This window comes from Schistocerca cancellata, chromosome 6 (assembly GCF_023864275.1).
Source record: "Schistocerca cancellata isolate TAMUIC-IGC-003103 chromosome 6, iqSchCanc2.1, whole genome shotgun sequence".
NCBI classification, from domain to species: domain Eukaryota; kingdom Metazoa; phylum Arthropoda; class Insecta; order Orthoptera; family Acrididae; genus Schistocerca; species Schistocerca cancellata.
This window is the reverse complement of record NC_064631.1, coordinates 285,010,152-285,138,665: the sequence shown is the minus strand read 5'-3', so window position 1 is coordinate 285,138,665 and position 128,514 is coordinate 285,010,152. Positions and strand designations below refer to the sequence as shown.

At 38.7% G+C, this 128,514-nt stretch overlaps 1 protein-coding gene across 1 annotated transcript; it reads left to right on the top strand.

Moving 5' to 3' along the window:
• Positions 1-20,667: 20,667 nt before the first annotated feature.
• LOC126088292 (armadillo repeat-containing protein gudu-like) lies at positions 20,668-127,340 on the top strand. Its single transcript, XM_049906421.1, has 10 exons — positions 20,668-20,780; positions 32,421-32,595; positions 38,592-38,738; positions 55,767-55,976; positions 69,223-69,471; positions 71,210-71,320; positions 71,423-71,719; positions 72,128-72,424; positions 126,048-126,239; positions 127,206-127,340. Exons 1-10 carry the CDS (start codon positions 20,668-20,670, stop codon positions 127,338-127,340), a joined length of 1,926 nt encoding a protein of 641 aa, XP_049762378.1.
• The last annotated feature ends 1,174 nt before the right edge of the window (positions 127,341-128,514 follow it).

Here is a 128,514-nt window from a genome sequence, read left to right as displayed (position 1 = left end):
ATATTTCAATTTTTCCTCAACTCATTAATTAAGTTTTCGTTAATTACCCTGAATACTTTCAAGAAGTTAGATATTTTCCTGCAAAACTAGACCTGACCCTTGCCATTTTGATACCCTGTTTATTGTTTCTCTCCCTTTGTTTGGCTATGAAAATTCGGACAAAACCCTACGGTGTAATTTATAGGGAATCTTGTTTGCGCTCTGCTCGTGCGTTTATAAAAACGTATCGAGTGCTAATCATACGATAACATAGTCCTTTCTATGTGCTGTCATTTCCAAAAATTGTCCTTTCGATATCTTGAACCGTTTATGAGATACGACGATTTTTAAAACCACTTGATTCCTGAAGCGCTGGAAAGAATGAAGGGAGATATCATTCCAGTCTCAACTTTAAATACAATGTAGATATATTGATTACATTTCATACGCAATAATGTATGGCCTTAAATGAATTATACGGAAGTCTACCCAATGTGATTTTACCACTACAAATTCTTAAAAATTTCGTGCAGCCATATACTCAATTTCATGCAGCACAGTAACTATGACGAATAATGAAAATAAATTCAGACCTGTATTGTTTAAAGATATCAAGCTATAATATGTGAAAGAACCTAATTTTTTCACCAAATAGTTTTCTTAAAATCGGATGATAAGTATTTCATAACTGCCATCGCGTCTGCTCCACTGCTTTACCGAGAAGACACCTCTCTGTCGCGCGTGCTGCAGTGACAAGCGTCGTCAGTTGCAGTGGGAGACAGGCGGCGATACAGATGTCGCTCACATTGGACACTTCCGTAACAATACCTGCGGTTGTGTTTTGTCGCATGAAGCTGTTGCACGGTGTCGGTCGCGTCTGTCACTGACGTAAGATGCGGCCTTTACCCCTTCACTGCCCATCACCCGCCACAGACTTGCATGCTTAGAGTCATTGGGCAGAACTCGCTTCCTTTGCTCCGCCCCTCCCCTTCCCCCACCCCCTCGAAAAAATCTTAGAATTCATTCTTATTCTTGCACTACCCTCTGGCCCATCCCACAACCTCTCCCCGGAGCCCACCGCTCTCCCCACCCCTACCATTCCCTGCACTCCAACCATCTACATGCTTCCTGAAGTCCATAAACCGAACCACCAGGACGACGCATTGTGGCCGTTACTGAGAGAATCTCTGCTCTTGTAGGCCAACACCTACAGCCTATTACCCTCGATCTACCCTCCTATACAAAAGATACCATCCATTTCCTCCACGAACTGTCCAAAGTTAGTGTACCTTTACAGGGTGTATATGACCCGGGAGACCTGGGAAAACCCTGGGAATTTTTTCATCTGGGAGAAAAGTGGGAAAAACCTGGGAATTTTTTAGAATTCTGGGAATTTTTCATTGTTTTAGTTTTGAGTTAAACTTTTGAAACTTTAACTGGTAAGAACCAATACTCTAACAAAGAATAGTACCATATCTTGCTACTGCGGAATAATACTGCAGCAATAAAAAACGAACAAGAGGGAAAAAAAACGAAAATAAAATTTAAGTTGCAAAGGAAATACATCATATACAACAACAAAACACAGTGTTCATACAAGCATCTGCCAACAGCAAAATGTGTCAAAGGCTTTAGGAAGACTGTGATGTATCTTAAAGTGTAGCATGCGCAAAATAGATCGACATTATATGTGAAAGCTTAGCTTCTCTTGGAGCTTATTAATCTTAGAGACCAATATTATACATAAAAGATTTTCTTTTCTTGTAGCAGCACTATGTATATTAATTTAAACCATTATGGTACCTTTTCCAGTCGGCCATGGTGGCTGAGCGGTTCTAGGTGCTTCAGTCTGGCACCGCGACCGCTACAGTTGTAGGTTCAAATCCTGCCTCGGGCATGGATGTGTGTGATGTCCTTAGGTTAGTTAGGTTTAAGTAGTTCTAAGTTCTAGGGGACTGATGACCTCAAGATGTTACATCCCATAATACTCAGAGCCATTTGAAACATTACCTTTTCCTATTTGTGTGTTCGCACTACTTAACAGTGATGTTGCTATCGACTGACTACATCACGTGTCCTATGCACTGAATATCCGCTGTCATCGGCTGGCGAGATTGCGTGACATGAGCTATGACTGGCTTACAAAAACACATCATAGCCCCGATTTCAATTCTTCGGAAAGTAACATGCGGTGTTTGGTATAATTCGAATTTATACTTTCATAATATGAAAATATGTAGCGTACATGTTGCTGCACATCAGACATCTTTCCAAAACGTGTTTTTTCCCCCTGAGTTTCGTTTTCTAATGTGCCGGGAAATTCTACGCCAGTGTATAAAACCACAACCATTGAAAGGACTGATAAGTTTTACAGTTCCGAGGAATATTATACTGTTACTTAACAATGAAAAAGTATATTTTCATCCGGGAGAAAGTATATTTTTAACCGGGAAAACTGGGAATTTTTTTTCCTCGTCCACGTATACATCCTCCTTTAGCACACAGTGCCCTGCTTGTCACTATTGATACCATCTCTCTTTACACTAACATCCGAAAAAGCCCATGGCCTTACCACTATTGAACACTACCCTTCCCAATACCTGACGGATTCCAAACCAACAACCTCGTTCCTAGTTGCCGTGACCGACTACATGCTGACGGACAATTACTCGTACTTCTCCTTTGACGGCATTACCTACAAACTAATCCAGCTACCACTATGAGACCTCGCATGGCACCGTCCCATGCCAACCTTTTTAATGCCCATTTAGAGGAATCCATCCAAAATCCGAAACCCTTCACCTGGTTCAGATTCATTGATGACATCTTTGTGCTCTGGATTGGGGGTGAGGACACCCTATCCACATTCCTCCAGAACCTCAACACCTTATCCCCCATTCGCTTTACCTGGTCCTTCTCGATCCAACAAACTACCTTCCTCGATGTTGACTTCCACCTCAAAGATGGCTACATCAGTACCTCAGTCCATATCAAACCTACCAGCCACCAGCAATACCTGCACTTTGGCAGCTGCCATTACACACCAAAAATTCCCTTCCATACAGCCTAATCACCCATGGCCATCTCATCTGCAGTAACAAGTGGTCCCTCTCGAAATATACTGAGTTTCTCACTGAGGCCTTTATAGACTGTAATTACCCACCCAATATTGTATCAAAACAGATCTCCCATGCCTTATCTTTCCAGTCACCCACCACCTTCCAAAGTCCCACAGTCCAGCCACAGAGGAGCATCCCCCTTGTCCTTGTGACTCAGTACCACACAGAGAATTACATTCTCTGCCAGGGTTCCAACTACCTCTCATCTTGCCCTGAAATGAGAAATGACTTATCCACTATCCTCCCCACCCCTCCTACAGTGGTATTCCACTGTCCAATGAACCTACACAATATCCTCGTCCATCCCTACACAACGCCTGCTCCCAACTCCTTGCCTCATGTCTCATATCCCTATAATAGACCTAGATGCAAGACCTGTCCCATATATCCTCCCACCACCACCTACTCCAGTCCGGTCACAAACATCACCTATCCCATGCAGTGTTACATGGCTTTATGCTTGATTACAGACTTACTATTTTATCAGTTGATTTGTTTTCACCACATAACGCCCGCTGTTTACGTCCTTCTTTGTTGCTGAGCGATGTATCACTTTTCGTTCTGACGCCGCAACTGTTCCTTTCCTATATCTTTACTACTTTTTATCTATATAAATGATGAACTATTGGTTTTGCCATTTCACAACTTTTTAATAACTGTAGAAGTATTACAAGCATCGGGTCCGACCTAATGTGTCACCCGCCTATACGTTTTACATGAACCTTTCAAGACTCGATCGATTGGTTTACAAAGAGAAAGCAGAATATACACTCCTGGAAATTGAAATAAGAACACCGTGAATTCATTGTCCCAGGAAGGGGAAACTTTATTGACACATTCCTGGGGTCAGATACATCACATGATCACACTGACAGAACCACAGGCACATAGACACAGGCAACAGAGCATGCACAATGTCGGCACTAGTACAGTGTATATCCACCTTTCGCAGCAATGCAGGCTGCTATTCTCCCATGGAGACGATCGTAGAGATGCTGGATGTAGTCCTGTGGAATGGCTTGCCATGCCATTTCCACCTGGCGCCTCAGTTGGACCAGCGTTCGTGCTGGACGTGCAGACCACGTGAGACGGCGCTTCATCCAGTCCCAAACATCTCAATGGGGGACAGATCCGGAGATCTTGCTGGCCAGGGTAGTTGACTTACACCTTCTAGAGCACGTTGGGTGGCACGGGATACATGCGGACGTGCATTGTCCTGTTGGAACAGCAAGCTCCCTTGCCGGTCTAGGAATGGTAGAACGATGGGTTCGATGACGGTTTGGATGTACCGTGCACTATTCAGTGTCCCCTCGACGATCACCAGTGGTGTACGGCCAGTGTAGGAGATCACTCCCCACACCATGATGCCGGGTGTTGGCCCTGTGTGCCTCGGTCGTATGCAGTCCTGATTGTGGCGCTCACCTGCACGGCGCCAAACACGCATACGACCATCATTGGCACCAAGGCAGAAGCGACTCTCATCGCTGAAGACGACACGTCTCCATTCGTCCCTCCATTCACGCCTGTTGCGACACCACTGGAGGCGGGCTGCACGATGTTGGGGTGTGAGCGGAAGACGGCCTAACGGTGTGCGGGAGCGTAGCCCAGCTTCATGGAGACGGTTGCGAATGGTCCTCGCCGATACCCCAGGAGCAACAGTGTCCCTAATTTGCTGGGAAGTGGCGGTGCGGACCCCTACGGCACTGCGTAGGATCCTACGGTCTTGGCGTGCATCCGTGCATCGCTGCGGTCCGGTCCCAGGTCGACGGGCACGTGCACCTTCCGCCGACCACTGGCGACAACATCGATGTACTGTGGAGACCTCACACCGCACGTGTTGAGCAATTCGGCGGTACGTCCACCCGGCCTCCCACATGCCCACTATACGCCCTCGCTCAAAGTCCGTCAACTGCACATACGGTTCACGTCCACGCTGTCGCGGCATGCTACCAGTGTTAAAGACTGCGATGGAGCTCCGTATGCCACGGCAAACTGGCTGACACTGACGGCGGCGGTGCACACATGCTGTGCAGCTGGCGCCATTCGACGGCCAACACCGCGGTTCCTGGTGTGTCCGCTGTGCCGTGCGTGTGATCATTGCTTGTACAGCCCTCTCGCAGTGTCTTGCGGTAGTTTGCAGCATTCGTTTTATTCCTTGCCCACTTGTCGCTACATCAAACTTTCATGGTGATCGTTGGGCAACGTCCTCCACGTTATCTGCAACATAAATAAACTTTCTTCCCACAGTATTTCTGAAAACCCAAAAACAAACTTAAAGAATATAATAATAATAACTGTTCTTACAATTATTTGTAAAGTCTTGGTCGATTTAATGAGGGGTGGGACAGGCCTAAGCCTTGTGACACCACACCCATCAAATGCAAGGCTACCTGTGAAACCAGTCAGGTGATCTACAAGCTAAGCTGCAGCCACTGAGCTGCGTTCTACGTGGGCATGCAACCAAAAAGCTGTCTGTCCGCATGAATGGCCACTGACAAAGTGTGTCCAAGAAACAAGTGGGCCACCCTGTTGCTGAGCGCGCTGCCAAACATGACATCCTTCATTTCAATCACTGCTTCACAGCTTGTGCCATTCAGATCCTTCCCACCAGCACTAGCTTATCTGATAGCATGGGTGGGAGCCCTCCCTGCAATATTTCCTGCATTATTGCAACCCTCCTGGCTTCAACCTTTGTTAGACATTGTACTTACCCATCTAGTCCCTTCCCTGTTCCCATTCCAGCACTCCACAGCCATCTGTCTCACCAATGCATCTGCACTCAGTTTTTTTACTTCTTTTCCACGACCCCCCCCCCCCCCCTCTTCCCCCTCCTCTATGTCTAATGACTGCACCTAGCTGCCCTACCCTCTCTCCATCTCGTTCTTGCACTCTCTCACTAACAGTACTTTACCATTCCCCACCTCTGCTCTGCCCCGGCCTTCTCCTCGGCCAGTTGTCTTTCCCATCATGCACAGCTGCTAACAGCCTGACTTCAGCTGCCAGAGACTGTGTTCATGTGTATGTTAGTTGAGTTTACATGTGTGTGTGTGTGTGTGTCTAAGTCTACAAATGCTATAAATGTATGTTTGGCTTTTCTTAACCTATCATATAAGATAAGTCTTAGGGTCAGTATTGCCTCGTGTGTTCCTATGTTTAACCTGATTCCAAATTGATCTTCCCTGAGGCCTGCTTCTACCAATTTTTCCACTCTTCTGTAAAGAATTCATGTTATTATGTTGCAACCATGACTTATTAAACTGACAGTTTGGTAATTTTCACGCCTGTCAGCAACTTTCTTTGGGATTGGAATTATTACATTCTTCTTATAGTCTGAGGTTTATTTTGCCTATCTTATATGTCTTGCGCATCAGATGGAAGAGCTTTCTCATGGTCGGCTAACCCAATGCTGTCAGTAGTTCAGACGGAATATCGTCTATTCCTGGGCCCTTGTTTTGACTTAATCTTACAGAACTCTGTAAAATTGTTCTCATTGTATCATATCTCCCATCTCATCTTCATCTGTGTCCACCTCCCCTTCTATAATCTTGCCTTCTAGTTTATCTCCCTTGTATAGTCCCTCTAAATATGCCTTCCACCTGTCAGCTTTCCCTTGTTTGTTAGTACTGGTTTCCCATCTGAGCTCTTAATATTCATACAGCTGCTTCTGTTTCCCCCAAAGGCCTCTTTAATTTTCCTGTGGGTGGTAGCTACCTTTCCCCTGGTGAAATATGCTTCTAAATCCTTACATTTGTCCTCTAGCCATTCCTGCTTAGCCATTTTGCACTTCCTGTCAATCTCATTTTTTAAACATTTATATTCCCTTTCGCTTCTTCATCTGGTGCATTTTTATATTTTCTCCTTTCTTCAGTTAAATTCAGTATCTCTTGTATTATCCAAGGATTTGATCCTCTGCTGCTGGGAAAACTAAAAAGAGAAATACTGAAACAATTTAACTGGTTCAGCTGGCAATCAGAATTCCCAAATTCACAAAGAACTTGAACTTTCCTGGGCCTTGAATCTTTTAACCATATCTATATTGAACAATCCCGTATTTATTCCTGAGTCAGGGTCTACCAGGTATATTACTTTTGGATGTCGTACGTCTTGCACTTCAAATGATCCCCTGTAACAAGGGAAAAATTAATTTTTCTCCTTCTTTAAGTCTGAGATATGATGAAAATCATGCTCTAACGCCATATCATCTATTTGAAAGATAGGTGCAATAGCTTTATCATTGAAGATCTTGAGTCTGTTCTGTGCCTGTGGTCGGCCGCGGTGGCTCCGCGGATTTAGGCGTTCCAGTCCGGAACCACACTGCTGCTGCGTCGCAGGTTCGAATCCTGCCTCGGGCATGGATGTGGGTGATGTTCTTAGGTTTAAGTAGTTCTAAGTCTAGGGGACTGATGACCTCCGATGTTGAGTCCCATAGTGCTCAGAGCCATTTGAACCATTTTTGAATTTTCTGTGCCTGTGTATGCAAATTCTCATGCACCATCTCATGCAATTTTTCTAATTCAGTCTCTGGCGATAATGGCTAGATAAAAATCTTCAACAAATGTTTTACTCATAATCTCCACCAGAACTAATCCCATTGAGATATTCAGTAGTTCATTTAGGATCACCAAAAATTCTGGAACTAGTTTTGCCCATGTAGAACAGTAAACCCTATACGCAGTCATTCCAATTCATTCCTAAAGTGTTCTCACAGATGAGTTTGTGATTATATTTGGATATGGTTACATGTCATATCCTTTCCCATCCCAAGAAGTCTTTAAAATTATGCTTAATAATAAAGAAAAATTTTGCATAAGTATAGCATAAAACTTAATGATATGTATTGTGAGAGATATTTTTCCTTGAAATTCCACCATGTCTACGGACTGCATTATAGTATATGGGAATGGGATCGGTAATTGAGGGCCATTATCCATCAATAGGCATTGTGGTTGTACCACATCTTGAAAGTAGTCTTGTAAACAATGTATTACTGTATTGGTATTCACTTGTTTAATGGGCTAAAGCTTATCATAGTTTCACCCTAACATTAATATGTAACTAACTCTTCCCATACATGTGGGTAACTGGCAAAAAAATCCGCAGCAGTTGTCGGATATAGTTTTTAGTGCATATGTCTGTTATCCTCTTTGTTGAGTTAACATGTTGTACATGACCTCAACAAAGCAACTGTTTTCTGACTCACATTTTTAAAGTAGTAGGATTTACAGGTATGTTTAATGCATTGTCTAATTCCAAAGTGACAATATTCTTTGTGTGTAAAGCATATCAGATCAGTTTCTACACTGTGTTGAATACATAGTATCCATCTCATCTGATCCGACTGTGCACTCCAAAATATTATATCTTGTATTATCATCCACTGAGACTGCTCTGTCTGAGGCAGAGGCAGTTCTTTAAATCTGTTATACTTATTACTAAAATAATGATCTACTTGTATCTTCACATCATGTTTCATTGTAAAGCTAAATTCATTACATCATTGTTAGTGTAGCTTAAACCCAAAAATTTATTGCAAAAATCGCTCCCGGTTCTTCAGTTCATTTTACTTTACTCATACCTAGAGGTAATTGTGATAACACATTGGGCACTACATTCTGTGATCCTTTTATGTAATTAATTTCTATATGTTATTCCTGTAAGAGTAGAACCCAACCCAATTTATTGGTGCAACAACCGGCTTTCCATCAAACATGACAGTGCTTAATGGTCTCTATAGATAATAGTCTGTGAACTCCATATCCATGTTTAAAATTTTTGGATACTCCACACAGTCTCTAACAGTTCTTTCTCTGTGCCCATTTAATTCATTTTGTGCTTCATTAAGCTTCTACTAGTAAAAGTTATTGTCCCATGTTTGCCCAGTTTGGGATTTCATTCCCCTTGGAACATTTCTCTAGGAATTCTGTTTTCTGATGCATCTGTTGCCAACTTAAATGTCTCATTCATTACAGAATGCTTTAAAATGAGTACATCTACTTGTGCCTGTTTAATATTTGAAAATGCTTCAGCTGTGCCTTCATCCCATGACCACGCAGACCATTTATTTAAAAGATTTAGTACTTTGGATTGTTTAAAGATTGGCCTTGAACATACTGATTATAGAATCTCACTAATCCTAAAAATGACTGCAACTGTTTTACATTCCGAAGTTCTGGACAGTCCTTGATAGCTCTTATCCTCTCTGGGTCTGGTTTTATACCATTCATCTCAACAAAATACCTAAGAAATTTTAATGCCTCCCTCACAGACTGTGATTTCGACAGCTTGATTGTTATCCCCTTTTTATAAAATATTTTTAAAATTTTTGTTAGTAAATGACAATGTTCTTCCCAAGTTTTTGATACTACAAGTATGTCATTTACATAGATAATCAGTTCTTGTAACAGTTCATCGAGCACTCATATAAAAACTGGCACAGAAATGTTTAACACAAAAAAGCAACACTCAAAATTGGTAAGATTTCTCATCAGATAGAAATGCAGTATATCTTTTGGAGTCTTTGTATAACTTGACTTGCCTGTAATAATTTGTCAGATGCACTGAGCTGAAGTATTTGGCCCGCTCAAATCTGGCTAATAAGTCTCCAATACAAATGAGTTTGTCCCTTTCTGTTTCAATATGTTTAGTTAATGTACAAGCATCCAACACCAAGCATACCCCTCCTGTAGCTTTTTTCACAACAAGTAATAGATTATTATATACACTCAGGTTTTGCTCAATACCTTGAATTTCTACCATTTTTAAAAAACAATTTTCTGGACTGCTGTGCTTAAGCTTATAGGCACTAGGTATGTTTTACAAAAGAAAGGGTTTGGATCCTTTATACTAAATTTACATATATAATTTCCAATGATTCCTGGGTTGTCAGAGATTGTTGTTGTGGTCTTCAGTACTGAGACTGGTTTGATGCAGCTCTCCATGCTACTCTATCCTGTGCAAGCTTCATCATCTTCCAGTACCTACTGCAACCTACACCCTTCTGAATCTGCTTGGTGTATTCATCTCTCGGTATCCCTCTACGATTTTTACCCTCCACGCTGCCCTCCAATACTAAATTGGTGATCCCTTGATGCCACAGAACATGTCCTACCAACCGATCCCTTCTTCTAGTCAAGTTGTGCCACAAACTTCTCTTCTCCCCAATTGTATTCAACACCTCCTCATTAGTTATGTGATCTACCCATCTAATCTTCAGCATTCTTCTGTAGCACCACATTTCGAAAGCTTCTATTCTCTTCTTGTCCAAACTATTTATCGTCCATGTTTCACTTCCATACATGGCTACACTCCATACAAATACTTTCAGAAACAACTTCCTAACACTTAAATCAATACTCGATGTTAACAAATTTCTCTTCTTCAGAAACGCTTTCCTTTCCATTGCCAGTCTACATTTTATATCCTCTCTACTTCGACCATCATCAGTTATTTTGCTCCCGAAATAGCAAAACTCCTTTACTACTTTAAGTGTCTCATTTCCTAATCTAATACCCTCAACATCACCTGACTTAATTCGACTACATTCCATTATCCTCGTTTTGCTTTTGTTGATGTTCATCTTATATCCTCCAAGACACCATCCATTCCGTTCATCTGCTCTTCCAAGTCCTTTGCTGTCTCTGACAGAATTACAATGTCATCGGCGAACCTCAAAGTTTTTATTTCTTCTCCTTGGATTTTAATACCTACTCCGAATTTTTCTTTTGTTTCCTTCACTGCTTGCTCAATATACATATTGAATAACATCGGGGAGAGGCTACAACCCCGTCTCACTCCCTTCCCAACCACTGCTTCCCTTTCATGCCCCTCAACTCTTCTAACTGCCATTTGGTTTCTATACAAATTGTAAATAGCCTGTCGCTCCCTATATTTCACCCCTGCCACCTTCAGAATTTGAAAGAGAGTATTCCAGTCAATATTGTCAAAAGCTTTCTCTAAGTCTACAAATGCTAGAAACGTATGTTTGCCTTTCCTTAATCTAGCTTCTAAGATAAGCCGTAGGGTCAGTATTGCCTCACGTGTTCCAATATTTCTACAGAATCCAAACTGATCTTCCCCAAGGTTGGCTTCTACTAGATTTTCCATTCGTCTGTAAAGAATTCGCGTTAGTATTTTGCAACCGTGAACTACACTCCTGGAAATGGAAAAAAGAACACATTGACACCGGTGTGTCAGACCCACCATACTTGCTCCGGACACTGCGAGAGGGCTGTACAAGCAATGATCACACGCACGGCCCAGCGGACGCACCAGGAACCGCGGTGTTGGCCGTCGAATGGCGCTAGCTGCGCAGCATTTGTGCACCGCCGCCGTCAGTGTCAGCCAGTTTGCCGTGGCATACGGAGCTCCATCGCAGTCTTTAACACTGGTAGCATGCCGCGACAGCGTGGACGTGAACCGTATGTGCAGTTGACGGACTTTGAGCGAGGGCGTATAGTGGGCATGCGGGAGGCCGGGTGGACGTACCGCCGAATTGCTCAACACGTGGGGCGTGAGGTCTCCACAGTACATCGATGTTGTCGCCAGTGGTCGGCGGAAGGTGCACGTGCCCGTCGACCTGGGACCGGACCGCAGCGACGTACGGATGCACGCCAAGACCGTAGAATCCTACGCAGTGCCGTAGGGGACCGCACCGCCACTTCCCAGCAAATTAGGGACACTGTTGCTCCGGGGTTATCGGCGAGGACCATTCGCAACCGTCTCCATGAAGCTGGGCTACGGTCCCGCACACCGTTAGGCCGTCTTCCGCTCACGCCCCAACATCGTGCAGCCCGCCTCCAGTGGTGTCGCGACAGGCGTGAATGGAGGGACGAATGGAGACGTGTCGTCTTCAGCGATGAGAGTCGCTTCTGCCTTGGTGCCAATGATAGTCGTATGCGTGTTTGGCGCCGTGCAGGTGAGCGCCACAATCAGGACTGCATACGACCGAGGCACACAGGGCCAACACCCGGCATCATGGTGTGGGGAGCGATCTCCTACACTGGCCGTACACCACTGGTGATCGTTGAGGGGACACTGAATAGTGCACGGTACATCCAAACCGTCATCGAACCCATCGTTCTACCATTCCTAGACCGGCAAGGGAACTTGCTGTTCCAACAGGACAATTCACGTCCGCATGTATCCCGTGCCACCCAACGTGCTCTAGAAGGTGTAAGTCAACTACCCTGGCCAGCAAGATCTCCGGATCTGTCCCCCATTGAGCATGTTTGGGACTGGATGAAGCGTCGTCTCACGCGGTCTGCACGTCCAGCACGAACGCTGGTCCAACTGAGGCGCCAGGTGGAAATGGCATGGCAAGCCGTTCCACAGGACTACATCCAGCATCTCTACGATCGTCTCCATGGGAGAATAGCAGCCTGCATTGCTGCGAAAGGTGGATATACACTGTACTAGTGCCGACATTGTGCATGCTCTGTTGCCTGTGTCTATGTGCCTGTGGTTCTGTCAGTGTGATCATGTGATGTATCTGACCCCAGGAATGTGTCAATAAAGTTTCCCCTTCCTGGGACAATGAATTCACGGTGTTCTTATTTCAATTTCCAGGAGTGTATTAAACTGATAGTTCGGTAATTTTCATATCTGTCAACACCTGCTTTCTTTGGGATTGGGATTATTATATTCTTCTTGAAGTCTGAGGGTATTTCGCCTGTCTCATACATCTTGCTCACCAGATGGTAGAGTTTTGTCAGGACTGGCTCTCCCAAGGCCGTCAGTAGTTCTAATGGAATGTTGTCGACTCCTGGGGCCTTGTTTCGACTCAGGTCTTTCAGTGCTCTGTCGAACTCTTCACTCAGTATCATATCTCCCATTTCAACTTCATCTACATCCTCTTCCATTTCCATAATATTGTCCTCAAGTACATCGCCCTTGTATAGACCCTCTATATACTCCTTCCACCTTTCTGCTTTCCCTTCTTTGCTTAGAACTGGGTTTCTATTTGAGCTCTTGATATTCATACAAGTGGTTCTCTTTTCTCCAAAGGTCTCTTTAATTTTCCTGTAGGCAGTATCTATCTTACCCCTAGTGAGATAAGCCTCTACATCCTTATATTTTTCCTCTAGCCATCCCTGCTTAGCCATTTTGCACTTCCTGTCAATCTCATTTTTGAGACATTTGTATTCCTTTTTGCCTGCTTCATTTACTGCATTTTTATATTTTCTCCTTTCAACAATTAAATTCAATATTTCTGCTGTTACCCAAGGATTTCTACTAGCCCTCGTCTTTTTACTTACATTATCCTCTGCTGCCTTCACTACTTCATCCCTCAAAGCTACCCATTCTTCTTCTACTGTATTTCTCTCCCCCATTCCTGCCATTTGTTCCCTTATGCTCTCCCTGAAACTCTGTACAACCTCTGGTTCTTTCAGTTTATCCAGGTCCCATCTCCTTAAATTCCCACCTTTTTGCAGTTTCTTCAGTTTTAATCTACAGTTCATAACCAATAGATTATGGTCAGAATCCACATCTGCCCCTGGAAATGTCTTACAATTTAAAACCTGGATCCTAAATCTCTGTCTTACCATTATATAATCTATCTGAAACCTTTTAGTATCTCCAGGGTTCCTCCATGTATACAACCTTCTTTCATGTTTCTTGAACCAAGTGTTAGCTGTGATTAAGTTATGCTCTGCACAAAATTCTACCAGACGGCTTCCTCTTTCATTTCTTACCCCCAATCCATATTCACCTACTACGTTTCCTTCTCTCCCTTTTCCCTACTACCGAATTCCAGTCACCCATGACTATTAAATTTTCATCTCCCTTCACTATCTGAATAATTTCTTTTATTTCATCATACATTTCTTCAATTTCTTCGTCATCTGCAGAGCTAGTTGGCATATAAACTTGTACTACTGTAGTAGGCATGGGCTTCGTATCTATCTTGGCCACAATAATGCGTTCACTATGCTGTTTGTAGTAGCTTACCCGCATAGCTATTTTTTTATTCATTATTAAACCTACTCCTGCATTACCCCTATTTGACTTTGTATTTACAACCCTGTATTCGCTGGACCAAACGTCTTGTTCCTCCTGCCACCAAACTTCACTAATTCCCACTATATCTAACTTTAACCTATCCATTTCCCTTTTTAAATTTTCTAACCTACCTGCCCGATTAAGGGATCTGACATTCCATGCTCCGATCCGTAGAATGCCAGTTTTCTTTCTCCTGATAACAATGTCCTCTTGAGTAGTCCCTGCCCGGAGATCCGAATGGGGGACTATTTTACCTCCGGAATATTTTACCCAAGAGGACGCCATCATCTTTAACCGTACAGTAAAGCTGCATGCCCTTGGGAAAAATTACGGCTGTAGTTTCCCCTTGCTTTCAACCATTCGCAGTACCAGCTCAGCAAGGCCATTTTGGTTAGTGTTACAAGGCCAGATCAGTCAATCATCCAGACTGTTTCCCCTGCAACTACTGAAAAGGCTGCTGCCCCTCTTCAGGAACAACGCGTTTGTCTGGCCTCTCAACAGATACCCTTCTGTTGTGGTTGCACCTACGGTACGGTTATCTGTATCATTGAGGCACGCAAGCCTCCCCACCAACGGCAAGGTCCATGGTTCATGGAGGGTGTCAGAGATTGTTTCTTTATATTTAGACAGAATATTATATCTCTTGTTGTTGATCTGCAGTTAATAATGGTGATTCACATATCTTATCATACAAGGTGTCCCGTTTATTTTGACTGCCCTAAATAACTATTTGTCCAGATGCAAATTACAAAATGTTTCAAGAAAATGTTCTTTAGCCATCAGGAGGAAATCAATCAGCATGATTGCCGTCATTGTAGCTTTGTTTTTTACAGAGATATGAACGGCAGTATGACTTTTTTAAATGGCACCCTGTATTTCTTATTCAGTAATTCATTTCCTCTTCTAAAGACCTATACAAAAATGCATCACAGTGTACCATTCACTGGAACACAACGTTATTAATTACATGACGCAACATTGACTTTGAGCCTGGGATCAAAAACTCATCCACTTCCTGGGTTTTCGGAAAACAAATGAAAACCAAGTAAAAACATAACACAAAATTTGTCTTCAACTCCCTGTACCATTGCCCAAGAGTAGAACATGCAAAGATGTTCAAAGTGGTGACCCTGGACACCGATACACTGGTGCACTCATTGAATGAAAGAATTATTTACTGCTTCCAGTGTTGCCTGCTGAAGAGAATTATAAGCAAGCACGATACGTTCCTGCATGTTCTCTACAGTTGTTGGAATATCACAATAGACAACATCTTTAATGCATCCCCAAAGAAAAAATTCCAGAGGATTTAAATCAGGAGACCTAGCAGGCCAAGTAACTAACTCCTCGACCAATCCATCTGGCAGGATACCTTCAGTTCAGAACACGACATGCACGCAAGGCATTATGTGCTTGGACATCCATCATGTTGATACCATAGAAGCATTCTGGTTCTTAGTGGCACTTCATCCAGAAGAGGAGGAAGAATTCATCTGAGGAAGTTGGCATACGCTGTGCCGTTTAGACTATTATTGGTTAACTAAGTAGTACCAAGCATTCCACACCATATGTTAACTCTTCATTGACACTGATGTTCCACATGTCTAAGCCATCATGGGTTCCTGCTGGACCAATAATGCATGTTCCTTGTATTTACCCATTCTTTGTTTGAGAAGGAACATTCATCGGTATATAGAACTTTGGAGGAGAAGTTCGGGTTGGCAAGGATTTGCTGCTGTGCCCACGGACAGAACTGTACCCGATTCTGAAAACCATTCCCATGCAATTCTTGATGTAGGTGTACATGGTAAGGATGGAACTGGCAAGGTGTAAGAATACAATGTACACTGATTTTGGGAATGCCAATCTTGTGTTCAAGCTGTCATGTGCTCACATGTGGATTCGTAGCAGCATAAGTTCGGCAGCTTCGACTGTGCGAGTGCTACGACAATTGCATTGTCCTAGCTTGAAACTTCCTGTTTCTTGAAGTGTCACAACAAGATGAGAAAACATCCATCAGGAAATGGGTTCTTGTCAGGATATTGCTCTATGTACAGTTCTGGTGCCTGTGTAGCATTTTGCCTACCTTCAACAACAACAACAACAACAACAATAAAAGAATAGTTATGTTGATGCAGTTTGTAGGAAGGACAGCCTTTACTGTATGCCTACTCTAGACAACAGTATTTAAAAGGACTAAACTACTGTACTAAATGTACCCGTACATAAGAAAGCAGTATTGCAATTACTGTTCTGCTAACTTACATTCCCCATAGATGAGTAGCATTTCTACCTTCTCTTCGTTGGTGTACATTCTACTCACACAACTCTTCAACTGATGATGGGTGATGGAATAACGCATGTGCATTCTACTTATGTTTACATTTGTCCTCTGTCAACATCAGCACATGGATGTGTTCCATTATCCCGAGTACCTGCACTAAGCACTGGGAGCGTCAATGTCAGTGTTGTGTTATGTAATTAATAACAGTGTGTTTCAGTGAATGGTACACTGTAATACATTTTTTGAATATGTCTTTAGGAGAGGAAATGAATTACCGAATTAAAAATACAGGGTGCCATTTAAAAAAGTCATACCGCTGTTCATATCTTTGTAAAGAACAAAGCTACAAAGGCGGCAATCATGCTGATTGATTTCCTCCTGATGGCTAAAGAACATTTTCTTGAAACATTTTGTAATTTGCATCTGGACAAACAGTTATTTAGGGCAGTCAAGATAAATGGGACACTCTGTATATTATACTTTCACTAGTTAACATCTTATTTGAAGTTAATTCCTCAAACACTAACTGAGCATTTGCAACTAAACTATTTACTACTTAAAACAAGTGTGGGATTTACCTCTGCATCTGGCTTAAATCGTATTTTGCAACTAATTCCATAAATTACAAAACAGTTATTTGGTATCAAAATTTATACCTACTTTATACTTTGGCAGTCAATCCATTCCAACAAACACTGGTAAATTTATATTTGATGCTATTAACAGAACTTTCATAAATTCTTGTTCTCGTATGGTTATAGGTATTCTTGTTTCATGCTTAACAGTTTTACCTTTGATTCCTGTAATATCTACTATATATACTCTTGTAACAGATGCATAAATTTATTTTTTGTAGTATACTAATTCTTGTGAAATTACTGAAACTTCACTACCAGAATTAATATAAATATCTACTGGATTTCTATAAATGTTTCCTGTTACTACAGATGTTGGTTGAATATCCTCTCGATCTCCTTCTTCCTCTTCTAGTAATCATTAAAATGTGGGTATTTTATGGGTAAGAGAAACTACCTTTTCTATGTATGAACCTAATATCTCGTCCTGGATCTTGGCCCCCTGTTCCAGAATGCTGCCTGTTTTCTCTAACTATTATTGGGTAGTTAGTTGTAATTACTGTGTTCTCTGTTACTGTTCAATTTATCTGGTGCTATGTTGTCTTTCCTATTAGCTACCATCTTAGGCATGAGTAGTTGTGAAAGAATGTTGCTATGTTGTAAACTCTCAGATGCACTTCTAGTTTCATTTTGTGTACATATTCGGCAAAGATTTGTATTTTGTTATCCAAGAAATTTGTTTTGTAATCATCCATTGCATGTGTTATTATTTACTCCTTTATCATCTTGCTGATGATCATTTATTTCTTTGTTCAAAGTATCTAATCTCTCAACATAGGTTAATAAATCACTAATATAGGTCTATCCTGTGTACCAAATCTCCTTTTGTACATAATATTGTAATGTTTTTACCAATATTTTGACTAAGTGTGATTCTTCTGTTGGATTATCTAAATACTTAGAATGGGTCATGTGCCATTCTATGCACTTCTTATAACTTCCCCAAGAGCTATTAAAATATTTTGGATCTGATAGCTCTACTGTCAATATTTCCCGTGTGCTAGCAGACCCGTACTTTCTCTTAAATTTTTCATTTTAGTTCTCCCAAGATGTAAACTCTTCAGAAAGAGTAGTTCCCCATTCTGCTGCACCTCCCACTAAGTAACTAAAGGCAAAATTGATCTTTTTACCATCTTACCAGTTTTATGGCAAATCTAGAAAAAATACTCTCAAAAAATACATCAGGTGAACTTCTCCATCTGGTTTGAATTTTGGGAATTGTTTCGATAAGTTCATGTATTTCTTAGTAGTAACTCCTCTAGTACATTACCTGATAACCTCCTACTATTTACAGCTGTCTTCCTCATAATTTCCTGCTTAGTACACTCTAAAGCCTCCTGTGTTTCTGTAATCCTTCCATTGTTCTGCAAAGTCTTCCTTAGAATGACTGCTAAGTTAGTTAATTCTACTTTCTGTTGTACTGTATGATTTACAAATTCTTGTAACCATTCTTCCAGATTAGATAAAGCCTCAGTTGTTCTGATTATACCTCTGAATTCTTTGCATTTTTCCAGTGCCATAATACATTAATTTGTATCTGAGTTTTGATCCTTAACCTGCTTGAATTCTTTAACAGAAACTGACCTACAATGTTAACCTTGCCATCTAATTCTTGAAACTGCTCTTTGACTTCATTTTTAACCAAATCACATTGGTTATCAGTTTCATCCTTCAACTCCTTAGGTAACTTGTCAAAGTGTTTTTTAAATTCGTTAACTTAGTTTGTACTGTATCAGTTAATTCTCTCTGTCTTAGTGCTTCATGCTTAATTTTCTGCATCAAGGATTATAGCCTGTTGGGAGGAATATAACAGCTCACCATTTCTGTTGAACTACACCTTGCTGGGATATATAGCCAATGCAATGGTGTGTATGATGTGATGTACCACTTTATGTTGTGGAACACAGATAATGTCTCAGGAGAAATGATCTGAAGATTGCAATGTGGCATATTGTGACATGCACACAGTGTTGCTCAGCTACTACTGCGCAACCACCATTGGCAGGATTTGAAATCTTCTTCTCTGAACCCACCAAAAAATCTTCTTCTCCGAACCAATCGAAAATTGTTTACATTGTAGGGGGCGGGGGGGGGGGGGGGGGGGGATGCTTGTATATGCGTGTTTGGTCCACAACTGTAGAACTGTGGATTGTTTTCAAATTTCATTACTTGTCCTGAATATATCAGTTCACTTTCTTCATAGTATTTTGTTAATAGCTTTTTGGCATTATGACTGTATAGGTCCACTTATAGGTCCACTTATATGTTCTTCTGTTTATTTTCTGTAGCTTATGGCAACACTGTAGTCTATTGTTTACTAATCTTGAAAAACTTAAAATTTTATGCTTCACACCTTTTTTATCTTCTTCCTCCTCACCAATGCTCCATATCCTGTCACAGTCGCCAAAATGAAGTGTTTTTGACTCTCTTCTTGTGTGTTTGAAGCTGAGTAAACATCCTCACATTTGATTCACCACCCATTGAATCGTGTGTTAATTTACTTCAATGTAACTTGGTCACTGTTAATTATCTTATTTATAAGGAGGCCTTGTAAAGCAGCATCTCTGTAAAATCATGTGTAATCCTGGACGGACTTCAACTCTTCTCCTTTGCAGCTGTTGTTGGTGGAAGGAGAAACAATATCTATTCTAATTATGAAATGACGTCAACATTTGATCACCGACTGTCTTTTATTTGTTTCAGTGGGTATACAGATCGTTATTACTTCATAACTTGGTGCAGATACAATATAAATACAGCACCCACCTTGAAGGCTTGACAAGAAGTAAGTGACATTTCATTTTTAGAGCTTCCTTTGTTCATTACTGTTTTCATTCTTGGAGAGGGTGTCTGCTCCCTGACAGTCAAGACACTGCCAAGCTGCCACATCAAAACATGTAAGGCCCCTCTCACAGCAGGTGAAAATGTTTACTCGCTGTTGCGTCTTGTCAATCACTTGAACTGCACACCTCACCATTCAACTCGGCACATGTGTGAAACAAAATGACCACACACAGTGTATGTTTCGCGACTTGTTCCATAGCTAATACTACTTTACTATTTTGTCACAATCATCTTTCCTGCTCACAAACAGGGGTGGGCAGTGTCATTTGCCTAAACCACATGTAACACTACAATTGGAATGATTGTATCAGTATTTATACAGATGGGACCAAGGCAGTGACTGGTAAAACAGTAGGAGTGGTCTCATAAAAAGTAAGCACCAAATTGTAGTTCCAGCCATTGTATCCCACATAGACAAGCACTTGTGATAAAGAAATGTCACCAAATATAAGACTGATTTTTAATGAACCAGTAAAAATAATCAATTACATTAAATCACACTCTCTTCATTGCTGGTTGTGAAGATTGTGGCAGCAAACACAAAACACTACTGCTCCACACTGAGGTTAGAAAGTGAGATCTTAACAAAATTATTCAAACTAAGAGCTGAATTATAAGCTTTTATGACCGACATTTCTTTTAAATTAAAAGAAGTTTTGAGTGATGTGATTTAGTTGTTTAGACAAGATTTTTTGGTTGATGTATTTGGAAAGATTAAGGAATTAAATCTTAAAAGATTAGATATTTGGAGTGTTTGTGGTAGCAAGAGAGAACTGAAAGCTTTTTAAACACTGATGTGTTTGTTGGCATGACAGCTGAATTTCCAAATGAAATATTTGAAGAATTGGTCCACTGTCTGCGTGATATGCATGTATCATTTGAGACATATTTTCCTGAAGTGCAGAAAACTGACATTAAAAGGTTGGTCAAAAATAAAAGTTCATGGATTCAGAATCCTTTTGAACCAAAATTATAGGATCCAGAAAATATGACAAATAAAAACTGTGAATCCTTTTTAGAAATGTCATCAGATTCAAGCATGGAGTCATTGTTCGAAAAAATGTCCCTTGATGATATTTGGTGCAAGGTTCATGATGAATGTCCACAACTTGACAGCTGCAATGACACAGTACACCAGTAGACTGGATGCTGAACCTGACATGCATCATCAGCTCTCTTTTATCGACCCTGACATTAAATGGTTGGTCAAAAATAAAAAGAAAACTTCATACTTCCCATAAAACAGAAAAAATTTATCAATTTTTCAGTGGAATCAATACAGTGTTATATTGCATATTGCATTATTGTGTGTTGTTTTGTATGTTGTGGAAGTCAGTAGTGTATAATGTACGTATTGTTTCATGATTTTCATTAAGTATTTCTAATTTAAGAATTAACGTAAACCCTGCTTTGCTTATTTTAGGGCTCCATGAAAAATTTAGTATTTCAAAAGGGCTCCAGCACCAAAATATTTGAGAACCACAGGTCTAGACAGATGTAAACTTACAGATCGTAGCTGCAATTTTTGATGAGGTTAATAATTACTGGAGTAGTACTACTCAGACCAGCTTGCTTCACACTTTATCTCACCTGTTACATTACCATGTTTGTACATGTAATGATTCTTTAGGTACACAATTTCATTTATAATCTTTTTACATATTATATGACACATTGCACATTAACATTGCAGTTAAATGATGCACCACTGTTTGTAAATGCACCTTAAGATTAATGTGAAAATGACAACTCTTGTACTTGACATGAATTTGAATAAGATGTTGTAATAAAAACATAATTCAGTTCATGCTCTGCTGATGATACAAAAATCACAACGAAGTTCAATGTTGTAATGACATTAATTCTGCAGGTCACTGCATGCCAAATATTACTGTGTGCTATTCAATTTCAATAATAGTCAGTATATAGATTCTATATGTTACAGTTAGTTAAATAATCAGCTTGCTGCATTCCTGCTTCCACTGTTAGGAAATATGCTGACCGTTAATGATTTGAATAAAAAGGTGTTACACACTGATTCACATGTATTTGACACAGATTGTCACCATCACACAATGAGGACTAAGGAAAGGATGCCATTAAAGTCCTGTTACACAAATAACAAGACATTTTTCGGATTACTTGTACTGCTCAAAATGAAATACATATGTAAAGCACCATCTGGAAAATGACTGGCAACCTGATAGTCTCAGGACTTCCAGGACTGGAGCTAAATTATCCTACTAAGTTCAGTAGATATCTCTTGTAATTTTGATGAAATATTCTGAACAATTCCTGCATAATAAGTGGTGGTGGGTTAGAAAATTTAATGTTTTGACTACAAGAAAGCTATTTTACAAGTAAATTGCAATTCTTGTTTATCTTTTACTTTAAGAGAAGTCTACCTCTTTTCACCTTCTCCACTACTATAGCAATGCGATAATGCTCATGTTATCAAAACCTCACTAATTGTAACTGTAGCCATAGATTAAAGTCTTGATGGAAAGGTATATTTAAAGTCAAATGTTTTTTCTCCTCTTCAACTTTAATAGAAAATAAAGATTTCAAAATTAAGTAAAGGAACCATAGAAACTTTTCATAGTTGTCATATGACTAGGATTTGCCATACTTCTCTAATTATTACTGTATTGTTACTTATTAGTTCAATATGGTTGTTTGTCATTTATATTTACTATTTTTAAATGATGGAGCTGGAAGAATGCAAACATCAGATGTCAGCACACAGAATATTTATATTTATGTTGAATATTATCTTTAGAGCAATAACAGAATACCCTGTAAGAATAACTGACAGCAAGAAATTGGTAAAGTAAGCATAAATTTGCATCCGGTCTCATAATTTGTGAGACATCCACAAAGAGTGTGGGTTGTGGGGAAAGGGAGTGGGCCTGAACGATGGAGTGATAACTTGTAACAATTGTTTATTGCCATCCGAATGAGGTGAAAGAAATTAAAGTGCCTTCAGAATACAAGCATAGGGCATTTTGTTGCAGTTAACTGACATGATAGGGCTGTGTTGTGTGTGGGCTGCAGGGCTGTCGATGCTGTTCCCACACTGCTTAACAATTCTTAGCATTCATAGCTTATGAAGTCTCTCTGTGGATGTGACTCTTCAAGCTTTCCCAGCAGATATTTTGTTTATAGTCTTCCCAGTTTTGCCGCTGGATCACATTGTGCAAATTACACAATATTTCCTTGGAGTAACTGTACGACATCTTCAGGTGGTTCAATTTTGCTAGTGGCTAGGTATGAATGACAGTATCTGCACGTCAATGCCCCGTTTCTAGAACTCACACGCAAAGAATGTGTAGCTGCAGAAATCACGCTTGTGCAATGTTTTGCAGGTAGATGGTGCCATACTTAAAGGACCTGTGCCGAAAATCGCAGAGCAGTTCTCCTGCACATGCGCTGTACGCTCTGTTTACTAACAGTGTGGCCAGACGTTACTCGCTAAAAAACCATTCTAGACCAATGTTATGTGGGTCTGTTATTGAAAAACCTTGACTTTTGCATCGTGATTTAATAGCAGCCAGTGCAGGGTTCCAGGCTATGCTTAGTTGAAATCCCACATCCCTGTTGGTGAGATTATCGGCTGTACGGATCTGCATTGCTTCCTTAATGATGCAGTGCCAGAAAGATGATGCCGGCGATAAAACTTCCGTAATCTCATAAATCATGTGATGTCCTGTATCCAGACAGTGTTCTGCAAATTGCTGACTTTTATGGTTGATGAAGGCATGTCTGACGCTGATGTTCATCACAGTGTTCTTGTACTGTGCGACATCTCTGGCCTATATGTGCTTCCCCACATTGACAAGGAATCTTGTACACACTGCATTTCCTCAGGGTAAGATCATCCTTAACCAAACCCAACAGGTTTCTCAGTTTTGCAGATGGTCAAAAAACACACATAATGCCATATCTTTCGAGGACTCTTCCGATTCTTGACGACATGGCACCAAAATATGGCAAAAAGGCCAAAGTGGTTGGTGTTTTCATATCTTCCTTCTTCTCCACAGATTGAACTCGCTTGGGCCTGAATGCATTACGTATCTGTCTCTCAGAATAACCATTTTGTTGGAACACTGTCTTCAGATGTTGTACTGCACTCAACAGGCTTTTAGGATCAGATACCACATGTGCTCTATGAACTAACATATGTAATGCACTACCACATTGTGCATGATGTTTACATTCTGCAATCAGTACTGTGCTCTTCTGTTTTGAAGATAGTAACAGTGACTGCTCTCCTAAGAAAAATATTTTCTAAATACATAATGGTGAAGACATGTTGCCTACTCCTATAATGTTTACATATAACCACCGAAGTGTTACAGATTCTTTATGATTTATTAAAAAATCTTTTATTGTAAGGTTACCATGGTAAGGTGTAATTAATATTAGTGCAGTGGATATTTTAATAGTAATTTTTAATCAGTTTATTGAACACAATCATAAAAAAAGAGATAAATCAGTCATTAACAATATATTCCATAACATTGACTAAAGCTGTCTGACAATGCCCAATATCTGTAGAAACTTACTTGTTCATGGTTAGAGATGTCATAAAGCCAGGTACAGAGCAGGCTTTGAGGGCATAAGGTCAGAAGTAAAGTGCCTGAGGGATGACTTCCCAAACAACCTTCTGGATAGATTTGCCTATTAAATTAGAAGAGTGTATTATCATGTAGCAGCAACAATTGATGCAGTTTCGTTGGTGATTTATCTTACATTGCATCCAAAAGGTGTCTCAGTTGTTGTCAACAAGTCCCAATTGTGATGGGCGCACCTCTGGGGACAGCACATAACACACTTTTGTGTCACTAGATGCTTCTGTTCACACTGCCCTTTTCTTGAGGCGATGTCTTGTTTGGGCTCAGCCAGTGATTTCTTCTTACGAAATTAATATAAAGGCATCATAACTCATCACCTGTAATAATATTGCACAGGAACACTCAATGTGTGAACTGATTGTGTTCAAACAAAAACGCAGTAATAGTCATCCCTATAATTTTTATTGCTTTTAATCAGAGTATGCGGTACTTGATTTGAGCAATAGCACCTGCCACACAGATGACGCAAATTTTCCAAGCAACATCCCTGCCGTCACCCCTCTATTAAACCCAAAGTGAATGAATGTTAGAGCTTTTTCCACTTATGAATCTATTTTATAATGCTAAAACAATGTTCTTAAGATTCAAGTATGCTATATCCAATTTGCAACAACAATATGTATGTATGCAAGACAAATATTTGAACTTCATTTAAGAAAATGACGTATGATAAATATACTAATAGTAAACAATGCATGATGTGTAACTGCACGGTGTTTACTTGATTTATCAAAGTTATTTTGCAAGGAAATTCAGCGTATGTCAAGAAACAAATTTATGCTTACCAATGAGAGAGCAGAAACGCATCCAAGGTCTGTAGGGTGAGAAAGCTCTTGAGTGTAAACTGTTTTGATCTTGAAGCTGATGTGACATCTTTCAGAGAACATTTTGCTGCTACTTGCAGGTTAGAAATTAGAGAAAATGATCTTGCAGGGTCCATCAAGCAGATCTATTTATCAGGGAGCCAAAATGCAGTTTAAAAATAAAAGGAATTAGTGGACTTGGACTTGTGACTCCACGTCTACATTGTGTGATGTTTGCCACTAGATCATGAGCAGGTGAAACATGGTAACAGCTCGAATGGAAGGCAACACTTCCTCCAGACACTCCCACATGTTGCAATGTTGCTAGATTGTGCAGATGGTGGCTGGGCTTAGAATTCAGATGGGGGTGGGGGGAAGATCAGTTTTATTGACCACCTATGTGAATGACTTAGATTTAGTCTTTTCGTCAGCTGGCCAGCAGCCAGGTTTTGTGTCAAAGAGGGTAACTTTTCTTTTTACCTACTCATTCACTCATCTTCCTCATATACAAAGCTTCTAATTACATTTCCAACATTGAATGTGAATTCATTTATCTGTACTCTTTGGAGACACATTTGTTCAAGTGACAGTTCTTGTTACTTTCTCAGCGTGTTTCATGCCAGTTGTGCATTAAAACATGCCTTTTTTATTAAAAAAAAGAAGAAGAAGATAATTGCCTAATCATTATATAAAACTAAAAGGAGAGCTTCAGTCTCAACTAACCTGGAAATTTTGGGAATACAGGGTGGCCATAAAGTCTCCATACATTTCTAAGAAATAATGGAAACATTTATATAATATGCATGTGTGTTTGTTTTAAATCTACATATACATTTTCAGCACACTGCAAAAAGGATTCCATTCTTATTGAAGCAAAGTTCCATTGTTAAAAAGCAGACCTGAATACAATCTGAAGCATATCTTGTGATACTGCCAGCACTGCATCCCAGATTTGAGTTCTTAGATCCTATAAATCTTTTACTTCCAGTTTGTACCCTCTGAACTTTATGTATTCCCAAGCGAAGAAATCCAAGGAGTCAGATCAGGTAAATACATTGAAAATAGTCTTGTCGTACATATCTGTCATTTGGCAGATCTTCAATTTAGTTACCATTACTCACTTCTACAGTAATAGAAAGAAGGAATGTTCTGTGTTGTTGGAACAAAACAATGTCAGCAAAGCCTTCTTGCTGAAATGTGGTTCTAGGCATTGCTCAAGCATAACAAGGCAAACACTTCCTGTAATTGCCTCTTCTGCAAAAATAGAAGGTCCATAAACTCTAGTCTTCCTGAATCCAAGGCACATATTAACTTTTCATGTGTCTCTGTGCCATTCAGTAGTAGCATAAAGTGCCCTGTTACTCCTGATATGGCAATTCCATTTATTAACTTTCCATAGGTGTGGAATGTGGCCTGATCAGTAAACTAAGTGCAATCAGTGAACTGTTCATTGTGTGTACCTTCTATAAAATCGCAAGACACTGCTTTACTACTATTATTATCATAGCCACGTTGTTCGTTTGTCAAGACTGGATAGACTGCATCAGTGTTACAAGTTTAAGATTACATAATCATCACATTAAAAAAACAAATTAGCCTAATTATGCTTAATAATAAAGAAAAATTTTGCATAAATATAGCATAACACTTAATGATATGTATTGTGAGAGATTTTTAACAAGTGCATGTTCACTTCATTTCATATGGCAGTGCATTGTTTAGGGAGCCCAATTTGCTGTTTTACTGACAAAGATCTTGTTTAAACTTTACAGTGGTTTTTCACATAGATTTTAGGATATCTTTCCTTGAAATTTCACCATGTCTAAGGACTGCATTTTAGTATATGGGAACAGGATTGGTAATTGAGATATAGGAAACTTAATTCCCATATATGTCGTAGCTCGTATATATTTACACTTGACACTGCATCTGTACGGAATGAAGTATAACAAAGAACTGACTAAAGTAAAGTTAAGATTGAGGCTCAACAAAGCACTTAGAGTTCAGAGGTACTAAGTTTCATGGTCAATACAAACTATCGACGCCACACAGCCGCCGCCCCTCCCCCCCTCGCAGTACGGAGTACTACTGATGTCCAAGGGTGACAGCGCTCGGGCATCGACGTCGGTGGAAATCGTACGTGTAGGCAGGCACACCACAGGTACTTCCATATGGAATGAGGTGGGTTGTGCAGGCTTAGCGGCAAGAGGCAGTTCCACTTTGAAGTCAGTCAGCCACCGTGGCCAGATGAGATGGCGGCCGGCTTGGGAGTAAATGGGCGGGGTGGCTGACAGCATTGTGGAGGCGTGTGTGGCCCTTAAGTGGATCATGCTGTCCGTAGATATGAAAGCACGTAGAGATGCTCGGTCACACTCGCGCGGGATTGTGAGGCTGTGTGCAATGTTGATGTGTAAGGGACCATCTGATGGTGGGACCCCGGTATCTGACAAAAGAATGAGCACTTGGTCATCGAACGTCACTATAGAAACGTAATTCACTCAGTGCAGCGGCATGCTGCAGGAGAAACTGATAGTAGGTGTGTGTGTCACTTTGGAGGTGAGAGCACGAAACCTGCACAGGGTGAAACAGGGAGCGAGGTTGGGAACCAGCGAATGGTGCCGAACAGTCTTTGGTGGAAGAGGTGTGCAGTGAGGTTGATGGGAGCATGTCTTCATTCTCGATCAAGGATGGACCATCTGCAGAGTCCGACTGCGGTGGTGTGAGACCATCAGGGTCAACGAAAGCCCATTTCAGGCGATGCAGAGAAACTGTGTGCAGTCTTTAATCATGATATCAAAAGTCTTGTCCCCCCACTGCAGGTCCTTGTAGGGGCCAAGATAAGGAGGTTGAAGAGGTTGCCTATCTGCATCATCACGCAGCATGATATGGGAGCATTCGGAGAGTATGGTGGGAACATAAGTCTCAGGTGGTGAGTGACTGATGGGCACAAACACGTTTGTTGAAAATGAGTGCGCATGGGCTAGTGAAATCTGGCGAGGGGGGAAGATCCTCGCTAACATGGAGAAGAATAAGTTCCCCCGGTAGGACCGGGTTCTCACCGAAAACAAATTTGGATATAGTCCCCTGTAGGTGAGGTTTATAGATCAAGCATAGACCAAGTAGCACCCATGGCAGAGCTTCCGACCAAGAGACAATCATGGCATCGAAGGGTCATCTTGAGGGTGCAGTGCCATCTCTCCACCAACCCATTGGTTTGTGGATGATAGGCAGTAGTATTTATTTTTTTTAATACCACAGATATTGCAGAGGATGGCGAAAAGGGAGGATTCGAAGTGTCAACCTTGATTGGTGGTGATAGTGGTTGGGCACCCGAAACGAGTGATCCACAAACCAATGAAAGCCTTGGCTACCATATGCCCTCAAAAGGAGGAAGAGGCCCGATTAGATCAAAATGTATGTGACGGAATTGTCCTGCGGGAATGTCGAACTTGCCCAGAGGCGGAGAGGTGTGGCAGCTGATCATGTTGCGCTGGCAAGTGACACAGCTGCATGCCCAGGTTTGACAATCCCATTTGCTATTCTTCCAAACAAAACGTTCTGACACGAGACGTGTGGTGGCTCGAATGCCCAGGTGGGCTAGGTTATGCAGGGCGTCGAAAACCTGTTGGCGCAGCCTGGGTGGGAGCAAAGGGCATAGGGTGCCAGTCGAAGAATCACACCACACCTCATCAGAAAAGCCAGGAAATTTAGCCTTTGTGAAAACAAGTGATGTTTGTGGGTCTCGTAGGAGAGCCTGATAATCTTCGTCAGAAGCTTGGAGGGAGGCCAGATCAGAAAGATCAATGATGGGGGAAACAGCACTGATCCACGAGAAGAAATCCTCAGTAACGTTATCTGCACCCTTGATGTAATGGACGTCCATTGTGAATTGAGAAACCTGGTCAAAGTGGCAGTAACATTGAGGGTGTGGGTCCTCAGGTGGGTTGCAGAATGCTTCTGCAGTGGTTTGTGATTGGTGAGGATGAAAAACGAATGTTCCTTGACGTCGGGGCAGAAATGTTTGATTGCCTCATAAACAGCAAGGAGCTCTCTATCGAATGTAGAATATTTTCTCTGAGCCGTAGATAGTTTCTTGGAAAAGAAATGAAGGGGAGCAACCGTGTCGCCCTTGCGTGGTTGCAACACTGCCCCCACTGCGATGTCGCTGGTGTCTGCAGTGATGAATAACTTGGCCAAGGGGGCAGGGTGGGCGAGTCTCACAGTGTGAGCTAAAGACGTCTTCAGAGCCTTGAAGGCCTCTAGTATCGGAGCAGTCCAAGAGAAGGGTTTGATACCGGAAGTTTATTTGCCTGATATCGCGTCCGTCAGGGGTGCCTGAACAGCGGCAGCAGAAGCAGATGGCGACGATAGTAATTGATGGTGCCGAGGAAGTATCATAGCTCTTTGTAAGTAGCCGGGGGCTTCAGAGACGTGACAGACTGCACACGAGATATGGGAGGCTGTATTCCATCGGCGGAAATGGTGTAACCTTTGAAGGAGACTGACGCCTGGCGCAGCTGAAACTTGTCTTTGTTGACCTTGTCACTGTTGGAGTTCAAGGTCTGGATGACCATAGACAAATGATTTTCATGTTCCTCGGCTGAGCTGCTGAAAACGAGAATGTCGTCCAGATAAGCAAAGTAAACTCGAACTGTCACAAGATAGAGTTAATGAAACATTGCCACGTTTGCGCCGCATTCCTTAGGCCGAATGGCGTGAAGTGGTATTGGAATAAACTGAATGGTGTGATAACAGCCATCTTAGGAATGTCTTCCGGCACCAAGGGAATCTGGTGGTAGGCGCGTATACAGTCAATAACACTGAAAATTGTGGCGCCTGATAACATATGAGTGAAGTCATTGATGTTCGGCACTGGGTGATTGTCCATGATGGTACGAGTGTTTAAGTGTCTGTAATCACTGCACATTTGAAAAGATCCGTTGTGTTTGGGGATGAGGTGGATTGGTGAAGACCAGTTTCTGTCTGAAGGTTGAAGAACACCTGCCGCCAAAAGTTCATTAATCTGGTACTGGGTCGTGCGCAACATGCTAGGCTTGAGGTGTCGGACCTTATGCCTAATAGGAGGGCCGGCAGTGGTAACTATCTTGTGTGTCATTCCATCAGTGATGGAAGAAACTGAGAACTGCACATAAGATTGGTTAACGTCCTGGCACCACGTCTTTGGACGAGTAGGGCACGACGAGGCGTAGCCGTCAGCGCGAGTGGAGAAAGGTAATATGAAAGTCACATGTCTCTTATGGGAGCGCAGCGTGCTCTTGTGTGGAGGGGTGGGTGCACGCGCAGTGCCAAGTGAAGGGGAACAGGTGGCCACTGCCCGCTGTTAACCTTGCACTGGACAACCGGCACGCAATGTCAGTCACATAGAGATGACCACCTGGCCAGGCATATGAGTGAATGGAATGCAATGTAAGAGGACACCTGTTAGGTTCCCCGCAGGACTCTTTTTTGGTGTCTCTTAGTTCCTGCGGTCGGCATTTGGGTGTTGACATGGCAACCTGCATCTCAAAAGAGGAAAGATTCAGTGTTGGCTTTCACTCAGCATTGATTGGAGGGATTTATGACAAAAAAGTGTTTCCCTTCTGGTGACTTGGAGGTGGAAAGTAAATTTTTAAAAAGTCCAGAATGACTGAATTTGGGTGTGAGGCTGAGGATGAGGCCTTTGGAAAGGACTGAAACTTATGTGGGCTTCAGATTTTTGACAGATAGTTTGACAACACTGTTCTGGTTTTTGTGGAATCTTGTTGGGGAGTTTAGGGGGTTGTGCCTTGGGGAAAATGTCATCTAGGCAGGGTCTGGATGCTATGAGGGTTTCACTCACTGGAAGAGAGGGGGGGGGGCACTGTGGGGAGAGGAGGGGGGTTCACTTCTTACAGGATGTGTATGGTTGGGAAGTGGCATTCCACGACAACAAAAGGGTAACAATAAGTTGGTTAATTTTGGCAAGTGGTATTAAAAGTGGTTTTACAGTTGTAGCAAAGCAGTTTTTACAATTTCAAACAATGGAAACTCCAGGTAGGAATATCTACAATAAAGGAAAAGTTAGATTACCACTTACCATAAAGAAGACATGATAAGTGGCAAGCAGAGACAATGAAAAGACACTTACACAAAGCTTTTGGCCACAGCCTTAATCAATAAAAGAGAAACACACAAGGAAGAACACCACTTGCACACATAACCACTAACTCCGGCAGCTCGGGCGAGAATGCGATTATCACATGGGATGGAAGCAGAAATCTGGAGCAGGTCGGGAGGGGGAAGGGATAGTGGTGATGGGTGGGAGGAGAGTGGGACATCATCTGGTGGAGTGTGCAGGGACCAGAATGCCAACAGACGCAGCGTCCGGAGGTTGCGGGGCAGGGAGGTGGGGAAACAAGAAGTGAAAAAGGAGAGCAGCAGGGATAGATGGGCGGGTGCATAGGGAGAGGGTGGCAAACAAAGAGGGTGGGAGACAAGAATGGGGAGGAGATGATACAACAGAGGGGATGGAAACTGTTCGGTGGAGGGTGTTGGAACATTATGTTACCATAGGCTGAGGCTGAGATAATTACGGGAGTGGAGAATGTGCTGTAATGATAACTCCCATCTGCACAGAAAAGTTGGTGGTGGAGGGTGAGATCCAGATGTTCACATTGTGAAGTAACCATTGAAATTGTTACAAGTAAGAAGATGATTTATAGGTGATTGGGATTCATAATAACATTATTTTGTAGAAGAGATCATATATGGTTCCAAATAAATCCAACTTGTACCAGTGTGAAATAAAATAATCCTTTTTAATCCTTTTTAAATAATATTGGCACAATGTTCACTGAGTTAGTTTACTGCTCATCATATTTGGTGTAAACTGAATAATTTTTAACAATGGCTCCTGGAGATCATGACTTTGCCCAATTGTTTAATTAGTGATTACTTCCTCCCATATTTTTGTGACAATAAAGATACAAGAAGTTCTTTAAGCTGAAGGTCACGTAACACAAATACCATCTTACATGATAACATTAACAACTCTCAGTATAGATTACTCTCCTTGCAGATATGTTGCAAAAACAACTTAATGAATTAGGTGAGCTTAGTAATTTCCATCCCTGTTCTCTGTGCAGGTCTGCAGGTGCAGACACAGAACCAGCAGTTCCAGAAGGGACAAAGCAGGGAAATGAAGAGGAAGCACGTGAAGCAAGTGATGTTTCCACAGTGGCAACATCCTCTGAAGAGGAGTATGAGCCGCCTCTCTTCCGAGCAGCCAGCGAGCATGAGCTTCCTCCAGAGTTCCGACTTGTACAGAAGCTTGTCAAGAATATGAAGGCCAGTGAAAGCCATCAAAGCTAAGATAACATTAGTTCCTAGTCTACTATGTCTTGTTAAGTTATAACTTTTCCTGATTTTTGTATTATTCATCATTTCCATCTACTGCTTATCTTCTTTCCAATTAGCAGTTCTCTGCTGATTCTACATCTACATCAGTATGTAGACTCTGCAAACTACTGTACAGTGTGTGGTGGAGGGTACGTGTAAAAGTCTTAGAGATTTCCTGTCTTGTTCCATTCACACATTGAGCGAGAGAAAAATGGTTGTCTATATGCCTCTGCCTCCAATTGTGCCCTGATCACTTTGATATTACTTTTATGATTCTCAAACAAGAACAATGATGCCAGCAGAACTGTCCAACAGTCTTCCTCAAATAATGATTCTCTAAGTTGACACTGCAGTGTTCCTAGATATCAACACTGTCTATCTTCACACTTGCATATGGACAAAGATAACAATCCACCAGATAACAGAGACATTGAATTGTCGAAGGGCACATAAACAAGACTGAAAACCATGCTAGCTTTCAGGTGCATTCTTTTTCAGTTTAGAGTGCATAAGAAAGTAAGAAAGGTGAGAAGGAAATACTTTTCGAGCACAAAGAAGAATTCTTCTAAACACTAGCAAAGTTTTCATTCTTGTTTATGAGATTTTTGATGACTTAGCATCTCAGGTTTTCAGTGAATTGTTAACTTTACTTCTAAATTATTAAAATTCTACCAGGATTGTTCACTGCCATATTTATATTTCCATGTGGCTCCCTTCCATGCTAAATGTTTCACTATCCATCCTTTGTTATTGTTTTGTATTTTAGTTCTCTTTTTGTCTTTTCCATATAGTGTGCCCATATATTTTCCTGTGATTTTCATCTCTCTTTTCTTAAACACTCTAGCTCGAAAAAAGATTAGTCCAAAATCGAGAAAAGTTTTCTGTCTTGTTTATGTGCCTTTCAACCTCTCAGCATAAGGTTCCCAGCTTCCACATTCCACATGATAATAAGCAGGGGACACATACGTGTTATGGTCCCAGTGTGACAAACAGTAATGTGATGTTAACTTGTGTCCATCTAGATGCATCTGTCCAGTTTTTGTGGCTTCTGGATAGTGTTTTGTTATGTGCAGCTTATCTTAGAAATACCTTTAATTTTTTCGGTTTCCTGTTGTGGCATGAGAATCTGATTTTTGTTTTGTTTAACAAGCTTCTTATGTTTTGATGGAAAAATCCAAGTTCGTTATGACTGCTACGTTTCCTGCACTGATAATTGCAGCTGTGTATATAGCTATTTAGCACCACTGTCTTTTGGAAACATTTACTGTTAAGAAGACCTAGCAAAATACTGGTAATGGCAGCTGTTGAACAGACTGTGTTGTGGTTACCTTGAACTTGTCTGGAAATTAGTCATATAAGTGACCTCATACTGGAAACATTCAGGAGTAGATCATACTGTGTGTAGTGAAATTATGTGAGAACGGTGCACTAGTCACTCGCACATGTGCTTACCACAGTCTGTTGAGCAACTCCTAATGCTCTGCATTTATGTGTTCAACTGAATGCTTCATCCAGGTCGTGTTGTGTTGCTTAAAGACTAACTCCATATTCACATTCATGTGAGCAGCATTGCGAGCGTTTTGCTTGATGTCATCTTCAAATGTGTAGCTGGAGATTATGGTCCAACTGATTTCCAAAACCCCCAATAATCACTACATAATCTTATTAATTGAGATCTTTCCCTAGAAAACTTCAATCATTGGTGACACAGCTGGTCTCTGCACTTGACCTAAAATACTAGTTACCTGATAAGCATTTCCCAGGGAACTCTGTAAAAGCTCAGACATTCTCTTCCCATAGCTACTCTACTAACAGAAGGACCTTTGATTAAACTTAACTTGTACTTTTTCCTGTCTTGTCAAAATGTTTCTAAACTCCTTCGGATGTCTGCACACTTTTGTCCACAGTCTGCAGAGCAGTGTACCTGTTGAAGATATCTAAACTAAAGCATCCCTTGAATCTCGTGACTTATCTAGCAGGTCTGACCACTGTCCTCTTACTAATCTTTCTGCTACCAGTTGCATCTCTCAACTGTTGACCATTTCTATATTACAAAAGTGCAAAATTAACAAACTCTAATGTAAAATATAATAACACAAGTGGCTATATTTACCCTCTAAATTGATAGAAAATTCATAATGTTTAAATAGTTCTTTATAAAATATTAATTATTGTTGACAACATTACTGTAGCGTTAAACTTTGTTGTCCTTGGAATGAATTGTATATTGAGTTTTATTTTGTAAACATATGCTGTTCAAGAGTTTTGTCTGAACTAACTTCTCTGTTTATTGTTTTTGAAATGTATCTAAGTCAAGAATTAACTCTGCAGTTGTATTTAATAATTATTATGAAACATAGTGCTCTTAATTAATTCAGTCCTACGTCTCTCCCACCACTTCACAACACAATGTATAGTGTGCAAGTTATCACAGGCAAAGCTTTTGAACAGCATAATGAATATATTAAATAAAATTTATTATATAATATGCCCTGCTGTAATCAGACACACACTGCCCTCTATATGTACCAGTGGGGTGCTGAACTCTATTGCCGGGAAGTCCAAATCCATGCTGGTGCCACTGGATCAGTGCTGTGTCTGTCAGAGTGAAGAATAGGTACTTCCCTGTCCTGTTTGTTCACCTGACTTTTTACCCATAAATCTTGTCTGAAATATGATGGTTGCTTGGTAGCTTGTTCATCACAATCTACAGCAACTATGTTAATGCTTTCTGGATGTGCAGAGAATTTGTATGGGGAGACATGACCATGAAACAAACACATCATGGTCTTCTTAGATACTATACCAAGGCGTTTAGAGGCTCTTGATTTCTAACACAAGGGAACTGCACCTCATCCCAAATTCTCACTCACAAGGAACCCCTTGAGTGCAAGGTCACAAAAGGCCAATGACGTTTACAGCATTTGACACCCCACGTATTGTCTATAATGCAACTACAGTATTGGCTGCTAGTGGCAACAGAGGGTGGGGGGGACTTCGGGTATCCAGTGGTGAGCACAACATGAGGCTATGGAGCATATTTGAACTGCTTAACCAAGAAGTAACTGACATCAGTGCTACAGTGACAGTGGTGTTGATGCAGAGCAGAGCAATGGTAATCATAAACAAAGGAAACATTGCATTATATGTACAACAACAGTTGCCAAAGTTGAAATTTCATAAGAAAGGAACCCAAGGAATCTTGCAGTGAGGAAGAAGTGGTAGATGAAATATTAGTGTTTCTACAAGATGAGTCAGTGAAATGTGTGGTGTCACTTGACTGTGAGGACAATGTATATGAGGAGTACAATGGCAAAGATATGTGCTTAACAAGTGACAGTGATACTGAAACAGATATCAAGACATATAGTTCATCATCCATGTCTTACATGGAGCCACAAATCCCGTCTCCAGTGAAATGTAGTAAAGAACAATTATTGTCCAATGTATGGGTACTAAACATAATTATGTACATGGAAGTTCATCTGCAGCATAGTAACAAAAATAAAATGAACAGATTTTTAATAAGTCTGCAGAAATATGACCATGTAGTACATAAGAAAAACTATGGATGCTAAAGGGAGGACAGGGCACACTTGTTACAAGGAGGCACAGCACAGTTTACAGGATGTGCATGATAGTGACCTACTATGTTATACACATCATGTGACATAGATTACAGTGATTTCAAGGAATGCAGTTGGTGACTGCATAACTTCAAACATTGCTACAGAATTGGAAGTTGCAAGATAATGAAATTTCAAACCAACTGTCAACTCGACAGTGCACAACAGACTGTGTAGATGAGATAAACAAACTTATCCCATTGATCAGTAAGGAATTTGTTTTCAACTCTGACTAGTTGGGATTTGAAGAGGAAACGTTTATGAAAGTAATGCTGGAAATTACAGGTTCCAAGAGAGTTGTATCGAGATCAACAAACATCAATGCCCTAACACATTCTGGGTGGTAAATTGGCTGAAAAGTTATTTATTATGCAGTCAGAAGTTGGTGGTGGTCTGCCCCCTATGATTCTTTCTCGTGTGCATGGTCTCGCAAGGGCAGTAGGAAATATTTATGTCATAGCAAGCAAGAGTGGGAAAATGGGTGAAAGAGAACTACAACTGTGGTATGAGCACTCGTTTTGGTGACTAGTTAGCCAAAATAAATTACTTTTGCTTGATTCCTTCTCTGTGTATAATACAGGGTGTATACAGCTGGGGACAACAGGGAAATCTAAGAAAAATGTGGGAGTTTTTTAACCTGGGAAACTTTAGGAAAAATTGTGATTTTTTTTAGAATTCTGGGAATTTTTCATTGTTTTAAATTTCAATTAATTTTTTTGTAATTTTGACTGGTAAGAACTGATATTGTAACAAAGAATTTTATGTTAGCCAACTACAGCAGAATAATATCACAGGAATGAAACACAAGTGAGAGAATAACACTAAAATAAAAATTTAGTTGCAAAGAAAATGGGCCATTTACAATAACTGAACACAGCGCACACACAAATGTCTGCCGACAGCAAAATGGGTCCAAGGCTTTAGGACGAAGACTAGGCAATACTTCTTAACAAGAAACTGCTTTCAATGAGAGTGACATCATTACTATTTACATTTCTGACAGGTTGTGGGAAAATATTACAAATGATGATTTACGAAGCGTTACTTTCAAAGTAAATTTCCTTTTATACAAGATGAATAATGTTACTCATGAGAATGTGCGATGAATTTCTTAAGTCATGGAGTATTTGATTCTCAATCAAAAGTTAATACTTTACTTTGAGGACCAGCCTCATAAAAAATTTTAGACCCAGCCATTTATGTGATTATTTGGAATTTCACTGGCACATTTGTGCTTGATATTCCTTAAAGGGTAGAACGTGCTAAAAAATACAAAGCTTCAAGGTTAGTTTTTCATATTTATTTTAGTACTTTCATAGATTACAAAATTATTCAGCAACAATGGAAAAAATATAATTATTGTCCAAAAAAAGGTATGAGGTGTGTTCTTCTGTAATTTTGCATGTAACTGGCTTTACTATGGAAAAGTTGAAGTGCTTGAGAGAACATATATTCAGCCAGGTAACCCATGAAATTTTCAGTGCACAGCAGTGATCTCTCTCTCTCTCTTAGAAATGAAGGTCAGAATATTAAACCTGCCAAACATAAGTAAATAAAGCATCCCAATTCACTTATCTGCAAACATTGATCCAAAAAAGTTTAATTTTTAAATAATATATAAAATTATTGATTTAAAGGTGTGTTAAGTGTCTTTACACTTGTTATTCATATTCATAGAATACTCCTTTATTCAGTGAATGATATGGATTGAGAACAGTAAGGTAAGGACCAAAATGCTTGTAATTGGGCTCACCCTGACAGCGATACAATATTTTCTTACAACAGTGTTGATGTTGCATGGAGCAATTCTGTGTGTGAGTGTGTGGGCATGTGTGTGTGTGTGTTTGTGTGTATGTGTGTGTACTAGAACCAGAAGAGGATCAAGACATAGTGCAGTTATCTGATTCTTATGTGATACTTACCAGTCAACAACACATAAGTGGTTAACTCATTTTCTAATGTTATTAGAATGTTTTGGTTTACCTACTTTATATTTGAGTAAACAATAGGAAAATGAGCTAGTAAAATTTTTGCACCGAGAACTGTCTTGAAATACTATTTATACTTATGTAAACTTAAGGAAAATACATTAAATATTTTTTTTCATAGAGAATTACCTTGAAACACTCCATTCTGAAATTTTTGTAGGGATTTATTACTGGTAAGCACTTAGTTTGTTGATAAGGAGCAGATTATTTAGTTTCTTCTTTCTACAATTTTTTTTGTAAGTGTGCAAATTATGCTTATTATACTTCTGTAGCTATGAAACTTACTGTATTTGTTTACTTTTAGTCATCAAATCACACAGCCACACTTCTAACTCTTCGCTGTCTTGCTGACCAAGATCTTAAGGACAAAATCATTCAGTCTGCTATACGAGAAGGGGAATGTCTGGAACTTCTCATTAACCTTATTGAAACAGACAATTTGAACTGCCAGGTAAATTTGTGTCAACTAATTTCACTCATTGTTAACTTTATCCTCTGTTAATATTTGGTAACTCAGTATCTTTTTTGTAAATGAAAAATACAAAATGTTTGCAGTCTAACCTGTAGTGTAGGTTTTTTTCAGATTCTCTCATTTGCAGCAGTATTTTGAATGAAAGAACTGAAACATTTTGAAGGTTTTACTTCTTACAGTTACGTGTAGATAGATTTCAACTCTGTGCAAAAGACCACCCAGGAGTCTTTTAAATTGGTGACTGAACAACAGTGATTTAGAGCTAATGCTGTAATGCCTGCTGTAATAATTGTCATATGCTTTATGTACCCTAAATGTAAAAATTCTGATTATTTAGTTATTGACAGCTGTTCTCCAATATCACACACTGTTTTGCCCTTTTGTTACATAGCTTTTCAGTCATGCTAACATTTATTGAATCTTTTACTTTTTTTCATTAGTCTTGTACCACTCCATACAATACACCGCAATCCAGGCATTGTAATCACAATATAAGGCATGTATACCAATTGCATGGTAATATTTTTGTGTTAAGAACATCGGTCACGAGAGTGACAAATATATGGAGTATATTTCAACATAAAAATTTCAATCCACCTGCCAAGACTTCTAACCAAAGAGATGATATGTATTAAATCTAGTGTGAAACAGCATCAGACAAGGCAGAAAAATATATTACATGTCTGACAATTGAAGGAAAAAATTCTACCTGCCGCATTTTTTAATGAATGCTTTATTTCATCAAAACTGGTGCCACAAGGATTTTTTTGGTCATCAGCATTACAGTATAGGAGTCTCTATCACTGATAAGGAGCATACTGAACATAAGTGTGACAAAAGACAAAATTATGAATAAAATATTTCATGTCTGTTTGAGATGAAAGAAAGCAGCCAGCTGATCTAAGCTTCACCTTCTAGTTAACTAGAACACGTAGGATCGCCCTTTGCAATAATCTGATTAAGTGCACTCGGTAAAAGTGACACAAAAGTACAGGGTTATTACAAATGATTGAAGCGATTTCGCAGCTCTACAATAACTTTATTATTTGACATATTTTCACAATGCTTTGCACACACATACAAAAACTCAAAAAGTTTTTTTAGGCATTCACAAATGTTTGATATCTGCCCCTTTAGTGATTCAGCAGACATCAAGCCGATAATCAAGTTCCTCCCACACTCAGCGCAGCATGTCCCCATCAATGAGTTCGAAAGCATCATTGATGCGAGCTTGCAGTTCTGGCAAGTTTCTTGGTAGAGGAGGTTTAAACACTGAATTTTTCACATAACCCCACAGAAAGAAATCGCATGGGGTTAAGTCGGGAGAACGTGGAGGCCATGACATGAATTGCTGATCATGATCTCCACCACGACCGATCCATCGCTTTTCCAATCTCCTGTTTAAGAAATGCCGAACATCATGATGGAAGTGCGGTGGAGCACCATCCTGTTGAAAGATGAAGTCGGCACTGTCGGTCTCCAGTTGTTGCATGTGACAATTTTCCAGCATGTCCAGATACACGTGTCCTGTAATGTTTTTTTCGCAGAAGAAAAAGGGGCCGTAAACTTTAAACCGTGAGATTGCACAAAACACGTTAACTTTTTGTGAATTGCGAATTTGCTGCACGAATGCGTGAGGATTCTCTACCGCCCAGATTCGCACATTGTGTCTGTTCACTTCACCATTAAGAAAAAATGTTGCTTCATCACTGAAAACAAGTTTCGCACTGAACGCATCCTCTTCCATGATCTGTTGCAACCGCGCCGAAAATTCAAAGCGTTTGACTTTGTCATCGGGTGTCAGGGCTTGTAGCAATTGTAAACGGTAAGGCTTCTGCTTTAGCCTTTTCCATAAGATTTTTCAAACCGTTGGCTGTGGTACGTTTAGCTCCCTGCTTGCTTTATTCGTCGACTTCCGCGGGCTACGCGTGAAACATGCCCGCACGCGTTCAACCGTTTCTTCACTCACTGCAGGCCGACCAATTGATTTCCCCTGACAGAGGCATCCAGAAGCCTTAAACTGCGCATACCATCGCCGAATGGAGTTAGCAGTTGGTGGATCTTTGTTGAACTTTGTCCTGAAGTGTCGTTGCACTGTTATGACTGACCGATGTGAGTGCATTTCAAGCACGACATATGCTTTCTCGGCTCCTGTCGCCATTTTGTCTCACTGCACTCTCGAGCGCTCTGGCGGTAGAAACCTGAAGTTCGGCTTCAGCCGAACAAAACTTTATGAGTTTTTCTACATATCTGTAGTGTGTTGTGACCATACGTCAATGAATGGAGCTACAGTGAATTTATGAAATCGCTTCAATCATTTGTAATAGCCCTGTATATATTACAAGGTGGTTTGCTGCAGCTGACTGCAAGGCAAAAACATAAACCACAAATTTTTATTTCCTCAACATTTATATTTGCTGAATGCTTCAAATATTGGAAAGTATTAAATATCCCTCAGAGAGCAAAATCTTGTATGTAGCATCCAAATGGTACACAATTAGACAATTCCTGAAGAAAAATAATAAAAAAAAAACATTTTTGCTTTGCTGATTTTACATTAGCAAAATAATTTGAAAATGCTGTCACTTGGAAGAAGGGAAATATAAATGGAGGAAACACAGTATGCCATTCAATCAACTTGATTCAAAACCAAATATGTAGGTTGGCTCAAAACTGTATTTGATTTTACCATAGTGCTGTTTGTATGACAGCATGAGATTAATACTAATGAAATGGAAATGCTTCCTGAGGAAAAATGTCATGCCATCTCTATTTTACAAATATTTACTTCATTTAAAACAAGAAGTGATAAACACATACAACTAATTGAAACAGTTGATGGTGGCAGTAGTACAAGCATCCTGTGGAAAATAACAATGCTTTTCATGTAGCATGAGTGGCAGTGGTGGCAGCTGAACAGTACTCCTGCAACTGGTTAGTGTTCATTAAGCTCCAACAGCTGGCCACCAGCAGTAAACTGATACCGAAAAGTGATGCAAAAATCTTTGAAAACTGGCACTTATGATACCTCAGTTGGTTTGATATTTTTGCATGAGACTGCAAGTACCAATTAGGGACCATAAGTGATGTGGTTGTTGAGTTCCAGAACTAGTTTCTGAAACCCACAGAACTCTACTGATGACTGCTTTCCTGAAGTTTCCTTCTCATTAAAATGTAAGTGGAGACTGCCTGTGTACATTACTAAATAGCTAAGTCTCAGTTGAGTCTAAACAACTGGGGCAACAAAAATTTGATTTTCAATATTTCATATAATTATTGACAGAATTTAAAAAAATTAAAATGCTCTCATAATCTATTCAGAGTTACAGTCTTACAGTAATAGTTTAAGACAATAAGACAAATGTCAAAGTTACAAACTTGGAAAACTATCCAGACTACACTTATCCAGTGTTTTGATAATGAGAACACATAAGGACTTTAAACATAATTTCAAACTTTCTCTACACTTTTTCTTGCATACAGCCCCACAGAATTATGAAAAGAAAACAATTTACCACTTCTAAGTGTTTGTTCATGGAAATTATGTATTGTAACATGTGAACTGCTGTATGATTCATTTTCAATTGTACGATTGGTTTTGGACAGAAACAGTTTTCCAGTACCTGTTGTACAACATTATGGATACAGGACACTTTTAACACAGAAAAAATATTTGCAGACTATTGTAAAATGAACACAATATTTACAAATTTTTGTTAATAGCGAGGGTGATATGTAAATAAATGTCAAAATATAACACACACACACACACACACGCACACGCAAAGGATGTTTGTTTTAACTGGACTGGAGACACTGAAATATATCGAAAACTATATATTGGATCACAAAAAGTTATAATTCCTATTTGTTTGTCTCGGAGGGGGACATACAACAATACTGCACTCAACCCGCCATCCCATCCTGTGCATGGGTGGTGGGGGGCAACATTGAAATCTTCAATGGGAAGCCCCATTTTTTATTGCAGATTATGACTATATGGCAAAATCTACATGCATTTTGTCTGAAACATTTTTTTTTTGTTTTTCCAGAAATGGCACTGTAATCAGAGAAATAGAAAAGGTACACAATATAATTTATAACATGCCTTAAAATACTATTGCATATGCATCCCCACCTCTGTGCTGTGAGGGTACGACAGACCAGTATTTCGTAACTGGTAATTGGAAACCCCATTCACAATGTTGTATTCCTGTGACACTTCCAACAGAGGACCACTCAATGCACCACAGTGACCATGGCTCAAGGAGAATGCTACTCTACTTTTCCAATTAGTGTAAGTGTTCAAACGTAGTACTGCCAACTTCAATACATTTAGCGATCCGCTTTCCAAATGACTGTACACAGACAGAATTGTATCTGTGGGAATGTCAGCACAGGTGAGCCATGGTGGATTCATTTAATCTTTTCTTCCTGAAATATTACTGTATCTCATTGCTACCTATCAGAACCCCTCGGAGAGCATTAAAGATAAACACCAGTCCTAATTGTCCAGTTGTAAAGTGACCTGTACGTACAAAAATAACCACTATTTCAGTTTACATATAATTCGAAAATGATGCTTTGGTGATTAACATTGTTCTTATGTGAGAAACACAATATAAATGTGAAATTAATACTGTAACTAATCGAAAGAAATGTAGCACATGGTCAGGATGTACCAGTAAACCTGTCATTATAAAATTACTACAGCAAATTAAATAGAACATATAAATAAAGCACGTTAATTGAATCTCCGATATATGTTAGCACTAAAATTCAGGCACTAGTTGATTTGTTATAAACAAATTTAGAAATGTAATTGTTACCTGTAACATAATTAGTCAGAAAATGTTATATTAACTCGTAACTAAGTTGAAAATAGGTTCACCTTGTTCAGCACTGAGATTGTAAATTTTTAGCAATGTGTAGTTCATATTCAGTTTAACTTTTAATTGTGACTTTACATAAAATTGTAATTTTCATTGTAAGTAATTGTTAACAAAAGTATAAATAGAGGTCACGCAGGTGCCTTGGGGCACTCGTTTTTTGGCTAGGGTTGCGAGCAAATGTATTGTAGGCTCACTCGTTTGTTGATTGTTGTGAAATCTGTGTCTCGTTTGATGTCAACTTTGGGTACATGTGATGTAACTGGAACAGTTTCACCAGTCTCAGACACCAGAGTCCTGGAAATATATTGGTATTAAAACTGCACTGTACTTTGGAATTTATTTGGAGGTCTTCCTCAATCCTTTTCATAGGCTGCACAGTGACGAGACATGAATCCAGGAATTTTACAAAACCCCGAGAACTAAACAACTCTCAATGTTGGTAGAATTGACGTGAAAACAACAGCGCATCGACCGGGCATTTCACTCAAAACATGCAACGCGGAGGTGGGAAAAATATAAACATCTCATTCCCCCTTCATTTACTGGGGCGCCCTAGGTGACATGAATTACCCTTAGCTTCCTGTGTATCATTGCTGGTCTTGAAAACATTCTTGAGCATGTGGAGTTGGAAGTTTGTGGGTTCATGGTGAAAGGGCAACACGGACAGTGGTTGGCCTGTTGGTTGGGTGGGCTGTCAGCTCTATTTGTGCAGAGATTGATTAGTTATGAGCATGCAATTACTGGCTGCATCAAAGTTTTTACTTGCCCTTCAGTATGTTTCAGCTGAATTTTCTTCCCTCACGTCCGTTCTGTGCGCTTTTGGATGCTGGTGTTTTGCATTGAGCTGAAATTATGGAATAACGACTTCTTGATGTAGCAGTGCTCTTAGTTTTATGAGTTGTAGGTCCATGATGTTTTCTGGAGTGTTTGTGGCTGCTTGACATTACCTCAGTGGAGCTGTTCGCGCTAGCAGCATATTTCTTAAGTTAACTTTGTTTATCCTACACTCTTATTTTCATGGTCTTACGTTAATATTTTCTGCCAAATATTTTGCATCTCTCCTGAAATGGGTACTATTATCTGGTTTATGATTAACCTTCAGATTATTTCAGCCTGTACTTATTGTGCTAATATTTGGAAACTTTGAGCTTACTTTTTCTAGTGGTCAATGTTTGAGATGTTTGTCTAATTATTTTGCCATCACTACTGTATTGTATTCATTCCATGTATGTAAAAGAAAATCTTGCTGCATCATAACCATTGGCACTTAACTTTCATGGCTGATCTGATCTGAAAATCGAATGTTTGGACTTGTGATTTTGTAATTGGTAATTGCAGCTGCGGATATTCCTTACAGAGGCTAGTCTGATTAATATTGAAATTAATTTAAATTTGTTTAAAACCTTTTTAAGAGCTGTAAGTTGCAGTTTGTTCTTAAAGTTTTGGTAGAGTATTTCTTTTAATTATTCCAAGGCTAAATTGCTTTAATTGAGAAATGTCTTACCTTATTATCTTGCAATGTTATATGTATTACTCTTATATATTGCTTGTGGGTGGGGACCATGGAACAGTGGCTTAAACCTATTTCTTGTAAAATAAATAAATAAGTAAATAAAAAGAAAAAAAAATCCTGTTTCTCATACTTTGGTATGGTCAACACTGTATTTGGTTTGTTAGTGTAATGTGCCCTGTAAATAAAAGTGAACTGTCGAAGGAAAAATGATGTGATTATCATGGGTCCACCTTCCATGTGTCCTTTTCCTTCCCCATCTTAATATGTAAGGGCGTTTCAACAGGTTTTTCTGATGAATTCGACCACAGCTTCACTTGCTAGTACACCTTATCTTTTAAATATCCACACAGAAAGAAATCTGGTGACCTAGTGAGCCAATTAATAGGGCTGCCTCTGCTGATCCACTAACTTGTGTAAATATGGTCTAATACTTCCTGTACTTCAATTCCATAATGCGGTGGGAAACCATCATGCTGAAACCACATACATGTCAACATCCAGGGCAACATCCTGCAGTAGTACTGGTAGCACCTACTCCAAAAACATGTGAAATTTGCATCCATTCAATGAGCCGTCAATAAAATAAGGATCAATGAGTTAGCTCACAATGATGCCACACAATATGTTAACCAACCAAGGACATTAATGCTCACCTTGCTGGAACCAGTGGGAATTGTCTGCACTCCAGTAATGCATGCAATACACATTAACACTACCATGGTTTGTGAATGTAGACTCATTGGAAAATAGCATCTTGGCAAAGAATGTGGGTCATTTGCCTTTGTTGATGTGCCCATTCACAAAACACTATCCAGTTGTGGAAACTGGCACCATGCATTGACATGTGGTATGGATAGTACTTATGAGAGTGTAGTATTGTCACAATACTATCTGCAGACTTACTGGAATTTTGGTGTAATTGCCAAGCCCTTACCAATGTCTTGTGGCACACTGCCACTAGTACAGCTTCTCCTGTAACACATTTGTTTCATTTTCTCTTGCCAGTCTGTACACTGCCATCATACATAAAGGCATTCACAACCTTGTAAAAGGATGAACAAGTGCAAGCTTTCTCTGAAAACGTTCTGCATATAAGGGAACAACAGCCTCAACATTTCTCCTACATTCACCATAAATCAGGGTGATTTCAGTTTTTTCTTTTGTGGCTGTGACATTCATCATCCACTTGAACGTTTGTTGTCCAGATGGTAGGTAAGTGTGCAGGCAGTAAACACTGTTCAAGTATTGTAATGTTTAGTGCCATTGTGTATTCTATGTCTGCACAGTATATGAGCTCCGATGACAGTGCAATTCCCTAAACTGCCACAGTGGTATCTTTCAGTTAACTGTACTCATATAAGTATTGTATATATCATGTGCACACAGAATTACTAAGTTCTTACTTATGTAGTATTTTAAGCATTCTCTCATTTACTGTACAGTTTACAGTCTGCTGATTATAATGGTATTTTTAGTTTTGCCTAAAAGCTCGTTGGTTACGAGAAATTAAGAACTGAAGTTGTTACAACAGTGTGTAATAGTAAATTTAATGTGAGCTAATCAGTAACTTTGAGGGGATTGACACAGCACTGGAAGATCCTTATTCCACTCCCTCAAGCAGTTAGTTAAATGTTTCCAATAACTCATTAACTCAAGAAGGAGCCCTTACACTTTTTTGATTCCAGGATTTGACATTATAGTTTTATTGCTCTCTTTTTCCTCAACCTGATTGTTCCTTTCGATTTCCAAATAATCCACTAATTAAGACATTGGATAGATTAGCAAAATCGTAAACTTGGAAATTTTATATGAAAGTAGGGAATCCACCATGTAGTTATACATCATATCATTCAAATAGTACATTGAACTCTAATGTTTTCCACATCATTTGTTATTCTGATAAACCAGATTATTGTTGGAATCACTAGATCTACTCTAACACTAAATCTGATGGTTAAGCATCATAACATCAGTGAAGAAACAATACCGAGTAAGTAACAAAATAAGAATTTTACACGAGAGACAAAGAACTGTCTAAAATACCTAATACATTTCACAGAGGTGCTAAATTTGAATCATAACATTACAAGGAAATATTGGATCAAATAAAAATGTGAAAAAAATACGCTTTAGAAAGCTTAATTAAGGCACATGCATGGAGTTGTCTCAGTATTTGTGTCTTATTTGTCAGTCTCCCGGCACAACTTGACACATTTACGTTGGTATTTGGTGCTGAGAAAGCTAGTAAGAACACGTTTTGGAGCATTAATCATTTTCTATTGAAACATTTCATAGAAACATTTTAAATAAATAATAAATCCTAAACGTCACTCAAAGCAGCAGCAGAGAATTACACTGCACTGATACTCATCACACAGTTACCTCCGTGATAATTTTCATTCATAAGGAATGTTGTCATAATAACTATGACAATCTTCAGGAAGAACAGATTTATGTTGTTGTAAATGATCCCATTTGGATTTCTTGATTTTCAGTCTTTCCTTGTATAGTTTCAGGAAGCAAACATCTCCAAGAATTTTCCTCGGGCACCTCAGAAATTCTTGCCACACCTCATTGAAAGAGCACTTGTAGTAAATAATACCATTTGGGCGGTACTGTAGCGCCCTCAGATCAGTAACTGTAGGCTCATTTTTTACAGCTCTTCCAAGACCAATTGAGTCGTACAGCCGCAAACTTTCCTCTGCATAGTTGATGAAAAAGGAATAATCTAGGTAATGGACTTCGTATGGCTGTAGCTTTTTTCCCGCTTCTTTAGATATCATAGTGTTTTGGCTAGGAAGTGTAACTTCACATCCTTTAAGCTTGCACTCAATGGAACTGTGAACTGAGTCACATTACATCTGAGTATGGCCTTTCTCAAAAAGCTTTTGTGTAATCAATACTCCAGTATCAATTGCTAATCTTAAAAGAGCATTTGATAATATCACAGTTCTGTTCTGATATGTCCAGCCATCAGAATACAGAATGACATGAACAGGATTTTCCTTAATCGTTCTGGATAGGGTGTCCATGATGCATGAGGCAAAGTATGATGCAACAAAATCACCTTGCATTTCATCGAACCAGTAACATACTGCATCATGACTTTCTAAATTATACATTGTAATGTTATGTAGAGCCAACTTTGTTTTATAATAAACTGCACTTGCACTTAAAAATGAAGCTACATTCACAGCCTGTAAGTCCATGGTGTACACTGAGCAGAGCTTCTGCTGGGCTTCTTTCTTGTCAGCATCTTTTTGCATCCGTGCCTGCTCTTTCCGTTCTGTGTGTTGCTTCCACACGTCTTCACTCAAGTTACCAAGCCTGTAACTACAACATAAGTCACACTGGTCTTTCTTGGGGACAAATAAGCTAATATTACCATCTTCTAAAATCAAGTTAAAGGAAGCCTGACTTAATGGTGAAACCTTCTCCACATGACATTTTTCCATATAGAGTCCTTACAGCTGTCGTTGGGATTGTAAAATAGGCTCAAGGTACAACTTTGAGGAGGATTTCCTACAGTAATGCGGTGGAAGATTCGGAAGAGAGTCCAGGAATTCTTTCATGAAGGTTCTCTCATCTTTCTTCTTCATCTGTTTGATTCGAGGTCGTGATGATTCTGTATCAGGACTCATCCTATGTGTGGAATTATCTAGCCAATATCGGACAGTCCATTCTTTAATCCCAAGAGTATTGAGAAACTTCTTTTTGTATACTTTATGTTTTCCCCACTCATTTTTCAAATTATAAATGAGCGTCCCTTTTTTCCTGGATTTGCCAGTGTTCTGCCCTGGATGTTTGGTTGGAATTACGTCCACAAGGTTGATAACGTAAACCTTCCTCTGATTCCATGACATTATTTCCCAAAAAGTGTTAAATACTGCCTGCCTATCATCAGCAGAAAACTGATGACACTTCCTTTGAATGGATTTCTGGCACATCTGCGAAGTACATGTTGGACCTAATTTTCATGCCCCTCTTGGAGTATCATTAGTGATTTTACCAATTCGACTTCTTTTCTATCCAATATACACCTGTCCACGAATTCTCAGAATTTTATTGGCATTTTTCTTACAATCTTCAGGATGTGGTTTAGACTTCCTTTCCCTGTCACTGCTTTCGTCAGCATAAAATTGTTGGCCTTCACTGTCAACATCATTATGCTCCCATGATCATCCAATAATTTATCCAGAGTGTTTGGCAAACAATGAGCACCATCGCTTAACAATGAGTGTGAAGTACTGTTGTCTCTAGTGGAAACTGTGATTGTGGTTTCATTTTGAGCATTGTTCGATACAGCCACTGAAGTTTCTAGATGGAAAAATATTTATAAATTAATTTAAGCAGACAAATATGAAGCTAAAATTCATGTATTTATGAGAATGACAGCATCAGTAATACTATTAACAATAATCTCAAGAAAATTTACCTGTGTCATTAGACGTTGCAGGAACAGTAACCGAGAACCGCATATATGAGTAGGAGATGAGGTACTGGCAGAAGTAAAACTGTGAGGATGGGTGTGTGAGTCGTACATGGGTAGCTCAGTTGGTAGAGCACTTGCCCGCGAAAGGCAAAGGTCCCAAGTTCAAGTTTCAGTCCGGCACACAGTTTTAATCTACCAGGAAGTTTCATATCAGCACACACTCCGCTGCAGAGTGAAAATCTCATTCTGGAAGCATCCCCTAGGCTGTGGCTAATCCATGTCTCCGCAATATCCTTTCTTTCAGGAGTGCTAGTTCTGCTAGGTTCACAGGAGAGCTTCTGTAAAGTTTGGAAGGTAGGAGATGAGGTACTGGCAGAAATAAAGCTGTGAGGACGGGTGCGTGAGTTGTGCTTGGGTAGCTCAGTTGGTAGAGCACTTGCCCGCGAAAGGCAAAGGTCTCGAGTTTAGACTCTGTCCAGCACACAGTTTTAATCTGCCAGGAAGTTTCGAAGTCCCATATACGAAATTAAATCGGTTAATGTAATTTCAGCGTTATGACTTTTCTCGCCTGTTGTTTGTTCTGCATTTACAGGAGATCCTACCAGAAAGTGGACAGTCTAGAAATCTTTGGCAGAAATGAATAAAGCACAGAACGAGTGAAGTGAGGGCGTTCTGATTTATATCACAATAAGACACTTGCGGTGCTACTAACATTCAAAGGTGAATAATAAAACAATTTTCTTACTGCTGTCAGTCACTCTCAGGAACAATTCTCCACTTTCATAAGGTGATTTCAGCTGAGAAACAATTCCTTCTTCAGTAAAAAGATCGTCATCTGTATCGCTGTCCATTATCACGAATGAAAGTACAAGCACGGAACCACTTTCGAGCACTGTTAAATACATAATAAGGCAGTAACAATGTGCTGTGGCTGCATGCGCTTTTGTATTTACACGGTATTGTTCACAGTATCCATAGATTGTAGATACGCCGTATTTAATTCTCTACAGTTTTGTGGTATAGCCATCTATTTATTAGCTGTGTCACATATGCGGTATTCTTTCAGATAGTTTTTTCATGGTAAATAATTAAAAATTTTGGCTTATGGCATTAAGAGCAGATGTGCGTACGGCCAATGATATCATCTGACTGAAAAACGAAAAATCGGCAATTTGTCAGTTATGCGGTATTGTTTCTTCATCGACGATAAGCTAAAATGTAATTTCCAAAATCACAAAATATTTGTACACCTGTCTATATGCACTCCCTCCAGGCAACTAGTCTGCAGTCTGCTGCCAGAACTAGTCTGAGTAACATCTCCGGGTCACTCAACTGATAAACAACATGTTGTAATGTGTATTAAAGTCTGTGCTCAGTTACCAAGCATTTGACACTTCAGTGTCAAATTCTGTTTTAATTATTTCTGTTAATTTCTCCAAGTCAACAACATAACCTTCCACATGTTGTCATGAGTTATTCGGAGACATACTGTGTTCAATGACTGTGTAGTTAAAATCAACTTTATGGTATTCATCTGCCAGAATCAGCATGTGAAAGTGTACTGCAAACATCTTGCCGCTATCAAGACTGATTTGTAGTTTACCGAAGTGTCTACCTGTGATTGACATTCTATGTGAGATATTAAGCTGGTCATTATGTTGCTATGAATGATAATGAATGTAAAAATCAGTCAGATTTAGTAAATAATGTGTTGTGTACATTATTTAAAACTTGCCATATTACAGCAACATGATTGACATCTGATGACAAGCTACCAAGGGCAGTCAAGAAATCACAGGTAAAGTATGTGAACAATTTTTCCACTAGGATATCTTCAAATTCAAGCACTCTGATTGGCAACAGCTTTATAAACCAAGGAAAACCACACCATAACAGAATCAGTACAATTTGTGAATGATATCTCTGGCCACCAGAGACAGATACTTACTAATGACAACGTGAATATCTGCCAGAAAAAATACATCCCTGTTGGAAAGTAGTAGAATAATAAAACTTGAATTGATTTAAATCTTTAAGTCAAGGCTCTAAGATATAGAATAGAGACATGGACAGTGAAAAATATTTAAACATCAAATAAAACTTGTTTAATAGCAAAATTGCAAGGAAAAACATGTCAGCTCAAAGTAAAACTTGTTTAACAATAAAATTTCAAGCATATTTGACTGCATCTTTTGACAAATAAGCTAAGAGTTGATAAAAAAAATATGCATTACCATTGGGATGAAATAAAATGCCTAATCACATTAGTTAAGTGAAGTTTTTTGCTAGCCACAGTCACTTTTGTCAGTATACAGTAGAACAGTTGTAATTATCACTGGACATCATCAGATCGAATAAGCAGCATCCTCATCACAATGCAGCATGACTTGTGTGTTCACAAGGTATAATGGCATGCTACTTACTGGATCTAGAGATTACAGGAAATTGTTAAAATTGATCAGCCATCATTAAAATCATTATGCCTGACAATGAAACTGTTAAAAGAATTAAATTTGCCATAATGAAGTATTTCCTCAAAAGAGAGATATAACACAAATAACTACAGCTTTGGACTATATCTTTAAACTTTTGAGCTGGTACTGTATGATAGAATTGTAAAGCATATTGACAACTTTGATATCATCAGTGAAAAACAGCTCAGTTCTGAAAGAGGTATATCTACAACAGAAGCCACACTCTTATTCTTTAACACTGCAATGGAACCCTTACCATGAATGTGTTTAGGGTTTCAGATTTGTGTATAACAAAATATTTCTTGACAAAGAATGCCACTGCAGCATCAAGAGAGCAATAGGAAAGTCTCTAAAATTCTAACTTCAAGAGAGAAACCAGAACATGGTCTCTGATGAGCGTGGCAAAGCGGATGGGATGGAAGGAGTGTAACTGGCCTGCATGAGTCTGTCCTTTGTACACTGCTGTTTTTCATACATATAGCAAACAGAATAGTATCTAATATTTCTGTACAAAGTATAATACTTCTGTAGAAAGTACAGTGTCAATCACAATGTTTGTGTTTTTCAATCAGTAATCGTGGCACATATATGGTAGATTTATATGAGAACTAGCTTCCCAGACAGATTTTTAAATTCTATAAACACATATACAACCGGTGTTCAGAACAATTTACATTTTTCTGAAAAGCTAGTTTTTCTCCTAAATTATGTATCACACTGTGATATAATTTTGCAAGTTTTTCCAATTGTTTATGTGGATACTACATGAAAATGTGAGAAGAAAATGTAGTTATTAGTAAAGAATAATAAATGACAATGTCATGGTTGATGTTGAAGTTTGACTGCATAAATGACAAACATTTGAAATACTTTTTATTGGTTGTGTTCCATAGCTTTAATAAATCACAGAAATGACATATTGTAACACTTGAAGCTGCTGCATAATTTATTTTTAATTGTATTACAAAGATAATACTGGTCATAATATAGTAACTCTTTGCTGTTTTATTTTATAAATTCTTCACTCAAAACCTACACAGCGGATCAAAAAAAGTTATAATTCCAATTTGTTTGTCTCGGAGGGGGACATCCAATGATAACACACTCGATCCACCACCCCACCTCATGAGTGGGTGGCAGGAGTAACTTTGAAATCTTCAGTGGGAACCTCCATTTTTTATTGCAGACTATAATTCTATGGCAAAATCTACATATGTTTTGTCTGAAGCATTTTCTTCATTTTGCCACAGATGATGCTTTAATTGGAGGAATAGAAAAGCGTACACAATCATAATTTATGACATGCTACTCAATGGCCCTTGAATATCCAATGGCATGTGGGACCCCTCCTCCATGCTGTGAGGGCAGGACAGACGAGCATCTCATAACTTGTAATTAGAAACCCCATTCACAAAGTTGTATTCCTCTGAAATATCAATTACAGAATATAACTGGTAGCCAGTGCTAGGAGAGAAACGTCATTGTTCTGCGATTTCAATAACAAGTAGGTCAAAGTTGTCACCTTTATACTACAATTTTATAGAATTTTTTTCATGTTTAGTGAACCATATACACAAGCATAGTGATCTTGGCTGCACATGGTTTCTTGTATCTTTAATGATATAGGAAATGAACACAAATGAACTTCAATTTTGTGTACATTTGTGAAGCTCATTTAGTTTTCTCACATTTCAATACAGTGCCCTCATGTATTGTCCGAAGGTCAAATTTATTCAACCAAGTGATTGTTATCAGGTATAGTAAAAGAAGAAAAAGAGAGCAAAATAGTTTTGACCCTGAGACAATTAGTGAAACTTTTGGAACCTCTGCATAGAATGTAATTGTAAATTTCACTACATAATGTTCATATACTGACTAAGTTAAGTCATTGCTAAGAGGGAATGTTTTTTCAATAGGCTGATTTCAATCAGCCAAACTTAATCATTAGTTATTTTACAATTTATTATACATATCATTACCTATTCTAGTATGTTTGTTTATATTTTATGGTTGTGCTGTTTTACTTACTCTTCTTTATATTTACCTGTGAATTGGTGGTAATCAAGATGGAATCGTATGTCTCAGTCATAAGAACAGTGGTATCTTTGTATTGAGCTAGTGTCTTTATTTTCTGCCTTTTGTCCATGTGTGTATGTGTGTGTGGGGGGGGGGGGGGCTAGAGAGAGAGAGAGAGAGAGAGAGAGAGAGATACTGTTCTCCATTGTAAGTAGTAATTGTTGTTCTATTTAAAATTCTTCATCATTAGGTGTTGTAATTAAATGCACTAGAAAACTCACACACCTCTAAATTATGATTCGGTAGAAACATGTATCAAATCAGTACCTCTTGATGTGAAGTTGGTCTGTGAGTAGCAATATCTGCAGCTATCACATTTTATGAATGACAAAGTATCATTTGTTTTCCTGTGCATTGAAACACCGCTGAAAATCATTGCAAGGTGATAAGCGCCCAGTTTTCTTCTTTCATTATTTCTTCTTCATGTTAATGAAGCCATATCACCTCAAGTGGAACTTACTGTTATTGTTGTACAGGAGATTAAAGTTCATTAATTTCTTTGGAGATTACATCAAGCTATGCATTTTGCATTGTTACCATGTAGTTTTAAGGCTGAAAAAATACACTAGGATGATATTCTTTTCCCAGAAAGTTAGTTGAAGACCATGCTGATATTTGATTTGTGCTTATCCTGCTAGTTTAATCCGTTATTTCTTATCTAAGAGCTTTCTCTAACAATTTGAATATATTATATCTAAAAACAAAGATGATGTGACTTACCAAATGAAAGCGCTGGCAGGTCGATAGACACACAAACATACACACAAAATTCAAGCTTTCGCAACCAACGGTTGCTTCATCAGGAAAGAGGGAAGGAGAGGGAAAGACGAAAGGATGTGGGTTTTAAGGGAGAGGGTAAGGAGTCATTCCAATCCCGGGAGCAGAAAGACTTACCTTAGGGGGGAAAAAAGGACAGGTATACACTCGCACACACACCCATATCCAACCGCACATACACAGACACAAGCAGACGTTTGTAAATGTAAATGTAAGTGTATGTGCGGTTGGATATGGGTGTGTGTGCGAGTATATACCTATCCTTTTTTCCCCCCTAAGGTAAGTCTTTCTGCTCCCGGGATTGGAATGACTCCTTACCCTCTCCCTTAAAACCCACATCCTTTCGTCTTTCCCTGTCCTTCCCTCTTTCCTGATGAAGCAACCATTGGTTGCGAAAGCTTGAATTTTTTGTGTATGTTTGTGTTTGTTTGTGTGTCTATTGACCTGCCAGCACTTTCGTTTGGTAAGTCACATCATCTTTGTTTTTAGATATATTTTTCCCATGTGTAATGTTTCCCTCTATTATATCCAATTTGAATATATTAGTAGACTCACTTCCTGGCCACAAAAACAATAGGCTACCATAATTTAAGATAAACAAATAGTCTGTAATTCAGTGATGTTGAAACAGATCTTAGTCAGTTACAACAATTTTTACATGTGAATACATTTTCCCTTTTATTCTGTCCTGTAAGCAACAGCAGAATAAAATTTGTAAGCAGTGACTAAATAAAATATGTAACAAGCTGAGTGGTTAACTTTATATTCAATCACAGTTTTGTTTCATTTCCTTTCTTTCCATTTTTTCTCCCCCTCTCAAGCATTAACTGTTCTTTGTTTCAGCTTGGGGCTCTTTTAATTTTAAGCAAAATATCATCTAGTCGCAGCATAAAAAAGAGTATTCTAGATTTTGAAGGAGTGCTGCCACTAGTCAACATTCTTTCATGCCCTGCAAGAGATTTGCAAATTTTGGCAGCAGAGACAATCCAGAACATAGCTAGCATGAGACAGGTTCGAAAGCTAGTAAGACAATATGGAGGCATTCCTGTTCTGGTAAGTGCCAAAACATTTACAAAAATTGCACGGAATTTTTAATGACCATACATAGTGGACTAATCATTCAATTTCAAACAATTTTTTCATATAATTATACTATGATTGTTAGAAACACTTAACTTCCTTTGATTGCCTAAAGTTTAGACATTTGTACCTGCTTACATCATAATGGATTTTTTCAAAAGATTATTCGCTACTTAATTGCTTATTATATCTTTTTTTGTGTGCAGTGATGATTCAGTGTTGGAATGAAACAATAAATATCTTCTGAGTGATAAAAGCAACTCCAAAATATCACCAATTTCAACACAATGGGTGTGTTTGTAAAGGGAAGAGCATCCCATAAATTTAAAAAATAAAAAAATGTGTAGGAAACTGGTTATATATGCTGAATTCAATGTAGATGCAAGGACTACTGAAAAATTTGCATCATATTTAAAGAACCAGATAGTTCCAAATGGACAAATCTAAATTTTGGCTACTGTACAAGAGTTACAGCAACTGCTTGATATTATCATAAATATATAGCTATAATTACAATGACAAAGGAAAATTTATTTTAGATTCAGAAGTATCAGACCATGCAGCACTATTTGTATCATTATCAAAATTAAATTTGTCCCACACACACACACACACACAAACAAATAAAATAGAATAAAACATAAAAGAATAATTAGGAACTTCAGTCAAGAAAATGTAGAGGTACTTGTTAAAGGGCTAAGCTTCATCATGCAGTCAGTCAGCAGACACACTTAGAAACAAATGACAATTAGAATAATGTTTCAGCTGAATTCGTGGGTATATGCAGGGAATGCTTCCCTTTTGTAACTGTACGGGCTGTGTCTCAGAAAAGCAGATCATGGATAACAAAAAGAATTAGAGTGTCTAGTGTTCAGAAAAATTTATAAATATAAGCTTTTTGATCTGTTGTAAGAAATGAAGTTGACAGTGAAATGGAGAGAAAATGCCCCTCTAAACTAATAATAAATGGTATAGCTGTTACAGATTCCAGTGCCATATGTAAATCCTTCAACAACTTCTTCATGAATTGTCATAAAATCTGTGACTGCTCACTACAAAGTACAGATCCTAGTGTGACAGAGAGGAATTGATAAGGTTTTATGTTACATCATGTTTCAAGCTCTGAGTTATGAAAATCATGTGTCCTTAAAAATTTAAACTCAGTGAGTTGGGATGATGTAGCCACTTGAACAATAAAAATAGTCTGTCGTAGTATTGAACGTCCACTCTCCCTCATAACTGACCAATGTTTTGATGAGGGACATTTTCCAGATTGACTAAAATATGCCATAATTTGACCATTTCCTGAAAACTGCAATCAAGATGAAACTGGAAACTGTAGACCTACTTCTTTGTTTATCGGTTTCTTAAAAATATTTTATAGAGCTGCATGTGATCAGATAGAAAATTACAATTCATCCCACAGCATTATTTTATGCGCTGACTGTGGTTTTAGGGAAGGCTGCAGTATAATCCACTTACTAAATTAATTGGTCACAGCATTTAGCAGATGTTTCCATAATAGGATGTGCCTGTCGGGTATCATTTGTAACTTTACCAAAGGTTGAGACTGTAGATCAGGACATGCTTCTCTGAAAACAGACAAAGTATGGTTTTCAAGAAAAACTCTTAAGTTGGATGTCCTCATACTTAACAAATTAAAACAAGGACTGTGTGTTAATAACAGTGGCAAGGAATTATTCTCTGGTTGGAAGATCACACACACGCACACACACACACAAATTAGGATTTCCACAAGGCCCAACATTTGGACTGTCTGATAACATCAGCTATGCAGATGACTCAGCAGCAACAGTCTGTTGTAAAACTGATGAAGACTGCCATATTGAGCAGACACATAGGGAAATAGAGATGTGGGTCAAAAATAATATCTTGAAATTAAACTTTGCAAAAAGAGAAATTGTTCATTTCACCATGGGGTTTCAGAATTGATATGCTCAAAAGGCAGTCCCCTGTGAAAGTATTTTTGTTGTTTAAAACATTTGCCTTGCAGGACACTCACCATGATCGTAAAAGTCCAGCGCATTACGATGAATGACATCTTTCTGGGAATCATTCAATTAAGTGACAATTCTTCTTCCACTCATATATTTTCTTGGAGATTTAAACTTCATTTCTTAACCACAGGTTTCCATTGCTCATGTGTTTGCAAATATTCTGTGTATGGTTCATAGTGAAACACCACATGCTTTTGCTGTTACAGTCTGTGGTGCTGATAAGATTTTGTCTCTTCTGACATGAGGAAATTCATCTACGTTGTACATAAAACTTTTTTTGACTGTGTGTGTGTCTTGAAACTCATTACCTTAACTCACAAACTAAAGTAACAGTACTCCCAATGAAAATCACTTCTGTTTTTGCAAACATGCACTTCTGTGCATTGCAGGCACAGGCAAACACTGCTTAGTAGGTAGTAACAAAGCTGTAAAGCCTTGCCAGCAGCAGCATGAATGCAGTGCAGTATTGCCCCATAAACCATGTTAACAATAGGTGTTCAATTTTAGTCATTGGTTCTTATGATGCTACCTGAATGGTACCTGTTGTGGAAATGACACAGTGGCAACAGTGTGAGCTTAGAGTCACAGCTGAAGCCAGACTAGGTCAAAGGCTTCCTATTGGCAATTAGAAATGGAGGGAATAATGAGAGGTGGAACAACTGAGCCAGCCCTCTCAGCTGCCACATTCGCTTCTCTGTAGTACAGTGTGCTCACTCTTAGTGAACAATTACTCAGTCTACTGACCAGTATCATGAAATGAAATGAAATGTCATGTAGTGAGGGCTTCCTGGCGGATAGACCTGATACACAGTCCCAAGCAAATTTCATAACTGCCCTTTGTATATTTTGGGAGTGATGCCAAAAACCAGAGAATCTCCTTCTGAAAAACAGGAGAAAAGGAAGCTGCCAGACTGAGAGCATCCAAGAGGACAGTATTAAATCTCTAGAAGAATATAATAAGAAGTTTTCCTTCAATTCATTTAATGAATTGATAAAGATGCTAGCCTCTGTTACTTGTAGTGAAAAGTGGTCAAAAGCCATGAAAGATTCATATATACTGTTTTTTTTATGTAGACACTGAGAGAACACCACATCATATTTTGTACATAATTATTAACCAGGAACTCAGTGTAAGCATTTATGTAAAGGGTTGTGAAATCACTTCCAAGAAAGTTCCAAAAACTGTAAGTAATATTCATGATCTAGACAATATTATAATATTTGCTGAAAGTTCAGTGTGCAAAAAGGAAGAAAAACATTTTCAAGGCATTGTTGTTGTTTGATATGCTATCTGATCAAATGTTTCCAGGCATCTGGCTGAAAATGACTTACAGGTTCGTGGTGCCCTCCATTGGTAATGCTGGAATTCAATATGGTGTCTGCCTTGATGACAGCTTCCACTGTCACTGGCATACGTTCAGTCAGGTGCTGGAAGATTTCTTGGTGAATGGCAGTCCATTCTTCACGGAATGCTGCACCAAGGAGAGGTATTGATGTCAATCAGTGAGGCCTGGCACAAAGTCAGCGTTCCAAAACATGCCAAAGGCATTCTGTAGGATTCCGGTCAGTACTCTGTGCAGGCCAGTCCATTACAGGGATGTTATTGTTGTGTAACCACTCTGCCACAGACCGTGCATTACAAACAGGTGCTTGATCATGTTGAAAGATACAATCACCATTCCCGAATTGCTCTTCAACAATGGGAAACAAGAAGGTGCTTAAAACATCAATGTATGCCTGTGCTGTGATAGTGCTACTCAAAACAACAAAGGGTGAAAGGCTCCTCCATGAAAACATGACCACACCATGACACCACCGCCTTCAAATTTCCGTGGTTCGTCACTCCACGCAATGTTTTCCTACTGTTCAATCATCCAATGTTTACACTCATTACACCAAGCGAGGAGTTGTTTGGCATTTACCAGAATGCTGTGGCTTATGAACAGCCACTCATCCATGAAATCCAAGTTGTCTCACTTCCCGCCTAACTGTCATATTACTTGCAGTGGATCCTGATGCAGTTTGGAATTCCTGTGTGATGGTCTCGATAGATGTCTGCCAATTACACATTATGACACTCTTCAACTGTCGGTGGTCTCTGTCAGTCAACAGATGAGGTCAGCCGGTACGATTTTGTGCTGTACATATCCCTTCATGCTTCCATTTCACTATCACATCAGAAACAGTGGACCTTGGGATGTTTAGGAGTGGGGAAATCTCACATACAGACATATGACATAAGTAACACCCAACCACCTGACCATGTTCGAAGTCCGTGAGTTCCACAGAGTGCCCCGTTCTGCTCTCTCATGGTGGCTAATGACTACTGAGGTCGCTGAAATAGAGTACCTGGTAGTAGGTGGCAGAAAAATGCTCCCAATATGAAAAACGTTTGTTTTTGGGGGTGTCTGGATACTTTTCATCACATAGTGTAACTTAGAATGTGAGGGGGAAAACTAAACCTGCTGTTGAATTCATAAGAAGCCAGTTTCAGTTAATCTTTTCGCCTCCTGAGAGACATAGGTTTCCTCCCCATGATTTAGTAGTTGCTTCTTTGTTATTTTTTATTTCAAGCCATGCTTACAGAGTCATAAGGAGCACTGGAAATATTATTCTGCCTCATCCTAATACTATTAGAAACATCTGTGCAAATATTAATATTCATCCTAACAGTCCAAACTTTCTAGTTTACATTAGGGAGAAAGTATCAAACCTGAATCATCATGATTGTGTGACACTCATGTTAGATGAAATACACATTAAGCAAGCCATGGACTACAAAGGAGGAAATTTAGTTGGTATGGCACATGATACCACTACTCTTGCAACAACTGCTCATATGTTTATGGTGCAAGGTGTAATTTCATCATTTAAAGATGTTGTCCACATCTTGCCTGTAAATGACTGCTGACCAGTTGTTCAATGCAATAAAAAAAAGTATTGATTGGGTTGGAAGACTTAGGTTTAAAAGTTATTTGTATTTGTTCTGACAATAATTCAATTAATAGAAAAGCTGTTAGTAATTTTGCAAATCTACCAGAACTTAGTATTGCTTACCCACACTCTTCAGATTATTCCAGATCATTGTTTTATGTTGTAGACCCAGTACAAATTTATAAATGCATCAGAAATAACTGGGTGAATTCGAAAGATGAACTTCTGTCATTTTACTTCCCCAGCTCTGAAAACAAATCAGTGAGAATGCAAGCTTCATTTCCTGCAGTTAGCCCCATATTTGGCATTGAAACAAACAAATTATTGAAATTTGGGCATGGTTTATGTATGAAAGCTCTGTGGCCCTCTTCATTAGAAAAACAAAATGTAGAGCTTGTCTGTTAAATTTTCAGTGACAACATCAAGTGTAGTTTACTGGAGTTGGGGCCTACAAATAACATTAAAAATTATGAAGGAACTGCTGAATTTATTAAAATATAAACACATGGTAGAAAATTGTGAATGTTAAGTCCCCTTTGAAAGGCCTTAGACTTAGAGAGGAAATGTAAAAGCCTCTAACAAGCCACAAGGACGATGAGAGGAGTAAATTTCTAGAAAATGTTCTAAATTGTCCAGACAACTGGAGCTCCATGAATTTGTCAAGTGGTAAGCTCAGTAAGGAAACACACTATGCACTCAAGTGTACAACTTATGCATTATTAAAATGGAGAATTTATTGTCCGTCACAGCTTAAAATGTCATATTTGCTGCCAGTAAAATTTCAAACTGATGCCTTGGAAGCCAGGTTTGGATTGTATCAACAGCTATCTGGATCCCAGTACCATATGTCAATGAGGCAAATATTTGAGGCAGAGAAAAAGCTGAGATTATCAACTTTGTTAGAGCTTTCTTTACAAGGTGACTCAGCTAAGAAAATTGTAACTAGATCTCTACACAGCTGAGATCAGTCTGAATGTCTTGATGTTGCCTGTGACATCTCAGCATCAGGTCTTTGTAAATTATGTGTTAGTCAGTGTGATTTGGAACTTATCGGTCCATAATTACTGGTGCTTACATTCATTGCTGGATACTGTTGCTACAACACAATAAAGACGTTAAAGTGTGGTAACTGTGCTCAGTTTTTAACATTAAATAAGCAGCTGACATGTGGTGCTGAGCACAAACTAATTAAAGATTTTGATAGAAGGTGGCTTGCAATATCCACAGAAAATGCCATTGCTGATAGTAATTTATTCTTTTTATTTCATGTGAAAACTATTATCAGATGAACACTGTGATTGCTTTCTCAGGCTTCAAAACCAACGGCAAACAGCATGTAAATTAATTCGTGGTTGTGTCATAGCCAATGATGATTTTGCAGTAGATTTATTTATTTATTTGTTTGGTCCTGTTGATTACATATTATACAACCAGTGTACAAGTAATATAAGACAAGTCAATTGATGCAATTACAGTAGTACAAGAATATTTATACATCACATTGCACAGACATTTGTTTATTTAACAAGAACAATTACTAGCATGCAGTATTAAAGCCTGCATTATGCCAAAAACAGTTTAAGTGACTGTTTAAAATAGTAGAATAAGTGATAGTGCATATTTTTATGCTACTGACATATAAGCAAGTAAATTTTCTTCATGGATGTCTGTGACAAACATTCAGCATACTTAATAACTATTGTAAAATGGAAAATGACAAGGTGCATAGGTCATTAAACAAAAGGAAACTGAAAACTGTGGTGGAAGGACATATTTTAAATGAAGGAAGTAAAAAGAAATGTATATAATTTTCATTATTAGTTGTCCACTTTTCTTAACTTCACTAAGAAAGTTTTTGGTACTAACTACAGTACATGTAAGCTCTCCCTATACACATTTATTTATTCAGCTCTGATGTTACAAAACTTTCACCATTTTCAATATAGAGAGAATATACTTTTTGTCTAGTATGTTACTGTAATGAGTATTACTTAGTGGAGTGTGTATGATGGTGAGTGAACTGTTGGGTGTTAAGAGGAAGGACTGATAAGTGTATCTAGTTATAAATGTTTGTGGTGTTCCTCCTATTACATATTCTCAATGTCTTTTAAAAATGTTACTGGCACTTGTTATTATCATACCTGTGACTCATATTTCTGATGTAATATATTATCATTTTAGATACTACACAAATGTGAGATACTTATTGTGGGTGCAGAATGGTGTCAGTTTGAAGTTAGGTTGTAAGAGAAGTGGGAGATAAGTGTTGTTAGTCATAATTGCTTCCCTTGTTCCTTCTATCATTTTAATGTATTTTGAAAATATTTGGTTTCTGATATCCGACAGGTCATTTAAGAGTTTCTGATTTCTATTGTTCTTTGAGTGCTGCTTTCCTTAAGAATGAGGTGTGTGCTACTGCTGACACTTTTTATCCAATTCCTTTGACTCTTATCCTTGATGTGAGGTGATGTGGTTTCAGAAAGTATGAAAATGTCAAATAATGTAGGCATGGGATGGTATGAGTGAGTTGTTAGGTGGTAAGAGGAATGGCAGGTAAGTGCATATAGTCATTATTGCTTGTCTTGCTCCCCCTATTGTTTTCACTGTGGAATATTTTGTTTCTGATATCCACCAGGTTATTTATGAGAGATCTATTTTCTATTATTTTTGTTTGAGTTTTGCTTTCTGGATGGATGAGGTGTGTGCTTTTGCTGACACTTGTTATACCCATACCTTTGACTCTTGTCCCTGATGTGAAGTGCTACACTTTTAGTTAGTTTCATGTTCCATGAATCATTTTGCATGATAAACATAATGATTTGGAATGAGACATTTTATATTCACATTGCAAATTAATTTGTATATATGGCTATATGCTGAAGATTTTTCAGTGTATGTGAAATGAGTTGTTCCACACTTGTGACATGAGATGTTGTCTGATTTTCTGTGAAATATTGTGCTAGTCATATGCACCACTTTTCATTTTGACATTTGAACTAGTAAATTCCTGTATTTGTAATGTTTTAATATGTACTTTTTCTTAGTTCTGGTGCCTTTTGCTGCATTGTGCTTTCTGAATATGTTACTTACTGTGTTTACTCACCCTAATATTGAGACAGGTCTTTTTCTGCTATATAGCATACCTTATTAACTAAAAAATATAGCTGTTTCATCCCTCCAACAATCTGCTTGTGGTTTTCCACTGAAAGCATCAAACTCTTTTTTCACATTCAAGATGCAATGATAGCAACTTTACTGTCTCTAAGATGGCTCTCATCCATGTTGCTTATAACCTCGTAGCATTCTTTGCCACATTGCCATTTTGTAGAGTTTGGTGAGAAGTATTTGCATGTCTTTGATCGTGTGCTATGTTGATCCTGCTTTGAAAGTTAGTTGTGACTCGACAAGGGTGTCATGTTTGTATTTCCTTTATGTGTCATGAATTTGGATTGTCTTGTTTTTCTTCCTCTATTTGTGTGAAAGTTATTTTTGTGTAGAAATCTATTAGTGGGATGTGATCTCCCATTTGAAAACTTAAATCTATTATCTTCCCTACATATTGTGCTGTGCCCATTAGCACAATAATTGAGAACCACATTGTTAATATTTAAAATGTTTTGTAGAAGAAACTTTGCCATCTAGAAATTCAAATGTGATAGAGTTTGAGTAAATATTAACATCTGCCCTTACATTAGCTATTAAGAGGCTGTGGCATCAGTAATTATGTCTGTGAAATGAACATAGCAAGTGAAAACAAGGTTACATTCTTGAGGACTGCTACTTTGTAACTCTGTGCAATGTTGCCATAAGTGTAATGTAAAATAAATGCTTTCATTGTTAGAGTAATGCTGGGCTGTTTCATGCAACTCATATATACTTCTGTATGTTTTGCTTTTGCTCATAGGTTTAGTGAGAGTTATCAGTAATCTTTTTTCCACTTTCATTGTTTACAATTTACTTCAAACCATATATTTGAAATATGTTAATGGATGTATATTATTATTTGTTGAACATCATTTAGATGTTGTAAGCTGTATATTCTACAATTTTGTTTGTGTCCTTGTTGTGGGAATAAAACTGTGTCAGCATAAATAAAAACTTCGGTACAATTGAAGGGGTCGCTGGAAGAAAATGCTAGCCATCAATTAAGGATTAAACTGATAACTTTATCTGTTGTTCCCCAATACACAACGTTCGGGAAGGTAGTGGCTTCATGTGTACCATCAGAATGCACTGCTTACTCTGTTTATGCCCTTGTCTTTAAAATTAATGAAACATATAACATATAATAACTCAAAATATGCTGTTGTTAATTAGCACTTTCTTCCGCCGTCTCCTTCAGTGTCGTATGTTATTTTAGACCTGACATACATTAGAAAAAAAAAGAAAGTGCTTTAAGTCTCAGTAATGTCAGTTCTTACAGCTTGACAACTTTTAGTATCTAGAATTGCCAAAGTTGTGTTAAGCGCAAAAAATTTTCATGATTCTTTATGTAACACAGCTGAAAACAGTAAATGCTTCTGCTTTTTCCCCCCCAAGATAACAAATCAACTCCTAGTAATTTCATTTATAGTCAAGCTAGATCATTTTAATGTCTCTTACTGTCTTATATTTATCTGTTTCTAAAACAGTGTTAGTGCAAAGATTTGGCGAAAGGCAGGGTTGACACTAAATGCCTCGCCTGGATTGCGTGACATCATAGTTGAGTTGTGAGGCCTTGTCGTTTAGGTGGCATTGGAAGTGGTGGGAGCACTCATGAAAAACTTTCTGTAGTAGTTGGTGTTAGAGCTGCATCTCTTTTAGATTTATGTGAGCTGATAGGTATATCTGCTTAAAGGAAGTCCCTCTAACTAAGGGCTCACCTTCAGAGTATGTCATGTTTCCAAGTAGAGAAGGAATTAGCATATTTCACCTCAGTATAAGAAGTATTAGAGTTAACATTAGTGAACTGCTTATAGATGTTGACTCTGAAATTATTGGCATATCGGAACACCACTTAATAATTTGACAATTCAGAGGCTTCCTTTGCCAGGTTACAGATTAGCTGGCTGTTTTTCAAAGAGTTCCTTGTGGGGTGGGGGAGTGGCCATGTACGCAAAAATAGTATTCCATTTGAGTCCATAGATGTATCACGGCACTCCACTGAACAGATTTTGAATGTTGTGCAGGCACAGTTGAATTTAGTGAAACTAAACTTCTAATTATTGTTGTCTATAGGTCCCCTAACTGCTTCTTCCAAGCATTTCTGCTCAACCTAGAGAGGATTCTTGACTCACTTTATAGGAAGTATCAGAAATTAGTTACATGTGGTGGCTTCAATATTAATTTTGTATTGATGGTGCAAGAAAAAGGATGTTGGTAGATCTCCTAAATTCATATGATCTGATGCAGACTGTGTTCTTTCCAACTAGGGTGCAGGGGAACAGTAGCATAACCATAGACAATAATTTTTATTCATTCTTCATTACTGGATGGGCATTCTGTTAGTAAAAGGGTGAATGGCATTTCAGACCACGATGCACAAATTTTAACATTAAAAGGCTTTTGCACTCAAGCAAATAACACATATAATTACAAACTATGTAGGAGAGTTAATCCAACACCAATAGAGAGATTTTTAAATCTTGCAAAGAACAAGAGTGGCAGGATGTTTATAGCACCAATAACATAGATGATAAAAAAATGCTTTCCTTAACACATTTCTCACGCTCTTTGAGAGTTGCTTTCTATTAGTATGTTCTAAGCGGGGTACTAGCAGTAACAGACAGCCCAGGTGGCTGACTAGTGGGACAAGGACATCATGTAGAACAAAGTGGAAATTATATCAAAATGTTAGAAGTAGTCACAATCATGTTGCAGTAGCTCATTACAAACAGTATTGTAAGGTGCTTAAAAATGTTATTAGGAAGGCAAAGAGTAAATGGTATGCAAATAGAATAAAATAAGATAAAATTAAAACCATATGGTCAGTTGTGAAGGAGTTGTCTGGTCAGCAGCACAAGGTCGACGATATAAAGTCAGTTCATCATAAAAATATTTCTGTTACTGATAAATCAGATATATGTACAGTATTTAACAATCATTTTCTGGGCTTTGCTGGTGAATTAAATAACAATTTAGTTTCTACAGGGAATCATATAACTTTCTTGGCAAATTCCTTTCCAAGATTGATGTCTTAAATACTCCTCTGTGATACAGACAAGGGGGGAGATTGAGTCAGTAATTAAATCACTGAAGACTAGGGACTCTCATAGATATGATGGAGTGCCTAGCAGAATATTAAAGTACTGTGCTGCACATGTTAACCCTGTATTTAGCCACATCTGTAATTTTTCCATTAGGAATGGTCAGTTTCCTGAAAGATTAAAGTACTGAGTAGTAAAGCCACTTTATAAAAAGGGAGAAAGGAATAATGTAGACAATTTTAGACCTATTTCTATGCCAACAGTGTTCGCTAAAGTTATTGAAAAAGCAGTGTATGTGAGGATAACTGATCATTTTATATCACACAGTTTGCCATCAGATGTATAGTTCTGCTTTAGAAGTCGTTTAACAACTGAAAATGCTGTATTCTCTTTTTTCTGTGAGGTACTGGTTGGGTTAAACAAAAGGTTCCGAATGCTAGGCATACTTTTTGATTTAACTAAGGCATTTGATTGTGTTGATCACACAATATTGCTCTAGAAGTTGGACCACTATAGAATACAGGAAGTAGCTCACAACTGGGTCACCTCTTACTTTAGCAGCAGACAGCAAAAGATCATTGCTCACAGTGTTGAGAATGGCTGTGATGTGGGGTCTGAGTGGGGTATGGTCAAATGGGGGGTGCCCCAAGGATCAGTGTTGGGGCCACTTGCGTTCCTTATTTATATAAATGATACACACTCTATTATTAAGGGTAACTCTAAAATATTTCTGTTTGCTGATGACGATAGCTTGGTACAGGTAGTAAAGGATGTTGTGTGCAACTTTGCCTCAGTTTCAAATAGTGCAGTTCATGACCTAAGTTCATGGCTTGTAGAAAATAAACTGATTCTAAATCACAGTAAGACTCAGTTTTTACGGTTTCTAACCCACAATTCAACAAAACCTGACGTTTTAATTTCATAGAATGGGCATATGATAAGTGAAACTGAACAGTTCAAATTTCTAGGTGTTTCTAGTGAATGGAAGGCAACACAAGCAAATCTTCGTGGACATAAAAAATCGCTGTTGTTCATTACTTAGTTCATGTAGAAAACTGCCTATAAAGTCTTAACAAAGTAAGTAATTTTAACATATCTGTGATTTTACCATTGAAGTACCCAGTCCATGGAGAAGCTTCCAGGTAAAAATTATCTTAATAATCTTAACAATAACTAAATCTCGTGTCTTGGCAGTGACAGAATTCAAGTTAAAAGGGCCATCTCTGCTAACACAGTAACTCAGTATCAGGCAGCTGCATGAACACAGAGCACATCAGTGCAGGTAGCAAATTAGCTGATAACAACTCAGCATCAAGGAGTGGTTCAGCAAGAGTGTCAGGAGCAGTTCAGCAGTCAGATGGTTAATCCTACCTTTCAGTATTTATTGTATTTAGGGACAAGTTTGTTCTATTAAACTTCATGTACTTCAACATAATTTCATGAGTACTTAGCTTCTTTCTTTCAAGATTCATTTTCTTCCACTGAATCCAGTCACACTCGTTCCACTGTAAAAATGTTTAAAATAGAATCCTACTTGTCACAAAGCATGTGGCTGTCACACGTTTTTGTTCTCACAATGTTCTTCTGGTAGTTAGTTTCAGCCAACTATTGATTGAAATAAAAAAATATTTCTGTCAGGAAATACATTCCTTCTCTTCAAAACCACCAAAATGACTCAAACATAATACACAGTTTGAAAGATTGATCACCATCAGCATTATTTACACCCTTACCTGTAATACACCATAGATAAGAGGCACAGAATCTGGAATTAACAAGAACTATACACCATTATCTTTCCTTGTATTGATGACCAAAAGCAATTATAAAAATTCCCATTCCCAAGGATTCAACATGTTCCCATTTATTTGAGAGTCGAAATCTCACTAAAAAATTTTAGCAAATAGAACAACTTCTCAGCTGCTTGCACTGCTGTCTCCAGCAACATATTCATTCCATACGACAGAAGTGCAGATTCATTTATTTGATAACGTACTGAGATGTAAAATACAAATACAGGAATCTGTTAATTTTACATGCTCAAAATGACATTTATAATCATATATGTATTTTTCATCACAGGTTGACTTACTTGACATCAACCCAACTGCCTTGCAGTTTCCTGTTGAAGCACTATCACCTGAAGACGTGAAGCAAGTGGAGGTGGCTCGTAACAGCATAAAGGCGCTGTGGACACTCTCAGTATCTAACAGAAACAAAAAAGAAATGCTGAAAGCAAATTGTGTACCTCTCTTTGCGAAGCTCTTCCGGTCAGTTCATCCAGATATTATAATACCCACTGCAGGGATTCTACAAGAATGTGCCTTAGAGGTAAGTTGTGCTGATAGAAATAAGAAATTTCCTGCAATGTTTCCAATTTTATTGCATGACTTATGTCACTCAGGTACGAATTTCATCATTTACTTCCAGTTGTAGGTACTATCATTGTGGTTGTTGTCAAAGTTCCTCATCACAACACAATTGAAAAACCTCCTCTGTTCATCCCTATCCTCTCTTAAGTCAGTCTTTGAAAAGTGTTAAATCAGAATCATTGTAAATAACTGTCTATCTTTGATACTAGGACTGCCATCACAAAGTGTTTTGGATTCCTCCTTTTTATTACACCTGCCTTGCAACTTTTTTCAATATTCCAACATTCTTACTGTGAGTGCAGCCATTTTACTGCTGTTGCTGTTCCTTTTGTGGGTGCAACTGTTCCTGCCATCATTGCAGAAATGCTGGTTCAATAGAAGCCCAAAATTAACACTAGGAGAATGGAAACAATATCTGGTGTATCGCATGCATAAGAACATTCTTCACTGCCACTTTAGTGTCTCCACAGGCATTACAATGCTGCCACACTAAAGTGTTGGTTGGCAGTGGCTCAATAATGACCAGGAAACAGAACATCAAGGGGGACTCATCATATGAGTCAATTTATGGGAAGCAGAAAGTTAGAACCCTCATAGAGACATGCACCAGGATAACTCAGTCTATGGCCGTGTGGCTGTCCACTGAGCACTAGGCGACAAGACTCGGCACGATGCGTGAGGCAAGGGCCGTGGTAGGTGAACTCACTGTAAGCACTCGCTTTTGAAGGTGGCTGTTCATGTGGACAGAGACCTTGTCATGTGTTATCTCACTTGCCATATACAGTATAAGTAAATAACATTCAAATGGTATTGAGAGCATTTAGCTGATTCAATAACACCTCGACATTAGTGTTTCGAGTGTGAACACTTTGATTTTGCATATCTTTTCCTGGAGGTAGCTAACAATTAAATTTTGAGTCTTCATTTATAAACAGTTTCAGAGGTTGTTTGCATTACAATTACTGTATGGTGATGTATATTTCAGCACATGGTATACTTAATAGAGAGGCTCTCATATGTTGTATAAGGAACTTCCTTAGACATTCCTTATCCTTTGGGTTTATAAAGTGCATCAGATGTGTATGTCATGCAGAAAAATGGCATTCTTATCATAAGATCGTGCATTATACCACAGAGGTAGACAGAATGCTTTTTATAATATATCATGTGGAGATTAGAATCTGTTTTCTCTGTAGTAATGAATACAGCCCACACTCTTGGCAGTATTTACTATGGCATGTTGCAGGACATGAATCTACAATCAAAAGTTCTAATAATTATCACAGTCTGACTCATAGGACCAGATTATCGATAGCTAACTTGTGTGGATTCTGTGATCTTTATAATCACTTCCATTGTGAAATCATGATGTATCATTCTCCTCATGATAATTGTATCCAACTAGAGGAAGCTATACAAATCACCCCTATTTAAGAGACACCACTCAGCTACTATTTGTTGACTTAGGCCTTTCATATGTATCATCTGCATGAGTGGCAAGGCTGAACAATATTATAAAGTGGTAAATTATCAATTTTCATTCTTTCCTCTTGATTTCTGCAGTCTGCTTCCAATCACTATATACTTTCTGCATGCTTTAACAAAAGTAATGTAATTCAGTACAGCATTCTGTTAAAATGTTATAATAGCTGGTGGCCATGAAAGTTTGACAGACATGAAGACTAACCTTCTTTCAGAAAAGTTACCAGTCAGCGTTTGAGAATCATGGGATGATAGCTGATTTTGTTCAGTATCTTTTTTCTGAAAGTGCAGAACTGAAAAAGCATTCAGCTTCAGCTATATTTAGGGTGAGTTATTAGATCTGCTTGAAATTACATTCATTTTTAAGAAGATGAAACAGATTTTTTTGCTTTTGCATCTGCAAATTCTAATATTTTTCTTTTTAACAGTGTGCAGAGGGTGACATTACACGAAATATGGTTCGGCTGGCTGATGGCTTATACATTTTAGTCAAGCTTGCCAAAACCATCAAAGTTCATCCAGACAGATTACTTTTAGCTGCTGTGACAGGTGCAATATGGAAATGTGCTCTTAATTCTGAGAATGTTCAACGATTTGATGAACTTGAAGCTGTGGAAGTTTTGATTGCTATTTTACAAGATGAATATAGAGAGCTACATAGCTTTTGTCTTGTGACAAGGAATCCTATTTGTCGCAAAGAATGTTTTCTACCAGAAATTCTTGAGGTAATTTGTGGATATTTTGTATGTTTGAATGTAGCCGTAGATGTCACTATTTCCAAGGCTTAAAAATTTAATGTTCACTGGAAAGTAGAGACAAGGAATAAGCTAACTTATGCAGTGTATTACGTTTCGTTGTTCCTTACAAGCATTGTAAAAAGTGTTATTTCATTTTATAGATTGAAAAACATTCTTCATATAGAAAATTCAGGACTCAGTCAATAATAAACTATTGGTGTCTTTTGCAAGAAACTGAAAAAGCATAACAAGTTGAATATTTACTGGTACTCTGAAAGAACTCGTTTTCAGAAGCGTATTTATTCCTCTTTATATAGTATTATAAACAAACATTACATTTTAAACAATTATTTTCCTTAAGACTTTAATCCAAATATACCTACTCAATTTGAACAGGTGTTGACAAATGTGATTGGAGGACTATCGCAGTTTGCAAAACTTTCTCACAACCGCGAAGCTCTTCGTGAAGCACGTGTTGTTCCCTTGCTGGTGGAATTGTTGTTTGAATCAAAAGAAGATCTGCTTGAAAATGTTGCTCATCTACTGGGTGAATGTGCCAAAGAAAAGGAATCAATGTCCATCATTGAAGAACTTGATGGTGTCAGTCTTCTTTGGTCACTGCTTAAAAACCCATCAACAAATGTGCAAGCAAACGCTGCTTGGGCTTTGTGCCCATGCCTTGAAAATTCAAAGGTATGAAAGTAATTGTTCACTGAAGCTTGAGATGTTGATATGTTACCTAAAGCTCTGAAATACATCACATAAATTTCACACTTAACTCAGTCAAATATAATACGAACTAATATTGTATAGCTGTGAAAAACTCAATTAAATGGCATGAAAAGAAAGCACTTCATACAGAATACAAAGATAATTATTCACCTACTATAACATCTTGGTTTACTGCTGTTCCTGTACAAAACCACACATTACAGTTTAAATGCTGGGGAAACCATGAAGAATATTAATGACATGGCATTATTATACATATTTTTTGCATATCACCAGCAGTTAGAATAGAATGATCATTTGTACCCAGTATAAAATATTCATAGTTGAGCCTCGAGTGGGTGCACCTATGTATAAAGCACACCAAACAAAAATAATATTGTCTTGTATCATTCCATTGTTGTTTCAAAATTGCGAGCCCATACCTTTTCCTTTATTATTGCTTCAGCTAACACTGTGATAAGTTGTGTTGTCATATCTCCAAGTGAGCAGTGGTAATACAAAATAAACAGCAAGCTATGTGACAAAAAATTTATGATCCATGCTAGAAAATGCTCCACATTCCAAGCTGACAGCACAATCCCACAATGTGGCAGTTGTCTACAGGATAGTAACTAAATAAACATTTGGCAGGGATCTGATGTAACTGTGCTGTTTGGTGCTTTGATTGGGTCATTATCTGGGGTAACACTTGTATCTGGTAACAGAGTGGTATAATTAATGTTTATGTCATTATTGCTTAATCAAACAGTGATTTATATCATACAACATAAGTTTATTCTATCATTGTTTCATTAAACTAAGATTAAACTGTAATTTGGCTTATTCACATTTACTTTGGTAACACAATGACAGCTATTCTTTACACGTGTACAAAGTACGCTGCCCGCCCACTAGTGTTATGATAGTGCACCAACTTGAGCGTTAACACATTAAATGTCCTATCACAAAATATTTTCTAAGAGAGAGATGTTAATGGAACGTTCAGTCTTTGCATAGTAATGAGTCCACCCCACCTGGTTATCCTGAGTTAGGTTATCCATGGTTTCCCTAATTGTTTAAGGAAAATGCCAGGAAGGTTCTTTCGAAAAACAACAAGGAATTTCCCTCTTCATCCTTCCTTGTTCTCTGTCTCTAATGAAGACACTGTTGATGGGAAAAGAACCCTGATCTTCCTTACTTTTGCGCTTATCCTTTAGTGCATTCCACATACTACATCTGTGACAAAAGCCGTGTGTGGAAGGACTTTTTGCTTAATAGTCCGCATATTTGTTAAAGGTTTAATGTGGGCACATTTACACTGAATTGAATTAAATTTTATTTGATCCTGTAGGATTATATTGTATACAGTGAATGTACATGTAATGTAGGACATGTCAAAATACAAAAACCTTCATTATCACATACTTTCTAACTATTCTAACATCATTGATTATAATGAACAATGTTTACAAATTTTATATGAGCATTACTCATCAACACTATAAAATTCTTTTTCTTCCAGATAGTCTTGTAGGTCTTTTAAAACTTAGTATCATGTACAAATATGTAGTTTTTTAGGCAGACTTCTTAGTAATTTGATACCTGAGTACTGGGGTCCTTTCTCAAGCATTGTCAGTTGGTGGGGTATGCTTCATATGTCATTCTTCCTCTGCTTGTTGTGGGTGTGTACACTATCATTTGTAGTCCACTCTGCACTATCTTTCGAACATGTAGTATAGTTTGATATATGTACAAGGAGAAAAAAGTTAAGATGACTAGTCTTTTGAAGCAGTTTCTGCATGTTTCAGAAGTCTTTCTTCTCAATATGATTCAGACTGCTTTTTTTGTAATGTGAACACCCTTTTAATTTCTTGAATGTTGCAGTTGTGGTTCAAAGAGTCCATGGTAAAGCTGTTTGTCTGCATACTGTGCTAGCTGCCTCATTATAAATATTATGGAGTGGAGTTTCTTACAGACAGAATTAATATATTGTTTCTATTCAGCTTGTTATCCACAGAAATACCTAAGAATCTAGTGGATTCTACTTCATCTAGTCTCATTTCATCCACCTCTAAATCCATGTGCACAACCTTCTCTTTATTTCTGAACACTGCATACATAGTCTTTTTTAGGTTTATAACAAGTCCATTTTCCAGGAGCTGTGGTGTTTGTTGATATGTATGCTCTTCTCTCAAAGTGTGCCACAGTTTGGTCATTGTTCAGTATTGTCCTGTCATCAGCATATGATATTTTCTTCTCTTTCTCTTCAACACCTATGTCATTAACACACAGATGAAACAGCAATGGCCCCATTACCAATCCCTGTGGCACTCCATATCGAATGGTTTTGGTTTCTGACTGATAAGCATCCCCTATTGATACATATTGCTTCCTGTTGCATAGGTTTCATTCTATCCATTTCCCTGCTTGCCGTCAAATACCATAGTTTTCCAATTTTCTTGTCAGTATTTCATGGTCAGTACTGTCAAATACTTTGGAGAGATCCAGAATCATTGCAGATACAACTTGTTTTTCATCTAAGGACTGTATAATGTATCTGGTCAGATTGGCAACTGCTGATTCCATAGATCTACTCTTTCTGAAACCATGCTGTAGTGGTACAATAATGTGGTATTTGTCCAGATAGACAACTAATCTATTATACATAAGCGTACTGTTACTGAAGAACTTGCCTGTACTGTAGAAGCAACTGTCATGAAGAAATAACTTTATTTATTCCTGAGGGTATTTTTACTCTGTAGTTGCAACGGTCAAGAATTGTCAAGTAACTATGGACAATATGGCCACACAAATGAAGGATTTAACTTTATTTATGTTTTAAGATATTTTTGCTTTCTATATGACATTTTGTTTTTCAGATTTGATTATGACAAGGGTTTAGAGAGTCTTCACTACATTCCAACTGAACCACAAATTCAGCAGTGTGTGCTTCTAGCATTTACAGGGCGCTATTCAATTTTGATAATAGAAAACACATCATTGGAGAAGCTACAACTATATATTTTTTAAATGTTTATTTTAACAGTCTCAGCTACAAATTTCACAGATAGATTCTAGTTTTGATGATTTTATGGTCATCTTCAGATCTATAAATAAAAATAAATCATTCCTAAGTATCTATTTGAGTAGGCATCACGTTGAAACTGTTTGTGACTCTATACTTACCTGTTGTATACTGCTGATAGAAACCTCTTGTGTTTCCTTCTGGGTGGGAACAAAGTAATGAGTATGACTCTCATCAGAATGTTGCGGTACATTAGCATTGCCACCTGGCTGGAAATTCAAGAGCTTATCATCATACTAAAAATATATGAATTTAAAACTTTTAAAATTGTATTTGATTAATTGTGAGTTGTTAAAAGTCAAGAAATTTTGTAAAAATACTCAGTGATAAGATGTAAAATAAATGTAATAGCTTTACACCAGATTCGTAATAAAATAATAGAATTTAGCAGAATCCAACATGTTACTAATCCCATCCTGTTAATATTTCAATGAAAATAATCACTTTTTGAAGATATAATATAATTAAATCAATAAAATATCTACTCACCAAGTGACAGGAGGAGAAAACTCATATAAAACAATGTAAAATCCAGACTGGAATGTACCAATATTAAGAAAAGCATAGTTGCTATTCACCGTGTAGCGGAGATGCTCAGTCACAGATGGGCACAACAGAAAGACTCTTCAGTTAAAACGTCCGGGCTGAGAGGCTGTGGTCGATGTATAAAATTTCTACCTAACGTTTCGTCTCCCGAATCTGGTGTAAAGCTATTACATTTATTTTAGGTAGAAATTTTATACATCGACCACGGCCTCTCAGCCCGGAAGTTTTAACTGAAGACAACACCGGCCGTGAAAGCCTACATTGTATGAACAGAAAGACTGTCAGAAAATGAGCTTTAGGCCAACAATGCCTTCTCAGACAACATATGCACACGCGCGCACATGCGCACACACACACACACGCACTCACACACACAGCAGCCAGAGACTGTGGTCATGTGTGTATCAGTTGAATATACATGTGTGTGTGTGTGTGTGTGTGTGCGTGCGTGCGTGCGTGCGTGTGTGTGCGTGCGCGTGAACGCGTGCGTGTGTCGTCTATTTCTGGTGAAGGCCTTGTTGGCTGAAAGCTGACTTTCTGACAGTCTTTTTGTTGTGCCTCTCTGAGACTCAGCATCTCTGCCATATGGAGAGTAGCAAGTATGTTTTCATAATATTGTTACAAACACATATAAAAGTTATGGAAATATGTCAGCTTTGAGAGCCAGTGGCTCCATCTTCTAGCAGAAGGGTTGATCCACCTGACTGTCTCCACTGTAAGGCTCGCCCTATGCACCATCCTGCCACTACCTACACCAGACCAGTAACTGGCAAAACATGTACTATCAAAGAGACAGCCACCTGTGAAATGACACATTGTGTACCAGCCATTATGTAACCACTGTTTAGCCTTCTACACTGATATTAGTACCACCAGGTTATCAGTTTGGATGAATGGGCACAGGCAGAGGGTTTATACTGGCAATACACAATATCCTGTTGCAGAGCATGTTCTACAACATAATAGTCATATACCCACAACTTTTTTCACCGTATGTGCTATGTGAATTCTCTCCTCTGACACCAGTTTCTCAGAACTCAGCAGATGGGAACTACTGCTGCATGTCCTTGGTTCTCACCACCCACTTGGCCTAAGTTTACACATTGCTTTTCTCCATTCTGTTTTAGTTTTCTGCATTTTTTTTTCTGAACTGCCTAGTCCACCATATTTTACACAAAGCTTTCAACCATGGCCTTCATCAGAAAAAGAGAAACACAAACCTTTAATACACATAAGCAAGTCACCTCACGCACACGTGACCACCTATTCTGGCAGCTCTGTGTAAATGGTGTGTGTTTCTCTTTTTCTGATGAAGTCTGTGGCCAAAAGCTTTGTGTAAATGTCTTTTAATTGTATCTGTCTGCAACTTTATATGTCATCTTTATGGCAAGTAGCAATCTATCGCTGGCCAGAGTGGCTGAGCAATTGTAGGTGCTACAGTCTGGAACCGCACGATCGCTACGGTCGCAGGCTCGAATCCTGCCTTGGGCATGGATGTGTGTTATGTCCTTAGGTTAGTTAGGTTTAAGTAGTTTTAAGTTCCAGGGGACTGATGAACTCAGCAGTTAAGTCCCATAGTGCTCAGAGCCATATTTGAGCAAATTTTCTTTTCCTACATTGTTGATGTCCTTACCTGGCATTTCCATTGCCTGGACTTAGCTTTCTGCTCTTATTAACTCTTGCATGATGTTTTGTCAGTAATCTCTGTCTTTCTTATTTCCTATCTTCTACCTGTAAACTCTCAGGTTCTCAAATCTCGTTCGGTGCAGTTTCCAACAGTGTTTTCTTCTCATCCTGCATGTTAACTCCCCCCTTACCCAGGGTTGAGTGTGTGTTTTCCATAAGTCCACCCATTTCCTAGAGCTCACCATCACTTTTCCTTTTTCCTCTTCCTTTCCCTTCAATGCTTCTGCTAGAGTAAGTAGCCTCTAGCTCTGAGAGCTTGCACATTTCCATAAGTTTCATATGTGTTTTCTCCTGCTGCTGCTTTGTGAGTAGATTTTTTTTATCTATCTAATTGTATTTTAATTCCACTCTGTGTTGTAAAGATCTCTGTGCCATGGGCAGTGGTTGTAATGGAGGAAGAGAAAGCAGTGGCTAGACAATTAATAAAGTGTAGTATTAAAATGTAACTAAGATATTATCTAAAATACATGCTTAAATGAATTTAAGAGTGATAAGCTTTTTGGATAAATGCATCTATTATTCATACATGAGACATCTTATAAAAATAAGCGTTTGGAGACCATCTGACTGACACTTAACACTTGGCTGTACCAACAGAGACACATTTGAAATTTTGCACTCAGCACACAAGGTAAATTTTTAAAACATACTGGAAGAACTTGTGTCGATATCAACTCTGAAAATCAACTAAAGTACTCAATCTTCAATATGATTTCAAGAATTCCGCATATTTCATGAAATTTTGTGATATACTGAGATAGCCCAGTCAACAACGTCTGTCCATGTTTGCTACAGCACCACTTGTCGGAAGATGACCTTAGCAGCACACTATAGTTGCAGGCAGTGTAGCAGCCCAGCTATATACAGATTGAGCCCAGTGTTCACCAGCAAAACTGCATGCCAAAGAAGCCGTATTTTGGAACACGTATTATGTTAGAGTATAATGACTTTTCTGGAGACTAGAAATCTACTCTGTAGGAATCAGCATGGGTTTCGAAAAAGACGGTCATGTGAAACCCAGCTCGCGCTATTCGTCCACGAGACTCAGAGGGCCATAGACACGGGTTCACAGGTAGATGCCGTGTTTCTTGACTTCCGCAAGGCATTCGATACAGTTCCCCACAGTCGTTTAATGAACAAAGTAAGAGCATATGGACTATCAGACCAATTGTGTGATTGGATTGAGGAGTTCCTAGATAACAGGACGCAGCATGTTATTCTCAATGGAGAGAAGTCTTCCGAAGTAAGAGTGATTTCAGGTGTGCCGCAGGGGAGTGTCATAGGACCATTGCTATTCACAATATACATAAATGACCTGGTGGATGACATCGGAAGTTCACTGAGGCTTTTTGCAGATGATGCTGTGGTGTATCGAGAGGTTGTAACAATGGAAAATTGTACTGAAATGCAGGAGAATCTGCAGCGAATTGACGCATGGTGCAGGGAATGGCAATTGAATCTCAATGTAGACAAGTGTAATGTGTTGCGAATACACAGAAAGATAGATCCTTTATCATTTAGCTACAAAATAGCAGGTCAGCAACTGGAAGCAGTTAATACCATAAATTATCTGGGAGTACGCATTAGGAGTGATTTAAAATGGAATGATCATATAATGTTGATCGTCGGTAAAGCAGATGCCAGACTGAGATTCATTGGAAGAATCCTAAGGAACAGCAATCCGAAAACAAAGGAAGTAGGGTACAGTACGCTTGTTCGCCCACTGCTTCAATACTGCTCAGCAGTGTGGGATCCGTACCAGATAGGGTTGATAGAAGAGAGAGAGAAGATCCAACGGAGAGCAGCGCGCTCCGTTACAGGATCATTTAGTAATCGCGAAAGCGTTACGGAGATGATAGATAAACTCCAGTGGAAGACTCTGCAAGAGAGACGCTCAGTAGCTCGGTACGGGCTTTTGTCAAAGTTTCGAGAACATACCTTCACCGAAGAGTCAAGCAGTATATTGCTCCCTCCTACGTATATCTCGCGAAGAGACCATGAGGATAAAATCAGAGAGATTAGAGCCCACACAGAGGCATACCGACAATCCTTCTTTCCACGAACAATACGACACTGGAATAGAAGGGAGAACCGATAGAGGTACTGAAGGTACCCTCCGCCACACACCGTCAGGTGGCTTGCGGAGTATGGATGTAGATGTAGATGTAGATGTAGTGTAAACGGTGTACACTCAGTGTTTATGAACAATGTGTTAATTTGATTACTATTTATACATTTTTAATAATTTGTTTTACGTATGGATATTAGGTGCACTTATCCAAACAGCTTATCACTCTTAAATTAATTTGAGTGCTTGTTCTAGACAACATCTTTGTTATATTTCAAAATATTATTAATTGTCTAGCCATTCACTCTCCCACCTTGTACTTTCCTTCACTGCTCTGGATACCACATCTATTAGTAGACATTAATGTGAGTTGTGTCCACTGATTTCCTTTATGATGTCTTGAATTCACTGGTGACACTTTCAGTGAAGTGTCCGACTGTATGTGGAAGAAAGGCAGCCCACTCTTCCTCAGGATCCGAAACCAGGAAGGTAGTGGTGCTCGGGGTCTCGAGCGAAGTCTACATTCTACGTTATCCAAAAACTGCTCCATTGGTTTCAGGTCAGGACTCTGGGCAGGCTAGTTCACTTTAGAGATGTTATTGTAAAAAAAACATTGCCTCACAGATGCTGTTTTATGAAAAGGTGCATTGTTAAGCTGATACAATCATTGTCTCCTAAATGATCTCTACTGTATGTAGCTCACAATGCTGTAAAATTTGTTCGTATCATTCTGCATCTGGTGTTTTCTCCAAGTGCAGTAAGGGGACCACATCCTAACCATGAAAAACACCCCCACACTGTTACACCACCTCCTCTGTATTTCATTGTTGGCATTACGTATGATGGCAGGTACCATCTGCTAGGCATTCACCTAACCCAAGCCCTTCCATCAGATTGCCTCTGGCTACAGCATGGTTAATCACTTCAAATCACTGATTTTCAGTCTTCCATTGACCAATGGTGTCGCTCTTTACACCACCGCAAGTGTCACTTAGCATTGAATACGGAAATGTGTAGCTTACGACGAGCTGCTGGATCATTCTACCCAATTCTTTTCAACTCCCTACACACAGTCATTGTGCTAACCGGAGTGCAGGTAACACTTTGGAACTCCTTCCACTGATTTCTTGTAATTTTTTACATCCTTTCTTCTCAAAGCTCAACAGTTCCTGTCTGTCAGTACTTGAGGCATGTTGTGTTAGCTGTGGTTGTTGCTTCCCATTTCCACTTCACCAGCAGTCAACTTGGGCAGATTTAGAAGAGTTGAAACATCCTTGATGGATTTTTTGTTTGATATCCAATGATTAGTCCAGACTTGAAGTCACGAGCTCTCCTGATCGACCCGTTCTGCTTTTAGTGCTTCTCTACCGACAATGCAGTACTCCCCACCTTGTTTTATACTGACAGTTCTGTCTCTCATGACATCTTGTGGACAATTCTGCAGTACACAGAGTTGCCCAGATACTTTTCATCACATAGTGCAGATCTGTATGATTCAGCATGGGATTAGTAATATGCTGAATATCACTGAATGCTGTTACAAATCTGATATAGAGCGATTTCTCTTATTTTACAGTGAAGATGACACTAATACCCTCAAATCAACAAGAACACTACTTTTGAATGTACCAAGTTTCAATTAATTGAACACAGTGAAATATACACAATGCAGTCATAAAGCAAGTGAGACAACAAAGTCAAAGAAATTATGAAGACAAAGAACTACTTCACAGATATCATATACCACAGTTTATCGGTTGATTGTTTATTCCCACATAGTTCCCTCCCCCACTGGCCCAGCCCCTGCCCTCCGCCTTCCACTGCCCCTAAAGTGCAGAGCACCCAGAATATAGGGGTACTGAAACATAGTCTGTCATCCAGCTCTTGTGAAGATGGCTGTTCATGACATCAGTGCAGCTGTAGGTGTGGTTTAGCACATGACCAGTGGTTAATGGTTGGAAGTTGGCAAGTTGGCCCTGTAATTGAGCTCTACGTGTGTGTGCCAGTGGGTTTTGTAATGGGCAATGTTGTACATATGATCATTTTGAAGAGAAACCCTGAAAGTGTTATATATATATTTATAACAGAGGGAAACATTCCACATGGGAAAAATATATCTAAAAACAAAGATGCTGTAACTTACCAAACGAAATCATTGGTATGATGATAGGAGACAATAAAAAACACACAAACACACACACAAATTTCAAGCTTTCGCAACCCAAGGTTGCTTCATCAGGAAAGAGGGAAGGAGAGGGAAAGACGAAAGGATGTGGGTTTTAAGGGAAAGGGTAAGGAGTCATTCCAATCCCGGGAGTGCAAAGACTTACCTTAGGGGGAAAAAAGGACAGGTATACACTCACACACACACACACACACACACACACACACACACACACACACACATCCATCCGCACATATAGAGACACAGGCAGACATAATGGATATGTGTGTGTGTGCGAGTTGGGTTGTGAAAGCTTGAAATTTGTGTGTGTGTTTGTGTGTTTTTTATTGTCTCATATAAGTCCAGTTCGATGTGGAAGGTACACAGTTTGCCACAGTGATGACTGGTGGTCCCAGGTGTAGCAGCTTCTATCCTTCCATTTTGTCTCAGCATTCATTATGTTTTCTATGCTGTCTCTTTATCAGTGCCTGTTTGTCAGCTGTTTTCTTCAAAAAGTATTGCTCCACAATGGACTAGTGATCTCCAGGATGAACAGTCAATTCCTAAGATCTTCCAGATGTTAACATTAATGTGACAAATCTTCATGTTAGCTTTAGTGTCATCCTTCAATTATTTCTTCTGCTCCCACGCACTTTGTTTGCCAGTTGTTAACTCAGAATAAAACACTTGTTTGGGAATGTGATTATTCAGCATGCTGACTACATGCCCTGCTAAGAGTAACTGGCACTCTAAAATCATCGCTTCTACACTGGTTGTGTGTGCATCTTCAAGGTTGTTGATATTTGTGCATCTGTCATGGCATGTTATAAGCAGAATCATTCTCAGGCATTGCTGGTGATATTGTCCAGCTATTTAAGGTGCTGTAGGTGACATGTCCAGGAGTCAGATCCATAAAGCAGGATGGGAATTTCAACTGAATTGTACACAAGTATCTTCATTGCACCATTGAAATCATGGTCGTCAAATATTCAAGATCTTAGTCTTGCAAAGGATGCTCCAGCATGTTTAATTCTGTACTGGATTTCCATTATCTATATTTGCACTTGATGAGAGGAAGCTGTCAAGATAAGGAATGGTGTTAACTATTTAAAGACTACCTCTGTTGATGGTGACACTGACGTCTTTGTCTATTCTGAGGTGCTGGTTAGTGAAGGATCTGTGTTTTTACTGGTATTCTGTTTGGGACCAATATTTTTGTATGTTGTGGAGAATGCATTCAGCATTAACACCACTCCTTCTTTGGAATGAACTGCAATTGCATTAACTCAACTAATGCTGCAGGAAATGTTCATGGCCTTGCTTTTAAAGGGCTCAGATTACACAGTTTCCCATCAATCCTGTAAGTTGACTGTATTGTTGGGGGAAGATAATTTTTGACTAACTGCATAATAGTGGCAACATACAAGGAAAATAACATGGGAACAGTCACACATCTTTGTTTAGCACTGGTATTAATATGGAATGCTTCACCAATAGAGTCATTACCAATGACAGCTGCTGTCATATCTATGTAGAACAGTTTCAAGATGCCAGTAAATTATTGTGGAAACCCATAAAGAGCTAAAATCTTCCTTAAAGCTTCAAAGTTTATGGAATCAGATGCCTTAGTGAGGTCAAATAAATTGATTACTTTATTTTTTGCTAATATTCATAAGAAACAGTAATCCAAAAATATTTGCTGATTTAGAGTCAGCATGTTGTTGGAAAACGGCTATGCATGACTTCTTTTAGGGTGAGATAGTTGCTGCACTCTCTTTCTAGATGACCTAGGAACTATGTTTAGTGGAAAACAGATGCAAGATAATTGAGTGATTCCTAGTTACTGCAGCCTTCATCCACCATTCCAGTTGAGATAGGACTTACTGTCGTAACACCTGGTTCAGTGTTAAGGATTTTTTATGCCGTTGACCACACATGGTTCATCTGCCTTTAGGGGAAGTTTGCTATTCCAAGGGCAAGCGAGTGCCTTACCAGCACCAGATTATCTGCTTCCATTACTCTTCTACTTTGGCTAGCATCTGTAATGATAGCTAATTGTGCAGACAGCACAGGATGAGCAGGTAGCACTGCATCGGTGAGGCTCACCTGAGGATCATGAAAAGTCTCATCCATTTCCAAAGACCAGTTGAGTACTCATCTGCCTGATGTGTCCTGACCTGAGAGTGCATCTGTGAGAGGTGATTGAGTGGCTGCTGTTGACAGTAGGTGATGTATAAAAATTCACCATTTCAAGAAAATGTGTGAACTGTTGATAGTCTGTTGGACTTGGAAGATCACACTGAGCAGTTATCTTCTGTGATAATGGGTAGATACTATCTCCAAAGACCCTATGTCCAAGGAAAGTTATCTCAGTCTTGCCAGTGATGCAATTATCTTCATTCAAGGCAATGCCACGGTTGGTGTCAACTGACAACCATCATATGTATTGATGATATTGTCGACTCTCTTCACCATTCAAACTACAGAGCAACCATGTGCTCCTGTTAAAGTGCAACCATCTGAAACATTTATTTGTAGTGTATTCTTTAAATCCATGATCGGTGCAAACTGTGCAATAAAATCAGCACCTAAGATAGGTTCTGCAGTGTCAGCAGCCACTAATGTTCACTTGATAGGGGCGGTAAAACCTATATCAGTGTCTTGTAGTCATTGGAGAGGATTGCCAGGTTGTATACATCCTTCGACTGTTGTAGATGATCTGGCGTACAATTAGGTGGGCACAAGGCAGGAATGGTGCTAACATCCATTCCGGCATCGACTAAGAAAACCAGGGCAGAAATTCTACCTGAAAAATGTAATCACTGAGACACCGTAGTGTACACTTGAGGTGACAGTGCTTGAGTTGTTTGAGTGGGTGCTACACTGCTACTGGTGGTTTATGGACCAATGTTTTATGCCACTGCCAAACTGCGGCCAAGAACAAAGTTGACCAGCCAGTAGCACAATATGCAGCTGAGCACAAAAGCTTGATTTCAATGGCTGCTCCACAACCTGGGCCATCTGAATTCTTCTCTCCACCACCAGCTTTTCTGAACTATTCAGATGGGAGTTATCCTTGCAAGATATCTTTTGCTCCTGTAATCCTCCTGGCCTCAGTCACCAATCAGTAACCATTAGCCCACATTAACCCACTGTCCCCACACCCACCACCCAACAGTTTCCCCGTCCTCTGTCCTATCACCTCTTTCCAATTCTTGTCTCCAGAACACCTTCATCAAGCCCCACTCCCCAACAGCTCTGGTACTCATTTATCACATACCTATAACATGCATCTGCCACCCCTGCCCCCCACCTTCTGCATTCCTGCGATATGGCTGCCTCCCTCTGAGCTGCTAGCTACCCACCTGCAACCCCACTGCATGCCACCTGCATCTCTCTCCCCCTAACCACCCCATCTGACACAACTCCACCCCACCCTAGTCCACCAACCGAAGTGCAGTCCTGGATTGTGCATCCAGCTGGCCATATGTAGAGGCTTAGGCATGCATGTGTGTGTGTGTGTGTGTGTGTGTGTGTGTGTGTGTGTGACAAAGGACAGAGTTTTATGATCTGGCACCTGGGAATGAGCATCTCACTGTCAGACTCAGTGAAGCTGGTCAACTGGTCATGCACTGTTGCGATGAGAATCTGTGGAAAATTGGTTAAGGGATGGTGAAACCATGAGTAAACAACAAGTTGTTGGATGGACAAAACTTATTTCAGAATGTGGAGGTCAGAAGCTCATCCACTCTGTGGACTGCTTGAATATTATTACGGATCATCTGCACCCCTTCGTGATTGAGTTCTTCTGCAGTGATGATGGCATCTGCCAGCAGGGTAACTGTGTGTTACAAGGTGAGAATTATGCTTCAGTACTTACAGTAGAATATCTTTGGCTTCCCTCTGACAACCCTGCCTCCATCCTTGCTACCCTCCCTGTTTACCTTTCCCTGTTGCTTCATAACATGGGTTGTGAGTAACTGAATCCACTTTCCCTTCTAACTTTTTTTCCCCTCTCTCCTCCCTGACGAAGGAACAGAGTTCCGAAAGCTAGGAATGTAAATTTTCTGTTCTGTTTTGTGTATCTATCGACTGTACTGAGCTGAGGTAAGTACTGGCCAGCCCCTCTATCTCTTTGTTAGTATTTATAATACTTAATTAGACCACTCAAGAATATCATTCATCAGACAGGCAAATGTAGGGTCACACATCACTTGTCGGGAGTGATATGTGCCACCACATCATGAATGCTTTTCTTGGACACAGGATGAGTTTGTTGCTCTTTGTACACAGCTGGAAATCACTCTCAATGCTGTCAAATGACTGGAAGCTGCTTCAAGTGGGTGTGTTGTGCAAACTATAGAGAGTAAGAGTATTGGCCCCACCAACAGATACTGTGTCTTCTACAGGAAGTATGGTATTTATTACTGCTCATTCACTTGGCTGTGAGTGGCATGTCACTGGTAGGTCTAAATGCCCCACAAAGGGAGGCAGGTATCAGCAAGAGCACAAGGTATTACATCCTAGTGAGCCATTGCCGCAGACTGAAACTGAACCAGTACCAGTGAGACTCACTTCAACTGCTGTGTCTCCATCAGGGGACAGCAATTGCAAAAGTGAAAAGGTGTGTTAATTGTCAGCAGTTCAAATGTACTATGACTAATGGTACCCCGTAGGAAAATAGGTTCAAGGGACAAGACAGATAACCTTGTACATTCACTTTGTATGCCTGGAGGTGTCACTTAACATGTTGAGAAAGCTGTTCAGGCAGCCATTGAGGAAACAAGATGTAACCACCTGCAGATTATGGTGTGAGTTGGAATGAATGGCACCTGTTACTTGAGCTCCAAAGTCATACTTACTTCATTCCAGCAACTGGCAAAGATTTTTGAGAAAACCACCTCAGTCATGGAGTGCCGACGGAGCTCACAATTTTCTACATTCTCCAAAGAAACTGATAGACACTAGTGGCATCTCTTGACCACATGTGATGGGCATGCTGTTCTCTTGTTCACCAGAGTGAAGAGCAATGGAGGTGGAGAGGGGGGTCATGATGAAAGGAGAAGAAGCATGTAGACTTTCACAGGAAGGATAGCTCTGAGGGGCAAATGAAGCAGTAGCAGTGGTATTGATGGCATGTTTTGCAGTGGTGATCTTCTACAGTAAAAAATGTCACACAGAAATACAAACTATGCTCCACTATCACCTCCCATAATAATTAGAATAAACTGTGAAAAACTGAGTCACTTAATGAATGATGTTTTGAGCATTGAATTAGTTTTGTAAAACAATGGAAAATCTAGGATGGTATAATGACAGTGGTATTAAAAGAATAGTTGGTGCTCACCATATAGCGGAGATGCTGATTCGCAGAAAGGCACAACAAAAAGACTGCCTAACAAAGCTTTTGGCCAAACAGGTCTTTCTCAGAATCAGACAACACACAACACACACACACACACACACACACACACGCACACACTCACACACTTCTGTAAATGCAACTCACACACACACGTCCACAGTCTCTGGGTGCCAAGGCCTTAGCCTTGTGTGTGTGTGTGTGTGTGTGTGTTTGTGTGTGTGTGAGTGAATGAATGTGTTGTTTTCTATTTCCGACAAGGATCTTGTTAGCAGAAAGTTCACTTTCTGACCGTCTTTTTGTTGTGCCTACCTGCGACTCAGCATCTCTGCTATATGGTGAGAATCAGTGTTTGTTTGTTTGGTTTTTTTAAATAACCATTTCAGAAAGAATCTTATGACCTAGATCTGGCTCTTTGGTTGTTATGAATGGACAGTAAATCACACGCTCTGCTATGACCTACTGCTTTTTAATGTAAAAGCTCTGACAGTGATGTAATCAGCTGTACTGGTTATGATTCACATACACCTTAATTGCTGAAACTTCCTGGCAGATTAAAACTGTGTCGGACCGGGACTCGCAGGAGAGCTTCTGCAAAGTTTGGAAAGTAGGAGACAAAGTACTGTGAGAAGTGAAGCTGTGAGGACAGGGAGTGAGTCGTGTTTGGGTAGTTCAGTCGGTAAAGCACTTGACCATGAAATGCAAAGGTCTCGAGTTTGAGTCCCAGTCTGACACACAGTTTTAATCTGCCAGGAAGTTTCATATCAGTGCACACTCCGCTGCAGAGTGAAAATCCCATTCTGGAACCTTAATTGCTGTCTCTGGTACAAGCACTGTGGCCTCTGCGACAATGTTGTGAGTTGTTAATTAGTCATTAACTAAAATGCTTTCTATTTTGTGTTTTAGCAGTAACATTGACAAAAATTATTTTAAAAGAGAACCTGGAATGGGCCAAAAGTACTTTTTTTCTGTAATTTATAACTCAAATGGTTTAGTTACATTTATATTGCAAACTTCTGTTTGAGTAAGTTTTTTCTACTGTAAAAACATTTTCAGTTCATTTAGACAATAGAAGTACCAAGTGGCAAATTCTTTTGCAAATAATACTATTTTGGAAAAAAAAGAAAAAAGAAATCACAGAACACCAACTTTGAGAATGGGCATCCACTTTTAAAATCAGTGATTTATACACCGACATTTGAAATTTGTTGTTTCCTAAAATAGTTTTTAACATTTGGTAATATCTTCCATGTTTGTAACACTGTAATAGGAATTAAAAATTACATATAAAAGCATTTGTTATTTATGTTAAAAGAGACATACATTTTTTAAATGTAATTTTATGGGCTTTTGAACGTTGTAGTAGTTTGTGGTGTTTCTGAGGTTTTAACAATACCTGTTTGAAGATAAATAGAGAAAAAATACAAACTAGAAGTATTGGGAATATAACTGTGCCTCCAGAGTAGTTGTCAGCTATGCTAATCTCAACACTGTGGGGATGTTTGCAGGCTGTAGCCAAAATTGAAAATAATAATCCCACTACGGAGGAATCCAGACATAATGTGGACTGGTACACAAGTCATGAATCATAGCATAGATCTTTGAAATACGCTGCACAGAAATGACACATTTTTCTGTCTTGTTTTGGCAGCAGTTGACAACCACAGAATTAATTTTGAGAAAAATTATAAGTGGGCGACTTACTTACAAAAAAGTCATATGTACATCAGTTTAATTCTCTTTTCCTGTGACAGTCACAAGAATTTCTCTGTGACAGTATCATAAAACAGGAGCTTTCTCTTCAAAGTGATAAGGATTTGCTTTTAATGACAGTATTATGAAAAGGATAGATTGCTACTCCCCATATAGGGGAGAGTCACAGACAGGAACAACAAACAGACTACTGCACATTTGAGCTTTCAGCCAAAGGCCTTCTTCTAAAGTAGAAAACACACACACATTCACACAAACATATCTTACAAATATATGATCACTGTCTCTGGCCACTGACAGGAGGCGTAGACTGTGGGTGGTGAGGGTAAGGAGGAGGTTAGGGTGAGGAGGGTGAGGGATAACAGGATAGGGGTGGAGTGCTGCTTGTGGAAGTGTACAGGGGTGTTGTGAGGACAGGATAGGGCTACTAGGTGCAGTCAGGAGGTTTGATGGGAGGGTCACCCTTCACTAGACCCTATCCCCCTCCCCTGCTCCCACTCCAGCACTACACAGCCCTGTATTCCACCAATGCACCTTCACTCCCCCCACTCCTGCACCCTGAAACCTCCTGATTGCACCACCTAGAAGCCCTACACCATTCCAGCCAAGTCCCTGCATGCTTCTAGATGCAGCACTACACCGCCCCCCACTAGTTTGAGAGTAAAGCAGGTGAAAAAATTCCAGCTTACTGAAAGAAGAGAACTCTTGTTTTATCTCACACAGAATTTTCAAAATACAGACAATGATAAATGTCCATTTATGTTTCATCTGAACACAGTCTCTTCATCCTGTGTTTACAATTTGCATCACATTTTTGAGTCACAGATAATTTCCATAAAATATCAAAAATGTGTTCCTGTCAGATTGCAGCTGTTCTGAAATCTCTTTAACATTCTTGCTTCAGTACATGACACCACACTTTTTCATTTGCGATATTTTATAAAAGACGTGTGTAACTGAACAGATTAGAAAATATTTCCAGCAAGAAAATTGACTGAAAATTGTTCATAAATTCCAAAAATCCCTGAGGCTTCATCACTGCATTGCTGTTATCCAGAGCACTGTCAAAGAATTGTAATGGTTCTACTTTGTGTTCATTAACTGTGTGGACAAACCTAGAGGAGAAGTTCCACCTAGTTACAGCAAATGTGGCAACTTTCTTTGAACAAATCCCTGTAATGTGCAAGTTCTTTTAGAAGACTTGGAAAAATATGAAGAAAGATCACTTAGAATTTGAAAAAGTATTTTACATTCTTTTGTATAAGAGACACTTCTTTGCAAAATGGGTGTAGCAGTGAGTGAAGAGAGCCTTTGGATATCTTCACAAAACTTTACTCAGCAGACCATTAATACGAGCACTCAGCTGGTGCTCCATCATACATCTGCCCAACCTGCTTCTCTGCAAAGGTAAATTAATCAACTCAGTGTTTGACATGAGCAAACAAACCATTAGTGGCCATGACTGCACTGACATCAGTAAAACCAGCAAATCTTTCTGTCGTATTGCTTTCATCAACATAATGCAGAAATGTTGACAGTTGTAATTTACACAATATTTCAGAAGCTTCATCAAGTATTATGTCTGCAAAGTCCACCGATTTCATGTCCTGTGTCAGTGAATGATTGACTACCTCAGAAATAGCTTTAGTAATGTCATTTCGTATAATTTCAGAAGGTCCTTAATATACTGTAGATGCACTAACAAGGGGCCATAGTTTTTCAAAACATTTAGTAAATCCAGGTTATTTTTTTTTATAGAAGCTTCTGATTCTTTATGTTCTCAAAACAGGAGCTCTTGTTTAGCTAAACAGTATACTGTATCAGCCTTTTCAACATTTCCCTGTTCCTTTTAACTTGTTTATTGTGTTGGCTAATACTACTTCAGTGCTGCTCATTTGATGTCAACTGTGACCTCCCCAAACATTTTTAAATACAAAACTGACTGAATGTAATGTTGTGACTTTGAATGTCTTTGTTTCCAAACTGACAGGTGACGTGAATGTGAAAAATCATCTTTATTCCATGCCAACTTTTCTTTGGAAAACAGCAAACCTGGCTAATGGAAAAGTTTATTTGAACTGGGACCCTATGTCAACCAGTCAACATTTTCATACTGTGAAACAGTAGAGTTCTTTTTGGCCCTTATGCTCTGAAACTGGCTTAGGTAACAGTGGCTTTGGCCTACATTTTCAAATTTTTATTGAAGAGCTCTCATGGGAAACATTTTTCTAGTTAGTGCTTCTGAATTACATTTAAGTCCATCGTCAGTTTTGAATTGGAACAAAAATACTAAAAACTCTCACACATTTTGAAACAAAACACTACAATGTATTTTAGATGATTACAAAAATCTACAATTAAAAACAAAAATGTCTAGAATACCTAACACCCTTGTGTGAAAGTGTCATTGCCAGTCTAAGTGACAAGAAGTCAAATCCCCGTGCTGAGAACTGAATGTGTGCACAGGCTAACACCTTTCCCCTCACCTCCACATTTTCATAGGAATGTGTGTGACCTCACCACAGAATGCTTCCCCTCCACGAGGCTCAGCTTATCTGCCGATGGATGACATTTCCTTCATTCCCCTCTAGCCTGACTCTGATAACAAGTGAACCATCACCCTGAAGCACATAGACTACATTTCTGAGCTCGTTTTCTGTCATGGTGTGCATTAAGTCATATTTGTGTCCAGTAACAGAGCAGAACACTCTGCTCTTCCTTGTCCCTCTGCTAACTATTTCTTCCATAGGTCTCAAAAATAGCAGTTTTTTTTTTAAATAGACAAAATTTGACACGGTGTGCAGCACTCACCTATCACACAGTGAGTACATCCTTCTGATGGATACCCTTTGGTTCTGAGTCAAGTGGAAGGCTCCACTTTGGAAGTTCTGTGGCATTCCAGATTGTGTCTTCCTGGTCTTGTACCATAGGATTGGGAACTGTAGTGTCCCCCTAAATGGATCAGGGATGCCGTACATATCAGTGGCTGTTACCTAGGTAAATGATTGTGTGTCGGCTAGGCAACTCTCTATCCAGTCTAGGTCATGAAAGCTGTAGAAGACTCCAAATATTAGTATAAAACCCAAAGATATGCCTTCCCCATCCCTCCCCCACCCAAAACAGATGATTAAAATCCTAGTGATCAGCTGCTAAAGCATTCACAACAAAAATCCACAGTTTGAAACACTCCCTAAAAATTAGTGGAGCACATATATACTAAGTGCAGACAGCTGCTTAAAACCTGTAACTGGTGGAAGTGAGCTTTTTTAGTTAAATCTAGGTATGTATTTAAAGTGATGGCTAATGTGAAATGGAGGTGATGTATTTGTTGCAGTAGACTGGATGCTCAAATCTTTCAAGATAGAAACTGAAGCTGCATACCAGATTGTTTGAACAAGCCTCAGTATCAAGTGTGGACATAAATAATAATTGAATCCTTTTATGACCAGCAGACTCACCCCAAGATGTAACCCATCAAACTCTCATTATTGGAGGAGACTTAAGCCATCCAACTACTGACTGAGGTAATGACAGTGCAGTGGGCATGATGAGACATCCTGCAAAAATAATAATAAATGCTATCACTGAAACCTACTTCCAGTAGTTAGTTCATGTGGCCACTCATGATGGAAATATGTTTGACCTAATGGCAACAAATATACACCTCTACTTCTATATCTCCATACACACTCTGCAAGCATGATGTGGTGTGTGGTGGAGGGTACCCTGTACCATTACTAGTCATTTCCTTTTCTGTTCCACTCACAGATAGAGCAAGGGAAAAATGACTGTTTGTATGCCTCCATATGAGCCTTAAGCTCACTAATCTTATCTTCATGGTCCTTACGCAAAATGTACATTAATGGCAGTAGAATCATGCTGCAATCAGCCTCAGATGCCAGTTCTCTAAATTTTCTCAATAGTGCTCCTCGAAAAGAATGTCACCTTCCCTACAGTAGTTCCCACTTGAGTTTTGCATGTTGTTCAAACCTTTCAGTAACAAATCTAGCAGCCCAACTCTGCATTGCTACAATGTCTTCCTTAAATTCGATCTGTTGTGGATCCCTAATGCTTTAACAGCATTCAGCAATGGGTCGCACTAGCGTCCTATATGTGGTCCCTTTTACAGAAATCAAAGTCAACCATTTGCCTTCCTTACTACAGTCCTTAGATGCTCATTCCATTTTGTATTGCCATGAAGTGTTATGTGTAAATGGATGTGACTGTGTCAATTAGCATACTACTAATACTGTATTGGAACATTTTGGGTTTGTTTTTCATACTCATCTGCATTAACTTCCATTTTTCTACATGTAGACCTAGTTCCCATTCATGACATCAACTAGAAATTTTGTCTAAATCATTTTGTATCCAGTCAGAGGTGCCTGTAGCAGTGCTCATATGTGCATGAGGTAAGCTTGCTTGTGTGAATGTGTGTGTGTTTTCTTCGTTGAAGAAGGCTTTGGCCGAAAGCAAGTGCGTAACAGTCTTTCTGTTGTGCCCGTCGGCAACTCAGGGGGTCATCTTTATGGTGAGTAGCAACCTATCCTTTTCCTAATAATGTTCCAATATTATGAGAAGGAAAGTTGCTACTCACCATATAGCGGAGATGCGGAGTCGCAGATAGGCACAACAAAAAGATTTTCACACTTAAAGCTTTCAGCCAATGGCCCATGACAACAATAGACACACATACGCACACACACACTCAAGCAAACACAACTCTCACACATGACTGCAGTCTCAGGCAATGGTTTCAGTTGCCTGAGACTGCAAGCTGAGTTTTGCACCAGCAATGCTTTCTAAACCCATACTGATTTGTGGACGGATGCTTTGCCCTCTCAAGAAAATTTATTATATTTCAACTGAGAATATGTTCAAGTACTCTGTAGCAAACTGACGTTAGAGGTATTGGTCTCTAATTTTACTGGTCATTCTTTTGCCCTTCTTATATACAGGAGTCACCAGCAGTTTTTTCCATTCACTTGGAACTTTGTGTGGGATGGGAGATTTGTGATAAATGCGAGCTAAGTAAGGAGTCAGTGCTATAGAGTACTCCTTGTAAAGCCAAATTGGTGTTCCTCCAGGACCTGGTGATTTATTTGCCTTCAACTCTTTCAGTTGCTTCTATACACCAACAATGCTTATTACTACATCCCCCCTAGGGGAGTGTGTATGATGATAAAATGACAGTATATTTATACAGTTCTCCTGTCTGAACAATTTCTTAAATGCAAAATTTAAAACTTCGGCTCTACTTTTGCTGTCTTCTACTGCCACACCAGGCTGGACAACGAGTGACTGGATAGAAGTCTTAGCCACACTTTGTGATTTTACATAGGACCAGAATTTTCTTGGGTTCCCGAAAAGATGTATTGCTGAGGTATAATGGTGGCAGCTGTTATAAGCTTCGCACATTGATCTTTTTACAGACACAAATTTCTATTAACTTTTGCCAGTCCTCATTTGCACATCCTCTTTTGAACTGACAACAGCCTTTGCTTCCTCAGCATTTTTCGAATTTTGAAGATGTTCATATTGAAATCAGTGGCCATGAGGCATCTGTAGCAACAGCGATTACCAAAATAGAAAGGGCGGTCACTTCTTCTATGTTTCTATGGCTTGAAAACCCTTCATTTTCAGGATTCTTTTCGTTCTTGGGCACAAGAAAAAGAAAAAAAGATATAGGGGCCCAAGTCTGGAGTGCATGGTGGATGACAAGAAACTGTTGTCATTCAGTATTTGGCTGAAAACTGTTTGATACTGAATGCTCTTGTCATGGTGCAAAATCCCATCTCCTGACCGCCGCAATGCAATTTTTTTATTTTTTTCCCTCACTGCTTCATGTAATTCTTTTCTTGTTAGCACTTCAAGACAGTGAAGTTGGTAAGTGTGGTACCCTGGGGAATTAATTCATGGTGGATGATCCCCTTGATTTCAATAAAACAAACCAACATCATATTCACAAGGGATTTCCCTACCATGTTTTGTTGAGTCTTGATGGTCAGATCATACATGTAACACCACAATTTGTCACCTGTGCTGACTTTATTGTCAAAATCTGAGTCAGTTTCTGACTGTTCTTTCAATTCCTGGCACACTCACAAATGACTGGCTCTATGGTCACCAGAAAGCACAAGCAGAACAAATTTTGCTGTAAAATGGTTCATCTTTAAATCTGCAGATTGTATTCATCGGGATGAACATCAGTATATTCCAGTTATTTCCACTACTTCACCAATTGTTCCTTGATGATTTTTTCAATGTTTTCTTCCGTTCTGGAAGTCTCCTGGTCATGGATAGTCTTCAATTGCCATTATGACAAGAAAACTGCTGATATATACTTGCCTGGCTCAAAGCTATGTCTCCATAAACCATCTTAAGCATTGTCATGGTTTCTGCTGCCGATTTTCATTTTCCATAACAGGAAACAGAACCTGATCTTAGCACATTGGTATTTAATGTCCCCCATTGAAAAATCACCAAACAGCACTTACAAGGGAGTGACACTGATTGCATTAATGTTTCCACACCATTGCCACTATGGCAACTGATACAAAATGGCGTCTAGCAAAGGCACCTAATAGTAGAATTCAGAACTAGTATTCTGCCAACTGCAAGCGAGAAATTCTCATTACTTTTGGGTTCCCCGTCACATGTTTTATGCAATGATGGACTTCAGAATTCTGTGTGCGTCTCATTGTTGCTTTATTGTCAACCTAAAGGACTGGAACTTTCATCAGTTTTCTCATTGCTCTAGAAAGTCTGTACAAATCAGTTATTTCCTCAGCAGCTTCTGCTGCTGTTACCAACTCTGCTTCAGTTGTAGATATGGTGATCATTGCCTGTTTTTGACTCCACTTACATGTGTAAAAGGGATACAGCATATTGGCTTTGTTACACACTCCAAAGCATGCATTGCTTTCACAGTGTGGTATTCCACTGCACAATTCTTGACGATAGATTACACGTAGGTCACATGTATGTATTACATATCAGAATACTCATAGTATTCCCACTACATCTTCTATTGTTGCTGAGCGAAGTGTTTGAGACAGAAAGTTCGCACTGTACCCCATATCAGTCTCTCTCCAAGCATCAGGTACATCAGCACTGCAAGAGCTTGCCAATAGGGAAATTTACACTTCTTTACTTTTTTTTTACTTTTCCTTGTAATGTATCGTGTTGCTTGACAATAGGTGTTGAATCAGGTTAGCAGTCTTGAAAATTAAAATGCTCCAGAGTCTTCCTTGCATTAGCTTGTTGACTTATCATGACTGTCCCATCATCATATGTTTAATATCAAGCCTGAAGAAATATGAGGCTGGTTTCATGGTGACCTTGAATCTAGTTTTCAACTCTTCAATGAACTTTGTGGCACAATAGTGATTATTTGCCCATTGTCTGCATAAAAAATGACAAACAGTTTCTTGTCACCTTATTCTCTGATCTATAACCTTGGATCTGCCTCATTTATCTTGAAACCTGCTGACAAAAGAAATGTTCAAAGCTTTTATTCCAACATCTCCATACAAACTTTGGTTTCATTTTCAAACTCTCTCTGTGCCTTCGTTGTACTCTTCAGACTGCTGCAGATTACTTCTTCTAATTCTCCATACTGAGCTGCAGCAACACCTAAATGTTGAACAAAATGCTTGGCTCCTGGACTGAAAGGTATCTGTAGTTAAGTTCACTGATGAAAAGTTTTGCTTTATGTTTTCCAACACTTCCATATAGATTAGTCCATACATGAGAAACACACTTACATTATATGCCTTTTGCTCTTTTTGGTAGAACAGTTAATTTCCGTGTCTTATATCTCTTGTACTGACTTCATTTTCAATACCTTGCTCCCATCGAATATTTTGTGTTCTAATAACAGCTTCTTCATATGTCCCTGGCTCTTCTCTTGTTCAATTAATTATCTTTTGAGTAAGTGTTAAAAAGTCTTATAGCTCTAAAGGCTTCATTAATCTTGAATAATTTCACGGTTGTCGAAGAAGATAAACAGTTCTTCTTCCCTGTTACTAGCACTGTCCTCTTCCATCTTTGATTCATCATACTCTTCTTTATCTCATTCTTAATTTCTTGAGCTGCATGCTTTTCCTGGTTATTTTAATACAAATGTTTTATTCTACCTCTGGGCATATTTACATGCCATTTGTGTCATCAGTGTTATCATAATAATAATAATAACAATAACCCCCCACGAACCATGGACCTTGCCATTGGTGGGGAGGCTTGCGTGCCCCAACGATACAGATAGCCATACCGTAGCTGCAACCACAACAGAGGGGTATCTGTTGAGAGGCCAGACAAATGTGTGGTTCCTGAAGAGGGGCAGCAGCCTTTTCAGTAGTTCCAGGGGCAACAGTCTGGATGATTGACTGATCTGGCCTTGTAACACTAACCAAAATGGCCTTGCTGTTCTGGTACTGCAAACGGCTGAAAGCAAGGGGAAACTACAGCCGTAATTTTTCCCGAGGGCATGCAGCTTTACTGTATGGTTAAATGATGATGGCGTCCTCTTGGGTAAAATATTCTGGAGGTAAAATAGTCCCCCATTCGGATCTCCAGGCGAGGACTACTCAGGAGGACGTTGTTATCAGCAGAAAGAAAACTGGCGTTCTACGGATTGGAGCATGGAATGTCAGATCCCTTAATCGGACAGGTAGTTTAGAAAATTTAAAAAGGGAAATGGACAGGTTAAAGTTAGATATAGTGGAAATGAGTGAAGTTCGATGGCAGGAGGAACAAGACTTTTGGTCAAGTGAATAACGGTTATAAATACAAAATCAAATAGGGGTAATGCAGGAGTAGGTTTAATAATGAATAAAAAAATAGGAGTACGGGTAAGCTACTACAAACAGCATAGTGAACACGTTATTGTGGCCAAGATAGACACGAAGCCCACGCCCACTACAGTAGTACAAGTTTATATGCCAACTAGCTCTGCAGATGATGAAGAAATTGATGAATTGTATGATGAGATAAAAGAAATTATTCAGGTAGTGAAGGGAGATGAAAATTTAATAGTCATGGGTGACTGGAATTCAAGAGTAGGAAAAGGGAGATAAGGAAACTTAGTAGGTGAATACGGATTGGGGGTAAGAAATGAAAGAGGAAGAATTGTGCACAGAGCCGTCTGGTAGAATTTTGCACAGAGCACAACTTAATCATAGCTAACACTTGGTTTAAAAATCATGTAAGAAGGTTGTATACATGGAAGAACCCTGGAGATACTAAAAGGTATCAGATATATTATATAATGGTAAGACAGAGATTTAGGAACCAGGTTTTAAATTGTAAGACATTTCCAGGGGCAGATGTGGACTCTAACCACAATCTATTGGTTATGAACTGTAGATTAAAACTGAAGAAACTGCAAAAAGGTGGGAATTTAAGGAGATAGGACCTGTATCAACTGAAAGAACCAGAGGTTGTACAGAGTTTCAGGGAGAGCATAAGGGAACAATTGACAGGAATGGGGGAAAGAAATACAGTAGAAGAAGAATGGGTAGCTTTGAGGGATGAAATAGTGAAGGCAGCAGAGGATCAAATAGGTAAAAAGACGAGGGCTAGTAGAAACCCTCAGGTAACAGAAGAAATATTGAATTTAATTGATGAAAGGAGAAAATATAAAAATGCAGTAAATGAAGCAGGCAAAAAGGAATACAAACGTCTCAAAAATGATAACTACTGACAGCGTTGGGAGAGCCAGTCCTGACAACACTCTACCATCTGGTGAGCAAGATGTATGAGACAGGCGAAATACCCTCAGACTTCAAGAAGAATATAATAATTCCAATCCCAAAGAAAGCAGGTGTTGACAGATGTGAAAATTACAGAACTATTAGTTTAATAAGTCACAGCTGCAAAATACTAACGCGAATTCTTTACAGACGAATGGAAAAACTGATAGAAGCCGACCTCGGGGAAGATCAGTTTGGATTCCGTAGAAATATTGGGACATGTGAGGCAATACTGACTCTACAACTTATCTCAGAAGAAAGATTAAGGAAAGGCAAACCTACATTTCTAGCATTTGTAGACTTAGAGAAAGCTTTTGACAATGTTGAATGGAATACTCTCTTTCAAATTCTGAAGATGGCAGGGGTAAAATACAGGGAGCGAAAGGCTATTTACAATTCGTACAGAAAGCAGATGGCAGTTACAAGAGTCGAGGGGTATGAAAGGGAAACAGTGGTTTTTGAAGGGAGTAAGACAGGGTTGTAGCCTATCCCCGATGTCATTCAATCTGTATATTGAGCAAGTAATTAACGAAACAAAAGAAAAGTTTGGAGTATGTATTAAAATCCATGGAGAAGAAATAAAAACTTTGAGGTTCGCCGATGACATTGTAATTCTGTCAGAGACAGCAAAGGACTTGGAAGAGCAGTTGAGTGGAATGGACAGTGTCTTGAAAGGAGGGTATAAGATGAACATCAACAAAAGCAAAACGAGGATAATGGAATGTAGTCGAATTAAGTCGGGTGATGCTGAGGGAATTAGATTAGCAAATAAGACACTTAAAATAGTAAAGGAGTTTTGCTATTTGGGGAGCAAAATAACTGATGATTGTCGAAGTAGAGAGGATATAAAATGTAGACTGGCAATGGCAAGGAAAGCGTTTCTGAAGAAGAAAAATTTGTTAACATCGAGTATAGATTTGAAAGTCAGGAAGTCATTTCTGAAAGTATTTGTATGGAGTGTAGCCATGTATGGAAGTGAAACATGGATGGTAAATAGTTTAGACAAGAAGAGAATAGAAGGTTTCAAAATGTGGTGCTACAGAAGAATGCTGAAGATTAGATGGGTAGAATTGGGGAGAAGAGGAGCTTTTGGCACAACTTGACTAGAAGAAGGGATCAGTTGGTAGGACATGTTCTGAGACATCGAGAGATCACCAATTTAGTATTGGAGGGCAGTGTGGAGGGTAAAAATCATAGAGGGAGACCAAGAGATGAATACACTAAGCAGATTCAGAAGGATGTAGGCTGCAGTATGTACTGGGAGATGAAGAAGCTTGCACAGGATAGAGTAGCATGGAGAGCTGCATCAAACCAGTCTCAGGACTGAAGACCACAACAACAACAATAACAATAATAATTATATAAACTTGGACTAATGTCATTAACTACAATATAATAATCCAAAACAGATACAGTACAAATTTATGCAAATGTCAATAACAACAATAACTTTCCTAACAGATCAATTACAAGATAAATGAACGACATAGTTCAGTGAGTGACAAGTAACTAATCAAACAGATAATTAACAATAAGTACATGAGACAGTAATAAAATAGTTGCACAGTGTGGCACATGTATAGTTTGCAGTTAATTTATTGTTCCAAGGAAAGTGGGTCATTTGTCACATACTCAAGAAACTCTTGAGTAGAGTAAATTACTTTACTTTTCATCCACCTCAAAAGAGTGGTTTTAAATTTATTTATTGGCACTGAGTAGGCATTTTCAGCTAATTTGTTGAAGTAGACAGGACCAAGATATTTGTAACTGTTATGTGTCTTTGCAAGCCTAGCATATGACTCATTAGTTTGTGTCTACTACTTATGTTATGGTCATGAACTATCCTCCGTAAGTCAAATTTACTCAGATTCTGTTTAACGAAAATAAGGCAATTGTAAATATACAGGTCTAGCAGTTTCATTATATTTAGTTTCTTAAAATAATCTTGACATGATTCATATGGACTACATACTGCTATGCATCTTATGACTTTCTTTTGCCATTTAAACATTGATTTTGAGCCTACGTAACTGCCCTATAATAGTATTCCATAACTTAGGTGGGAATGGAAGAATACAAAATATGCATATAACAGAAGGTCTTTACTAACACTGCTTCTCAGCTTGTATAGCAGATAGATGATATGTGCCAATTTGGCACATAACTTTCCTGTGTGCGTATTTCTACTGAGTTTTTGATCTATATGCAATCCTAATAATTTTACTGTTTTGTTATCACGACAGGGAGTATTCAGATTGAATACAATAGCTTCAGTTTTAGTATCATTCTTCTGCAGTACATTTGCCTCAAACCAAGTAGTGCCTCTCTCCAATGCCACTGCCATGCTGTATTGCACATTTTCAAGATTGGTATTACATGTGACGAGTGTTGTGTCATCAGCATATAGCACTGCATTACATGGTACACCTGCAGATGAACAATTAACTGTTTTCTATTGTCTGAGCAAGACTGCATTAGGCATAGAGCATTCTCTCTCACTCCGTAGTGGTAGAGGTTTTTTATGATAAAAGTGTGGGAGACCATGTCAAAAGTTTTCTTGAGGTTCAACAGTGTTGCACAGATAATATCTTTATTTTCAAAAAATTGTATATTTTTGCTCCCATTCTCTCAACTGCTTTAACTGTAGAAATATCAGTTACACTCATAATATAAAAAATAACAGAATACTGTATACATAAACAGGTGAGTCAACATTTGGAACATAATGATATGCTTACCACCTCACAGTATGTTTTCAGATCCCACCTTCTCTCAAATTATGTTATTAAATATATCAGAAAACAAATTGTAATGCCACTAACTAAAATATGCAACAAAATTATAAATGAAGGTAACTATCCGGAATATTTAAAAACATTTGTAGTTAAACCAGTACATAAGAAAGGAGATATAGCATCTCCAGATAATTATTTAGCTTGGGAGGCGTTTCTTTGAGTTTTATGTTAATACTTTAGAGTGTTCTACAGCTTTCATGACCTATTCTGGACAGAGAGTCACCTGATCTAAATCTCTGCTGAGAATAATTTTGTTTCTTTCTTTCACTTAAGTTCTTTAACCCTCAAAATTTTAGAACTGTTAACGGAAAATTTTGAAGCGTGTCATCCTAAATGCTGCAAGAAAATATCGAAGCAAAACCATTACACCAAACTAAAAAATCTAAAAAGCTGGTACACCTCACATCTAAGTAGAATAAGAATCATAATGCTACGCTATGATGAAACATGTTGACAAGGAAATGTATATGAAAGTGAATAAGCTGCTTACTTCAACAATTTCTTTGGGCAAATCAGGTAGAATATCTGCCTTGTGCAGTGATCTGAAAGGCTTCTAGTTTCCTTGCAACACCAATTTTAAAGTAACTTTCTCATATGGAAGACTTAAACTCACTATTAGGATTCTTGTTCTGAGCAGCTAACACAGAAAACAAGATTATACATAGCTATGGAACATACCATACATCCAACAGTACCATATCACCTATACATCTGTGTCCTCGGTTGCTCAAATGGATAGAGTGTCTGCCATGTAAGCAGGAGATCCCGGGTTTGAGTCCCAGTCGGGACACACATTTTCAGCTGTCCCCATCGACGTATATCAACAATACCTGTCCGCAGCTGAGGGATTCAGTTAATTATCATTTATTCTAGAGAAGCTGCACGGTCCTCAATGGTATCTGTTCTTTTGAGAACAGTTACTATCTTCATATATATAGTTAAAGGTTACCCAGCCATTGACCTTCGTCTGTGCGAATGCGCTGGTTGCCTGAACTCTTACGGGAACCATCACCTTAGTGTGAGCGAGTAATGAATGGATGGGCAAATACCTATTAGGTACATTATGTATGTAGATTGTGGACAATTTGGAATGTGGGTCTCACAGGAAGTATGCAAGGGATAAGTCCCTGCAGTTGTGCTATTCATCTGTGTCCTCAGTGTCTCAGATGGATAGAGTATCTGCCATGTAAGCAGGAAATCCCTGGTTCGAGTCCCAGTCGGGGCACACATTTTCAGCTGTCCCCATCATGGTATATCAACAACACCTGTCGGCAGCTGAGGGTTTCAATTAATTATCATTTATTCTAGAGAAGCTGCACGGTCATCAATGGTATCTGTTCTTTCGAGAACAGTTACTACTTCATATATATATAGTACGATATCCTTCCAACCAGTTATAGATGATAACTGAATATTGCCTTTTCTCTCTGGCATAAAGGTTTCTTTTCAGCTGCCTTTAGACTGTATAGATTGTTGAATTTTAGAAAATCTGAACAGTGGCTTGTAGCTCCATTATCAACCCACCATGTTTCTGTATTTGCTTGAATTGAATAGGCATCTTCATGAACAAGACATCAACACAGCATTAAAATTTTCACGGTCATCATTACTTCTTATGTGAATGTAGGCTTTCCCAGTGTATACTGCTGATGAAATCTTCTTGGGCTTCCATCTGAGTAGCTGCTTCGAAAATCTGCAATGTTTCGATGAGTGTCATTCTCATCATCTTCTTCCCTGGTTTTCCATCAGAAATCAACTTTTCCAGCACTTCATCCAATGGCTCTTTCTTTTTTACAATAGTTGCAACTATCACTTTTTCTTGACTCCTTCTTAATGAATTTGTCTTTGCCATATTGTTTTTGCTTCCTTGCATTTACCGTTAATACTTCTTTTGGTGTTTTGTTACTGTTCAGATTCTTCATAAAATTTCTTTAAAACATATATAACTGGACTATTAATTCACAGAATGTTCTGTTTTCATCGTGTGTTAGTAACATCCAGCTTGTCTGAAAGTTCTCAAACTCAGTTGGAAAAACATGCAAGGTTTTGCAAACTAACAGAGGTTTGACAGGACAGTTACATTTTTTGCTGCAGGTCCATTGTTCAACTGTTCCACAGACTTTTCAGCTTTGCTGTATGGGTCAAAACATGTTCAACTGGCTTCCAACTAAAGGAGAAAAAAATCTGTACCAATTTTAAATGACTTATCTGTCCCATTGACATGGCTTTAAATTGCTCCTTTAAGGCATCCCATATATCACTAGTTGTTCCTTGTCCTCTACCTTTTGAGACATTACATCACTAATAGCACTGGTTATCATACACATTGCATAACTTTTTGCAGTATAATTCAAATAACACTTTTTTTTGTTGTTGATATTTCAACCTGGAGTTTCCAATTTTTCTTTCTTTTTTTTTTTTTTTTTTTTTTTTTACTTGCTTTCTGCAGCACCCTCATCAAGTGACTGGAACATAACTAATCTCTTGTCAGTGACATCCAGTGGATGTTCATGGTAATCCAGCAAGTCTTTTACTTCCCTTTTCCACATTGGCCAGTCAGTACCTCCAGCTAGTGGTTTAAGTAAACTATTTTTGACTATCCATTTCTGCATAATTTCATTACAGTATGTGATTAAAAGTTACTTTCTGAGTACAAATCTTTCAAGCTAATTCTTAGCTTTTAGTGTTTCTAACCTCAAAACTTATCTGACTGCAGACCTGCTCTAAACTCAGTTGACAACACTTTAACCTCAATTTCTTACTGCATTTGCTAACTTGTGTAAGTTTTCTTTTCAAAATTTGACTCCACTAACAAAGTTTAGAAGAATATTCTCCAAGAAAAGTTAATCAAAACTGTACCAGTTAAATATAGTACTTTGCTCATTAACTGTAGTTTGCAAGAACTTTTATTGTCAATCATACATTCTTCTAAAAACAACTGCAAGAAGAATGAGCAATAAAGGTGTGGGCTGTATTCGTAGTAAACATCATGAAAAAAGCGCATGACATGACACAAGAAGGAAATGAAGTACAAGTACATACAAATACTGAAAAAATAATGCAGAAGCTATGTAGGTCGTTATCAAAAGTAATGGCAGTTTACTACGAGAGATGTTCATCTTAACAAGCAAATAGGAAGAAGCAGCATAACTAATAATAGAAGCAGTCCAACAAAGCAACGGACACATGACACAGTATGCATAAATAATAGCATAAGACAAAGGCCGAAACGTGTGGCTGGCCTGTGTGGCCGAGCAGTTCTAGGCGCTACAGTCCAGAACCGCGCGACTGCTACGGTCGCAGGTTCGAATCCTGCCTCAGGCATGGATGTGTGTTGTCCTTAGGTTAGTTAGGTTTAAGTAGTTCTAAGTTCTAGGGGACTGATGACCTCAGATGTTAAGTCCCATAGTGCTGAGAGCCATTTGAACCATTTTGAATGTGTGAAACATACCAAAATCTGCATTGAATAGCAGAAAAGCCCAAACATAACAAATGACAGGTTTTGAACTATGAATTAGAAAGGTAAAACATTTTAAAAATAAAAAAGTTAAGCAATTTTTTTAAAAAAAAGTGTAAAAAATTTTAAAAATTAGAAACAAAAATTTTTACAGTAATCTACCATTGCACATTAGTAGAATAAAAAAGGATGAAGGATGCAGATTAATGCCAAAATGTTTAACATTAAGCCCTTGGGATTGATGTGATGTATAGAGAGGTCTTCCTTAATATCCCCTAGTTCATGATTATTTAGTGCTAAGTGCATAGACATGGCTGATTTGGGTTGTTAACATTACAGTGCTCCTTAAAGTCAAAGTATTAACATTCTTTATCACTTATTTTTCTACACCTTTAGCTTACATTTTTACATCACTGATAAAGTGTAACAATATATACAAATTTAATGGCATAAGTATTCTGCAACACTGTAAAACTCTTTTTCAATGAGATAGTCTTTAAGTTTCTTTGGAAAGTCATTATGAAGTAAATTATCTTGCAGGTTTTTGGGCAGACTTCTTAGTAGTCTGATACCAGAGTACTGGGGTCCTTTTTCTAGCACTGCCAGTCGGTGGGGTATGCTCCGTACTTCATTCTTCTTTCTTGTATTGTGGGTGTGCACACTAGCATTTGTAATCCAGTCCTCACTACCTTTTGTGATGTACATTATTGTTTTGTATATATACAATGATGAAAAAGTTAAGATACCTAAATTCTTGAAACAGTTTCTGCATGTTTCAGACGTCTTTCTTCTTAAAATGGTCCTAATTGCTTTTTTTTGTAATGTGAACACTCGTTTTGTCTCTTGTTTGTTTGAGTTTCCCCACACAGTCACTCCATACTGTAAGTATGGTTCGAAAAGTCCATGATACACTGTACACAGAAGGTTCTTGTCTGAATACTGTGATAGCTGCATTTATCCACAAGAATACCTAAGAATCTAGCAGATTCTATTTCTTCCAGCCTTGTTCCATCAACCTCTAAATCCATGTCTACAGCCTTTTCCTTGTTTTTAAACACTGCATACATAGTCTTTTTTAGATTTATAACCAGTTCATTTTCCAACAACCATTGAGCTGTGACATTTGCAGGTATGTATGCTCTTCTCTCAAGCTGTTCCATATTTTGGTCACTATTTAGTATTGTCATGTCATCAGCATACAATATTTTCTTTTCTTCCTCCTCAACACCTATATCATTAACAAATACATTAAATAACAATGGCCCCATTACCGAACCCTGCGGCACTCCATATTTGATGGATTTGGTTTCTGATTGGTACGAGTTTCCTAATGATACATACTGCTTGCGGTTGCACAAGTATGATTTTACCCATTCACCTGGTTGCCCCCGAATGCCATAGTTGCTTAATTTTTGTATTAGCATTTCATGGTCAATGGTGTCAAATGCCTTTGAAAGATCCAGAAACATTGCAGAAACAATCTTTTTCTCATCTAAGGACTGTAAAATGTATTCTGTTAGACTGACAATTGCTGATTCTGTAGATTTACCCTTTCTGAAACCATGTTGTGAGGGCATGAGAATGTTATGTTTGTCCAAATAGTTAACTAATCTGGTATACATAAGCATTTCTAGGATTTTTGAGAAACCTGATATCAGTGAAACTGGTCTGTAGTTGTTGGGATCATCCTTACACCCTCTCTTGTACACTGGCACTACCTTCGTTATCTTCAGTTTTTATGGAAAAATTGCATCTCTGAAAGAACAGTTTTCTATGTTCAGCAGTGGTGTTATTATCTCCTCACATACCAGCTTTATTACATGATTTGATATTTCATCATCACCAGCTGATTTCTTGGACTTCAGTTTCTGTATAGTTTTCCGCAATTCATCTTCCATGACTGGTCTTAAGAACATAGTACTGCATGATCTTTTTGTTACCTTAATACCCTTCTGTTTTTGACTATTTCTTTCCAATTTTAGGTTTTCTACTACACTGATATAGTTATTATTCAGAATGTTTGCTATTTCCATACCATCTGTGACCACTGTGTTGTCTATTTTAATTGACTTAATACCTTCTTCTTTGTTTGACCCATCTTTTTCCTTTCTTTCAGCATTGATTGCATTCTAAGCTGCTTTTGCCTTGTTTTTTGAGTTCGCTATAGTGGTGTCAATTGCTCTTGCTTTCGCTTCTCTTATTGTTTCTCTATACTTCTTTTTTAACATTTTATATTTTTCAGCTTCGCCCATCCGTCTCACATCCTGAAGCTTCCTTCGCTGTTCTAGTATTTCACTGGTAATCCACTGTGTTTGATCTTGCTGCCTTTCTTGTCTCGTTACTTTGGGAAATGCTACATTAAAATGGTACTTAATTGTTGAAATAACCTTCCCACTTTCTCTGAAATATTACCATAATAGGGAACCCTAAAAGTCCATTACTTCTACTGTTTCCTTGCCAATCACTTTTTGATGTCTTCTCAGTCTTGCTAGGATACCCATTAGCTTAAGCAAAGAATTTAATTGTCTCCCATTCCTTATTAATGTCACCCTTTTTATGGGGACTTCAGTTAACCTATGAAGCATATATCTAAAAGCCATGCATTTATGGGCTCTAGGATGCATGGAAGAGCTATGCACAATGTATCCAGGGAAGTTGGTTTTCGTTAAATGTTAAGCCTAATCCCCTCGTTATGGAAAGTAAGTAACAAATCCAAATATTGTAAAGCAACATCTCATGAGATCTTCATAGTAAATTTGAGGGTAGGTGCTTGGTTATTCAAAGCCTTATGCAAATCTAAAAGCTGTTTCCTGTCCTCATCACAAATGACAGTTACATCATTGGTATACCTCCTATGTAACACCATTTTATCTTTGCATTGGTAGTGTTCATCAAAATATTTCTCCCCCAGGCGTGAGGCGTAAATGTTAGGCAATGTAATCGCTAATGGAGAGCCCATTGCCAAACCTTCATTTTGCTGCCATATGCCGTCCCCATACTTGAAGTAATTATATTTCAACAGCAGTGCAAGCAGCTTCATAAGCTCTTTAATATACTCTTCCTCTAAACTACTAAAAGTTCGTAAGTTATTGTCAGTCAAGTTCAAACCTTTATGTATGGGGATGTTAGTGTACGTGCTCTCAGCATTGAAAAAAGCTAGTGTAGCTCCTTGGAAACCATAGCTGTTTGCAAGAATTGTACAATTTCCTTCCAATTCTGGTTATAGTAACTCTGACTGAGGAAGCTGTTAAGGTCTGGTCTGGTCTTCCTCTAGAATAATGTTTGACCTAAGAGGATCACATTTCTTACAGATCTTCAATGTCTCTCTAATTGTAGGGGTTCTGGGTTCTACTCTTTAGGCCCTGTACAGTGAGGGCTGACACTGAATGGATTTATTACCATAAAGTTTTATTTTTATTTTTTCACTTTATGTTCGTCAGTGCCTTCTTCCTGGCGGTAAGCTGCAGCGTCTCAGTCACGTTGCCCAGAACCGGATGGAACCACCCTGAAACTCACATGTTGAACCATCAGCAGCTAAACTCACGTGTTGCTGACGAGGTAATGCTACCGAGCTATGCGTCTTACAATCTGACCGACAAATAGGGAGGTTTGGAGGTGGTCAACTGGGGGTAGAACCGTGGCTGGCTGCCGGGAGCGGACACTCCGTTCGCTCTCTTCTGCCAGCAGCTTCCAAACTGACCAGACGCCCTCCTCACCTGCTCCTTTGGGCGGCTGCCCATTCAGTCTTGGCGGCTTCTCCAGGCCTGCCTTTCTTTATGGCATTAAAACTTCACAGGTTAAACTATGTTTTATTCTTCACCTCAACGGGTGCCTACCGCTTTCCCCTCCTGGCCAATCCTGACGCATTAACAGCCCTGATCCAGTACTAAATTAACACCTTTAAATGCAGTCTTGACCTCTGCCAAATTTTATCAGTAGGATCAAATCCAGTTTACATAATATTATTACTCACAATAAAATTCTTAACTTTTTTGCTCATATTCAGCTTGAAATATAATGACGGCACTTTTCCCATTATCAAAGTGTGTTGTAGTGCTCCATTATCTACCAGTATTTTATTAATACTCTTAATGATATTATGACAATTACCTAATTTTTTACGTTCTCTATTATTATCATGAGTTACTATGGCTTTATTAAGTTTTATATCCACTTTGTTTTTCTGAACTTGTAGAGCATTAGCGAGGTCTAATGCCACTGAGATATGAGCAGTAAGGCACTCAGCTTTTTTATTTTTTCACTTTTGTGACCTAGGGAAGAAATTACATGCAGATTTAGGGATCACACATTGCATAATATCTTTAGTAGCCATCCCTTCCATAAGACCCAGAATCTTGTGTTCCTCCCTACTGTCAGTATTTTCTTTTAAATGAGACATCAAATATATAATATGTAACATGATGTCACCATAAATATTAGACTCGAGTTCTGTTGCTAATTACAAATGACAAATGAGCTAAATAGAGTTTACCATTAATGTAATTTTTTCATGTATTGCATTTCCTTATGCAAATACCAAAACTTAACACTCTTAGCGTACACTGGTTGTTGTTTCTTTTAATATCTAAACATAGTGTTTACACACTTGAGGATGACCTTAAATCCCAAACATTTCATTTTAAATTCTATAATAGCATAAATTATTATTTGTGTGGGAGCCACGACTCCTCTGCAACATTTTTGTGGTAAACAAATCTGACACAGTTCTAAAATTCTTTTATTGACCGATGTCTTTCATCACAAAAGTCACTATAGACTACCACGACTCTTCTGCAACATTTTCGGGGTAAACAAACCTGCCACATTTGTAAAATGCTGTTACTGACTGAAGTTGCACACAACAGAAGTTGCTACAGACTACCATGATTTCAGGCTCTTAGCCCCATCATTAGATACATCTGAAAATCTGAAATGTAAAGTAAAACAATTCATTATTGTAAAACAATTATTTTAAAAAAATTGTTTTTAACTTTTTAAATTAATTAATTATTGTAAAAACTGACATTAATTTTTAAAATATTTAAATTTTTTAATTGCTTAAAACTGTTTTTAATCTTTCAAATGTTTTATCTTTTAAATTAATGGGTTCACAAACTGTCTTTTGTTATGTTTGGGCTTTTCTGCTATTCGATGCAGATTTTGTCATTTTTTATGCATTTTGGCCCTCGGCTTGTGTTATTATTCATTCATTCCATGTCATGTGTCTATTGCTTTGCTGCACTTCTTGTTTTATTGGTCATGTTGCTTTTCCCTATTTGTTTGTTAAGGTGAACATCTCTTGTGCTGGACTGCCATTACTTTCAGTTATTATCTATATATCTTATGTATTTGTTTTTCGGCATTTGTATGTACTTGTACTTTACTTCCTCTCCATGCAGTGTTATGCACTCCCAATATGGTGTTTATCAGGAATTCAGACCACAGCGCCAGGGCTGTAGCCACACAGGTCATACAGGTGCTCTGTGTCAGCACCTTATGGATGACACAGGAATTGAAATTTAGGGTAGCAAAGCAAAATCAGAAATGCTGTAATCCATTTTCAAATGTTCCCCATTTTAATTCTCACATAACTGCAGAGATGAGTGACAGATATTCTGTCAGTGATATTGCAAAACAGCTGATATCACTAAAATAAAAAGGCTGCAAGATGTGGTGCATTCGCTGTCAGATTCTGTACGACATAGTCCACATCAATTCAGGCAGGCTAGGAAAAAATCTTACCTTCATAGTCTCAGATGTTTTTGAATTTAGCACATGTTAAAATGAAGGACTAAGTAAGGAACACGTATTTTTTTTGTTTTCTCCAAAAAAATTTCTGCTCTGAGATACAACCCTCCAAAGATGACACTGTGCATTGAAGAAGCAAATTTTGGAAAAAAAATTAAAATGCTGATCTCTGGAACAGTTCTAGATATTTTATTGGGGGTTTTTTATTTGAAAGATAATTGCTTTATGACTACAAATAAATCCTCCATTTGGACTTATCTGTCAAAGTTCTTCTGAACTTTTTTTTGTAATTTATGGAAAAAGAATTTTTCAAAAATGCCATTCCTTAAAATTTTGATTTTTTTATGTTTATTAGTACCATATAGCTCTACATTCCCTGAAAAGGAGAGCTTCCATTTTTAGGTTGAACAGGTTTTATAAACAATTGAAATTGTTGCCATACATAAAACCCGTTTTTATTACCACATTATCACATAACAGGCTCATAAAAATCTAAACCTAGCCTTATTTAACATAATTTTAGTTTTGAAATATGAGTAAGAGACTCATTTTTCGAGCACTTTAAATGGTTCCAAAATGTATGTGAAAGGACCAAAGACTTAAAGGTTTCAATTTATACAACCTCTGTGCACTCTGTTTTGTACTGAAATTAGCCAGTCAATGAACTAAAACTGTGTTACACTGCTTCAGTATCTTCCTTTGATATAGAGTGATGCCTCCCTGCTGAACCAAAAGGAACTGGAGCACTTACAATCTTCAAAATATTGTGTACAGGAAGTGAGTACTGATGGTGTTGTTGCTGTCATTCAGCTGGAAACCTATATCCAACAGCTGGTCCATGTGGTAGCATAAAGTTCACTACAATTTCATTTAACTTATAACTGGTGCCTATAATTTCTGCAGTCCACTGGCCACAGTCACACACACACCACAAAAAAACCCGTCTCAGGTTGTGAATCTGAATATTATCTTGCTGTTTCTGAGGTGTTGGCCAAATGAACAAAATTTCTTCTTTCTTGCTCTTTAAAGTGCTTGCAGTATGAGTTCGCCCATCACTTTGAGTCAAAAAATGTGTCTTCTGAATTCCTTTCACAGGAATAGTTTTTTTGGACAATTCTTCTTTTTTCTGCTCACAGAATTCTTTGATTTCCTCTTTGGAGAAAAAAACGAGGGCTGAGGATGTGTAAGATTTCATGACTCTCGTAAAATCCTCAGCATCCTGAATTGCAGTTGTATTTGGTCTGGAAAGATTATGTTTTATAGCATGGTGCTTCAGCAAGCCTCCTACGCCATCACAAGGCCCCTTCCCATGACCAGTAGCACTGTATGCCCAGCCAGGTGGCACAAGCGACTTACTCGAATCAAACAGCTGATAACGATTTTTAAAATGACTAGGAGCACCATCAGAAATAATTATGCTCTTCTCTGCCCCTGTTTGCAGTTAAAGAATTTTGCGCGTTGCTAGCAAAGTATGTGCTGAATCATGTTCTGTGTCATCACTTATAACTACAACACTTGTGGTATTGCTTTGAAAATATGTCACTCCTGTAAAAATTGAAACCTGGTCATTACTCCAATTATACCTTTGTACTTCCTGTGGGAGAATTACAGACCAGTTCTCAGCAAAATCAGAGTGAAGTGCCAAACATAGTTCTTCAGCCTGTACACACCCTTTCACTTCTGCAATGTGTTGCTGTTGCAAGTTCTTCAGATGCTGGTGTGTTACTGCATTCACTGACCTTTTACCAAGTTCATCAATGAAACTGTCAAAGGCAACAGTTTTCTTAATTATTTTATTTTCCTCCCCTGTCTCATGTGTAATTTCTGCAGTGTTATCTGCTACGTCTTCCAGGCCAAGTGTCTGTGAAGACAGTCCTCCCTTTCCAGGACAGTCACCACACTCTTGAAACAAACAAGTCTCTCACTTTACATCAGAGACTACTAATGACTTCAAACGCCCCACCAAGGTGTCATATGTCACATGCTCCAGTAAGTTCTTCAAAGTTACCACACAAAGTTCAAAATTCGTGCAGTACACACATAAGCAGGCATTTCTAGGTGGGTGCGGAAATACCCACTTAGGTCATAGTGCATAAAATTTTGATCTTCCAAAGTGTGAAGTTGTATAGTTGCTCTTACAAACTGCAAACATTTCTTTAATACTGCGAGTCGTGGACTTCTTCATTTTCACAACTTTTTGACCTTCAGCTGTTACAGTTACAGTGTCTTTTTTGATGGCATTCTGGTGAGAACAGTCCCATTTATCTTCCAGATAAAATGACTGCACTATTTTAACTTGAGTTGCTTCTACAGGATGGCCATAATGATGATCTGGTCTTCCAAAGACTCCTTTTACAGACCTCACATTTCTTGATTTGTCTACCAAATATTTTGATACTGCTGGAACGTGGTTCAAAATTGTTTTCTTTGAAAATGTCTCTGGAATAATAGTTAAAACTTGCACTTTTTCACTATAGGATGCACAATATTCAATAGCTGAATTGATATTTGTGAAACATTCCTGGCAAGAGGTGCAAGAGTGCTTTGGTTCATTTTCTTCTGAAGATGGAATTTCTACTTTTAAGAGTGTGGTCAGTTTTGCTGTAGTGTATTCATCCGTAGCCTTAGTAATTTCTCTGAACTTTCTTGATGCATAGAGCTTATGACTCGACTTCACTGACCACGATTTCTTAACACGACTATCACCTACCTCTGTAGCTGACTGATTCAGGATATTTAATTCTTCCTCTATTGATGTAAAATTTGCATCATCTGCATCATGGGAGGCTTCAGCTTGTTCAGATACTATCATTGTTGTTATTCTGTCAAAACATTTAGAACACAAACAGTCCTCACTGGAAACATCTTCACTTTGAAACAGAGTCTTTGAATGAGAACTCTTATTCTCAACCTGAACAAAATCTGTTTATTTTTGTTTTTCTTATATATCACTCTTTTATGGATATGCAAATAGTCAGCACACTTCAGTCTCCTGTGGCCCCAGTCAGAACAGCCAGAAGACATTTCAAACAGTCCTTTTCACAAAACACACTGCAACTGTGTCAACTGGAAAATTCCTTGCGAAAACACAAAACTCACTGGATGGTCTCAGATTTCTTATAAGCCTCTTCAGTAAACAAATTAGCACTGAACAACTACAATACAGAAATGTGGAATGAACTACCATGACAAAGAAGCTGACAAGAAACTACAACAAAGTGTAAGAAATATCTGCAACAATGAAAGTGAAAAGAAATAACTGCAACAAAGAAAGTGATAAGAAATAACTGCAAAAAAGACAATAGAAATAAATGTTGTAACAAAGAAATTAGTGAGAAATAACTTCAGTGAAGACACTCATTACTGTTGAAAGTTAAAAAAATGATTTTTTAAAATAAAATGTGTCCAACTTAAGAGTGAAAGTTTTACTTTACAGAGAATGTAGTACTACATGGTACTAATCCACTGAAAAAATCTAACGTTAGTCGATTGGCATTTCTGGAAAAAAAAAGTAAATTGTAAAAAAAGAAAAAATTCAAAAGGTGACAGTAAAAGAATTTTGACAGATATTTCCAAATGGATGATACCATTGTAATCATAAAGCAATTATCTTTCAAACGAAAAACACTCTAACAAAATATCTAGAACAGTTACAGAGATACAGCATTTTAAAAATTTTCCCAAAATTCACATCTTCAAAATGGTGTTCACAGTGTCATCATTGGAGGTCTGTATCTCGGGGCAGGAATTTTTTTGGAGAATACAAAAAAATATGTTTCTTACTGACTTAAGGATTTTAACATATGCTAAATTCAATAAAACGCCTGAGGCTATGGAGGTAACCCCCTGCCTGCAGTGATATGGATTATGCCATATAGAATTTGCAGATGGGTTAGCTCCTGTTTTAACTATCACATATTTTATATCCCTAAAATAAGAAACTCTGTGGAGTGGTTTGAAGAAAGCACAGGTCTCACCTGTCTACAAGAAGGATAGCAGAAGCAATCCACAAAACTACTAACCATCCTGTCTCACTGATATCCAACTGTTGAAGAATCCTTCAACATATTCTTATATCAAATACATTGAGATATCTTGAATAGAATTACCTCCTTCATGCCAACAAGAATGGATTCTTCAAGCATCTGTCACACAGAACCCAACTCGTCATTTCCTTATATGACATCCTGAAATCATGGATCAAGGCAATCAGGTAGATGCAAAATTTATTGACTTCTGAAGAACATTTCATTTGCAAGGGAAACACCCCATCACACAACCTCGGTAAAATTGGCCAGTGCATAGTCTGTCAAATCCAGCATGAAAACAGGAAGATGGTGTACTGAACTGTGAAAAAATAAGCAAAATAGAAACAGTGAATGGTCCAAGCTCAAGATATGTAACATTGAGCAAATTGCAAGAGCCACAGCATCATGGTAGTGTGATCATAGTGTTGGACTCCAGTCCGGGAGATCCGTGTTCACATCTCCCTCATGCCCCATTTTTTTCACAAAATTATCAACGTTCCATCCAGTCATTAATGTGCCTGTTCTGCCTCTGTAGTCTTGGTAATTGTCGTACTGGTTATACAGGGTGAAAAGTATTTAAACCGACAAACTTGGGGAGGTTCTAGGGGACATCAAAACAAATAGTTTTCCCTAATGTCATTTTTTCCTATGAGGATTATTTAAACCGGTAGAGGAAGATTTCTCTGGCGGCAAATTAATTAAACCAACAAACACTTTTCCATTTTTTTTTATGACCAAGAACAACACATTAACACTAACCAATTTCAATTACAGTAGATTTTCAAAAATGCCTCCATTGAAATGTAAACAAAGGTTACACCGTCGGATCATGTTCTGTCTGACACAGGCAAAAACTCCAGGAGTATAATGAATTGTTATTGCCGTTGCTGCTATCCAGGCAACCAGATCCTCTTCTGATGCAACAGGAGTTGCGTAAACAAGGTTGTGCATCTCTCCCCACAAAAAAAAGTCCAGAGGGGACATATGTGGGGATAGAGCAGGCCATGGTACAGGACCACCTCTGTCAGTCCATGTTTCTGGGAACCATTGGTCCAGGAATTGACGCACACAACGACTGAAATGTGCCGGCACCCCGTCATGTTGGAACCACATTCATTATCTTGTAGAGAACAGGACGTCTTCCAGCAATTCTGGCAATGCTCTGGCGAGAAAATCTAATGGTCTACGTAGCAGATACGGCCCAATTAAACAGTCCCCAGCAACACCGACCCACACATTAACGAAGAACCGCACTTGATGAGTGCTAGTAACTGTGGCATGTGGGTTATCCTCACTCCAAACATGCGAATTGTGCATGTTGAAGACTCCATCACGCCCAAACAGTGCTTCATTGGTAAACAACACAAATGATGGAAATGTAGGATGAATTTCACACTTTCCAGGTACCACTGTGAAAAATGTGCTCTGGATGGATAATCAACTGGTTCCAGGTTGTGGACATACTGTAAGTGAAATGGATTTAACAATTGCTCTCGAAGGACTGTTCTTACATTCGTCTGATTCGTCCCCATGTTACGTGCAATTGCACGAGTGCTGATTGAAGGATCCCGCTCCACATGTTTCAAGACAGCTTCCTCAAATTGCAGCATTCTTACCATGCTTCTGCGTCCCTGTCCAGGTAATCTGCTAAATGACCCGGTCTTAGGCAGACGTTGGTACTATGCAGCAAAGGTCATATGGTGCGGGATACGGTGAAGGCAGACATTGGTACTATGCAGCAAAGGTCATATGATGCGGGATACAGCGATTAGGATACTGTCATTGATAAACCTGCAGTGTAGCTTGTCCATTGTGATGCGCTACATAGTACGCACCAATCGTATCAGTGTACTCACTCCAGGTGTACCGCTCCATTAGTAAACAGAGACAATGTACTACTACACTGGTGGATAGCAGTTGCCTACAACTGCAGAGCGTAATACGCGCTCTAACATTTGAAGATCGTATTATGGCCTCTAACAACTGAAGAGCGTAATACAGCCTCCACCGGTTTAAATAATCCTCATAGGAAAAAATGACATTAGGGGAAAATATGTGTTTTGATGTCCCTTACAACCTCCCAGAATTTGCTGGTTTAAATACTTGTCGCCCTGTAGAATATGAGTCATGGTAATAATATATTACTGTTGCAAGTAAATGTGATGAATAGTGAGAGCAGGTGAGATGCTGCATAGACTCCCAAAAGAAATGAAATCAACAAATAAACAGATGTGAACTATGTTACAACAAAGGAATTCGAGAATCAAAACTTCCAAAACAGAATGCAAGAGTCATAAAATGTGGTACTTGTTTAGAACAAATAGGAGGTCCCTTCCTTACATCTCACTGTTGCAAACAGATGTTACACCACAGCAGAGACACAAGTTTGAACCTAGTGAACAGACACGTTAATGACGGGATGGACAGTTCATAATTTTGTGTGCAAAAAAAAGAGAGGGAGGAGGCACAAGGGAGATTTGCACATGAATTTCCTCCTTCACAGTCCAACACCTCAGGCACGTAATCATGATGCCATGTCTATTCCAGTTCACTTGATGTTGCACATCTTGAGCTTCAACATTCACTGTTTTAATTTTGCTTAATTTTCACTTTTCACTACATCTTCTTTATGTTTTCATGCTTGAACTGTGTTCAGTTTTTGACAGAATATCCTCTAGGCCATCTTACTATTAAATCTCATGGGGGCACAATGGGGAGTTTCCCTTGTCAGTACCCCACTAATATTTACTAACAAAGCTCGGAATATACCCATATATCAAACAAAACTTGTGAATGGATTGCAGTAGGGAAGACACTGCTTGTTACCTTGGATAGACTGTCGTCACCAAAAGTAGAAATAGTTTCATGTGTGCCTCACCCATGATGGACCCATGATGTTCATGTTTCATAGTAATAGTAACCTCAGACTTTTTATGGATGTTGCAGTTTACTATAATGAGCACTACCTGAAAAAAGGTCAGAAATTTCCAGTTGGATGCTGGAAGGATTTCAAAGTGGTGCACAGACTGGCAATTTGCTTTAAATGTTAAGAAATGTAAAATTCTGTACTAAACAAAATGCAGAAATGTAGCTTCCTATGACTACAAAATCAGTGAGTCATAATTGGAATCAGTCAACTCTTTGAAATAACTGAGTGTAAGAATTTATAGATATACAAAATGGACTGGTCGCATTCCCACATTGGCAAGTAAAGCAGAATTCAGAGTTTGCTTCATTGGCAGGATGCTGGGCAATGCAGTCAGTCTTCAAAGGAGAGTACTTACAAAACACTTGTGTGTCCCATCATAGAATATAACTCAATTGTGTAGTGTCCATACCAGACAGGAGTAACAGAGGATAGTCAACGTATACATAGAAGGACAGCACGTATGACTGCAGATTTATTTGACTCATGAGAAAACTACATAGGAATGCTGAAAAATCTGAATTGCCAGATGCTTGAATATGTTGTTGTTGTTGTTGTGGCCTTCAGTCCAGAAACTGGTTTGATGCAGCTCTCCATGCTACTCTATCCTGTGCAAGCTTCTTCACCTCCCAGCACCTACTGCAACCTGCATCCTTCTGAATTGCATCCTTCTGAATCTGCTTAGTGTAGTCATCTATTGGTCTCCCTCTATGATTTTTACCCTCCACGCTGCCCTCCAATACTAAATTGGTGATCCCTTGATGCTTCAGAACATGTCCTACCAACCAATCTCTTCTTCTGGTCAAGTTGTGCCACAAATTTCTCCCCAATTCTATTCAATACCTCCTCATTAGTTATGTGATCTACCCATCTAATCTTCAGCATTCTTCTGTAGCACCACATTTCGAAAGCTTCTACTCTCTTCTTGTCCAAACTATTTATTGTCCACGTTTCTCTTCCGTACATGGCTGCACTCCATACAAATACTTTCAGAAACGGCTTCCTGGCACTTAAATCTATACTTGATGTTAACAAATTTCTCTTCTTCAGAAACACTTTCCTTGCCATTGTCAGCTTACAGTTTACATCATCTCTACTTCTACCATCATTAGTTATTTTGCTACCCAAATAGCAAAACTCATTTCTACTTTAAGTGTCTCATTTCCTAATCTAATTTCCTCAACATCACCCAATTTCATTCGACTACATTCCATTATCCTCATTTTGCTTTTGTTGATGTTCATCTTATATCCTCCTTTCAAGGCACTGTCCATTCCATTCAACTGCTCTTCCAGGTCCTTTGCTGTCTCTGACAGAATTACAATGTCATCGGTGAACCTCAAAGTTTTTATTTCTTCTCCATGGATTTTAATCCTACTCCAAATTTTTCTTTTGTTTCCTTTACTGCTTGCTCAATATACAGACTGAATAACATCAGTGATGGCCACAAGTCTGTCTCACTCCCTTCGCAACCACTGCTTCCCTTTCATGCCCCTTAACTTGTATAACTGCGCTCCCTGTATTTTACCCCTGCCATCTTCAGAATTTGAAAGACAGTATTCTAGTCAACATTGTCAAAAGCTTTCTCTAAGTCTACAAATGCTAGAAATGTAGGTTTGCCTTTCCTTAATCTGTCTTCTAAGCTAAGTCGTGGGGTCAATATTGCCTCACGTGTTCCAACATTTCTATGGAATCCAAACTGATCTTCCCTGAGGTCGGCTTCTACCAGTTCTTCCATTCGTCTGTAAAGAATTCGTGTTAGTATTTTGCAGCCATGACTTATTAAACTGAGAGTTCGGTAATTTTCACATCTGTTAACACCTGCTTTCTTTGGAATTGGAATTACTATATTCTTCTTGAGTCTGGGGATATTTCACCTGTCTCATACATCTTGCTCACCAGATGGTAGAGTGTTGTCAGGGACGACTCTCCCAAGACTATCAGTAGTTCTAATGGAATGCTGTCTACTCCCGGGGCCTTGTTTCGACTTAGGTCTTTCAGTGCTCTGTCAAACTCTTCACGCAGTACCATATCTCCCATTTCATCTTCATCTACATCCTATCCCATTTCCATAATATTATCCTCAAGTACATCACCCTTGTATAGACCCTCTATATATTCCTTCCAACTTTCTGCTTTCCCTTCTTTGCTTAGAACTAGGTTTCCATCTGAGCTCTTGATATTCATACAAGTGGTTCTCTTTTCTCCAAAGGTCTCTTTAATTTTCCTTTAGGCAGTACCTATCTTACCCCTAGTGACATATGCCTCTACATCCTTACATTTGTCCTCTAGCCATCCCTGCTTAGCCATTTTGCACTTCCTATTGATCTCATTTTTGAGACGTTTGTATTCCTTTTTGCCTGATTCATTTACTGCATTTTTATATTTTCTCCTTTCATCAATTAAATTCAATATTTCTTCTGTTACCCAAGTATTTCTACCAGTTCTCATCTTATTGCCTACTTGATCCTCTACTGCCTTCACAATTTCATCTCTCAAAGCTACCCATTATTTTTCTTCTGTATTTTTTCCCCATTCTTATCAATCGTTCCCTAATGCTCTGCCTGAAACTCTCTACAACTTCTGGTTCTGTCAGTTTATCCAGGTCCCATCTCATTAAATTCCCACCTTTTTGCAGTTTCTTCAGTTTTAATCTACACTTCATAACAAATAGATTCTGGTCAAAGTCCACATCTGCCCCTGGAAATGTCTTACAATTGAAAACCTGGTTCCTAAATCTCTGTCTTACCATTATATAATCTATCTGAAACCTTCCAGTAGTTCCAGGCCTCTTCCATGTATACAACCTTCTTTCGTGGTTCTTGAACCAAGTGTTAGCTATAATTAAGTTATGCTCTGTGCAAAATTCTAACAGGCGGCTTCCTCTTTCATTCCTTACCCCCAATCCACATTCACCTACTACCTTGTCTTCCTTTTCCTATCAAATTCCAGTCACCCATGACTATTAATTTTTTGTCTCCCTTCACTATCCAAACAGTTTCTTTTATTTCATCATACATTTCATCAATCTCTTCGTCATCTGTGGAGCTAGTTGGCATATAAACTTGTACCACTGTGGTAGGCGTGGGCTTCGAATCTATCTTGGCCACAATAATGCATTCACTATGCTGTTTGTAGTAGCTTACGTGCATTCCTATTTTTTTATTCATTATTAAACCTACTCATGCATTACCACTATTTGATTTTGTATTTATAACCCTGTGTTCACCTGACTAGAAGTCTTGTTCCTCCTGCCACCGAACTTCACTAATTTCCACTATATCTAACTTTAACCTGTCCATTTCCTTTTTTAAATTTTCTAACCTACTTGCCCTATTAAGGTATCTGACATTCCACACTCCGATCCGTAGAACGCCACTTTTCTTTCTCCTGATAACGATGTCCTCCTGAGTAGTCCCCACCCGGAGATCCGAATGGGGGACTATTTTACCTCCGGAATATTTTACCCAAGAGGACACCATCATCATTCAACTATACAGTAAAGCTGCATGCCCTCGGGAAAAATTATGGCTGTAGTTTCCCCTTGCTTTCAGCCGTTCACAGTACCAGCACAGCAAGGCCATTTTGGTTAGAGTTACAAGGCCAGATCAGTCAATCATCCAGCTTGTTGCCCCTGCAACTACTGAAAAGGCTGCTGCCCCTCTTCAGGAACCACACGTTTGTCTGGCCTTTCAGCAGATACCCCTACATCGTGGTTGCATGTTTGGTATGGCTATCTGTATCACTGAGACATGCAAACTTCCCCAGCAACGGCAAGGTCCATGATTCATGGTTGAATATAGAGATCAGTTATCCAGCTCAGTTATCCTCATAAAGACTGCTTACAAAATTTTGAGAACCAGTATTTGGTGAAGAATCTAAAATATCCTTCTACCCTCTGTGTGTTGTTCCTGTAGGAACTGCGAAGTCCAGTTACGTGGCCCAGAGAAGCATTCTCCCTATGCGGAATGGGAATAAACCATAACATGATAGCATGTTGTACAATTGGAAGTACACACTGCCATGCAAATCACAGTGGTTTGCTGAGTTTGTGTGTAGATGTAGAGGTATTTCGTCTAATGTATGATTTTTCCTGTGGCTTATTAAAAAATTAGATAGAGTTTCAAGATACCTGATGCATACTCACTGAAACATACAGCAAAAGGAGTACATATAGGGGATGTGATGATTATGAGGGGTGGCCAATAAGTAATGCCATACATTTTTTTCTGAAAGCACATTGGTTTTATTCAGGTTCCCAATACACTGTTTTATTCCTCACTCCTCTAGCTACAAAACCCTACATTTCGACATAATCTCCGTTCAATGAAGTGGCTTTACACCACCTTACTGGAAGGGGCCGTATGCCCGCATGGTACTGCTCTACTGGTCAGCATTAGAACCACTGTCTTGCTGCATCAATAACCTCTCTATCATCCACATATTGTTTACTGTAGTGTGCATCTTTCACTAAGCCAAATAGGAGGAAGTCAGAAGGTGAGAGATCCAGGCTGTAGAATGGATGATGAAGAACAGGCCAGGGAAGTTGTATGAGCTCCTCTGGGGTGGGCAGATTTGTGTGAGGTCTTGAGTTGTCTTGAAGAAGAAGTTCATTTGACTTTTTGTGGTGACAAACATGCTGAAGTCGTTTCTTCAATTTCCTGAAAGTAGTACAATACACTTCTGGGTTGATTATTGCACCATGAGTGAGGAAAAAAAAACAGAATAACCCTATCAGAGTCCTAGAAGACCATCACCTCACTTTACTGGTTGAGAGTGCAGCTTTGAACTTTTTCTACGGAGGAGATGTAGTGTAGTGCCAGTCTATGGATTGCCGTTTTGTTTCCACTTCAAAGTGATGAACCTGTGTCTCATTGCCTGTGACAATACTCAACAAAAAATTGTCATGATCACAAACAGTTCCACACAGATGGTCTGTCATTGATCATTAGGATCTTCTGTTGGGCAGTGAGGAACCCAGCAGGGACACATGTTTGAGGGCTACAACTGGTGGACAGGTGCCTCAGTAATACCAAGAGATATGTTCTGTTGTGCAGCAAGGTGTGTGATTGTGATCTGTCAGTCACCTTGAATGAGAATGACTGCACGTTACAACCTGCAGGAGTCACAGCTGTGTATGGTCAGCTGGCAAGAGGGTGATCTGACAGGTTTGCGAGACCTTGTTATGATGATGAAAGACACCTCGCCCAATGACTCACTGTGCCTTTGTTCACCGCTTGGTCTCCGTAGACATTGTGCAAGCATTTATGAGTATCTGCAGTGCTCTGGTTTATCACCAAAAGAAATTCAATGACAGCTCTCTCCTTGGACTGCACCTCTGATACAGATGCCATTTTGAAAGCTATTTATAGTGCTGCCATGTATTCCAACTTCATCAAACTATATGGGCTGAGGTGGAAATACTCCATGATGTCCCATAACAAATTCTCCATTTTTTTCAAATGAAATTGTCCAAGGAAAAAAATGTGTTGCATTGAACACTGCTTGTAAATCATAAATTTTTTGCAACAAAACCTGAGAAGTTATCTATCTCCAGGAGTGCAATGGCTTTTATAATATAATACATCATGAGACAGATGAAAACCAAGAACAGAATTTACATTCCCCAGGAGTTAATCTTTATTATAAGAAAACCAGTATGTCTAAAGAAATGTCAACATTTAATCTGATAATAAATATGCCTTGATGAAGAATTTTCAGTTCAGGTTAATAATCAGCAACTAGGAAAAAAAAACAAGATTTACACTTTGTATTAGCATTAAACAATGCAATTTATGTAAATATTTGTGACTTAAGACAGTGGTTTGTTAATCTTTATGTACATAATGTCATAACTTCTACATTATTTGCTTTCTGTTCTAACAACTTTGAATAGTAATAGTCATATCATAATCTAATATTATCTTTTCCTGATAATTTAATGTTGTATGATATTAACATTAAATCAGAAGCTCATTATGTGGATACTGAGGAACACCATAATTAACTATATCCCATTCTGAATTTAAGGTACACCTACACATTTTAATGATGATTATTTGTTTCCCGCAATTTTGATAAGGACCAACAAAATAAGGAGGACATTCTGTCAGTAATTCAATACTTCGATAACAAAGTTCAAAGTGTCATACTAAATATGCCCTCAGAGTCCTCAGTGGCATTGTCTTCTAAAGTATAAAGATTTTTATAATTCAGTTCAAAGTGTGTATTTGCTTTGATTGCCTGGAATGTCTATTTAGTGGCTGTTCTATAATTCTTTTCTGACTTACTGTGTTATGTTAAGAAAGAATCCGTTGATACTGTTGGCAGTATTGAACAATGAAGATAAATTTTAGTGAAAGATTTGGAAATATTTCTGTTTATGCTGCTTTTTATGTTTTTTAGCTTTTAAGAAATTAATTTAATATTGTGACATGTTTGTTAGATGTCTTAATGTACATGACATTCATTAATATTCACAATTAATCATTTTCAGAATAAAATTCAGATGTCAATTGTACAATCAGGAAATTTACAGGGCTACTGTAAATTATACATTCATTTACAACTTTATATATTTTATGAAGTATTACATGTGCAAATGTAACTGATGCATGAAAAGAACTGCAAACTCACTGAATTTGCATTGTGCTCACTAGTTGGTGTTATGAGTGCGGTGTATTGGGAAATTGGTGATGAAGCAAGAACAGAGTTTTTATATGTTGGAATATGCAAGATGTTTATCTGTTACTATCATGCAGCATTTATTTAGAAGGAATTATGGAAGACAACTGCCATGTAATCAGAACACTGCGCATTGGTATTGACAATATAGAGACACTAGTTCTTTCTCTAAACAGAAAAGTACCTGTCAACCAGTCTGCCAGATGCAACTGTGGAGAAAGTGAGTGAAAGTTTCATATGCAGTCCAAAAAAATTACTGGTCCACACAAGCCATGAACTAGGAATACCACAGCAATCTGTGTGGAAAATTGTGAGACAGTGGTTACATTTCTGTACTGTCTGCAGCTCATGCAACAATTAAAACTGGAAGATTATGGCTGGTGCTCCAGTTTTGCATCACAATTCAGAAAGCACTTGAGGATTACCATTTTACCTCCAAGCTGATATTCAACAACAAAGCAACCTTCCATTCACCTGGAAATGTTAATCACCACAATATGAAAGGGTGGGGCACAGAAAAGCTTCATAAAAGTGGAGCACACAAACGAGATTTGCCAAAGGTTAATGTTTTCTGTGCAGTGTTGAAGACAATGCAGTATGCTCCATTTTTCTTCTGTGAAAAGACTGTGACAGGCACCTCTTACTTTGATATATTGCACTTTTGATTGTTTCCACAGCTGACTGCTGATTCTGAGAATTTCATGTTCCAATAAGATGGGACACTTCCTCATTGGAACATCTACATTTGTCACTACCTAAATGATGAACTCCCACATCACTGGATTGGGCACAGCAGTGAAGATTATGTGGCCCTGATTCCTTGCCCCCACCACAGGCTTCCTCTCATAATGCTGTGAGACTTTTCCCTTTGTAGTACATTAAGGACCCCCACTTCCAAGAACAGTAGAACAATTCAGATAATCTATCGATGCTGCTGTGATGACCATTGAAGGGATGTTGCTGCATAAGGTATAGAAAAAAACTTGACTACCCGTTTGGACATGTGTCGCATGACCAGAGGGTGACTTATAGAACATGTGTAGAATGCAAAATGTAAATTTCGTGAGTTTACAGTCCTCTTCATTCATCAATAATATTTGTATATGTAATACTTTGGAAAATATAGAACTTTGAAAACAAATGAATCATGTGTAGTAGCCTTGTATTTTGCTTTACTGGTTTGAACAGATTAATCTGTCACCTTCAGAAGCTTAATATTGGTTTAGCAAATTTCAGTATGTTCTTCATTGTCATTGTAAATATTGTTTGTGATAATTATAAACACAGATTGATAATTATCACGTACAATATGTACTTTTTCCAGCATTGTCAAGGCCCTATGCTTCTGTCAAAGAGATACTGAAATGGCTTTATGCTTCTGAACCTATATTAAGCTTCTGAAGATGACAGATAAATCTGCAGAAACCAGTAAAGCAAAACAAATTTCCTGTTTGTGCAAGTGCTGACTGAATTTTATTCTGAAATATGTACCACAGCTGCTGAGAAAATAATAGCCCTGAATAAAATCATAGAAATTATTACGCTCAAACAAGATGGGCTGATAATTGTTGTTTCCTCTCCCTGTGTATAGGATGCAGGAGAAATGGTGAAAAGCATCCCTGGAAGCATGTTGATTGCAATACGTTTACTTCGTACGTCTAATGATACAAATGTTTTGGCTGGTGTATGTGCTGTCTTGGCCAGGATAGCACTGGACAAGGAGAACCTGGCTATTATAACAGACCATGGAGTGGCAACTGTACTAGCTAAGCATGTAACAACAGTAAGTGTGATGTGGTTTCTGGTTTCTAAATCTGTGGCTACAATATGTTGTTTCCAAGTAACTGCAGCTTTTGAAAGTACCTATGCAACTCACCAAAATCTCTTTTGAGAAAGTAAATATATGATGGATAAAAGGGGGAAACCACAGGAATTTTGATAATTTCTGCTTTCTGTCATGGTAAAAAAGGGATAAACTCAAAATCTGATGCTTAGTTGTGTCGAAAGCTATTCACACTTCATAAATTTATTATTCATTCTGAATAATAATTTTAGAGTCTTGTTTCAAATTGCTCATTCATTATTTGTATTGTAGTTGTTGTTGCTTTTATCAATGATTTGAGCAATTAATATCACGCTACAACAGTATTTCCTTTTATTTTGCTGTGTCTGGTGTTTACCTGTCTTCAGCATTACTTCAAGCATTGTCCTCCCCTATGCTGAGCGGTCAGCGTGAGGGAATGCTATGCTAAGGGTTTAATTCCTGGCTAGGTCGAAGATTTTCTCTGCTCAGGTACTGAGTGTTGTGTTGTCTTCATCATCATCATTTCATCCCCATTGACGCCAGGTTGCCAAATTAGTGTCAACTCGAAAGACTTGCACCAGGCGACCGGTCTACCTGACAGGAGGCCCTAGCCACATGACATTTCATTTCATTTCATTTCACTTCAAGCATTTTCTGACGTGCTTCCTTTGTTCTTCATAATTCCATGCACATGAGGGATGATTAAGTGATGATGCCTAGGTATCCTTTAAGAACAGTTTTATTACAGCATCACAACACTACCAAGTTCCACAGAAAACAGAACAACAACTGGTATGATCGTCCTAGCAAAGTTGTTGATGTGATGCAGTGTATGCTTGGCAGGAAGCTCCAATGGATGGACCATCGGTTGTGGCCAGCTTCTGACCCAGAGCTGAGGAAAGTGCTCTCTGCTGAAGGTTGCGCCATAACTAATGTACACAGCAGGCAGAGGAATATCCATGGGTGCTTGATGTCCATATGACCCACATATACAGGCTAGTTCACTTGATAGCAGTGCTGCCATTGCTGCCGGGGGTGCCACCTCTGAATGATGATGGTGCCTCTGATGGCATCTGCTAGCATTTAGCCTGTCAAAATATGGTTTGCAATCAATACCATGTCCATAATATACAATGTGCAAGTGAGGAGCATAAACAGTCTCTGAAAGGAGGACCACCTGTGGGGTGCAGACATTGATCTGGAAGCTGAAGTGGTCAGTGGCAGTGAGATACTTGACTTCCCTTTGTCCTCAAAGAAAATATTATGGAGCCTTCTTGATACTAGGAAAAAGATTCTGAAAGGTGTACCTCAGCTGGGGGTGGTGGGCCAACCAAAGAAGATCATAGTGCCAGCTGATGTCCTCAATTGGTGCAGAGGGCATCCAAGGCTGAGGGGAACTTTTGGTGGCTCTCTCCGATGCTTGTAACGGAACATATTAAAGGCTTACTGTACCGAAGTATGCGATACCCTCCAAATTCAACCAGTTTAACGAGTATTTATGATTATAGAAAAGTTATTGTGTATGTTAACAATGATTGCATAACATGTCTCCATAAACAGTCAACCCATTAAATTATACTGAATAACTGACCCACAAAAAAGTTAATATCACTTGATCACTGATACAGCAAATGTCATAATGTAAAAAAACTAAGTCCATCTTAAATAATTAATATGAAGTACGAAAAATAGTGGCCAACTTAGGTATTTTGGATCTCCTTAAATAAAAATCACCCAGTGAAACCTATTTGTTCACTAGGAGCGTTTTTACTCAGTATTCATGTAATCAATCCTATTTTAGACGAAAACCAATGTAATTCTTAATAATTTATGTTATTTACTTATTTATGCAAATTAGAGAAGTCAATTGACAAACTTCTAAAAAACGGCCTTTTTGTAACAAAGAATTATTCTGTCAAGTCAACAAATCTGTCTGTCATTTTAATAACATGTTAAATTATGTCACTTGATGCAAATTAATAACTTTTCTGCACAAATTATGATAACAGATGTACATGTGACTTATAAACTATATCTCTTTTTAGTAGTTCTTTGACAATGTTATAAATACAAGCAGCAAGAAGGGTCGGGAGGCAGTCGGAATGCCACTTTGGTAAAGTGTGTTTGTGTGTTATTGTTTGAGGTGGATAAACAATGCAGAGAACATGTAAAGGAAGTACTACTTTGTGTTGTGTCATGGTCTTTGGTGGACAGTGGAATTAAGATGGCCACCAGAGTAATAAATATTTGAAGT

Bases quoted from the DNA above. Each gene is read 5' to 3' on its own strand.
- LOC126088292 (XM_049906421.1), top strand. From the start codon at position 20,668: ATGACAGCTGAATTTCCAAATGAAATATTTGAAGAATTGGTCCACTGT. The intron at 71,720-72,127 runs GTAATTTGTGGA...CAATTTGAACAG, and splicing joins TTCTACCAGAAATTCTTGAG to GTGTTGACAAATGTGATTGG. The intron at 126,240-127,205 runs GTAAGTGTGATG...TGTACACAGCAG, and splicing joins TAGCTAAGCATGTAACAACA to GCAGAGGAATATCCATGGGT.